The following is a 144,179-nucleotide window of genomic DNA, read 5'->3' as shown; positions in this document are numbered from 1 at the left end:
TCCAATATCCAGGTCATTTATATATATCAAAAAAAGCAGTGGCCCCAGCACTGACCCTTGGGGATCACCACTGTCTACAATCCTCCAGTTTGAAAAACAGCCATTTACCACAACTCGCTGTTTTCTGTCCTTAAGCCGATTCCTTATCCAAGCTGCCGCTGACCCACCTATTCCATGAGCCTCAATTTTGATATCCAGCCTTCTATGTGGTACCATAGGAACTTTCAAAGTCAATTGGACATGTCATTGAAGAGGACTAGTTTGCAGGTTGTGGGGATAAAGCCGGGGAGTGGGACTAAATTCAACAGCTCTTTCAAAGAGCCGGCACATCACAATGGGCCCAAGAACCTTCTGTGCTGTAAGATTCTATGAACAGTCTGAACTCGCTGGTGTCTCTTCAGGCTGTTAGAGCTTTTAAAGCTCTTCCCAGTCAGAACATTTAAACAGTCTCTCATCAGAGTGAGCACGCTGGTGTGTCAGCAGGTGGGATGAATAAACAAATCCCTTCCCACACACGGAGCAGGTGAACGGACTGTCCACGGTGTGACTGCACCGATGAACATCCGACAGACGGGGAACTGAATCCCTTCCCGCCGTCCCCACCTTTACCCGGTTTCTCCCCGGTGTGACGGTGCACGTGTCTCGCCAGGTCAGGCGATCGGCTGAATCCGTGTCCACACATGGAACACGTGTGCGGTTTGTCCGCGCTGTGATCGCTGCTCTCTCCTTCCGTGTACAAAGGCCGATGATATTCAGGTCCCGATGAATCGAGCGATCTGTCAGATCTTAACGTCAATTCTGCATCTGCCCTGGGAGTGTTTGATGGGACAGTGTAGAGGGAGCTTTACTCTGTATCTAACCTGTGCTGTACCTGTCCTGAGATTGTTTGATGGGACACTGTAGAGGGGGCTTTACTCTGTATCTAACCCGTGCTGTACCTGCCCTGGGAGTGTTTGATGGGACAGTGTAGAGGGAGCTTTACTCTGTATCTAACCCATGCTGTACCTGCCCTGGGAGTGTTTAATGGGACAGTGTAGAGGGAGCTTTACTCTGTATCTAACCCATGCTGTACCTGCCCTCGGAGTGTTTGATGTTGACACCAGGTGCTGAGAATGTTAAAATGTTCCTTTCCCCATAATGACATCCAGAATCTCGATGAGCACAAAACTTCACCCCACGAAATTAGCAGAAGCCCCTCAGCTTCTCTCCTGGACAGTTATTGAGGACAGGGAATGTCTGTAACAAGTCATCAATTGGCTCTCGACTTATCTTAGAAACAAGGACTCAATCGACTGTGTTTCTAACGAAACTGATTTATTGATACAGAATATAAAAATCCAGTCCAGTAATTGGGGTTTTAACATTAACAAGTCCCAGTTGCCTGAATTAACATGGTTCAGTCCTGGATGTGATTAAAGGCATCGGAAACAGTGGAATCGACCCACCGCAGTCACAATGTGGACACTCTGGTGTGTCAGCAGGTGGGATACACCAGGGAATCCCTTTCCACACACTGAGGTTGACTAATGAGCGGGAGTCCCAGGGTTTCGGATACCAGATAATCAAGCTCACAAGAACACAAATTGTCTCTCCAGGCTTTATTAAGAGCGCTGAATAACACAGATCGGGTGATAATTCCCTCAATCTGGAGAATGGAAGTACAGTGGATTCACGCGTGACCTTCTCGAGTCTGTTCCAACTGACAACGGCTTAAGTGGCCTGTTCTTATACACAAGCTTGGTTACCGCTCAGGAAATGGGATTGTTTGGACCCGTCTGTTGACCGCCTCCTGAACTCCTGCTAATTCAGGGAATTTAGTCCATCTGTGACCAGACTATAACCACAAGTCCGTCTGGTTATCACACCTATACGGTCCATGAGGTTATTATTAGATTCACACCCAGACGTTGTGCCTTTAGTTGTCTGGCACTTCATCCCATAACACGGGTACAGGGGCTCAGTAATGTTTCATTCATCAGAAAAAGACAAAGTACAACATCATACTGGGCAGCTTAACAGAATCTCATCATAGTTATGGGGCCATAAATATAAAACTGTTACTAATTAATCCAGTAGTGAATTCAGGAGAAACTTCTTTACCCAGAGAGTGGTAGAATGGGGAACTCACTACCACAGGGAGTAGTTGAGGTGAACAGCATAGATGCATTTAAGGGGAAGCCACGTGAGGGAGAAAGGAATGGGAGGATATGTTGATCGGGTTAATTGAAGTAGGGTGGGTGTGGGGCATAAACACTGGCATGGACCAGTTGGGCCGAATGGCCTGTTTCTGTGCTGTACATTCTATGTAACACCATGAACAGTCAATCGAAGAGAATCATCAGCACAACAATCTTAAAGATTAAACAGCAGTACAAGATTTATAAAACATTCATCCATTCCATGTTCATGTCACCCCAGCTTTCGACAGGGCCCTGCGCTACAGAACAGTGTGAACTCGCTGGTGTCTCAGCAGATTCGAGGACAGAGTGAATCCCTTCCCACACACGGAGCAGGTGAATGACCTCTCCCCAGTGTGAACTCACTGGTGTCGCTTCAGATTCCCGGAGCTTTTAAAGCTCTTCCCACAGTCAGAGCAGTTAAATGGTCTCTCATCAGTGTGAACTCGCTGGTGTGTCACCAGGCTTGATGACTGAGTGAATCCATTCCCACACATGGAGCAGGTGAACGGTCTCTCATCAGTGTGAACTCGCTGGTGTCCGTTCAGATTCCCGGAGCTTTTAAAGCTCTTCCCACAGTCAGAACATGTAAATGGTCTCTGATCGGAGTGAACTCGCTGGTGTTTCTTCAGATCCCCAGAGGTTTTAAAGCTCTTCCCACAGTCAGAACAGTTAAATGGTCTCTCATCAGTGTGAACTTGCTGGTGTTTCAACAGGGTGGATGACTGAGTGAATCCCTTCCCACACACGGAGCAGGTGAACGGCCTCTCCCCAGTGTGAACTTGCTGGTGTCCGTTCAGATTCCTGGAGCTTTTAAAGCTCTTCCCACAGACAGAACATGTAAATGGTCTCTGATCGGAGTGAACTCGCTGGTGTTGCTTCAGTTCCACGGAGCTTTTAAAGCTCTTCCCGCAGACAGGACATGTAAATGGTCTCTCATCAGTGTGAACTCGCTGGTGTGTCAGTAGGTTGAATGACCGAGTGAATCCCTTCCCACACACAGGGCAGGTGAATGGCCTCTTTCCTGCTTTCTCCAGCTGGTGTCCCTTCAGCTCCTGGGACATTTGAAAGCTTGTCCCACAGTCGGAATGTTTCACCGGTCTCTCCCTAGTGTGAACTCGCTGGTGTGCCAGCAGATTCGAGGACCGAATGAATCTCTTCCCACACACGGAGCAGGTGAACAGAATCTCTCCTGCTCTCTCCAGCTGGTGTCTCTTCAGATCCTGGGACCTTTTAAATTTCTTCCCACAGTCAGAACATTTAATCGGTCTCTCATCACTGTGAACAAGCTGGTGTCTCAGGAGGGTGGCAGAATGAATCGATTCAAAAACACGGAGCAGGTCAACGGTCTCTCATTGGCGTGGACAAGCTGCTGTCTCAGCAGCACGGAGGGTGCAATTAATCCCGTCCCACACATGGAGCGGGTTAAAGGTCTCTCCCTCGTGTGATCTTGCTGGTGTATCATTGGAGCGGATGACTGAGTGAATCCCTTCTGGAACACGGGGCCGGTGAACGGGCTCTCCCCAATGTGTAGCCACTGGTGTCGCTTCAGGTGCTTGTAGATCTTGAAGCTCTTCCCACACTCAGAACATTTAAAAGGTCTCTCATCAGTGTGAACTCGCTGGTTCACTGATGTGCCAGCAGATTGGAGGACCGATTGCATCAGGTCCTGAGGAATCCTGTAACTCTGTCAGATCTTGACGTGATGTTTGGTCTCAGCCTCCTGTCTGTAAAGGCTCCACTTCTAAAACCCTGTGAAAGGAGTGTAGAAAGGGGTAAGAGGGAGAACGTGGTCTCCATTTTATTTATATAATCATTCATAGAAACATAGAAGATAGGAGCAGGAGTCGGCCATTCTGCCCCTCGAGCCTGCTCCGCCATTCAATTGATCCCTTTAGCCTTCACGGGATGTGGGCGTCGCCGGCAACACCAGCATTTATTGCCCATCCCTAGTTGCCCTTGAGAAGGTGGTGGCGGGCCGTCGCCTTGAACCGCTGCAGTCCGTGTGGTGAAGGTGCTCCCACAGTGCGGTTACACTTCTTTACAGTGGTTTGGTACAACTGAGGGGCTTGCTAGGCCACTTCAGAGGGCAGTGAAGAGACAACCACATTGCTGTGAGTGTGAAGTCACATATAAGCCAGTCAGATTAGTGAACCAGATGGGTTTTTAACGACGGTTTCATGGTCACCATTACCAGCCTTTTAATTCCAGATTTATTTAATTAACTGAATTTAAGTTCTGCAGCTGCCGTGCTGGGATTACATAGAAACATAGAAGATAGGAGCTGGAGTAGGCCATTCGGCCCCTCGAGCCTGCTCCGCCATTCAATGAGATCATGGCTGATCATCCAAATTCAGTACCCTGTCCCTGCTTTCTCCCCATATCCCTTGATCCCTTTAGCCTTAAAAAATATATCTAACTCCTTCTTGAATATATTTAATGAATTGTTAAATATATTCAAGAAGGAGTTAGATATAGTTCTCACTTGAACTCACTTCTCCAGATCACTAGTCCAGGCCTCTGGATAACTAGTCCAGTAACATAACCACTATGGTACGGTACCTGTACTCATGTCCCCCTTTCCCAGCCCAGGGGCAGTGAAGCTGATTTTCAGGCCCCAGCTGCTGCACAGGTTGGTTGAAAGGATCAACAGTAATGGCGGCTACAATACCCACAAGCCCCCGCGCTCCAGAAAGCGTCCTGGCCGCCGCGCTGAGTTGTGGCTGACCCCGCGCATGCGCAACATGGCCCAGCCCTCTCCTGCTCCACAGGCGCCCGGCCCGCACCGCGCATGCTCAGCACACACCCTGGGCCCCTGTCAATCATCCTCCCCCGCGCCTGTGCGCTGGGCCCGAGCTCCAGGCTGTCGCGCGGGGCTTTCTTTGTAAAGTCGGTGTTGGTGAAGAGCCGCAATCAGTGAGGGAAAGTGAGGTTTCCCCCAGATCCGATTGAGATCAGAGGAGGGGAGAGAATAAAGGGGAATCCAAGCCTGAGAATCCGAGGGCTCCGCAGGCACTGAATGGAGCGACTTCACTCGGGCGGAGCCGGAGAGCGCCTCAGGGGCACGTGACAGCGGGCAGCAGGCGTGATTGACGTGTCCGCCGACCATTAGGGAGACAGATCCTGGGATCAATGGGCGGGCGGCGGGTGACGCGCTCTGGGACGTCTTGACGTCATAAAAGGTGCAGACGTCATGATGTCAATAGAACGTGTTCTGCTGATTGGTCCATATCAATGAGTTGGTCTTGAATGTAGGGGGTATGATTAAGAAGTTTGCAGATGATGCAAAAGTTGGCCGTGTGGTTGATAATGAAGAAGAAAGCTGCAGACTGCAGGAAGATATCAATGGACTGGTCAGGTGGGCAGAACAGTGGCAAATGGAATTCAATCTGGAGAAGTGTGAGGTAATGCATTTGGGGAGGGCTAACAAGGCAAGGGAATACACTATAAATGGTAGGACACTGAGAAGTGTAGAGGATCAGAGGGACCTTGGAGTGCATGTCCACAGATCCCTGAAGGTAGCAGGACAGGTAGATAAGGTGGTTAAGAAGGCACACGGGATACTTGCCTTTATTAGCCGAGGCATAGAATATAAGAGCAGGGAGGTTATGCTTGAACTGTATAAAACACTAGTTAGGTCACAGCTAGAACACTGCGTGCAGTTCTGGTCACCACATTACAGGAAGGATGTGATTGTACTAGAGAGGGTGCAGAGGAGATTTATGAGGATGTTGCCTGGGCTGGGGAATTTTAGCTATGAGGAAAGATTGGATAGGCTGGGGTTGTTTTCTTTGGAACGGAGGAGGCTGAGGGGAGACCTGATTGAGGTGTATAAAATTATGTGGGGCCTAGATAGAGTGGATAGGAAGGACCTATTTCCCTTAGCAGAGAGGTCAATAACCAGGGGGCATAGATTTAAAGTAATTGGTCAGAAGTTTAGAGGGGATTTGAGGAGAATGTTTTTCACCCAGAGGGTGGTGGGGGTCTGGAACTCACTGCCTGACAGGGTGGTAGAGGCAGAGACTCTCATCACATTTAAAAAGTACTTGGATATACACTTGAAGTGCCGTAACCTACAAGGCTACGGACCAAGTGCTGGAAAGTGGGATTAGGGTGGATAGCTTTGTCGGTCGGCACGGACAAGATGGGCCGAATGGCCTCCTTCTGTGCTGTAAATGTCTATGATTCTATCAGTGAGGGAGTCTGGGGGTCAAGGTTGACTGACATTCGGTGCTGACCCTTGACCTCCCTTTCCCTCGCTCCCCAGGATAGGTTGCACATTCCAGCTGCACACTGTGGGGGTGCTCAGCTGATCCCGGCCTGGGATGCAGTTGGGGAGACTGCAGTTAGCCTCAGTGCCCTGGGCTCCTGCTACTGATCACTGTCCAGTCACCCCGGCAGCAAAGGCCGAGTCTGCAAAGGGGGCTTGATTTTGTCTGTGATGCCCCCAAGGTTGAATAGGCTGCCAACAATCCCTGCACACCCTCACACATTGGTCACTCGGAGGGGCACTAGAAGGCAACCAGTGACTGTGGGACTGTATCCCAGCAGATACCCACCCTTCACAATAGAGCGAGGGAAACTTGAATGACAGTTTAAAAACCTAAAAAGGGCCAGGGGAGTTCACCCTATGTCCTGGGACCAATATTTATCGCTCACCCAACATCACCAATACAGATTATCTGGTCATTATCACATTGCTATCTGTGTGAGCTTGGTGTGAGTGAATTCCACAGGTTCACCACTCTCTGGGTGAAGAAATTCCTCCTCATCTCTGTCCTAAATGGCTTACCCCTTATCTTTAGACTGTGACCCCTGGTTCTGGACTCCCCCATCATCGGGAACATCCTTGCTGCATCCAGTCTGTCCAGTCCTGTTAGAATTTTATAAGTTTCAATGAGATCCCCTCTCATTCTTCTAAACTCCAGCGAGTATAAGCCCAATCAACCCAATCTCTCCTCATACATCATTCCTGCCATCCCAGGTATCAGTCTGGTGAATCTTCGCTGCACTCCCTCCATGGCAAAACATCCTTCCTCAGAAAAGGCGACCAAAACTGCACACAATACTCAAGATGTGGTCTCCAAGGCCCTGTACAACTGCAGCAAGACATCCTTGTTCTTGTGCTCGAACCCTCTCGCTACGAAGGCCAACATACCATTTGCCTTCTTCACCGCCTGCTGCACCTGCATGCTTACCTTCAGCGACTGGTGCACAAGGATGCCCAGGTCTCGTTGCAATTCCCCTTCTCCCAATCTATTGCCATTCAGATAATAATCTGCCTTCCTGTTTTTGACACCAAAGTGGATAACCTCGCATTTATCCACGTTATATTGCATCTGCCATGTTTCTGCCCAATAACCCAACCTGTCCAAATCATACTGGAGTTTCTCGTAATCCTCCTCACAGCACACACGCCCACCCATCTTTGTGTCGTCTGCAAACTTGGAGATATTACATCTAGTTCCCTCGTCCAGATCATTAATATATATTGTGAATAGCTGGGGTCCGAGCACAGATCCCTGCGGTACCCCACTAGTCACTGCCTGCCACTCGGAAAAAGAGCCATTTATTCCAACTCTTCGCTTCCTGTCTGCCAACCAGTTCTCTATCCAAGTCAATACCTTGCTCCCAATCCCATTTGCCTTAACTTTACACGCTAATCTCTTATGCGGGACCTTATCGAAAGCCTTTTGAAAATCCAAATACACCACATCCACTGCCCCTCCGACAGTGCGGCACTCCCTCAGTACTGCCCCTCCGACAGTGCATCGCTCCCTCAGTACTGCCCCTCCGACAGTGTGGTGCTCCCTCAGTACTGCCCCTCCGACAGTGCGGAGCTCCCTCAGTACTGACCCTCCGACAGTGCGGCGCTCCCTCAGTACTGCCCCTCCGACAGTGCGGCGCTCCCTCAGTACTGCCCCTCCAACAGTGCAGCGTTCCCTCAGCACCGCACTGGAGTGTCAGCCTCGCTTTATATGCTCAAGTCTCTGGAGCGGGATTTGAACCCACAACCTTCTGACTCTGCTATCCACTGAGCCACAGCTGACTCCAGTCTTTTACACAGTTTCATCATAACTTCCTTGCTTTTTGCACTCTACGCCTCTTCTAAAGCAGGGGAGTTATGATGAATTGTTAAACAGTTTTTTGCAGAGTGACCAAGGCTGTGTGTAGGAAACAATTGTGCATTTGAAAGAATCACAGAATCTACAGTGCAGATAGAGGCCATTTCGGCCCATCGAGCCTGCACCGACACATCTCCCACCCTATCCCCGTAACCCCATGTATTTAATCCCCTAACACTAAGGGTCAATTTATCATAGCCAAATCAACCTAACCTGCACATCTTTGGACTGTGGGAGGAAACCGGAGCACCCGGAGGAAACGCACGCAGACACAGGGAGAATATGCAAACTCCACACAGACAGTCGCCCGAGGCCAGATTTGAACCCGGGTCCCTGGCGCTGTGAGGCAACAGTGCTAACCACTATGTCACCGTGCCCCCCTTGTATTGTGAAGCTTGTGCCCCTCTCCCAGATTCCAGCCCCAGCTCTGTGCTGACTGAGCTGCTCTCACCTGGGGACAGCGCGTCACAATCGGCCCCAGCGCACCTGAGCTGGAGAGGAGGCCCCGCCATTAGTTGGAGGACCAGGCCCGCCCTCGTCCTATTGGTCAGAGCTCCCGTCAGTCACAGGCCGGTGCCAGGCCTCCATCCACCTGAATGGGCCTCTTCCTGTGATGACGTCACAATCGGGCTCCAGCCTACCAGCGCCGGGGAGGGAAGGTCCTGCCCCCCAGCCGCGCCGCCATTGGCTGGAGGACCAGGCCGCCCAGTTCAGTCCTCCCAGCTCAGCCCTCTTCCTATTGGTCAGAGCTCCCGTCAATCAGAATCACATTGCTCCAGCTCACTCCGCCACCCCGCGCGGTTCAATCCGCTCCGTTCGGCGTCTGCGGAGGTGCCGCCCGCCCGACTCTCAGGTTTGGTTTTTCTCGTATTTTACTTTATAATCTCGCTCTCCCTCCCTCACCTCACCTCGATTTAAATCGATCCCCCAACACTTGACTTTACCCAGCCCGCTGATTCCGCCTCTTCCCCGGGCCCGGCCTTCGGTCTGTTTCCCGGAGGCCCCGCGCAGGCGCACCGGCAGCCTCGTGTTGCGCCTGCCCGCGCTGTGATTGGTGCAGGGGAAGGCAAGTGGGCGTGTCCCGCCCCCGTGCCCACGTGGGGGAGACAAAGGCTGGCTGGAGCGCATGCGCAGCCCGACTCGCACCGTTGGGACGCTTTTCAAATGTTTTATTTCCGAAACAAATTGAAAACACTCATTAATTCCCCCAACCTCCTCCCCTCGTAAGTGCGATTATTATTATTCTTGTTTTTCCTCATTTGTGTGAGCTGTCTATTTTTTACCTTGCGGTGGCGTGCGCCGATCCAACCGACCCCTGGGCGTTGCGTGCTGGCGTCAGCGCGTAATCGGTGGGCGGGGAGTGTGATTGACGCGAGGCGCCCGCCAATCAGGAGCGGGGAAAACGCTGGGAGGACCGGGCGGGCTGACGGTACTCCAACCAATGGCGGCGCGGGAGGGAGGGGGCGGGACCTCGGTGGGCTGCAGGCCGCTTTCCTGCTTTCATTGTCTGCAGGAGCTGTTAAAGGGGAGGAGGGGGTGGAAAAAAACCAGCTTGTGAGTGTTTGTTCCTTTGCATTACCTTTATTGCAAGGCTATTCATCAACTGCATTCATTTAAAAATAAGTGAACCGTTTCTCTTTTTGACTTTTATCCAGAACAAAGAGCCCTGGTGCTGTGAACATTTTGGTGGGCAACGTCAACTCAAATTTCTCTCCACGGATGTTGCCTGACCTGCTGAGTTTTTCCAGCATTTTCTGTTGTTATTTCGGATTTCCAACATCTGCAGTATTTTGCTATCGTTCCAGCATTCTTCCTCCTCTCTCTCTCTTGTGAGTATTTGTGGTGGGTGAGGGGGTGGGGTGAGTCAAAGGGGACTGCGGCCCCTTTTCAACAAAAACAATTGCTTGGCCATTTAAAGGGGAATGGGTGCCCCCCCAGGTATTTAAAGGGGCAGTGCCTCTCTCTGTGTCATGTACGAGCAGGGAGGTTCTGCTTGAACTGTACAAAACAGCAGTTACGCCACCGGCTAGAGTGCTGCGTGCAGTTCTGGTCGCCCCATATTGCAGGAAAGATGTGACTGCTCGACACAGGAGATTTACGAGGATGTTGCCAGGACTAGAGAATTTCAGCTACAAGGAAAGATTGAATACATAGAAACATAGAAGATAATCTACATCCTAGGGTACTTAAGGAAGTGGCCCTAGAAATAGTAGATGCATTGCTGGTCATCTTCCAAAATTCTATAGACTCTGGAACAGTACCCATGGATTGGAGGGTAGCTAATGTTACCCCACTGTTCAAAAAAGGTGGTACAGAGAAAACGGGGACTTACAGACCGGTAAGCCTGACATCGGTAGTGGGGAAAATGCTAGAGTCCATTATAAAAGATGTAATAGCAGAGCACTTGGAAAACAGTGACCGGATCGGACAAAGTCAACATGGATTTACAAAAGGTAAATTGTACTTGACTAATCTACTGGAATTTTTTGAGGATGTAACTGGTAAAATAGATAGGGGAGAACCAGTGGATGTGGTGTATTTGGACTTTCAAAAGGCTTTCGATAAGGTCCCGCATAAGAGATTAGCATGTAAAGTTAAGGCACATGGGATTGGGGGCAAGGTATTGACTTGGATAGAGAACTGGTTGGCAGACAGAAAGCAAAGAGTTGGAATAAACGGGTCTTTTTCCGAGTGGCAGGCAGTGACTAGTGGGGTACCGCAGGGATCGGTCCTTGGACCCCAGCTATTCACAATATATATTAATGATCTAGACGAGGGAACTAGATGTAATATCTCCAAATTTACAGACGACACAAAGCTGGATGGGTGTGTGAGCTGTGAGGAGGATGCTGAGCAACTCCAGTATGATTTGGACAGGTTGGGTGATTGGGCAGATGCAGTATAACGTGGATAAATGCGAGGTTATCCACTTTGGTGGCAAAAACAGGAAGGCAGATTATTATCTTAATGTAGGAAAACGTCCCAAGGCGCTGCACAGGAGTATTGTAAGACATTGAAAAATGTGACCCCGAGCCACAGAAGGAGAAATTAGTGCAGATGGCCAAAAGCTTGGTGACAGAGGTGGGTTTTGATCAGCCATGATCTCATTGAATGGCGGAGCAGGCTCGAGGGGCCGAATGGCCGACTCCTGCTCCTATTTTCTATGAAAGAGAGGCGGAGAGGTTCAGGGAGGGTATTACAGAGCTTAGGGCCGAGGCAACAGAAGACACGGCCACTGATGGTGCAGCGATTATAATCAGGGATGCTCAAGAGGGCAGAATTGGAGGAACGCAGGTGTCTCGGGGGGGAGGAGGTTGTTTTCTTTGGAACCGAGGAGGCTGAGGGGAGACCTGATTGAGGTGTATAAAATTCTGAGGGGCCGAGATAGGAAGGACCTATTTCCCTTGGCAGAGGGGTCCACAACCAGGGGGTGTAGATTTAAAGTAATTGGTCGGAAGTTTAGAGGGGAGTTGAGGAGAAATGTTTTCACCCAGTGGGTGGTGGGGGTCTGGAACTCACTGCCTGACAGGGTGGTAGAGGCAGAGACTCTCATCACATTTTAAAAAGTACTTGGATGTGCACTTGAAGTGCCGTAACCTACAAGGCCACGGACCAAGTGCTGGAAAGTGGGATTAGTGTGGATAGCACTTAATCGGCCGGCACGGACAAGATGGGCCGAATGGCCTCCTTCTGTGCCGTTATTTTTCTGTGATTCTATCGCAGGGGGCGGGTGGTTGTGAGGCTGAAGGGAATAACTAAGATAGGGAGGGGCGAGGCCATGGAGGGATTTGAAAACAAGGATGAGAATTTTGAAATCGAAACATTGCTTAACCAGGAGCCAATGTAGGTCAGCGAGCACAGGGGTGATGGGTGAATGGGACTCGGCGTTGAGTTACGACACAGGTAGTTTTGGATCACCTCAAGTTTACATAGGGTAGAATGTGGGAGGCCAGCCAGGAGTGCGTTGGAATAGTCGAGTCTCGAGGTAACAAAGGGCTGGGGGAGGGTTTCAGCAGCGGATGAGCTGAGGCAGGGGCGGAGACGGGCGATGTTACCGAGGTGGAAATAGGCGGTCTTAGTTATGCTGCGGATATGTGTTCGGAAGCTCATTTCAGGGTCAAATGTGACAGCAAGGTTGCAAATAGTCTGGTTCAGCCTCAGAGAGATGTTAGGGAGAGGGATGGAGTCAGTGGCTAGGGAACAGAGTTTGTGGCAGGGACCAAAAACAATTGCTTCAGTCTTCCCAATATTTAATTGGAGAAAATTTCTGCTCACCCAGAACCGGATTAGAGATCGTGGAGGGGTCGAGAGAAGTGGTGGTGAGGTAGAGCTGGGTGTCGTCAGCGTACATGTGGAAACTGACGCTGTGTTTTCAGAAGTCGCCAAGGGGCAGCATTTCGATGAGAAATAGGAGGGGCCCAAGGATAGATCCTTGGGGGACACCAGAGGTAATGATGCAGGAGTGGGAAGAGAAGCCATTGCAGGTGATTCTGTGGCTACGATTAGATAGATAAGAATGGAACCAGGCGAGTGCAGTCCCACCCAGCTGGACGATGGTGGAGAGACATTGGAGAAGGATGGAGTGGTCAACCGTGTCAAAGACTGCAGACAAGTCACGAAGGACGAGGAGGGATAGTTTACCTTAGTCACAGTCACAAAGGATGTCATTTGATGAGACTTTGATGAGACTTGATTTGACTTCAGGGCCAAGTCAGTGAGATTGGGCTGTTTCTGGCCCGTTGGTTATTATGGGCATGGCTGGACACCAGTGGGACCGGCTCTGCCCTGTTTGTTCTTTGAGGCAAAATTAGCCAAAAGAAATTCCTGCTTCGCCCCTTACCCTTTCTACACTCCTTTTACAGAGTTTTAGAAGTGGAGCATTTACAGACAGAAAGCTCAAACCAAACATCACCTCAAATTCTGACAGAGTTACGTGATTCATCAGGACCTGATTCAGTCGCTCCTTGAATCTGCTGGCACCCCCGTGAGTTCACACTGATGAGAGACCTTTTAAATGTTCTGAAAGAGCTTCAAAATCTACAAATACCTGAAGCGACACCAGTGGCTACACACTGGGGGAAACCCGGGCCCCGTGTGTGGGAAGGGATTCACTCAGCCATCCGCTCCGATGATAGAACAGCAAGTTCACACTAGGGAGAGACCTTTAACCCGCTCCGTGTGTGGCAGGGATTAATTGCACCCTCCGTGCTGCTGAGACACCAGCTTGTCCACACCGATGAGACCGTTGACCTGCTCCGTGTTTTTGAAGCGATTCTCTCATTCTGCCACCCTCCTGAGACACCAGCTTGTTCATATTAAATGTTCTGACTGTGGGAAGAGATTTAAAAGGTCCCAGGAGCTGAAGAGACACCAGCTGGAGAGAGCAGGAGAGATTCTGTTCACCTGCTCCGTGTGTGGGAAGAGATTCACTCGGTCCTCGAATCTGCTGGCACACCAGCGAGTTCACACTGGGGAGAGGTCGGTGAAACATTCCGACTGTGGGACAAGCTTTCAAATGTCCCAGGAGCTGAAGGAACACCAGCTGGAGAGAGCAGGAAAGAGACCGTTCACCTGCTCCGTGTGTGGGAAGGGATTCATTCGGTCAGCCCACCTGCTGACACACCAGCAAGTTCACACTGATGAGAGACCATTTAAATGTTCTGACTGTGGGAAGAGCTTTAAAAGCTCCAGGGAGCTGAAGCAACACCAGCGAGTTCACACTGATGAGAGACCATTTACATGTTCTGTTTGTGGGAAGAGCTTCAAAACCTTTGGGGAGCTGAAGAGACACCAGCGAGTTCACTCCGATCAGAGACCATTTACATGTTCTGTTTGTGGGAAGAGCTTTAAAACCTCTTGGGGGCTGACGGAACACCAGCGAGTTCACACTGATGAGAGACCATTTACATGTTCTGTCTGTGGGATGAGCTTTAAAAGCGCTGGGGATCTGAGCGGACACCAGCGAGTTCACACTGGGGAGAGACCGTTCACCTGCTCCGTGTGTGGGAAGGGGTTCATTCGGTCAGCCCACCTGCTGACACACCAGAAAGTTCACACTGATGAGAGACCATTTAAATGTTCTGACTGTGGGAAGAGCTTTAAAAGCTCCAGGGAGCTGAAGAGACACCAGCTGGAGAGAGAAGGAAAGAGACTGTTTACCTGCTCTGTGTGTGGCAAAGGATTCACTCGGTCATCCCACCTACTGACACACCAGCGAGTTCACATTGATGAGAGACCATTTAAATGTTCTGACTGTGGGAAGAGCTTTAAAACCTCTGGGGAGCTGAAGCAACACCAGCGAGTTCACACTGATGAGAGACCATTTACATGTTCTGTTTGTGGGAAGAGCTTTAAAACCTTTGGGGATCTGAAGAGACACCAGCGAGTTCACTCCGATCAGAGACCATTTACATGTTCTGTCTGGGATGAGCTTTAAAAGCGCTGGGGTTCTGAGCGGACACCAGCGAGTTCACACTGGGGAGAGACCGTTCACCTGCTCCGTCTGTGGGAAGGGATTCACTCGGTCATCCCACCTACTGACACACCAGCGAGTTCACACTGTTCTGTAGCCGCAGGGCCCTGTAGACAGCTAGGGTTACATGAACATGGAACGGATGAATGTTTTATAAATTCTTGTACTATTGTTTAATCTTTAAGACTGTTGTGCTGATGATTCCCTTTGACTGTTCATGGTGTTACATAGAATGTACAGCACAGAAACAGGCCATTCGGCCCAACTGGTCCATGCCAGTGTTTATGCCCCACACCCACCCTACTTCAATTAACCCGATCAACACATCCTCCCATTCCTTTCTCCCTCATGTGGTTTCCCCATAAATGTATCTATGCTGGTCACCACAACCACTCCTTGTGGTAGTGAGTTCCCCATTCTCACCATTCTCTGGGTGAAGAAGTTTCTCCTGAATTCCCTCCTGGATTTGTTAGTGACTTTTATATTTATAGCCCCATAAATATGGATGAGATTCTGTTAAGCTGACCAGTATGTTGTTGTACTTTGTCTTTTTCTGATGAATGAAACATTACTGAGCCCCTGTACCCGTGTTATGGGATGAAGTGCCAGACAAGTGAAGGCACAACGTCTGGGTGTGAATCTGATAATAACCTCACGGACCGTGTAGGTGTGATAACCAGACGGGCTTGTGGTTATAGTCTGGTCACAGATGGACTAAATTCCCTGAATTAGCAGGAGTTCAGGAGGGGGTCAACAGACGAGTCCAAACAATCCCATTTCCTGAGCGGTAACCAAGCTTGTGTATAATAACAGGCCACTTAAGCCATTGTCAGTTGGAACAGACTCGAGAAGATCGCGCACGAATCCACTGTACTTCTATTCTCCAGATTGAGGGAATTAACACCCGATCTGTGTTATGCAGCGCTCTTAAAGTCTGGAGAGACAATTTGTGTTCTTGTGAGCTTGATTATCTGGTATCTGAAACCCTGGGACTCCCAATCATTATAGTCAACCTCAGTGTGTGGAAAGGGATTCCCTGGTGTATCCCACCCGCTGACACACCAGAGTGTCCACAGTGTGACTGCGGTGAGTCGATTCCACTGTTTCCGATGCCTTTAATCACATCCAGGACTGAACCGTGTTAATTCAGGCAACTGGGGCTTGTTAATGTTAAAACCCCAATAACTGGGCTGGATTTAAAGATTATTCCCTGTTCTCTCAGTACTAGTGAGCAGAGAGAAGCTGATGTTATAGAATCATAGAGCACAGTAGGATGCCTTTCGGCCCATCGTGCTGGTGCTGGCTCTCTGAAAGAGCGATGCAATTAGTCCCACTGCCCTGCTCTTTCCCCACAGCCCTGCACATTTCTGCCTTTAGTATATATCCAATTCCCTTTTGAAAGTTACAATTGAATCTGCTTCCACCTCCCATTCAGGCAGTACATTCCAGATCATCACAATTCGCTGTGTAAAAAAAAGTCTCATTTCCTCTCTAGATTCTTTTGCCAATGATCTGAAATCTGTGTCCTCTCGTTACCGACCCTCCTGCCAGTGACAACAGCTTCTCCTGTTTGCTCGATCAAAACCCCTCATAATTTTGAGCACCTCGATCACAGCTCCACTTAACCGTCTCTGCTCCAAGTTATATTGCCATTGTTTTGTGAATTGTTGCTGTGATCGAGGTGCTGGATGTCCGTGCCTGGGGAATGGGACATTCTATCCTCGTGAGCACCGAGTGTCAGCATCCAGCAATCTCTGGTCAGGGACTGTCTTTTTAAACTGCCTCACCTGAGCTTTTTGACTCCCTGATTTCATTATTAAACATTTCAGAGTTTTTGCAGAGTGACCAAGGCTGAACAGATAAGTGTGAGGTGTTACATTTTGGTAGGAAGAATGGAGAGGTCACTTATCACTTGGAGGGTGCGAGTCTAGGTGGGGTAGAGGAGCAAAGGGATCTCGGAGTACAAATACACAAATTACTAAAAGTTGCGACACAGGTTAGCAAGGCCATAAAAAAAGCAAACCAAGCACTAGGGTTTATTTCTCGAGGGATAGAATTGAAAAGTAGTGAAGTTATGCTAAACCTGTATCGAACCTTGGTTAGACCACACTTGGAGTACTGCGTACAGTTCTGGTTGCCATATTATAAAAAGGATATAGAGGCACTGGAGAGGGTGCAGAGAAGATTTACAAAGATGATACCAGAAATGCGAGGGTATACTTATCGGGAACGGATGAACAGGCTGGGTCTCTTTCCTCTTGAAAAAAGAAGGCTGAAGGGTGACCTAATAGAGGTCTTTAAAATTATGAAAAATGTTGATCGAGTGGATACAGAGAGAATTCGCTGCTCACGATGTGGTCTCCTCTACATTGGGGAGTCCAAACGCAGATTGGTAACCACTTTGCGGAACACCTCCGTTCAGTCCATAAGGGTGACCCCGAGCTTCCGGTCGCCTGTTGTTTTAATTCACTGCCCCATTCCCACTCAGACCTCACCATCCTCGGGCTCTTGCATTGTTCCACGGAAACCCAGCGAAAGCTCGAGGAACAGCACCTCATCTTCCGATCAGGCACTTTACAGCCTTCCGGACTCAATATCGAGTTCAACAATTTCAGATCATAACCTCGGCCCCTGTTACATTTTTATATTATTTTTTATCCACACCTTTGTTTTGGCCCTTCCCCCTTTTTCTCTCTCCCACATGGCAGTTGTCTCTCATTCTGCCCGAACATTTCACACTGCATCCATTGAATAAACATCTCGAGCTGTCTTTTGTCTCTTTACTGGTCTTATCTTCACTTCTCTTTTGTTGTTTCATCCCCATTTCCCAGCCCCCAAACTGGCCTTTTAATCTGTTTCATTTCCTGTGTTTCCTCTCAGTCCTGACGAAGGGTTTCGACCTGAAACGTTGACTCGATTTCTCTCTCCACAGATGTTGCCTGGTGTGGTGTATGTGCCTTTAAGAGCAATTGTGGTGTATGTGCCTTTAAGAGCCCCAGGTGTGCGTAATGCCGGTAATTGCCACTTGGGCTATATAAGCCTGTGTATTGTGTATATCCTTTAGAACCCCCCCCAAGACTTGCTTAGTAAATACCTATGAACCAACTCCTGTCTTCAGTGTCTTTATCTACACACGGACACTACAGTGGCGACGAAGTGGAAACGGACTTACCTGCAATTCGGCAGCACCTCAAGGACATCGATTCCTGCAGCGTCCAGAAGACTCAAGGAAGTAATAGAAACTGTGGTTTCACCAGTTGGCCAAGCTGGTGGCAGGTACTGCGCTAATCCTTCCTGGGCGTCAGGCTGGGGCTCCAGCGTTGGGCTCTACAGCTGAGACAGGCAGCGAAATCGGAGGCAAGCAATAACGGACTGGGAGGGTGCACTCGGGAGACGGCCGGCGCGGGAAGCAGGTCAGCGTTTAGACCTCCGTCGGGAACGAGTCTCCAACAGTGAATAAATGGAAACCACAGTAAAACAGCGTTGTTATCGGTAGCAGCGGCGGGAAAGCGCAGGAAGCGCCATATCGTTGCTACAGAGAGAAAAAAAAAGCGCGGGAAGCGCCATATCTTTTTTGAAATGCCTAAGTCTGGCAATATTGATGCTTTTGATAACGAAACAGAGCCTAACTTTGGCAATATTGATGTTTTTGATAACAAGATAGAGGATTGGACCACATATGTAGAAAGAGTGGAGGTGTTTTGCACCGCAAATGGAATGGAAGATGAAAAAAAAGCTTCAGTGCTTCTGGATCTAATGGGCGCAGAAACATACAAGCTGTTACGCAACTTAATCACTCCAGCCGAACCGATGGACAAGAATTTTGAGGAGATTGTTGATACCCTACACTGCCAATTCGAGGCAGGACTGGCAGATTCTCTGCAAGACAAATTCATCTACGATCCCCTAAGTGTAGAAACACAAAAAAAGGTATCTTCTGGAAAAGATTTAACACTGGACAAGGCTTTCAGTGCAATAGGAGCGGCAAAGATACAGCAAAGGCCACAGGACTTCGGCACCCATGAAATGACACGGGGTTTCGAGAGATGTTATCGCTGCGGCAGATCCAACCATGACCAGAGGGATTGCTGGTTCAAAGAAAAAGCATGCAGGCGATGCGGAAAGATGGGACACATTCCACGTGTATGCCGATCTGAAAATAAAAAATCCACTAACGGGAAAAGAATCAATAAGGAAAAGCACAGAAAGGTACAAATGATGACGGACAGTAGCTCCAAAGAACAGAAGAGCGATAGCGACTCCGGGAACAAGAGACTAAGCTCTCTCAAATTACATAATGTAATTGCCAATGAAGATTACCAGACCATTTGGGTTACCCTCATAATAGCAGGGTCCCCAGTTAAAATGGAGCTAGATACAGGATCAGCTCTAACCGTAATAAATCGACGAGATTACGAGAGGCTATTTTCGCATATACCTCTAAAAGACACATCCATTATCTTAAAAACATATACGGGGCAGAAAGTATACCCCAAAGGAAAAATAAAGGTGCCTGTGGTATACAACGGCAAAGAAATACAAAAGTTGTATTTATACATTCTACAAGATGGTGGTCCACCGTTGTTGGGACGTGAATGGATAAGGAAGATACGTTTAGACTGGCACTCCATTCAGGCACTGACGGTGACCAGTAAGGAAAAAAACAATGATGACATCATACCTGAACGATTAAAAGACATCTTCGCCAACGCCAAAGAAGTGTTTCAAGAGAAACTAGGAACCTTGAAAGGCATCACCGCCTCAATAAAAGTGGAAGATGCAGCAATTCCAAAAAAATTTAAGGCAAGATCGGTGCCATACGCAATACGTCCGGCAGTCGAGGCAGAGCTGGAGAATTTGGAAAAGGCAGGCGTATTATCCAAAATAGATTGGAGCGAATGGGCAACACCCATCGTTCCAGTCATGAAAAAAGCATTGAAAAATAACTCTGAGGAACAGAGAAAAATTCGCATCTGTGGGGACTTTAAGGTGACTGTAAACCCGGTCCTTCACATGGTACAGTATCCTCTTCCGAGGATAGAAGATATTTTCACCTCACTATCCGGAGGAAAACGTTTCACAAAAATTGACTTGGCACAGGCATATCTACAGATGGAGGTTGAGGAGACCTCTAAAAAGTATCTCACAATAAACACACACAAAGGCCTGTACCAGTACAATCGACTGGTTTTTGGAGTAGCATCAGCTCCAGCTATCTGGCAAAGAGCTATGGAGCAAGTCCTGCAAGGGATTCCGGGGACTCAGTGTTACCTAGACGACATCCTTATAACAGGAGAAAACGACAACGAGCACCTTGCCAATTTGGAGCAGGTGCTCACTAGGCTGAAAGAACGGGGCCTACGAGCAAATCGCCCCAAGTGCGAATTTTTCCAAAATCAGATATCATATTGTGGCCACATAATTAATAAGGAAGGGTTGCATAAGTCACCTGAAAAAATTGAAGCAGTTATAAAAGCCCCAGCACCTGAAAATGTTTCACAATTGAGGTCATTCCTGGGATTAATAAATTACTATCATAAATTTTTACCGAACTTATCAACTATTCTACACCCTCTTAATGATCTTCTACACACAGGAGTGATTTGGAAATGGAACGAAGACTGTAAACGTGCCTTCCATAAATGTAAAGACTTAATCACATCTGAGAAAGTTTTGGCTCATTACAACCCATCACTACCAATCAGACTGGCGTGCGATGCATCCCTTTACGGCATAGGAGCGGTATTGTCCCATAGATTCCCTGATGGCTCGGAATGGCCGATAGCTTTTGCGTCACGCTCATTGAACTCAGCTGAGCGTAACTATTCCCAGATAGACAGGGAAGCACTCAGCCTGGTATGGGGAGTGAAGAAATTCAACCATTACCTACACGGACAAAAATTTACCTTGCTGACTGACCATCAACCCCTCATCTCCATATTCAACCCTAAGAAAGGTGTCCCCATTATGACGGCACAAAGACTACAGAGGTGGTCCCTTTTTCTAGAGGCACACCAATACAACATTGAATACAAAGGGTCAAAACAGCATGGGAATGCTGACGGTTTATCGCGCCTGCCATTGCCAACAATAGAAGAGGCACCTACAGTAGACCCAGTAGAGATATTCCACTCTACCATAGTGGAATGTCTACCGGTGACAAATTCTGCCATTGAAAGGGAGACCAGAAATGACCCTACTCTCTCACGGGTCTACGATTTAACAATGAAGGGATGGCCAGCACATGGCGAACCACTGTTGCCAGCATTCTCGCAAAGAAGAGAACAGCTGTCAGTGTGCCGAGGAACCTTGATGTGTGGATCCAGAGTGGTGATTCCACCCAAACTCCAGGATAAAGTGCTAAAGGAGCTTCACGAGGGGCATCTGGGTGGAGTGAAAATGAAGAACCTAGCTAGGGCGTTTGTATGGTGGCCAGGTATCGATGGAGACATCGAAGACATGACCAAGAGCTGCCTAGGATGCCAGAAGGTCCAAAATGCTCCGCCACAGGCCCCTCTACATCCATGGGAGTGGCCCTCATCTCCCTGGCAAAGGGTGCACATCGACTTTGCTGGTCCATTTATGGACTCAATGTTCTTAATCGCAGTTGATGCACACTCCAAGTGGCCGGAGGTAATAAAGATGTCCTCCACCACCACGGAAAAAACCATCACAGTATTAAGGACCATATTTGCCAGGAATGGGCTGCCGGAACAGATATGTTCTGATAATGGACCGCAATTTGTGTCCGAAGAATTCAGAAAGTTCTTAAAGAACAATGGGGTAAAGCACTACACGTCCGCCCCATACCATCTCGCCACCAATGGATTGGCTGAAAGGTTTGTCCAGACCTTTAAGAAGGCCATGAAGGCCATGGGTAATGAAGACATAAAACTTCAGCACAAGGTGGATAACTTCTTATTTGCATATAGGAATGCAACACATATGGCTACAAACCAAACTCCCGCCATGATGTTCTACAATAGAAACCTAAGATGCCGGCTGGATTTGGTCAAGCCCAACATCCAAAGGGACGTGGAGAACCGGCAGTTTCAGGGCATGAATGAAAGGCCAACTAGGGCCTTCCAGATGGCCAACCGGTTTTGGCCCGGGACTACCGTACCGAGAAATGGCAGCCTGGAACTATCTGCACACGACTAGGACCACTGATGTATACCATGGACATCGGAGAAAGCATAATAAGGCGCCATGCTGATCAAGTCATCCGAAAAGGGACAACCTACACCACCACGCTATACATCTAACGATGAAGTAGAGATACCCATATCTACCTCCGATCCGGTGATACTGGAACCCGATACTGGCCTTCAAGCCGAATCAGCCTTGCCAGAAGAACCTACTACACCACCAGAAACTACTACACCCCCGAGGCGTTATCCGACCGAGTCAGGAAGCCTCCTGAGAGACTAACTTATAATTAATTAATACAGCAATGTATATTATTTTGCATATAACATGTAATTAATAATTACTTAAAATATGATGTACTAGTTAGCTAGAAGGGGAGGAATTGTGGTGTATGTGCCTTTAAGAGCCCCAGGTGTGCGTAATGCCGGTAATTGCCACTTGGGCTATATAAGCCTGTGTATTGTGTATATCCTTTAGAACCCCCCCCCCCAGACTTGCTTAGTAAATACCTATGAACCAACTCCTGTCTTCAGTGTCTTTATCTACACACGGACACTACACCTGGCCTGCTGAGTTTTTCCAGCATTTTCTGTTGCTCAGCGTACACCCTGGGCCCCTGTCAATCATCCACCCCCGCGCCTGCGCGCTGGGCCCCTGAGCTCCAGGCTGCCGCGCGGGGCTTTCTTTGTAAAGTCGGTGTTGGTGAAGAGCCGCAATCAGTGAGGGAAAGTGAGTTTTCCCCTAGATCCAATTGAGATCAGAGTGGGGGAGAGAATAAAGGGGAATCCAAACCTGAGAGTCCGTGGATGCGGGCCCCAAGCAGAGCTTCTTCAGTTTGGCAGAGCGCACCCGTAAGACAAAGGTCCTCTACCAACCTGCCCCCACCACGCAGTGCTGCCCCCCGATTATCAAAATCCACGACAAGGCCTTGGACAACATGGACCACTTTCCATACCTCGGGAGCCTACTGTAAACAAGGGCAGACGTCGACGACAAAGTCCAACACCGCCTTCAGTGTGCCAGTGCAGCCTTCGGTCACCTGAGAAAGAGAGTGTTTGAAGACCAGGACCTCAAACACGGTTCTAAGCTCATGGTCTACAGAGCAGCAGTGATACCCGCCCTCCTGTATGCCTCAGAGACATGGACCATGTACAGCAGGCACCACAAAGCAAAAAATAAACCCTTTTCAATTTAATTTAAAATAAGACAATATTTTAGAAAATAGTATTAAATATAAAATAAATATTCACAACCTCCGCCTTTTTACTTCAGACACGCCCCTCCTCCAGCATTCATCTGTGTGAAAGGCTTAGAGGGTGCGGAATTCTTAAAGTGCATCCAGGAGAGCTTTTTGAGCCAGCATGTAGAAAGTCCTAAAAGAGAGGGGGCAGTACTGGACCTCATTCTAGGGAATGTAACCGGGCAAGTGGTGGAAGTGTTAGTAAGGGAGCATTTTGGTGACAGTGACCATCATTCAGTGAGATTTAAGGTAGTCATGGAAAAGGACAAAGATGGACCAGAAATAAAGGTTCTAAATTGGGGGAAGGCCGATTTTAATATGATAAGGCAGGATCTGGCCAAAGTGGACTGGGATCAGCGACTTGTAGGAAAATCCACATCGGAGCAATGGGAGTCTTTCAGAAAGGAAAGAGAGAGAGTACAATGGCAACATGTTCATTAAATATATTCAAGAAGGTGTTGGATATATTTCTTAAGGCTAAAGGGATTAAGGGATATGGGGAGAGGGCAGGGACAGGGTACTGAATTTGGATGATCAGCCATGATCTCATTGAATGGCGGAGCAGGCTCGAAGGGCCGAATGGCCTACTCCTGCTCCTATCTTCTATGTTTCTATGTTTCACTTGGTTGATTCCGGAGATGAGGGGGTTGGCTTATGAGGAAAGGTTGAGTAGGTTGGGCCTCTACTCATTGGAATTCAGAAGAATGAGAGGCGATCTTATCGAAACATATAAGATTGTGAGGGGGCTTGATCGGGTGGATGCGGGGAGGATGTTTCCACTGATGGGTGAGACTAGAACTAGGGGGCATAATCTTAGAATAAGGGGCTGCCCTTTCAAAACTGAGATGAGGAGAAACTTCTTCACTCAGAGGGTAGGAAATCTATGGAATTTGCTACATCAGAGAGCTGTGGAAGCTGCGACATTAAATAAATTTAAAATGGAGATAGACATTTTCCTAACTGATAAGGGAATTAGGGGTTATGGGGAGCAGGTAGGGAAGTGGACGCGAGTCTAGGTTCGGATCAGCCATGATCCTATTGAATGGCGGAGCAGGCCCGAGGGGCCGTATGGCCTACTTCTGCTCCTACTTCTTATGTTCTTATGTTCATGTTGCTGTAAAGGTCAAGGGTGGGACCAACAAGCCCAGGGAACCCTGGATGTCAAGGGATATACAAGAATGGATTAGGAAAAAAAGGGTGGCTTTTGGCAGATACAAAGGACTAAAAACAGTGGAAGCCCTAGAGGAGTATAGAAAGTGCAGGGGGGGTACTTAAAAAAGAAATTCGGAGAGCAAAGAGGGGGCATGAAATAACACTGGTGGGCAAAATAAAGGAAAATCCCAAGGTGTTTTATAAGTATATTAAGGGCAAGAGGATAACCAGGGAAAGAACAGAGCCCATTAGGGACCAAAGTGGCAATCTGTGTGTAGAGCCAGAAGATATAGGTGGGGTTTCAAATGAATATTTTGCATCCGTGTTCACTATGGAGAACAACAATGTAGGCATAGAAATCAGGCAGGGGGATTGTGATACACTTGAACAAATTATTATCGAGAGAGAGGAGGTACTAGCAGTTTTAGCAGGCTTAAAAGTGGATAAATGCCCAGGCCCAGACGAGATGTATCCCAGGCTGCTGTGTGAGGCAAGGGAGGAGATTGCAGGGGCTCTGACACAAATTTTCAGAACCTCTCTGGCCACAGGGGAGGTGCCGGAGGACTGGAGGACAGCTAACGTGGTACCATTATTCAAGAAGGGTAGTAGGGATAAACCAGGGAATTACAGGCCAGTGAGCCGAACATCAGTGGTAGGGAAATTATTGGAAAATATTCTGAGGGACAGAATTAGTCTCTACTTAGAGAGGCAAGGATTAATCAAGGATAGTCAGCATGGCTTTGTCAGGGAGAGATCATGTCTAACCAATTTGATTGAATTTTTCGAGGGGGTGACTTGGTGTGTGGATGAGGGTAGTGCAGTTGATGTAGTCTACATGGACTTCAGTAAGGCTTTTGACAAAGTCCCACATGGGGGATTGGTCAAGAAGGTAAGAACCAATGGGATCCAGGGCAATTTTTTTTTTATTCATTGATGGGATGTGAGCGTCGCTGGCTGGCTAGGCCTGCATTTAGTGCCCATCCCTAATTGCCCTTGAGAAGATGGTGGTGTGCCGCCTTCTTGAACCGCTGCAGTCCATATGGTGTAGGTACACCCACAATGCTGTTAGGAAGGGAGTTCCAGGATTTTGGCCCAGCGACAGTGAAGGAACGGCGATACAGGTCCAAGTCAGGATGGTGTGTGGCTTGGAGGGGAACTTGTAGGTGGTGATGTTCCCATGCGTCTGCTGCCCTTGTCCTTCTAAGTGGTAGAGGTCGCGGGTTTGGAAGGTGCTGTTGAAGGAGCTTTGGCAAGTTGCTGCAGTGCATCTTGTAGATGGTACACACCGCAGCCACGGTGCGCCGGTGGTGGAGGGAGTGAATGTTGAAGGTGGTGGATGGAGTGCCAATCAAGCGGGCTGCTTTATCCTGAATGGTGTCGAGCTTCATGAGTGTTGTTGGAGCTGCACTCATCCAGGCAAGTGGAGAGTATTCCATCACACTCCTGACTTGTGCCTTGTAGATGGTGGAAAGGCTTTGGGGAGTCAGGAGGTGAGACACTCGCCGCAGAATTCCCAGCCTCTGGCCTGCTCTTGCAGCCACAGTATTTATATGGCTGGTCCAGTTCAGTTTCTGATCAATGGTAACCCCCAGGATGTTGATAGTGGGGGATTCAACGATGGTAATGCCATTGAATGTCAAGGGGAGATGGTTAGAGTCTCGCTTGTTGGAGGTGGTCATTGCCTGGCACTTGTGTGGTGCGAATGTTACTTGCCACTTGTCAGCCCAAGTCTGAATGTTGTCCACGTCTTGCTGCATATGGACACGGACTGCGTCAGTATCTGACGAGTCTCGAATGGTGCTGAACAGTGTGCAATCATCAGCGAACATCCCCACTTCTGACCTTATGATGGAGGGAAGGTCATTGATGAAACAGCTGAAGATGGCTGGGCCTAGGTCACTGCCCTGAGGAACTCCTGCAGTGATGTCATGTGATTGAGATGAATGACCTCCAACAACCACAGCCAACTTCCTTTGTGCTAGGTATGATTCCAACCAATGGAGAGTTTCCCCCTTGATTCCCATTGACTTCAGTTTTGCTAGGGCTCCTTGATGCCACACTCAATCAAATGCTGCCTTGATGTCAAGGGCAGTCACTCTCACCTCACCTCTTGAGTTCAGCTCTTTTGTCCATGTTTGGACCAAGGCTATAATGAGGTCAGGAGCTGAGTGGCCCTGGCGGAACCCAAACTGGGCGTCAGTTAGCAGGTTATTGCTGAGTAAGTGCCGCTTGATAGCACTGTCGACGACACCTTCCATCACTTTGCTGATGATTGAGAGTAGACTGATGGGACGGTAATTGGCCGGGTCGGATTTGTCCTGCATTTTGTAGACAGGACATATTTGGGCAATTTTCCACATTGCCAGGTAGATGCCAGTGTTGTAGCTGTACTGGAACATTGGATCCAAAATTGGCTTAGTGGCAGGAGGTAGAGGGTGATGGTCAAAGGTTGTTTTTGTGACTGGAAGCCTGTGTCCAGTGGTGTACCGCAGGGATCGGTGCTGGGTCCTTTGCTGTTTGTAGTGTACATTAATGATTTAGATATGAATGTAGGAGGTATGATCAGTAAGTTTGCAGATGACACGAAAATTGGTGGAGTGGTAAATAGCGAGGAGGGAAGCCTCAGGCTACAGGACGATATAGACGGGTTGGTTAGATGGGCAGAACAGTGACAAATGGAATTTAACCCTGAAAAGTGTGAGGTGATGCATTTTGGGAAGACGAACAGGGCAAGGGAATACATAATGAATGGTTGGACCCTAGGAAGGACAGAGGATCAGAGGGACCTTGGTGTGCATGTACATAGATCCCTGAAGGCAGCAGGACAGGTAGATAAGGTGGTTAAAAAGGCATATGGGATACTTGGTTTCAATAGCCAAGGCATGGAATATAAGGGCAGGGAGGTTATGATGGAGCTGTACAAAACGCTGGTAAGGCCACAGTTGGAGTACTGTGTGCAGTTCTGGTCGCCACACTATAGGAAGGATGTGATTGCATTGGAGAGGGTGCAGAGGAGATTCACCAGGATGTTACCTGGGCTGGAGCACTTCAGCTATGAAGAGAGACTGGACAGGCTGGGGTTGTTTTCCTTGGAGCAGAGAAGGCTGAGGGGGGACCTGATTGAGGTGTACAAAATTATGAGGGGCATAGATAGGGTAGATAGAAAGGAACTTTTCCCCTTAGTAGAGGGGTCAATAACCAGGGGGCATAGGTTCAAGGTAAGGGTCAGGAGGTTTAGAGGGGATTTGAGGAAAAACCTTTTCACCCAGAGGGTGGTTGGAATCTGGAACTCACTGCCTGAAAGGGTGGTGGAGGCAGGAACCCTCACAACATTCAAGAAGCATTTAGATGAGCACTTGAAACGCCATAGCATACAAGGCTACGGACCAAGTGCTGGAAAATGGGATTAGACAGGGCTTGATGGCAGGTGTGGACGCGATGGGCCGAAGGGCCTCTTTCTGTGCTGCATAACTCTATGACTCTAACTCTGAGCCGAAATTCCTCGAGTTGCAGACACTTCTGGTCGCCACACTTTAGGAAGGATGTGAAGGCCCTTGAGAGGGTGCAGAGGAAATTTACCAGAATGGTTCCGGGGATGGGGGATCTTAGCTACAAGGACAGGTTGGAGAAGCTGGATTTGTTTTCATTAGAGCAAAGGAGGTTGAGGGGTGATTTGATAGAGGTGTACAAGATTATGACGGGTTTGGATAGGCTAGACGGGGAAAGGCTGTGCCCACTAGTTGATGGTTGTGGTAAACCACTGTTTGTATTCCACTGTGTACATGCCTGGACATGCCTCGGCTGACTCCTCCCACAAGTCCTAGTATAAAGGTGACTGCTCCCCAGCCCCTTTGTATTCTGGACCGGTCGACCACTCGAGGCAGACCTTCATTCTTTTGTTAATAAAAGCCTTTAGTTACTCTCTTAACTCTCAGTCTTTTATGAGTAATTGATAGCGCATCAATGGTACAAGGACTAGGGGACACAGATTTAAGGTTTTGGGCACGAGATACAGGGGGATGTGAGGAAAAACTTTTTTACGCAGCGAGTGGTGAGGACCTGGAACTCGCTGCCAACAGAAGTGGTGGAAGCGGAGATACTCAATGTTTTCAAGGGGAGACATAGAAACATAGAAGATAGGAGCAGGAGTCAGCCATTCAGCCCCTCGAGCCTGCTCCCCCATTCAATGAGATCATGGCTGATCATCCAAACACATTACCCTGTCACTTCTTTCTCCCCATATCCCTTGATCCCTTTAGCCTTAAGAAATATATCTAACTCCGTCTTGAATATATTTAATGAATTGGCCTCTACTGCCTTCTGTGGTAGAGAATTCCACAGGTTCACCACGCACTGGGTGAAGAAATTCCTCCTCATCTCAGTCCTAAATGGCTTACCCCTTATCCTTAGACTGTGACCCCTGGTTCCAGACTCCACCGCCATCGGGAACATCCTTCCCGCATCTAGTCTGTCCTGTTAGAATTTTATAAGTTTCAATGAGATCCCCCCTCATTCTTCTTAACTCCAGGGAATATAAGCCCAATTGCCCAATCTCTCCTCATACGTCATTCCTGCCATCCCAGGTATCAGCCTGGTGAATCTTCGCTGCACTCCCTCCATGGCAAGAACATCCTTCCTCAGATAAGGCGACCAAAACTGCACACAATACTCAAGGTGTGTTCTCATCAAGGCCCTGTACAACTGCAGCAAGACATCCTTGTTCCTGTACTCAAACCCTCTTGCTACGAAGGCCAACATACCATTTGCCTTCTTAACCGCCTGCTGCACCTGCCTGGTTACCTTCAGCGACTGGTGCACAAGGACACCCAGGGCTCGTTGCACTTCCCCTTCTCCCAATCTATTGGCATTCAGATAATAATCTGCCTTCCTGTTTTTGACTGCAAAGTGGCTAACCTCGCATTTATCCACGTTATATTGCATCTGCCATGCTTCTGCCCAATCACCCAACCTGTCCAAATCATACTGGAGTTTCTCGGCATCCTCCTCACAGCACACACGCCCACCCAGCTTTGTGTCATCTGCAAACTTGGAGATATTACATCTAGTTCCCTCGTCTAGATCATTAATATATATTGTGAATAGCTCGTGTCCAAGGACCGATCCCTGCGGTACCCCACTAGTCAGTGCCTGCCACTCAGAAAAAGAGCCATTTATTCCAACTCTTTGCTTTCTGTCTGCCAACCAGATCTCTATCCAAGTCAATACCTTGCCCCCAATAACATGTGCCTTAACTTCACACGCTAATCTCTTAAGCGGGACCTTATCGAAAGCCTTTTGAAAGTCCAAATACACCACATCCACTGGTTCTCCCTTATCTATTTTACCAGTTACATCCTCAAAAAATTCCAGTAGTTTAGTCAAGCACGATTTACCTTTTGTAAATCCATGTTGACTTTGTCCGATCCTGTCACTGTTTTCCAAGTGCTCTGCTATTACATCTTTTATAATGGACGCTAGCATTTCCCCCACTACCGATGTCAGGCTTACCAGTCTATAATTCCCCTTTTTCTCTCTACCACCTTTTTTGAATAGTGGGGTAAAATTAGCTACCCTCCAATCCATGGGTACTGTTCCAGAGTCTATCGAATTTTGGAAGATGACCAGCAATGCATCTATTATTTCTAGGGCCACTTCCTTAAGTTCCCTAGGATGTAGATTATCAGGCCGTGGGGATTGATCGACCTTCAATCCCATCAATTTCCCTAACACCATTTCCCTACAAATACTGATTTCTTTCAGTTCCTCCCTTTCATCAGACCCTATGTTCCCCGACATCTCTGGGAGGTTATTTGTGTCTTTTGTGAAGACAGAACCAAAGTATGTATTTAATTGGTCTGCCATTTCTTTGTTCCCCATTATAAATTCCCCTGATTCTGACTGCAAGGGACCTACGCTTGACTTCACCAATCTTTTTCTCTTCACATATCTATAAAAGCTTTTACAGTCAGTTTTTATGTTCCCTGCAAGCTTACTCTCATATTCTATTTTCCCTTTCTTAATTAATCCCTTTGTCCTCCTTTGTTGAATCCTAAACTGCTCCCAATCCTCAGGATTACTGCTTTTTCTGGCCAATTTATATGTCCTCTCCTTGGATCTTATGCTATCCCTAATTTCCCTTGTTAGCCACAGTTGAGTCACGTTTTTTGTTTTATTTTTATTCCAAACTGGGATGAGACTAGATAGGTACGTGAGGGAAATAAACTTGCAGGGCTACGGGGATAGAGCGGGGAATGGGACTGACTGGATTGTTCTACAGAGAGCCGGCTCGGACTCGATGGGCCGAATGGCCTCCTTCTGTGCCTCTATGACTCTATGTGGTTGCTGTCGATCACACTGGGGTCCACCAGCTCCCACATGCTACAGCTGCAACACATCACCTGCCCCGCCATCTCTATTGTATTTTATTTAACTAATTAGGTTTTCAAGTTTTGAAATACCCAATTGTCTATTAATAGTTTTTAATCTAGTTAATAACCTTGTTTAATTTATTAAATTTAGTTATATGCTTTAGATCTTTACTGTAACTTCGCCCACAGTCCTAATTAAACCCTAGTTGTTTATATTTTTTTAATGTATCAAGCAGATGGCGGCCGTTGAGCCGGGCCTGTCACTGGGAGAAAGCCCCGCGGCCGCCGCCCCGCTCGGGGCAAACGCGGGACCCGTAGGTTCTTATTCGGGGGCTTGAGGCCTACACCGGGTGTTTATAAAGCCTCCCCGCCGGTTCCATTGCTCCCCTGCGCCCCTCCGCCTCCCTGCTCCGGAATCTTCTCTCCGCCTTCCGCCGCCATTACCCGACTGGCGGCACTGACTGCGCACGCGCAGGACCCGCCCCACCCCCCACAGCCGCGCCTGCGCACCAGGCCCCTGCAGCATTGATAGGGCCTATTCTTCCTCATGGAGCATTCTGGGTAACAACCACCGCCATTGTCTCGGCGAGCTGAGCAGCGCAGAGATACATTTAGAGCAAGCAATAGGAGGAGGAGAAAATCAATGAAAGTTGATTCCTGTGATTTCAGATACCGGGATGAGCCGCGTGGCGTCCATTGGAGCAATGCTCGGATACACTCAGCGCATGGGCAACTAGCACAATTTTAGAAAGGGTTAGAAGATGAGATTAAATTGTTATAGTTTATTATTCTATTTCAAAAATTAAGTGAATGATTAGCATGGGTTAGATACAGATTAAGACTCCCTCCGCACTGTCCCATTAAACACTCCCAGGACAGGGCCAGCAGGGATGAGATACAGAATACAGATACAGAATACAGCTCCCTCTACATTCATGGGATCTGGGTGTCGCTGGCAAGGCCAGCATTTATTGTCCCTCCCTAATTGCCTTTGAGCAGGTGGTGGTGAGCCGCTTTCTTGAACCGCTGCCGTACTTGTGGTGAAGGTCTCCCACAGTGCTGTTAGGGAGGAAGTTCCAGGATTTTGATCCAGTGATGATGAAGGATCGGCGATATATTTCCAAGTCAGGATGGTGTGTGACTTGGAGGGGAACTTACAGGAGGTGGTGTTCCCATGTGCCTGCTGCCCTTGTCTTTCTAAGTGATAGAGGTCGCGGGTTTGGGAGGTGCTGCCGAAGAAGTATTGGCGAGTTGCTGCAGTGCATCTTGTAGATGGAACACACTGCAGCCACGGTGCGCCGGTGGTGGAGGGAGTGAATATTTAAGGTGGTGGATGGGGTGCCAATCAAGCGGGCTGCTTTGTCCTGGATGGTGTCGAGCTTCTTGAGTGTTGTTCGAGCTGCACTCATCCAGGCAAGTGGAGAGTATTCTATCACACTCCTGACTTGTGCCTTGTAAATGGTGGAAAGGCTTTGGGGAGTCAGGAGGTGAGACACTTGCCACAGAATACCCAGCCTCTGACCTTTGGAATTCTCTTCCACAGAGAGCTGTGGAGGCTGGGTCATTGATGTGTTTAAGGTGGAGATAGACAGATTTTTGAACGGTAATGGAGTCAAGGGTTATGGGGAGCGGGCAGGGAAGTGGAGTTGAGGCCAAGATCAGATCAGCCATGATCTTATTGAATGGCGGAGCAGGCTCGAGGGGCCACATGACCTACTCCTGCTCCAACGTCTTATGTTCTTGTGTCTCTCATCAGCTCCGGCCGCCGGGCTGAGCTGTGGCTGACCCCGCGCATGCGCCACATGGCCCCGCCCTCTCCTGCTCCACAGGCGCCCGGCCCGCACCGCGCATGCTCAGCACACACCCTGGGCCCCTGTCAATCATCCTCCCCCACGCCTGCACGCTGGGCCTGAGCTCCAGGCTGCCGCACGGGGCTTTCTTTGTAAAGTCGGTGTTGGTGAAGAGCCGCAATCAGTGAGGGAAAGTTAGCTTTGCTAGGGGGCGGAGTGAACCGTAGCACGTGATTGCGGGGCCTGTGGCTGACGGGAGCTCTGACCAATAGGAAGAGTGCAGGCGGAGCTGACTGGCAACGGGTCTTCCAACCAATGGCGGCGTGGCAAGGGGGGCGGGGCCTCCTCTCCAGCTCAGGTGCGCTGGGGCTGATTGTGACGTGCTGTCCCCAAGTGAGAGCAGCTCAGTCAGCACAGAGCTGGACCTGGAATCTGGGAGAGGGGCCGTAGGCAGCGGGCCTGGCAAAGGGGCAATCACTGATTGAATAATAAACAGGGCTAAGGGGACATGAACCTAACATCATATATATATTAATGAATACTTTACATCTGTTTTCACAAAAGAGAGGGACGATGCAGACATCACAATCAGGGAGGTGGAGTGTGAAATATTAGGTGAAATAAACATAGTGAAGGAAGAAGTATTAAGGGGTTTAGCATCTTTAAAAGTCGATAAATCCCCAGGCCTGGATGAAATGTATCACAGACTGTTAATATATATAAATGATCTAGACGAGGGAACTAGATGTAATATCTCCAAGTTTGCAGACGACACAAAGCTGGGTGGGCGTGTGTGCTGTGAGGAGGATGCTGAGAAACTCCAGTATGATTTAGACAGGTTGGGTGATTGGGCAGAAGCATGGCAAATGCAGTATAATGTGGATAAATGTGAGGTTATCCACTTTGGTCGCAAAAACAGGAAAGCAGATTATTATCTTAATGGCAATAGATTGGGAGAAGGGGAAGTGCAACGAGACCTGGGTGTCCTTGTGCACCAGTCGCTGAAGGTAAGTATGCAGGTGCAGCAGGCGGTTAAGAAGGCAAATGGTATGTTGGCCTTCACAGCGAGAGGGTTCGAGTACAGGGACAAGGATGTCTTGCTGCAGTTGTACAGGGCCTTGGTGAGACCACACCTTGAGTATTGTGTGCAGTTTTGGTCACCTTATTTGAGGAAGGATGTTCTTGCCGTGCAGGGAGTGCAGCGAATATTCACCAGACTGATACCTGGGATGGCAGGAATGATGTATGAGGAGAGATTGGGTCGATTGGGCTTTTACTCGCTGGCGTTTAGAAGAATGAGAGGGGATCTCATTGAAACTTATAAAATTCTAACAGGACTGGACAGACTGGATGCAGGAAGGATGTTCCTGATGGCCGATGTAATGATATCAGCAAATAGTGATGTTATTTGCCTGTTTGATTATGATGCCTTACCAGCATGTTTGCAGGTATTGATTACTTATGCCTGACCAGCAGAGGTCATGTGAGAGACAAGCAGTTTGGTTTAGTTTCAGTTTCGTTCTAGATGCATCACAAGCATCGTGTCTCCTGTAAAAGCTGTATAAAAGAGTTGAACAAGCTTTAGATTAAAAGTCATTCTCTTTCATAAATGTCTCGTCATTGAACCCACAAAGAAATCAATACATGGTGTCAGAAGTAGCTGAAAGAGATGAAGAGAAAAAAATCTGAAGTTAAATCAGCTCTCCACAAATTAGCAAGCCAAAAGAGAACATCGTTGCTTACCATTGGAGAATAGCTAACGAAGTGAAAAAATGGAAGGTTTACACCCACCGGCGACGCTTCAGTTGACAGGTAATGTGGCTGAAAATTGGAGGAGGTTCAAACAACGTTTGGGGTTGTATTTATCAGCAATCGGAGCTGACGAGAAAAGTAATAAAAGGAAATCGTCACTGTTCTTACATGTCGTGGGTGATGAAGCGCTGGAGGTGTATAATAACTTCACATTCGCTGCTAATGGAGACAAAATGAAGCTAGATAAAATAATGGAACAGTTTGAGGCCTACTGCATACCTAAACATAACGTGACATTTGAGAGGCACAGATTTTTCACATGTGTACAGAAAACGGGTGAGACTATTGATCAGTATGTGACTGAACTGAGAAACAGAAGCAAATCATGTGAATTTGGGGGACTGACAGACTCGCTGATAAAAGACAGACTGGTGTGTGGTATTCCAGATAATGGTCTAAGGGAAAGACTGCTAAGAGAGCAAGATCTAGACCTGGGAAAAGCCATAGCACTGTGTAGGGCTACAGAGACTGTGAAGTTGCAGGCAAAGGAGCTGTTCAGTGACAATAGCTGCAACGTGGATGCAGTGAGAAAGAACGGATACAAACCGTTTAACAAAAAGAGCGCCAATGTGAAAAAAGAGGCGTGGCCAGCGAACGAAAATGAAAGGGACAATCGAAAGACATGTAGTCGATGCGGTACACAGCATCCACCAAAAAAGTGTCCAGCATATGGTAAAACATGCAATAGTTGCAACAAGAACAACCATTATGCCCGTTGCTGTAAGAACCAAATGCAACAAAGCAAGGTCCATGCAGTAGATGAAAGCAACATAGAGGAGTTCTATGTAGATGTTGTGTCTGAAAACAAAATAGAAGAAAGAGACTGGATGTTGACACTAAAAGTGAATGACATACACATTCCATTTAAATTGGATACTGGAGCACAAGTTAATGTGATATCAGAGACTGATTTTAAGAAAATTAGACCCAGACCAAAGATACATGGAATAAAAGTGAAAGTGACAGGATACTCAGGTACTGAAATACCAGTGAAAGGAAGATGCATTGTCAAAGTGACACACAAGGACAGAGAGCACACGTTAGCATTAATCGTGGTGCCAAAGGATGTGCAGGCCATACTAGGTTTAAAAGCCTGTGAGAGACTGAACCTGGTAAAGAGAGTCTTCGTTGTGGAAAGCAAAGGAGAGACAGTCTATGATGAACTCATGAAAGAGTACAAAGACCTATTTAAGGGTCTAGGCTGCATTCCAGGAGAACACACGATCAGAGTAGATAAAAGTATGACACCGGTCATACATCCATGCAGAAAAGTTCCGTTTGCTCTTCAAAAGCAACTGAAGGCAGAGTTGGACAGGATGGAAAGCCTGAACGCGATTCAGAAGATAGATGAGCCAACTGAGTGGGTGAGTTCCCTCGTCGTAGTGGACAAAAAGAATGGAAAACTCAGAATTTGCCTGGATCCAAGAGATCTAAACAGAGCAATAAAGAGAGAGCACTTCAAGCTTCCTACACGTGAGGAAATCATGGCACAGTTTGCAAATGCAAAATATTTCAGCAAGTTAGATGCATCATCAGGATTTTGGCAGATGAAGCTGGACGAAGCAAGTTCAAGACTGTGCACGTTCAACACTCCATTTGGCAGATACAGATTCCTAAGGTTACCATTTGGCATTGCCTCCGCTCCTGAAGTGTATCACAAGACTATCCATATGATCTATGAGCACCTGGAGGGAGTTGATACATCAATGGATGACATCATAGTATGGGGAACCACGAGAACTGAGCATGACGAGAGGCTGAGTAAAGTGCTGGAAGCAACAAGGAAAACAAACCTGAAGCTGAATAGAGAGAAATGCCAGCTCGGGGTGACAGAACTGACATTCGTGGGAGATATCCTTAGCGGTGAGGGCGTCAGACCAGATCCCAGAAAGGTGTCCGCCATTGAGAATATGCCAAAGCCACAATGCAAAAAGGACGTGCAGAGGTTTAATGGAATGATCAACTACATGGGTAAATTCATATCCAACCTCTCAGAAAAGATGGCGCCACTGAGACGACTAACTGAAAAGAACATAGAATGGGAATGGAATCATGAGCATGAGAAGTCATGGAGCGATCTAAAGAAACTGCTCACAGAGGAACCAGTTCTGAGGTTTTATGACCCAGCGAGACCCATCAAGATATCATCAGATGCATCACAGAGTGGGCTCGGTGCCGTTCTTCTGCAAAAATATGACTACTGGCAACCTATTGCATATGCATCGCGCTCAATGACAGACGCGGAGACGCGATATGCTCAAATAGAAAAGGAGCTGCTCAGCATCACATATGCCTGTGAAAGATTTCACCAGTTTGTGGCAGGACAAGCAATCAGTGCAGAGACTGACCATAAGCCCTTGATTGCATTGTTCCAAAAGCCACTAAATAGCTGTCCGCTTAGAATACAAAGAATGATGATCAGGCTGCAACGCTATACACTGAATGTTGCGTACACACCGGGTAAGCTGATGTATACAGCAGACACGTTGTCCAGAGCTGTAGACCCAAGTGAGCCCGCAAACACCACAATGGATGAAAAAGTGAACGCCTACGTGGACATGATCACAAGTGCACTGCCCATAGCAGATGCAAAAATGGAGCTCATAAAGGCTGAGACAAACAAAGATGAAACAATGAGACGACTGAGGAAAAGCATCTTGGATGGATGGCCCAACATGAAGCAAGACTGCTCACCTGACATAGTTCCGCCCTGCAGTTCCAGTACTCTGCTATCAGTGGTCGAAGACATCATCTACAAAGGAAGTAAAATAGTTATCCCAAAGAGTCTGAGAAAAGAGATGCTAAAAAGGATCCATGGAGGACATCTGGGAATCGAAAAGTGTAAGAAAAGAGCACGAGAGGTGATGTACTGGCCACGAATCAACCAAGATGTGACAAATGAGGTGTCAAACTGCACAATATGCCTGAAATATCGAGCAAGCAATCCGGTAGAACCACTAAAGCCACACCCAGTGCCAGACAGACCTTACCAGAAGGTAGGCGCTGACCTATTCGTATGTCAAGGGAAGGACTATCTTGTAGTCACAGACTATTATTCCCTGTATCCAGAGGTTAGTAGACTGTACACCACCACTGCAGATGCTGTGATAAGATGTATGAAAGCCATATTCTCCAGACATGGCGTGGCAAGCGAGGTCTTCACAGACAACGGACCCCAGTTTTACAATGCAAGTTTCCGACACTTTGCCAAAGAGTGGGACTTTGTTCACACAACGTCAAGTCCTCACTTTCCACAGTCCAATGGACTAGTGGAAAAATCGGTCCAGACAGTGAAAAGACTGTACAAGGCAAAAGACAGTGGAACTGACTTCTACCAGAGCATGCTTGTATACCGCACAACGCCGCTCGAGTGTGGTATGTCACCAGCCCAACTCCTTATGGGACGTCGGCTAAGGTCAAACCTACCCATCCCGGAGAACCTCCTGAAAACAAAAGAGGGGGAGAAAGTGAGGAAGTTCAAAGAGCAACAGAAAGAAAAGCAAAAGTATTACTATGACAGAGGAACACAAAACCTACCTGAACTCCACACTGGTGACCAAGTAAGGTTCAAAGACAAAACAAACACATGGACTCAGAAGGGAACTGTCCTGAGTGAAGTTCAACCAAGATCATACACCATTCAGACAGATGAGGGTGCTGTTCTGAGAAGAAATCGTCGAGATCTTCTCATGGGACCAGCCACAGCAGGTCAAGAGACTGATACTGTTGAACAACCTGATCACACAGCTGAGAACACATCATCTGAGGCAACAACTCAGATTCAAGGACAATCAATCAGAAAATCCTCAAGACACGTGAAGCCTCCTGAGAGGCTCATTGAGCAAATTTAAGGACTATTGTTATAGAAGGAAGTAATGTTATCTTATTCTTTCTTCAAGTTCTAGTGTATTGACATATTTCATGTGAACACACAAAGCAAGGTTAAAAAACCTTGATCATGATAATGATAATGTAAGTTCATTAAGTGTTACAGTTAAAATGCAGATTAATACAAAGAAAACATGTTGTTAGTTAAAAGTAAAATACTTTTGTTTTAAGGAAAGGAGATGTAATGATATCAGCAAATAGTGATGTTATTTGCCTGTTTGATTATGATGCCTTACCAGCATGTTTGCAGGTATTGATTACTTATGCCTGACCAGCAGAGGTCATGTGAGAGACAAGCAGTTTGGTTTAGTTTCAGTTTCGTTCTAGATGCATCACAAGCATCGTGTCTCCTGTAAAAGCTGTATAAAAGAGTTGAACAAGCTTTAGATTAAAAGTCATTCTCTTTCATAAATGTCTCGTCATTGAACCCACAAAGAAATCAATACAGCCGAGGAGTCCAGAACCAGGGGTCACAGTCTAAGGATAAGCAGTAAGCCATTTAGAACAGAGATGAGGAGGAATTTCTTCACCCAGAGAGTGGTGAACCTGTGGAATTCTCTACCACAGAAGGCAGTTGAGGCAAATTCATTAAATATATTCAAGAAGGAGTTGGATATATTTCTTAAGGCTAAAGGGATCAAGGGATATGGGGAGAAGGCAGGGACAGGGTACTGAATTTGGATGATCAGCCATGATCTCATTGAATGGCGCAGTAGGCTCGACGGGCCGAATGGCCTACTCCTGCTCCTATCTTCTATGAACCCCAGGACCAGGCCCCTATGGGGAATAGGTATGCAGATCTCGGCGCAAAACTAGCTGCAGAAGAACTGCAACCAGAGGACGCGTTCAAAAATGAAATAAATATGGTCATGATAGTCAGTGGGGTACAGGAAGTGAATATAGTGGAGCTACAAGAAAATACTAGTAAAGAGCAAAAGGAGAAATGGAGACAAGCTGGCGCGCAATTACAAGATGGAATTTGGAAATGGGGCCCACATAACCAGGTGGTGGCGCTATACCATGGTGTAACACATACTGGCAGAAGTAACATGTTGCACCTACTGACACAGTACTGGTGGTGGCCAAAGATAGGTCGGGAAGTAGCGAAATATTGCCACCGCTGTAGAATATGCGTAAGAATAATGTAGGACAGAGATGTAGAGTTAGAGTAGCAAACCAACCCAGGCCCCAAGGACGCTGGGAAAACTTACAAATTGACTTTACCGGCCCCTTAGCGCAGGACCGGGGGAAGAAATATTGCCTGGTAATAATTGACCAATTTACCAGGTGGGTGGAAGCCTTTGCCACCCGAGATTGCTCTGCAAAAACAGTTGCACTAATATTGGCTACCGAGGTTATACCCCGTTGGGGCGTGCCTCTGCAAATTGACTCAGACAACGGCACTCATTTCACCGGCAAAATAATGAAAGAAATCTGTAAGCTGCTACATGTGACACAAAAATATCACATACCATATCACCCCCAGAGCTCGGGGATGGTAGAAAGAATGAATAGGACACTGAAACACATGCTGACAAAAGCCATCCAAGAAACAGGGAAGGGATGGTCGGAATTATTACCCAGCATACTAAGGAGGCTGCGAGCCACCCCAGGACGAACGACCGGACTAACCCCCTATGAATTAATGACAGGACGAGCTATGAGACTACCAGAGGATTTGGCTGGAGGGGTGGGAGAACCAGGACCAGTACAAGATAGATTAAGGCGATACTTTGTACAACTAAATCAGGAGGTACAAGCACTAAATAAAGAAGTAAGGAACCAACAACAGATTAAAGATCTAGAAAGGCAGAATGCTGGACTTAAACCAGATGAGTTGCCCAGAATAGGTCAACAAGTAATGACGCAAGTTATCGGAAGAAAGGGAATGGGGTCCGTTGGATGGGGTCATGTACTGTATTAATGACAAGTGATACGTGTGTTTGTCTACAGGAACCGATGGGTATGCGATGGAAGCAATGGACCCAGGTGAAACCATTTAACACTAAAGACCCCCATTCTACCCTCTCCTCTAGGGTAAAGAGCTCGGAAAACAACCAGACCTCTGTTTAAATTACAGATAAACATGGATCCAGTCGACCCTTTATATCAGAGGGTCCGTCTCGGGGAGAAGAAGCTCTCCTGGTTTACCCTTACACCTGAGAACTCATTTTTAATGTGGAAGCAAGTCATCTTCGGTTCCGAGGGACTGCCTAAGAAGAAGAAGATATAATTGGAGTAAGACTTCTTTACGACTGTATTCAAATCCTCTTGTAATGAAGGCCAGCATACCATTTGCCTTCTTAACTGCCTTTCACGACCACCGGACGCCCCAAAGTGCTTTACAACCAATGAAGTACTTTTAAAGTGTAGTCACTGTTGTAATGTGGGAAACGCGGCAGCCAATTTGCGCACAGCAAGCTCCCACAAACAGCAATGTGATAATGACCAGATAATCTGTTTCTTCATCATGTTGATTGAGGGATAAATATTGGGCTCAAAACACCAGGGATAGCTTCTTCGAAATAGCACCACGGGATCTTTTACATCCACCTGAGGGGGCAGACGGGGGCCTCGGTTTAACGTCTCGTCCGTAGGACGGCACCTCCGACACTGCAGCGCTCCTTCATTACTGCCCCTCCGACAATGCGGCTCTCCCTCAGTACTGCCCCTCCGACAGTGCAGCGCTCCCTCAGTACTGCCCCTCCGACAGTGCGTCGCTCCCTCAGTACTGCCCCTCCGACAGTGCGGCACTCCCTCAGTACTGACCCTGCGACAGTGCAGCGCTCCCTCAGTACTGCCCCTCCGACAGTGCGGCGCTCCCTCAGTACTGCCCCTCCCGACAGTGCAGCGCTCCCTCAGTACTGCCCCTCCGACAATGCGGCTCTCCCGCAGCACTGCCCCTCCAGCAGTGCAGCACTCCCTCAGTACTGCCCCTCTGATGGAGCAGCGCTCCCTGAGCACTGCCCCTCTGACAGTGTGGCGCTCCCTCAGTACTGCCTCTCCGACAGTGCAGTGCTCCCTCAGTACTGCACCTCCGACAGTGTGGCGCTCCTTCATTACTGCCCCTCCGACAATGCGGCTCTCCCGCAGCACTGTCCCTCCGACAGTGCAGCACTCCCTCAGCACTGCCCCTCCGACATTGCGGCGCTCCCTCAGTACTGACCCTCCGACAGTGCGGTGCTCCCTCAGCACCGCCCCTCCGACAGTGCAGCGCTCCCTCAGTACTGCCCCTCCGACAGTGCGGCACTCCTTCATTACTGCCCCTCCAACAGTGCGGCGCTCCCTCAGTACTGCCCCTCCGACAGTGCGGCGCTCCCTCAACACTGCCCCTCCGACAATGCGGCGCTCCCTCAGTATTCCCCCTCCGACAGTGCGGCGCTCCCTCAGTACTACCCCTCCGACAGTGCGGTGCTCCCTCAGTACTGCCCCTCCGACAGTGCGGCGCTCCCTCAGTACTGCCCCTCCGACAGTGCGGCGCTCCCTCAGCACTGCACTGGAGTGTCAGCCTCGCTTTATGTGCTCAAGTCCCTGGAGCGGGATTTGAACCCACAACCTTCTGACTCTGCTATCCACTGAGCCACAGCTGACTCCAGTCTTTTACACAGTTTCATCATAACTTCCTTGCTTTTGCACTCTACGCCTCTCCTAAAGCAAGGGAGTTATGATGAATTGTTAAACAGTTTTTTTTGCATAGTGACCCAGGCTGTCTGTAGGAAACAATTGTGCATTTGAAAGAAGCTTGTGTTGTGAAGCTTGTGCCCCTTTGCCAGGCCCGCTGCCTGCGGTCCCTCTCCCAGATTCCAGCCCCAGCTCTGTGCTGACTGAGCTGCTCTCACCTGGGGACAGCGCGTCACAATCGGCCCCAGCGCACCTGAGCTGGAGAGGAGGCCCCGCCCCCTTGCCGCGCCACCATTGGTTGGAGGACCAGGCCGCCCAGTTCAGTCCGCCCAGCTCAGCCCTCTTCCTATTGGTCAGCGCTCCTGTCAGTCAGAATCACATTGCTGCGGCTCACTCCGCCACCCCCGCCCGACTCTCAGGTTTGGTTTTTCTCGTGTTTCACTTTTTAATCTCGCTCTCCGCTCCCCCCGATTTAAATCGATTCCCCAACAATTTACCCCGGCCGCTGACTCCGCCTCTTCCCCGGGCCCAGCCTGCCGTCTGCTCCCTGGAGACCCCACGCAGGCGCACTGGCAGCCTCGTGTTGTGGTGAGGGAGCGGAATGAGCATGCGCGGCCCTGCCTCTCTACATTTAAAGGGACACCCACCCCCGCCACATTTAAAGGGACACCCACCCCCTCCACATTTAAAGGGACACCCACCCCCTCCACATTTAAGGGGACACCCACCCCCTCCACATTTAAAGGGACACCCACCCCCTCCACATTTAAGGGGACACCCTCCACATTTAAAGGGACACCCACCCCATCCACATTTAAACACGTCCACCCCCTTCTTATTTAAAGGGACTCCCTCCCCCTGCTCATGTGTTCTTCAGATTAAAGGGACAGTGGCAATTCCCCCGGCCACCGCACTTTAGCACATATGTGAAAGACCTTGAGAGCCAGCCAGTGGCTCAGTTGGGAGCACCCTCGTCTCTGAGTCAGAAAGTTGTGGGTTCACAGTCCCCTCTCCAGGGACTCAAGCACATAAACCTAGGCTGATGCTCCGGGGCAGTGCCGAAGGAGCGCCGCACTGTCGGAGGGGCGGTACTGAGGGAGCGCCGCACTGTCGGAGGGGCAGTGCTGAGGGAGCGCTGCACTGTCGGAGGGGCAGTACTGAGGGAGCGCCGCACTGTCGGAGGGGCAGTACTGAGGGAGCACTGCACTGTCGAAAGGGCAGTACCGAGGGAGCACCGCACTGTGGGAGGGGCTGTACTGAGGGAATGCTGCACTGTCGGAGGGGCAGTACTGAGGGAGCGCTGCACTGTCGGAGGGGCAGTACTGAGGAAGCGCCGCACTGTTGGAGGTGTCAGAGGGGCAGTACTGAGGGAGCGCCGCACTGTGGGAGGGATGGTACTGAGTGAGCACTGCACTGTGGGAGGGGCGGTACTGAGGGAGCGCTGCACTGTCGGAGGGACAGTACTGAGGGAGTGCTGCACTGTGGGAGGGGCAGTACTGAGGGAGCGCTGCACTGTCGGAGGGGCAGTATTGAGGGAGTGCTGCACTGTGGGAGGGGCAGTACTGAGGGAGCGCTGCACTGTCGGAGGGGCAGTACTGAGAGAGCGCTGCACTGTGCGAGGGGCAGTACTGAGGGAGCGCCGCACTGTGGGAAGGCTGTCTTTCAGATGAGACTTTCAGGTGGACATAAATGATCCCAGTATTTCGAAGAAGGGCAGGAGAGTTATCCCCAGTGTCCTGGCCATTATTTATGATGCTAATTGGCTGCAGTGTTTCCCACATTACAACAGCGACTACACTTCAAAATGTACTTCATTGGCTGTAAAACCGTTGATCGTGAAAGGCGCTGTATAAAGGCCAGTCTTTCTTTATTTTCTCTCCTGTATTTACATTAATTACTTATATAAACCTGTTTTACCATCTCTTGCAAGGGGAGGAATTGCAGACGGGCAGCTTAACGCAAACTTCACACGAAGATCTGACAGAGTCACTTGATTCATCAGGACCTGAATATCATCGACATATGGAAGCAGAAAGCAGCAATCAGAGTGCGGACAAACTGCACACATGTCTTGTGTGTGGATGTGGATTCAACCAAAGCTGCAGCCTGGGGAGGCACAAGTGTAACCAAAGCGAGGAGAATCCGTGCAAATGTCAGGAATGCGGGAAGGGATTCAGTTGTCTCTCCGAGCTGGAGACTCATCAACGCAGTCACTCTGTGAAATGGCCGTTCACCTGCTCCGTGTGTGGGAAGGGATTCACTCAACAATTCACCCTGCTGAGACAAGGCGAGTTCACACGGGGGAGAAGCCGTTCGCCTGCTCTCACTGTGAAAAGAGGTTTAACCAGTCTTGCCACCTGTTGATACACAAGCGTGTTCACACCGATGAGAAACCTTTTCAGTGCTCCGACTGCGAGAAGGGCTTCAGAAGATCCAGCGAAGTGATACAGCACCAGCGAGTTCACACCGGGGAGAGGCCGTTCACCTGCTCCGTGTGTGGGAAGGGATTCACTCTCTCCTCCACCCTGCTGAGACACCAGCTGGTTCACACTGACGAGAGGCCATTCACCTGCTCAGAGTGCGGGAAAGGATTCACTTGTCCCTCCTCTCTGCGGGAACACCAGCGAGTTCACACTGATGAGTGGCCGTTCACCTGCTCCGAGTGCGGGAAAGGTTTTACTCGTCCCTCCGCTCTGCTGATACACCAGCTGGTTCACACTGACGAGAGGCCGTTCTCCTGCTCCGAGTGCGGGAAAGGATTCACTCGTCTCTCCCATCTGCGCCTGCACCAGCGAGTTCACACTGACGAGAGGCCGTTCACCTGCTCCGAGTGCGGGAAAGGATTCACACATTCCGACTCTCTGCGGGAACACCAGCTGGTTCACACTGACGAGAGGCCGTTTAAATGTTCCGACTGCGACAAGAGTTTCAAATGCTCCAAGGGCCTGGAGATGCATCGACGCATCCACACCGGGGAGAGGCTGTTCAGCTGCTCTCACTGCGGGAAGAGGTTTACGCGCTCATCCGATCTTCTAAAACACCAGTGCACTCACACTGGGAAGATGCCGTTCCCCTGCTCAGTGTGTGAAAAGGGATTCACCAGTTCATCTCAGCTGCTGAGACACCAGCGAGTTCACACCTGAGCGCACTGGTCCCATTCTGCTGTTAATCACATGAAGGACTGTTCTGTGTTAATAATGGCAATTATTAACTCTCTGCTCTAAGGAGAACAATCCCAGCTTCTCCAGACTCTCCACGTAACTGAAGTCCTTCATCGCTGGTACCATTCTGGTCAATCTCCCCTTAACCTTCTCTGCTCAAAGGAGAACAACCCCAGCTACGCCAGTCTCTCCACATAACTGAAGTCCCTCATCCCTGGTACCATTCTGGTCAATCTCTCCTTAACCGTCTCTGCTCTAAGGAGAACAATCCCAACTTCTCCAGTCTCTCCACATAACTGAAGGCCCTCATCCCTGGTACCATTCTGGTCAATCTCCCTTTAAACTTCTCTGCTCTAAGGAGAACAATCCCAGCTTCTCCAGTCTTTCCACATAACTGAAGGCCCTCATCCCTGGTACCATTCTGGTCAATCTCCCCTTAACCTTCTCTGCTCTAAGGAGAACAATCCCAGCTTCTCCAGTCTCTCCACATAACTGAAGTCCCTCGTTCCTGGAACCATTCTGGTAAATCTTTTCTGCAGCCTTTCTAAGCCCTTCACATCCTTCCTAAAGTGCGGTGCCCAGAATTGGACACAATAAGAAAGAAAGATTTGCATTTATAAGAACATAAGAAATAGGAGCAGGAGTCGGCCATTCGAGCCTGCTCCACCATTCAATGAGATCATGGCTGATCTTCTGCCTCAACTCCATTCACCGGCGCCATCGTGATATTCCTTGATGCCCTTACTAGTCAGAAATCTATCGACTTCTGTTTTGAATATACCCAATGACTGAGCCTCCACAGCCCTCTGGGGTAGAGAATTCCAAAGATTCACCACCCTCTGTGTGAAGAAATTTCTTCTCATCTCAGTCCTGAATGGACTACCTTTTATCCTGAGGCTGTGGCCCCTGGTTCTAGACTCCCCAGCCAAGGGAAACATTCTCCCAGCATCCACCCTATCAAGCCCTGTAAACATAGAAACATAGAAGATAGGAGCAGGAGTAGGCCATTCGGCTCCTCGAGCCTGCTCCGCCATTCAATGAGATCATGGCTGATCATCCAAATTCAGTACCCGGTCCCTGCTTTCTCCCCATACCCCTTGATCCCTTTAGCCTTAAGAAATATATCCAACTCCTTCTTGAATATATTTAATGAACTGGCCTCTACTGCCTTCTGTGGTAGAGAGTTCCACAGGTTCACCACTCTCTGGGTGAAGAAATTCCTCCTCATCTCTGTCCTAAGTGGCCTACCCTTTATCCTTAGACTGTGTCCCCTGGTTCTGGACTCCCCGACCATCGGGAACATCCTCCCTGCATCTAGTCTGTCCAGTCCTGTCAGAATTTTATAAGTTTCAATGAGATCACCTCTCATTCTTCTAAACTCTAGCGAGTACAAGCCCAATCGACACAATCTCTCCTCATACGTCATTCCTGCCATCCCAGGCATCAGCCTGGTGAATCTTCGCTGAACTCCTTCCATGGCAAGAACATCCTTCCTCAGATAAGACGACCAAAACTGCACACAATACTCAAGATGTGGTCTCACCAAGGCCTGTACAACTGCAGCAAGACATCCTTGTTCCTGTACTCAATCCCTCTTGCTACGAAAGCCAACATACCATTTGCCTTCTTAACCGCCTGCTGCACCTGCATGCTTACCTTCAGCAACTGGTGCACAGGGACACCCAGATCTCGTTGCACTTCCCCTTCTCCCAATCTATTGCCATTTAGATAAAAATCTGCCTTCCTGTTTTTGCCACCAAAGTGGACAACCTCACATTAATCCACGTTATATTGCATCTGCCATGTTTCTGCCCAATCACCCAACATGTCCAAATCATCCTGGAGTTTCTCTACATCCTCCTCACAGCACACATGCCCACCCAGCTTTGTGTCGTCTGCAAATTTGGAGATATTACATCTAGTTCCCTTGTCCAGATCAGTAATATATATTGTGAATAGCTGGGGTCCAAGGACCGATCCCTGCGGTACCCCACTAGTCACTGCCTGCCACTCGGAAAAGGACCCGTTTATTCCAACTCTTTGCCAACCAGTTCTCCATCCAAGTCAATACCTTGCCCCCAATCCCATGTGCCTTAACTTTACATGCTAATCTCTTATGCGGGACCTTATCGAAGGCCTTCTGAAATTCCAGATACACCACATCCACTGGTTCTCCCTTACCTATTTTACCAGTTACATCCTCAAAAAATTCCAGATTAGTTGAACTGATTTACCTTTTGTGAATCCATGTTGACTTTGCCCGATCCTGTCACTGTTTTCCAAGTGCTCTGCTATTACATCTTTTATAATGGACACTAGCATTTTCCCCACTACCGATGTCAGGCTTACCAGTCTGTAATTCCCCGTTTTCTCTCTACCACCTTTTTTGAATAGTGGGGTAACATCAGCTACCCTCCAATCCATGGGTACTGTTCCAGATTCCATCGAATGTTGGAAGATGATCAGCAATGCATCTGCTATTTCTAGGGCCACTTCCTTAAGTACCCTAGGATGTAGATTATCAGGCCCTGGGGATTTATCGGCCTTCAATCCCATCAATTTCCCTAATACCATTTCGCTACAAATACTGATTTCTTTCAGTTCCTCCCTTTCATCAGACCCTATGTTCCCCGGCATTTCTGGGAGGTTATTTCTGTCCTCATTTGTGAAGACAGAACCAAAATATGTATTTAGTTGGTCTGCCATTTCTTTGTTCCCCATTATAAATGCCCCTGATTCTGACTGCAAGGGACCTACGCTTGGCTTCACCAATCTTTTTCTCTTCACATATCTATAAAAGCTTTCACAGTCAGTCTTTATGTTCCCTGCAAGCTTACCCTCGTATTCTATTTTCCCTTTCTTAATTAATTGCTTTGTCCTCCTTTGTTGAGTCCTAAACTGCTCCCAGTCCTCTGGATTACTGCTTTTTCTGGCCAATTTATATGTACTCTCCTTGGATCTTATGCTATCCCTAATTTCCCTTGTTAGCCACGGTTGAGTCACCTTTTTTGTTTTATTTTTATGCCAAACTGGGATGAACAAATTCTGTAGTTCATCCATGCGGTCTTTGAATGTTTGCCATTGCCTATCCACCGTCAACCCTTTGAGTGACATTCCCCAATCAATCCTACCCAACTCGCACCTCAGACTATCGTTGTTTCCTTTATTTAAATTCAGGACCCTAGTCTCTGATTCAACAACTTCATTCTCCATCTTAATGAAGAATTCTATCATATTATGATCGCTCCGACCCAAGGGGCCTCGTAGAACAAGATTGTTAATTAATCCTTTCTTGTTACATAATACCCAGTCTAAGATGGCCTGATCTCTAGTTGGTCCCTCGACATATTGGTCCAGGAAACCATCCCGTAAACACTCCAGGAATTCCTCCTCCACAATATTGTTACTAATTTGGTTAGCCCAAATTAATGTATAATTTTGTATGCTTCAATGCGATCCCCTCTCATTCTTCTGAATTCAAGAGAATACAGGTCTAGTTTACTCAATCTCTTCTAATACGACAGTCCCGCCATCCCAGGAATCAATCTCGTGAACCTTTGTTGCACTCCCTCTATGGCAAGTATATCCTTCCTTAGGTAAGGAGACCAAAATTGTACACAGTACTCCAGGTGTGGTCTCACCAAGGCCCTATATAATTGGAGGCAGCGTTGGTGCTACCTCTCCAGTGCTTTGAGGTGCACTGGAGAGGTACCACCAACGTTGCCTCCGCAAGATCCTGCAAATTCATTGGCAGGATAGACACACCAACATCAGTGTTCTCGCTCAGGCCAACATCCCCAGCATCGAAGCTTTGACCACGCTCAATCAGCTCCGATGGATGGGTCACATTGTCCGCATGCCCGATACGAGACTCCCAAAACAAGCGCTCTACTCGGAGCTCCGGCACGGCCAGAGAGCCCCAGGTGGGCAGAGGAAACGCTTCAAGGACACCCTCAAAGCCTCCTTGAAAAAGTGCAACATCCCCACCGATAGCTGGGAATCCCTGGCCCAAGGCCGCACAAAGTGGAGAAGAAGCTTCCGGGAAGGCGCCGAACACCTCGAGTCTCCTCGCCAGGAGCAAGCGAGCACCCCACCCACCCACCCCATCAACCACCGTCTACCCCACCTGTGACAGAGACTGTAGGTCCCGCATTGGACTCATCAGTCACCTGAGAACTCATTTTAATGTATAAGCAAGTTATCCTCGGTTCCGAGGGACTGCCTAAGAAGAAGATATAATTGGAGTAAGACTTCTTTACTCCTGTACTCAAATCCTCTTGTAATGAAGGCCAGCATACCATTTGCCTTCTTAACTGCCTTTCACGACCACCGGACGTCCCAAAGCACTTTACAGCCAATGAAGTACTTTTGAAGTGCAGTCACTGTTGTAATGTGGGGAACGCGGGAGCCAATTTGCACACAGCAAGCTCCCACAAACAGCAATGTGATAATGACCAGATAATCTGTGTTTTCATCATGTTGATTGAGGGATAAATATTGGGCTCAAAACACCGGGGATAACTTCTTCAAAATAGTAACAGGGGATCTTTTACATCCACCTGAGGGGGCAGACGGGGGCCTCGGTTTAACGTCTCATCCGTAGGACGGCACCTCCGACACTGCAGCGCTCCTTCATTACTGCCCCTCCGACAGTGCGGTGCTCCCTCAGTACTGCCCCTCCGACAGTGCGGCGCTCCCTCAGTACTGCCCCTCCGACAGTGCAGCACTCCCTCAGTACTGCCCCTCCGACAGTGTGGCGCTCCCTCAGCACCGTACTGGAGTGTCAGCCTCGCTTTATATGCTCAAGTCCCTGGAGCGAGATTTGAACCCACAGCCTTCTGACTCTGCTATCCACTGAGCCACAGCTGACTCCAGTCTTTTACACAGTTTCATCATAACTTCCTTGCTTTTGCACTCTACGCCTCTCCTAAAGCAGGGGAGTTATGATGAATTGTTAAACAGTTTTTTTTGCAGAGTGACCAAGGCTGTTTGTAGGAAACAATTGTGCATTTGAAAGAAGCTTGTATTGTGAAGTTTGTGCCCCTTTGCCAGGCCCGCTGCCTGCGGCCCCTCTCCCAGATTCCAGCCCCAGCTCTGTGCTGACTGAGCTGCTCTCACCTGGGGACAGCGTGTCACAATCGGCCCCAGCGCACCTGAGCTGGAGAGGAGGCCCCGCCCCCTTACCGCGCCACCATTGATTGGAGGACCAGGCCGCCCAGTTCAGTCCTCCCAGCTCAGCCCTCTTCCTATTGGACAGAGCTCCCGTCAGTCACAGGCCGGGCCGGCCTCCATCCACCTGATTGGGCCTCTTCCTCTGATGACGTCACAAGCTGGCCCCAGCCTCTGCGCCCGGGGAGGAAGGTCCCACCCCCTAGCCGCGCCGCCATTGGTTGGAGGATCAGGCCGCCCAGTTCAGGCCTCCCAGCTCAGCCCTCTTCCTATTGGTCAGCGCTCCAGTCAGTCAGAATCACATTGCTCCGGCTCACTCCGCCACCCCGCGCGGATCAATCCGCTCCGTTCGGCGTCCGCGGAGGTCCCGCCCGCCCGACTCTCAGGTTTGGTTTTTCTCGTATTTTACTTTATAATCTTGCTCTCCACTCCCCCTCACCTCGATTTAAATTGATTCCCAAACACCTGACTTTACCCCGGCCGCTGATTCCGCCTCTTCCCCGGCCCGGCCTTCTGCCTGCTCCCCGGAGGCCCCGCGCAGGCGCACTGGCAGCCTGGTGTTGTGAGGGGGCCGAATGAGCATGCGCGGCCCCGCCTCTCCACATTTAAAGGGACACCCAACCCCCTCCACATTTAAAGGGACACCCAACCCCTCCATATTTAAAGGGACTCCCTCCCCCCTCTGGTGTGTTCTGATTAAAGGGACTGTGACAATTTCCCCAGCCACCACACTTTAGCAAGGATGTGAAAGGCCTTCAGAGCCAGCCAGTGGCTCAGTTGGGAGCACTCTCGTCTCTCAGTCAGAAAGTTGTGGGTTCAAAGTCCCCACTCCAGAGACTCGAGCACATACACTTAGGCTGACGCTCCGGGGCAGTGCCAAAGGAGCGCCGCACTGTTGGAGGGGCGGTGTCCTGACGGAGGGGCAGTACTGAGGGAGCGCTGCACTTTCGGAGAGGCAGTACTGAGGGAGCGCCACACTGTCGGAGGGGCAGTACTGAGGGAATGCTGCACTGTCGGAGTGGCAGCACTGAGGGAGCGCCGCACTGTCGGAGGGGCAGTACTGAGGGAGCGCCGCACTGTCGGAGGGGCAGTACTGAGGGAATGCTGCACTGTCGGAGGGGCAGCACTGAGGGAGTGCCGCACTGTCGGAGGGGTAGTACTGAGGGAGCGCCGCACTGTCGGAGGGGCAGTACTGATGGAATGCTGCACTGTCGGAGGGGCAGTACTGAGGGAGCGCCGCTGTCGGAGGGTAGGTACTGAGGGAGTGCCGCACTGTCGGAGGGCTGTCTTTCAGATGAGACGTTCAGGTGGACATAAACGATACCAGTATTTTAAAGAAGTGCAGGAGAGTTATCCCCGGTGTCCTGGCCATTATTTATCATGCAAATTGGCTGCAGTGTTTCCCACATTACAACAGCGACTACACTTCAAAAAGTACTTCATTGGCTGTAAAACCGTTGCTCGTGAAAGGCGCTGTATAAAGGCCATTCTTTCTTTATTTTCTCTCCTGTATTTACATTAATTACTTATATAAACCTCTTTTACTGTCTCTTGCAAGGGGAGGAATTGCAGATGGGCAGCTTAACGCAAACTTCACACGAAGAGCTGACAAGAGTCTCTCGATTCATCAGGACCTGAATATCATCGACATATGGAAGCGGAAAGCAGCAATCAGAATGCGGACAAACTGCACACGTGTCTTGTGTGTGGACGTGGATTCAACCGAAGGTGCAGCCTGGGGAGGCACAAGTGTAACCAAAGCAAGGAGAGTCCGTGCAAATGTCAGGAATGCAGGAAGGGATTCAGTTGCCTTTCCGAGCTGGAGACTCATCAACGCAGCCACTCTGTGAAATGGCCGTTCACCTGCTCCGTGTGCGGGAAGGGATTCACTCATTCAGGCTCCCTGCGGGCACACCAGCGAGTACACACCGGGGAGTGTCCGTTCACCTGCTCCGTCTGTGGGAAGGGATTCACTCAACAATCCGACCTGCTGAGACACCGGCGAGTTCACACCGGGGAGAAGCCGTTCGACTGCTCTCACTGTGAAAAGAGGTTTAACCAGTCTTTCCACCTGTTGATACACGAGCGTGTTCACACCAATGAGAGACCTTTTCAGTGCTCTGACTGCAAGAAGAGCTTCAGAAGATCCAACGACCTGATACAGCACCAGCGAGTTCACACCGGGGAGAGGCCATTCACCTGCTCCGTGTGTGGGAAGGGATTCACTCTCTCCTCCACCCTGCTGAGACACCAGCTGGTTCACACTGACAAGTGGCCGTTCACCTGCTCCGACTGCGGGAAAGGATTCACTCGTCCCTCCGCTCTGCGGGAACACCAGCTGGTTCACACTGTCGAGAGGCCGTTCTCCTGCTCCGAGTGCGGGAAAGGATTCAATCGTCCCTCCTCTCTGTGGGAAAACCAGCTGGTTCACACTGACGAGAGGCCGTTCTCCTGCTCCGACTGCGGGAAAGGATTCACTCGTCCCTCCTATCTGCGGCTGCACCAGCGAGTTCACACTGACGAGAGGCCGTTCTCCTGCTCCGAGTGTGGGAAAGGATTCACTTGTCCCTCCTCTCTGCGGGAACACCAGCGAGTTCACACTGACGAGTGGCCGTTCACCTGCTCCGAGTGCGGGAAAGGATTCACACGTTCCGACTCTCTGCGGGAACACCAGCTGGTTCACACTGATGAGAGGCCGTTTAAATGTTCCGACTGCGACAAGAGTTTCAAATGCTCCAAGGGCCTGGAGATGCATCGACGTATCCACACCGGGGAGAGGCCGTTCAGCTGCTCTCGCTGCGGGAAGAGGTTTACCCACTCATCCGGTTTTTGGAAACACCAGCGTACTCACACTGGGAAGGTGCCGTTCCCCTGCTCAGTGTGTGAAAAGGAATTCACCAGTTCAACTCACCTGTTGAGACAGCAGCGAGTTCACACCTGAGCGCACTGGTCCCATTCTGCTGTTAATCACATGAAGGACTATTCTGTGTTAATAATGGCAATTAGGGGGCTGGGGGGCAGTTTGAAGATGCTGATAATAATACCAGTAACTAGGCTAGAGTTTAAGAGGGGTCAGCCTCGGCTCAGTGGGTGACACTCTCACCTCTAGATTCAGAAGGTCATGGGTTTGAGTCCCACTCTGGAGACTTGAGCACGTAATCTAGGCTGACACCCCAGGACAGTACTGAGGGAGAGCTGCTCTGTCAGAGGTGCCATCTTTCGGATGTGACGTTAAACTGCTGCCCCGTCTGCCCTCTCAGGTGGGTGTAAAAGATCCCGTGGCCGCTATTTTGAAAAACGGAAGGGAGAAAGGATCTCGACTTGGAAGATCAGGAAGTAGATGTGAAACTGTAATGTCGCTTGAAATGATTGTAAGACTGAATTTAACTGTGATTGTAATAATTGTGTTTTGTAGGTAACAGAGCGTGAGAAAAACCAGTACGAATCCAGGATGAGGTGATTTTGGTGGTGCCTCCTGTGTCACTACCACCACAACTACCATGCTTTATGGGTCTAACAGGACCTGTCCCATCAACCAACACATTTTTAAGTACGAGCTGCACAGTTATGTGGCACAATTCAGACCCGACATTCCCCTATTGTTTGAGGGTTTCAGTGAGCTCATGATACGACTGAACTCCTCCCTAAAGCATTTTTTATGTTTTGGAGCAAGATAACCGGAGAATAGATATTGAAATTGAAAGCAGAAGGGACAACACACACTGGTGGGATATTGGGCTTAATACATCAGCATGCCCTTAGGCTCATATTATTTCACACGCTCTGGTTGTTCTCCAACTTGTAATGATTTTGTATTTGAGATATGTAACCCATGTAGTAAAACTTTGAACTATGTAAGATCAGAAGTTTGTTTAAGATCTACCCAGTTAAACACAAATGTCACAAGGTAGGGAGTCAAAAATTGTTAGGACTAATAAGACAACATAGGGACAAACATGGAAATTCCTCATTGGATTAGGATAATTTCCCATGTACTGGTCATATCGCAACTTGTAGTAATGATGTGCTTACTATTCTACACCTGCTACCTGAAACACCTAAAGTCCAATGCCCAATCACATTTAAATATGATCACAGCCCAGAACATGTTAGAGTTACATAAACGGAAGAAAAATAATCCATTTGTAAGATTTTAGTTTTGAGGGGTCAGCAAATGCCTCGCCCTCAAGGTAGGGATATGTAGGATAGGGTGTACCTGTAGGATTTAGTAAACATTATTAAGATTCGATAACCATTCTAATATAACTATAATATGTGAAATTGTATGTTAAGATCCTAAAAGTCTGTATAAAATGGAGAATGGCTGAGAGCAAAGCAGGATGGGATTATGACAACCTGACTAAAAACCTCTGTTTAAAATTACTGAAGTAATGGAATGTTGTGCTAAGTTTATGGAGACGAGGAATTCAGCAATATTATGCTTAAAGAGATAAAAACTAGAGAGATAGATAAGAGTTGGAGACGTCCTTCATTGGTCCAGCTATAGGATGGACCGACCGTTTTGTCAACATTCTAGGAAGTGTCCTGTGAAAAGTGAAGATCTGAGATAAGGGTACTTTGTAATGTAGAGAGAAAAAGTCAGAAGGAGCAAATAAGGTCATAAGATGGGTAACGAGGGAGCAAGACTTTTTACCAGGTGTTAGAGGGTTAATTACTGCCACGTAGGCAAAACAAGAGGAAAATGGGTATAAAGATACAGGTTTTGAACATCGAAAGCAGCGCACTGTGTAACCAGAGATTGATAGGAGCTTCGGTCAACAGAACACAGCAAGATCCCAAGGAAGCGCGCATGGGTCAATGAAACACAGCAAGATACATCAGGAGACTTGCGCCGCGGACACTCGGAAGGAACACCGGGGTTTGAACGAACAGACTGCGACTATCTTCTTGTTAAGTACTACTTCTTTGTACTGGATGTTCAATGCTTAATAAACCTGTTTTACTGATACACAATATACCTGTACCCGGAGAGGTTTGTGTAGTAATGGACTGTTTTACTGATACACAATATACCTGTACCCAGAGTGGTTTGTGTAGTCACGGACTGTTTTACTGATACACAATATACCTGTACCCAGAGTGGTTTGTGTAGTCACGGACACATTATTATATGAGCCTTTGAAAGTTACATCAGTCATCGGGAGAATGCTGGAATCCATTGTTAAGGAAGTGGTATCAAGTCACTTAGAAAACCATAACATGATTAGGCAGAGTCAACATGGTTTGATGAAAAGGAGATCGTGTTTGACAAATTTATTAGAGTTTTTTGAGGATGTAACTAGCAGGGTAGATAGAGGGGAAGCAGTGGATGTAGTATATTTGGATTTCCAAAAGGCATTCGATAAGGTGCCGCATAAAAGGTTATTACACAAGATTAGGGCTCATGGGGTTGGGGGTAATATAGTAGCATGGATAGAGGATTGGTTAATGGACTGAAAACAGAGAGCAGCGATAAACAGATCTTTCTCAGGTTGGCAGGCTGTATCTAATGGGGTGCCGCGTGGATCAGTGTTGGGGCCTCAGCTATTTACAATCTATATTAATGACCTGGATGAAGGGACCGAGTGTAATGTATCCAAGTTTGCTGATGATACAAAGCTCGGTGGGACAGTAAGCTGTGAGGAGCCTTTGGACCTTCTGACAATCACCTTAAATCTGTGTCCTCTGGTTCTCGAGCCTTCCACCAATGGGAACAGTTTCTCTCCATCTACTCTGTTCAGATCCCCTCACAATTTTGAACACCTCCATCAAATCTCCTCTCAATCTTCTCTGCTCCAAGGAGAACAACCCCAGCTTCTCCAGTCTCTCCACATAACTGAAGTCCCTCATCGCTGGTACCATTCTGGTAAATCTTTTCTGTAGCCTCTCTAAGGCCTTCACATTCTTCCTAAAGTGTGGTGCCCAGAAGTGGACACAATAAGAAAGAAAGACTTGCATTTATAAGAACATAAGAAATAGGAGCAGGAGTCGGCCATTCGGCCCTTCGAGCCTGCTCCACCATTCAATGAGATCATGGCTGATCTTCTGCCTCAACTCCATTCACCGGCCCTATCGCCATATCCCTTGATGCCCTTACTAGTCAGAAATCTATCGACTTCTGTTTTGAATATACCCAATGACTGAGCCTCCACAGCCCTCTGGGGTAGAGAATTCCAAAGATTCACCACCCTCTGTGTGAAGAAATTTCTTCTCACCTCAGTCCTGAATGGCCGACCCTTTATCCTGAGGCTGTGGCCCCTGGTTCTAGGCTCCCCAGCCAAGGGGAACATTCTCCCAGCATCCACCCTATCGAGCCCTGTAATAATTTTGTATGCTTCAATGAGATCCCCTCTCATTCTTCTGAATTCAAGAGAATACAGGCCTAGTTTACTCAATCTCTTCTCATACGACAGTCCCGCCATCCCAGGAATCAATCTTGTGAACCTTTGTTGCACTCCCTGTATGGCAGGTATATCCTTCCTTAGGTAAGGAGACCAAAATTGTACACAGTACTCCAGGTGTGGTCTCATCAAGGCCCTATATAATTGGAGGCAGCATTGGTGGTACCTCTCCAGTGCTTTGAGGTGCACTGGAGAGGTACCACCAACGCTGCCCCCACAAGATCCTGCAAATTCATTGGCAGGATAGACGCACCAACGTCAGTGTTCTCGCTCAGGCCAACATCCCCAGCATCGAAGCTTTGACCACACTTCATCAGCTCCGATGGATGGGTCACATTGTCCGCATGCCCAATACGAGACTCCCAAAACAAGCGCTCTACTCGAGCTCCGACACGGCAAGAGAGCCCCAGGTGGGCAGAGGAAACGCTTCAAGGATACCCTCAAAGCCTCCTTGAAAAGGTGCAACATCCCCACTGACACCTGGGAATCCCTGGCCCAAGACCGCACAAAGTGGAGAAGCATCCGGGAAGGCGCCGAACACCTCGAGCCTCTTCGCAGGGAGCAAGGGGAAGCCAAACGCAAGGTGCACACGTCAACCAAAGCACCCCACCCACCCGCCCCTTCAACCATCGTCTGCCCCACCTGTGACAGGGACATTTTTAATGTGGAAGCAAGTCATCCTCGGTTCCGAGGGACTGCCTAAGAAGATATAATTGGAGTAAGACTTCTTTACTCCTGTACTCAAATCCTCTTGTAATGAAGGCCAGCATACCATTTGCCTTCTTAACTGCCTTTCATGACCACCGGAAGTTCCAAAGCGCTTTATCGCCAATGAAGTACTTTTGAAGTGTAGTCACTGTTGTAATGTGGGAAACGCGGCAGCCAATTTGCGCACAGCAAGCTCCCACAAACAGCAATGTGATAATGACCAGATAATCTGCTTTTTCGTCATGTTGATTGAAGGATAAATATTGGGCTCAAAACACCGGGGATAACTTCTTCGAAATAGCACCACGGGATCTTTTACGTCCACTTGAGGGGGCAGATGGGGGCCTCAGTTTAACATCTCATCCGTAAGACGGCACCTCCGACACTGCAGCGCTCCTTCATTACTGCCCCTCCGACAATGCGGTACTCCCACGGCATTGCTCCCCCGACAGTGCGGCGCTCCTTCAGTACTGCCCCTCCGACAGTACGGCACTCCCTCAGTACTGCCCCTCCGACAGTACGGAGCTCCCTCAGTACTGCCCCTCCGACAGTGCAGCGCTCCCTCAGTACTGACCCTCCGACAGTGCGGCGCTCCCTCATTACTGCCCCTCCGACAGTGCGGCGCTCCCTCAGCACTGCCCCTCCGACAGTGCGGCGCTCCCTCAGTACCGCCCCTCTGACAGTGCGGCGCTCCCTCAGTACTGCCCCCCTGACAGTGCAGCGCTCTCTCAGCACCGCACTGGAGTGTCAGCCTCGCTTTATATGCTCAAGTCCCTGGAGCGGGATTTGAACCCACAACCTTCTGACTCTGCTATCCACTGAGCCACAGCTGACTCCAGTCTTTTACACAGTTTCATCATAACTTCCTTGCTTTTTGCACTCTACGCCTCTCCTAAAGCAGGGGAGTTATGATGAATTGTTAAACAGTTTTTTTTGCAGAGTGACCAAGGCTGTCTGTAGGAATCAATTTTGCATTTGAAAGAAGCTTGTATTATAAAGCTTGTGCGGGAATCGCGGGCTGAGCGGCTGTATAAAGGCTCCCGAGACCCAGGTAAGGCCTTAATGCGAGAATCGGCGGGAATCACGGGCTGAGCGGCTGTATAAAGGCTCCAGAGCCCAGGTAAGGCCTCAATGTGAGAATCGGTGGGAATCGCGGGCTGAGCAGCTGTATAAATTCTCCAGAGACCCAGGTAAGGCCTCAATGCGAGAATCGACGGGAATCGCGGGCTGAGCGGCTGTATAAAGGCCCCAGAGACCCAGGTAGGTTTGACCAATCTCCAATCTTGGAACTCAGAGGGAAGGAGAGAGGTAAAAAGTAATCCAAGTGTGACATCACCAGAAAGCGGGTAAGTGATTGGTTGGTGAGTATTTCTCTCTTTTTTAAGCTTAAACTCTGTGGTTTATAGTTTCTAAGGTGCGATATTCATCATCTAGAATCGGGGCAGAGGGTATTTAAAAATAATATTAATAAATTTAATTAATTACATAGAATGGGAGATCAAGCGATGTGTTGCTGCTGCAATATGTGGGAGCTGGTGGACACCATTGATGCTCACAGTGATCACATTTGCAGTAAGTGTTGGCTGCTCGAGGAATTCCGGCTCCGTGTTGAAGAGCTGGAGTCTGAGCTTCAAACACTGAGACACATCAGGGAGGGGGAGAGTTACCTGGACTCTGTGTATCAGGAGGTAGTCACACCAATTAGATTAATTAATTCAGATGTAGTCCGTGGCCAGGGTCAGGATGGTGTGACTAGAAGTGAGGCAGGTACGGGGATCCAGGAGGTAGTGTTGGAGGAGCCGCAGCCCTTGCACTTGTCCAACAGGTTCGAGGCTCTTACTCCCTGTGAGGATGGGAACGGGGACTGCGGGGAGGATGAGCAACCCGGCCACAGCACCGTGGAGCGGGGGGCCATTCAAGTGGGGGGAGTTAAAAGAAATGTTGTAGTGGTAGGGGATAGTATCGTTAGGGGGATAGATAGAGTTCTTTGCAGCCGAGAGCGAGAGTCCCGAAGGCTGTGTTGCCTGCCCGGTGCCAGGGTTAAGGACATCTCCTCTGGGCTGGAGAGAAACTTGGAGTGGGAGGGGGAGGATCCGGTTGTCTTGGTCCATGTTGGTACCAACGACATAGATAGGACAAGGAAGGAGGTTCTGCTGAGGGAGTTTGAGCAGCTAGGGGCCAAATTAAAAAGCAGAACCACAAGGGTAATAATCTCTGGATTACTACCTGAGTCACGTGCAAATTTGGCTAGGGTAAATAAAATTAGAGAGTTAAATGCGTGGCTCAAAGACTGGTGTGGGAGAAATGGGTTTTGCTTCCTGGGACACTGGCATCAGTACTGGGACAGGAGAGAGCTGTTCCGTTGGGACGGACTTCACTTGGCCAGTGCTGGGACTAGAGTCCTGGTGAATCGAATAACTAGGGCTGTAGAGAGGGCTTTAAAATAATTAGTGGGGGGGGAGGTTTTAAGAGAGCGAAAAATAAAAATGACAGCGGAGAAGGCAATAGAGCAAGGTAGCAGTGGGGGAATTAAAAACCAGAGCGTGTCAGGAAGGGACAGAATGTATAATGATAAAGATAAAGTAGTAAAAGGGGTAACAGCAGGAATAAATTGTCAGAAAACATATTTGAAAGTTCTTTATCTGAATGCACGCAGCATTCGTAACAAAATTGACGAGTTGACGGTACAAATAACTACACATGGGTATGATCTGGTGGCCATTACGGAAACATGGCTGCAAGATAATCATGACTGGGAACTAAACATACAAGGGTATTTGACAATTAGGAAGGACAGACAGGAAGGAAAGGGAGGTGGGGTTGCTATGTTAATCAAGGATGGAATTACTGCAATAGTCAGAAATGATATTGGGTCAAAGGATCAGGATAGTGAAACAGTTTGGGTGGAGATAAGGAATAATAAGGGGAAAAAGTCACTAGTGGGCGTAGTCTATAGGCCTCCTAGCAGTTGCAAATCTGTTGGTCGGAGTATAAATCAGGAAATAGTTGGGGCTTGTAATAAGGGAATAGCTATAATCATGGGGGATTTTAACTTTCATATTGACTGGACTAATCAAATTGGGCATGGCAGCATTGAGGAAGAGTTCATAGAGTGTATTAGGGACGGGTTCCTTGAGCAGTATGTAACTGAACCAACCAGGGGGCAGGCAATCTTAGATCTGGTCCTGTGTAATGAGACAGGATTAATAAAAAATGTCCTAGTGAAGGATCCCCTTGGAATGAGTGATCATAATATGGTTGAATTCCAAATTCAGTTTGAGGGTGAGAGAGTTGGATCTCAAACCAGCGTACTATGCTTAAATAAAGGAGACTATGAAGGTATGAGAGTAGAATTGACTAAAGTGGACTGGGAAAACAGATTAAAGTGTAAGACGGTACAAGAGCAGTGGTCTACATTCAAGGAGATATTTCACATCTTTCAAGATAAATATATTCCACTGAGGAAAAAGGGGAGTAAAAGAAAAGACAGCCATCCGTGGCTTAGTAAAGTAATAAAGGATAGTATTCGACTGAAAACAAGGGCATATAAAGTAGCCAAATCTAGTGGGAGGATAGAAGATTGGGAAGCATTTAAAAGCCAGCAAACAATAACTAAAAGATGAATTAAGAAAGGGAAGATAGATTATGAAAGTAAACTAGCAAAATATATAAAAACAGATAGCAAGAGTTCCTACAGCTATATAAAAAGAAAAAGAGTGGCTAAAGTGAACATTGGTCCCTTAGAGGATGGGACTGGGAAACTCGTGGTGGGGAACATGGAGATGGCAAAGACGCTGAACAAATATTTTGAATCAGTCTTTACAGTAGAGGACACTAAAAATATCCCAACACTGGACAAACAGGGGGCAATGGGGGGGGGGGGGGGAGGAGCTAAACACGATTAAAATCACTAAGGAGATGGTACTCAGTAAAATAATGGGACTTAAGGCGGATAAATCCCCCTGACCTGATGGCCTACATCCTAAGGTCTTGAGAGAAGTGGCGGTAGGGATTGTGGATGCATTGGTGATCATTTTCCAGAACTCCCTGGACTCAGGAAAGGTCCCGGCAGATTGGAAAACTGCTAATGTAACACCCTTATTTAAGAAGGGAAGTAGACAAAAAGCTGGAAACTATAGACCAGTTAGCCTAACATCTGTGGTTGGCAAAATGTTGGAGTCAATTATTAAGGAAACAGTAACAGCGCATTTGGATGTTAAACATAATTTAATAGGACAGAGTCAGCATGGTTTTCCGAAGGGGAAGTCATGTTTGACAAATTTGCTCGAATTCTTTGAGGATGTAACATACAGGGTGGATAAAGGGGAACCAGTGGATGTAGTGTATTTGGACTTCCAAACGGCATTTGACAAGGTTCCACACAAAAGATTACTGATCAAGATAAAAAATCACGGGATTGCGGGTAATATACTGGCATGGGTGGAAGACTGGCTATCTAACAGAAAACAAAGAGTTGTGATAAATGGTTCGTTCTCAGGCTGGCAATCAGTAACTAGTGGTGTTCCGCAGGGGTCAGTGCTGGGACCCCAACTCTTTACAATCTATATTAACGATTTGGAGGAGGGGACCGAGTGCAACATATCCAAGTTTGCCGACGATACAAAGATGGGAGGGAAAGCAGTGAGTGAGGAGGACATAAAAACCTGCAAAAAGACAGACAGGCTAAGTGAGTGGGCAGAGATTTGGCAGATGCAATATAATGTTGGAAAGTGTGAGGTTATGCACTTTGGCAGAAAAAATCAAAGAGCAACTTATTATCTAAATGGAGAGAAACTGCAAAGTGCTACAGTACAAAGGGATCTGGGGGTCCTGGTGCATGAAACACAAAAAGTTAGTATGCAGGTGCAGCAGGTGATCAGGAAGGCCAATGGAATCTTGGCTTTTATTGCAAGGGGGATGGAGTATAAAAACAGGGAAGTCTTGCTGCAGTTATACAGGGTATTGGTGAGGCCACACCTGGAATACTGCGTGCAGTTTTGGTTTCCATATTTAAGAAAAGATATACTTGCTCTCGAGGCGGTTCAGAGAAGGTTCACTCGGTTGATTCCGGAGATGAGGGGGTTGACGTATGAGGAAAGGTTGAGTAGGTTGGGACTCTACTCATTGGAATTCAGAAGAATGAGAGGCGATCTTATCGAAACATATAAGATTGTGAGGGGGCTTGATCAGGTGGATGTGGGGAGGATGTTTCCACTGAAGAGTGAGACTAGAACTAGGGGGCATAATCTTAGAATAAGGGGCTGCCCTTTCAAAACTGAGATGAGGAGAAACTTCTTCACTCAGAGGGTAGTAAATCTATGGAATTTGCTACCTCAGAGAGCTGTGGAAGCTGCAACATTAAATAAATTTAAAATGGAGATAGACAGTTTCCTAGCAGATAAGGGAATTAGGGGTTACGGGGAGAGGGCAGGGAAGTGGACGTGAGTCTAGATTCAGATCAGCCATGATCCTATTGAGTGGCGGAGCAGGCCCGAGGGGCCGTATGGCCTACTCCTGCTCCTATTTCTTATGTTCTTATGATGGGACAGTGTAGAGGGAGCTTTACTCTGTATCTAACCCGTGCTGTACCAGCCCTGGGAGTGTTTAATGGGACAGTGTAGAGGGAGCTTTACTCTGTATCTAACCCGTGCTGCACCTGCCCTGGGAGTGTTTAATGGGACAGTGTAGAGGGAGCTTTACTCTGTATCTAACCCGTGCTGTACCTGCCCTGGGAGTGTTTAATGGGACAGTGTAGAGGGAGCTTTACTCTGTATCTAACCCGTGCTGTACCTGCCCTGGGAGTGTTTAATGGGACAGTGTAGAGGGAGCTTTACTCTGTATCTAACCTGTGCTGTACCTGCCCTGGGAGTGTTTAATGGGACAGTGTAGAGGGAGCTTTACTCTGTATCTAACCCGTGCTGTACCTGCCCTGGGAGTGTTTGATTGGACAGTGTAGAGGGAGCTTCACTCTGTATCTAACCCGTGCTGTACCTGCCCTGGGAGTGTTTGATGGGAAAGTGTGGAGGGAGCTTTACTCTGTATCTAACCCGTGCTGTACCTGCCCTGGGAGTGTTTGATGGGACAGTGTAGAGGGAGATTTACTCTGTATCTAACCCGTGCTGTACATGCCCTGGGAGTGTTTGATGGGAAAGTGTGGAGGGAGCTTTACTCTGTATCTAACCCGTACTGTACCTGCCCTGGAAGTGTTTGATGGGATGGTGTAGAGGGAGCTTTACTCTGTATCTAACCCGTGCTGTACGTGCCCCGAGAGTGTTTGATGGGACAGTGTAGAGGGAGCTTCACTCTGTATCTAACCCGTGCTGTCCCTGCCCTGGGAGTGTTTGATGGAACAGTGCAGAGAAACATAGAAACATAGAAGATAGGAGCAGGAGTAGGCCATTCGGCCCTTCGAGCCTGCTCCGCCATTCAATGAGATCATGGCTGATCATCCAAATTCAGTACCCTGTCCCTGCCTTCTCCTCATATCCCTTGATCCCTTTAGCCTCAAGAAATATATCCAACTCTTTCTTGAATATATTTAATGAACTGGCCTCCACTGCCCTCTGTGGCAGAGAATTCCACAGGTTCACCACTCTCTGGGTGAAGGAATTCCTCCTCATTTCAGTCCTAAATGGCTTACCCCTTATCCTTAGACTATGACCCCTGGTTCTGGACTCCCCGACCATCGGGAACATCCTTCCTGCATCTAGTCTGTCCAGGCCTGACAGAATTTTATAGGTTTCAATGAGATCCCCTCTCAATCTTCTAAACTCCAGTGAGTATAAGCCCAATCGACACAATCTCTCCTCATACGTCATTCCTGCCATCCCAGGTATCAGCCTGGTGAATCTTCGCTGCACTCCCTCCACGGCAAGAACGTCCTTCCTCAGGTAAGGTGACCAAAACTGTACACAATACTCAAGGTGCGGTCTCACCAAGGCCCTGTACAACTGCAGCAAGACATCCTTGTTCCTGTATTCGAACCCTTTTGCTACGAAGGCCAACATACCATTTGCCTTCTTAACCGCCTGCTGCACCTGCATGCTTACCATCAGCGACTGGTGCACAATAACACCCAGGTCTCTTTGCACTTCCCCTTCTCCCAATCTATTGCCATTCAAATGATAATCTTTGCTTTACTCTGTATCTAACCCATGCTGCACCTGCCCTGGGAGTGTTTGATGGGACAGTGTAGAGGGAGGTGCACTCTGTATCTAACCCGTGCTGCACCTGCCCTGGGAGTGTTTGATGGGACAGTGTAGAGGGAGCTTTACTCTGTATCTAACCCATGCTGTACCTGCCCTGGGAGTGTTTCATAGCACAGTGTAGACAGAGCTTTACTCTGTATCTAACCCATGCTGTACCTGCCCTCACGAGCAAATTTGGCGAGGGTAAATGAAATCAGAGAGTTAAATGCGTGGCTCAAAGACTGGTGTGGGAGAAATGGGTTTTGCTTCTTGGGACACTGGCACCAGTACTGGGACAGGAGAGAGCTGTTCCGTTGGGACAGACTTCACTTGGCCAGTGCTGGGACCAGAATCCTGGTGAATCGAATAACTAGGGCTGTAGAGAGGGCTTTAAACTAATTAGTGCGGGGGAGGTTTCAAGAGAGCGAAAAATAAAAATGTCAGCGGAGAAGGCAATAGAGCACGGTAGCAGTGGGGGAATTAAAAACCAGAGTGTGTCAGGAAGGGACAGAATATATAAAGATAAAGGTAAAGTAGTAAAAGGGGTAAAAGCAGGAATAAATTGTCACAAAACATATTTAAAACTTCTTTATCTGAATGCACGCAGCATTCGTAACAAAATAGACGCGTTGACGGTACAAATAACTACACATGGGTATGATCTGGTGGCCATTACGAAGACATGGCTGCAGGGTGACCATGACTGGGAACTAAACATCCAGGGGTATTTGACTATTGGAAGGACAGCCAGGAAGGAAAAGGAGGTGGGGTGGCTGTGTTAATAAAGGATGGAATCACTGCAATAGTGAGAAATGATATTGGGTCAAAGGATCAGGATAGTGAAACAGTTTGGGTGGAAATAAGGAATAATAAGGGGAAAAAGTCACGAGTGGGCGTAGTCCATAGGCCGCCTAACAGTGGCAACTCTATTGGTCGGAGTATAAATCAGGAAATAGTTGGGGCTTGTAATGAGGGAAGAGCTATAATCATGGGAGATTTTAACTTTCATATTGACTGGACAAATCAAATTGGGCAGGGCAGCCTTGAGGAAGAGTTCATAGAGTGCATTAGGGACAGTTCCTTGAGCAGTATGTTACTGAACCAACCAGGCTCTCTTGAAACCTCCTCGCCACTAATTAGTTTAAAGCCCTCTCTACAGCCCTAGTTATTCGATTCGCCAGGATTCTAGTCCCAGCACTGGCCAAGTGAACTCCGTCCCAACGGAACAGCTCTCTCCTGTCCCAGTACTGGTGCCAGTGTCCCAAGAAGCAAAACCCATTTCTCCCACACCAGTCTTTTAGCCAAGCATTTAACTCTCTGATTTTATTTACCCTAGCCAAATTTGCTCATGAGTGCAGGTAGCGCACGGGTTAGATACAGAGTAAAGCTCCCTCTACACTGTCCCAGGCAATCTTAGATCTGGTCCTGTGTAATGAGACAGGATTAATAAAAAATGTCCTAGTAAAGGATCCCCTTGGAATGAGTAACCATAACATGGTTGAATTCCAAATTCAGTTGGAGGGTGAGAGAGTTGGATCTCAAACCAGCGTACTAAGCTTAAATAAAGGAGACTATGAAGGTATGAGAGCAGAGTTGACTAAAGTGGACTCGGAAAATAGATTAAGGTGCAAGACGGTAAATGAGCAGTGGTGTACATTCAAGGAGATAGTGCACAACTTTCAAGAAAAATATATTCCACTGAGGAAAAAGGGGCGTAAAAGAAAAGACAGCCATCCGTGACTAAGTAAAGTAATAAAGGATAGTATCCGACTGAAAACAAGGGCATATAAAGTAGCCAAATCTCATGGGAGGATAGAAGATTAGGAAGTATTTAAAAGCCAGCAAAGAATAACTAAAACATTAATTAAGAAAGGGAAGATAGATTATGAAAGTAAACTAGCAAAAAATATAAAAACAGATAGGAAGAGTTTCTACAGTTATATAAAAAGAAAAAGGGTGGCTAAAGTGAATGTTGGTCCCTTAGAGGACGAGACTGGGAAGTCAGTAGTGGGGAACATGGAGATGGCAAAAACGCTGAACAAATATTTTGTATCAGTCTTAACAGTAGAGGACACTAAAAATATCCCAACACTGGACAAACAGGGGGCTATGGGGGGGAGGGGCTAAATACGATTAAAATCACTAAGGAGATGGTACTCGGTAAGATAATGGGACTTTAAAAAAAAAAAATGTATTCATTGATGGGATGTGGGCGTCGCTGGCTAGGCCTGCATTTAATGCCCATCCCTAATTGCCCTTGAGAAGATGGTGGTGTGCCGCCTTCTTGAACCGCTGCAGTCCATATGGTGTAGGTACACCCACAATGCTGTTAGGAAGGGAGTTCCAGGATTTTGTCCCAGCGACAGTGAAGGAACGGCGATACAGGTCCAAGTCAGGATGGTGTGTGGCTTGGAGGGGAACTTGTAGGTGGTGATGTTCCCATGCGTCTGCTGCCCTTGTCCTTCTAAGTGGTAGAGGTCGTGGGTTTGGAAGGTGCTGTTGAAGGAGCTTTGGCGAGTTGCTGCAGTGCATCTTGTAGATGGTACACACTGCAGCCACAGTGTGCCGGTGGTGGAGGGAGTGAATGTTGAAGGTGGTGGATGGAGTGCCAATCAAGCGGGCTGCTTTATCCTGAATGGTGTCGAGCTTCTTGAGTGTTGTTGGAGCTGCACTCATCCAGGCAAGTGGAGAGTATTCCATCACACTCCTGACTTGTGCCTTGTAGATGGTGGAAAGGCTTTGGGGAGTCAGGAGGTGAGACACTCGCTGCAGAATTCCCAGCCTCTGGCCTGCTCTTGTAGCCACAGTATTTATATGGCAGGTCCAGTTCAGTTTCTGATCAATGGTAACCCCCAGGATGTTGATAGTGGGGGATTCAGCGATGGTAATGCCATTGAATGACTTAAGGTGGATAAATCCCCTGGACCTGATGGCTTACATCCTAGGGTCTTGAGGTAGCAGTGGGGATTGTGGATGCATTGGTGGTAATTTTCCAAAACTCCCTGGATTCAGGCAAGGTCCCAGCAGATTGGAAAACTGCTAATGTAATGCCCTTATTTAAAAAGGGAGGGAGACGAAAGGTTGGAAACTATTGACCAGTTAGCCTAACATCTGTGGTTGGTAAAATGTTGGAGTCCATTATTAAGGAAGCAGTAACAGGACATTTGGATAAGCATAATTTAATCGGACAGAGTCAGCATGGTTTTATAAAGGGGAAGTCATGTTTGACAAATTTGCTCGAATTCTTTGAGGATGTAACAAACAGGGTGGATAAAGGGGAACCAGTGGATGTGGTGTATTTGGACTTCCAAAAGGCATTTGACAAGGTGCCACAGAAGATTACTACGCAAGATAAAAAATCATGGGATTGGGGGTAATATACTGGCATGGGTGGAAGATTGGCTATCTAACAGAAAACAGAGAGTTGGGATAAATGGTCCATTCTCGGGTTGGCAATCCGTAACTAGTGGTGTTCCGCAGGGGTCAGTGCTGGGACCCCAACTCTTTACAATCTATGTTAACGATTTGCAGGAGGGGACCGAGTGCAACATATCCAAGTTTGCCGACGATACAAAGATGGGAGGGAAAGCAGTGAGTGAGGAGGACATAAAAAACCTGCAAAAGGACATAGACAGGCTAAGTGAGTGGGCAGAAATTTGGCAGATGGAATATAATGTTGGAAAGTGTGAGGTTATGCACTTTGGCAGAAAAAATCAAAGAGCAAGTTATTATCTAAATGGAAAGAAACTGCAAAGTGCTACAGTACAAAGGGATCTGGGGGTCCTGGTGCATGAAACACAGAAGGTTAGTATGCAGGTACAGCAGGTGATCAGGAAGGCCAATGGAATCTTGGCTTTTATTGCGGGGGGGATGGAGTATAAAAGCAGGGAAGTCTTGCTTCAGTTATACAGGGGACTGGTGAGGCCACACCTGGAATATTGCGTGCAGTTTTGGTTTCCATATTTAAAAGATATACTTGCTCTCGAGGCAGTTCAGAGAAGGTTCACTCGGTTGATTCCGGAGATGAGGGGGTTGACTTATGAGGAAAGGTTGAGTAGGTTGGGCCTCTACTCATTGGAATTCAGAATAAAACAAAAGAGGTGACTCAACCGTGGCTAACAAGGGAAATTAGGGATAGCATAAGATCCAAGGAGAGGACATATCAATTGGCCAGAAAAAGCAGTAAACCTGAGGATCGGGTGGCTGTGGGGAGGATGTTTCCACTGATGATGAGACTAGAACTAGGGGGCATAATCTTAGAATAAGGGGCTGCTGTTTCAAAACTGAGATGAGGAGAAACTTCTTCACTCAGAGGGTGGTAAATCTATGGAATTTGCTACCTCAGATAGCTGTGGAAGCTGCGACATTAAATAAATTTAAAACGGAGATAGACAGTTTCCTAACTGATAAGGGAATTAGGGGTTACGGAGAGAGGGCAGGGAAGTGGACATGAGTCTAGGTTCGGATCAGCCATGATCCTATTGAATAGCGGAGCAGGCCCGAGGGGCCATATGGCCTACTTCTGCTCCTACTTCTTATGTTCTTTTACTCTTCACATATCTATAAAAGCTTTTACAGTCAGTTTTTATGTTCCCTGCAAACTTACTCTCATATTCTATTTTCCCCTTCTTAATTAATCCCTTTGTCCTCCTTTGTTGAATCCTAAACTGCTCCCAATCCTCAGGTTTACTGTTTTTTCTGGCCAATTTATATGTCCTCTTATTGGATCTTATGCTATCCCTAATTTCCCTTGTTAGCCACGGTTGAGTCACCTCTTTATTTTTATTTTTATTATGCCAAACTGGGATGAACAAATTCTGCAGTTCATCTTTGAATGTTTGCCATTGCCTATCCACCGTCAACCCTTTGAGTGACATTCCCCAATCAATCCTATCCAACTTGCTCCTCAGACCATCGTAGTTTCCTTTATTTAAATTTAAGACCCTAGTCTCTGAGTCAACAACTTGATTCTCCACCTTAATGAAGAATTCGATCATATTATGATAACTCCGACCCAAGGGGCCTCGTACAACAAGATTGCTAATTAATCCTTTCTCGTTACATAATACCCAGTGTAAGATGGCCTGATCTCTGGTTGGTTCCTCGACATATTGGTCCAGGAAACCATCCCGTAAACACTCAAGGAATTCCTCCTCCACACTAGAGGACATGAGAGGGGGGGAGGGAGTCCCTTTAAATGTGGAGGAGGTGGGTGTCCCTTTAAATGTGGCGGGGTGGATGTCCCTTTAAATGTGGAGGGGGTGTGTGTCACTTTAAATGTGGAGGTGGTGGGTGTCCCTTTAAATGTGGAGGGGGTGGGTGTCACTTTAAATGTGGACGGGGTGGGTGTCCCTTTAAATCTGGAGAGGCGGGGCCGCGCATGCTCATTCGGCCCCACCACAAAACGAGGCCGCCTGCGCGGGGCCTCTGGGGAGAAGACGGAAGTCGGCCCGGGAAAGAGGCGAGATCAGCGGCCAGGTAAAGTAAAGTAAACTGTTGGGGAATCGATTTAAATCGAGGTGAGGGGGGAGCGGAGAGCGAAATTATAAAGTTAAATACCAGAAAAAGCAAACCTGAGAGTCGGGCGGGCCCTCCGCGGACGCCGAACGAAGCAGATTGAGCCGCGCGGGGTGACGGAGTGAGCCGGAACAATGTGATTGTGACTGACGGGAGCGTGGACCAATAGGAAGAGGGCTGAGCTGGGAGGACTGAACTGGGCGGCCTGGTCCTCCAGCCAATGGTGGCGCGGCTAGGGGGCGGGACCTTCCTCCCCGGCGCTGAGGCCCGATTGTGACGTCATCACAGGAAGAGGCCATTCAACGAAGGGGCTGCGGCCGCTCGATGCCGGGAGGGCGCTGGGACGGTGCGGTTTGTATTTTCTATTTATTTATCTCCCCGCCCGCGCTTCTCTCCGCTATATATAAAAAAAAAACCCTGATAAAACTCACTTTCCGCCGGTGATCCGGACTCTCGCGGTTGCCCGGGCCGACCCAGAATTGGAGGCCCTGCGCAGGCGCGGTAGCGACTGAACTTCGAGAGCGGAGCCCGGCGGCGCATGCGGAGTAGGGGGAGGGGCGGGGCCTGTTCAGAGGGGGAGGATGATTGACAGGGGCCCAGGGTGTGTGCTGAGCATGCGCGGTGCGGGCCGGGCGCCTGTGGAGCAGGAGGGGGCGGGGCCATGTGGCGCATGCGCGTGGTCAGCTGCAACTTTAGAGTCACAAAGGGACCGAATGTCTTCAAATCTCTTCCCTCTTCTAATTTCCTGTAAAACCAGTTTATAAAAGTCATCACTGAAAGTACATAGAAGATAGGACCCGGGCCCAGGGCCTGATTGACGGGAGCTTCCGCCCAATAGGGAGCGAGCGGGGCGGGGCTGGAGGAGCGAGCCGGCGGCGGGTCCTCCAACTAATCGGGGAGCCCGAGGGGCGGGACTTGCGCCGGCTGATTGGGACAGAGGAGGCTGACCGGAGATTTAATTTAAATGAATTTAATTTCCCGCCTGCTCCAACCGCCCACCCTGCAACGTCACGACGTCGCCGGCGTGCACTGACTGACACTGAGCTCTCCACCAATGAGCGAGGGGAGGCGGAGCCTGGAGGACTGACCCGAGGGGCTTTGGTCCTTGCCTGTGGAGGACCAATTTTAAAAGGACAGCGTCTCGAAATCAGGTGCTGTCTGCGTGTGAACCACCTCCTCCCAATTTCCTGCCAAGCGATCCCTGCGGGCACCACTCCACTCTAGGAGTGGCTCCTAGAATCAGACAGCGCAGAAGGAGGCCATTCAGCCCATCGTGCCTGTGCCGGCTCTTTGAAAGAGCTCTCCATTTAGTCCCACTCACCTGCTCTGTCCCCATAGCCCTGAAAATGTTTCTCCTTCAAGTATTTATCCAATTCCCCAGTGAACGTTATTATTGAATCTGCTTCCACCGCCCTTTCAGGCAGCGCATTCCAGATCACAACAACTCGCTGCGTAAATAAAATTCTCCTCACCTCGCCTCTGGTTCTTTTGTCAATGACCTTAAATCTGTGTCATAGAAACATAGAAGATAGGAGCAGGAGTAGGCCATTCGGCCCTTCGAGCCTGCTCCGCCATTCAACGAGGTCATGGCTGATCATCCAAACCCTAGCACCCGGTCCCTACACCGACAGCCATCCCACCCAAGCCCTATCCCCGTAACCCCACGTATTTAATCCCCCCTAACACTAAGGGCCAATTTTTATCATGGCCAATCAACCTAACCCGCACATCTTTGGACTGTGGGAGGAAACCCACGCAAACACGGGGAGAATGTGCAAACGCTCCTGCCACTGGAACCAGTTTCTCCTTATAAGCTACAGCTATACAAAGCCCTGGTTAGACCCCAGAGAGTGATAGAGTCATAACGGCACAGAAGGAGGCCATTCGGCCCATCGAGTCCATGCCAGCTCTCTGTAGAGCAATCCAGTCAGTCCCACTCCCCCGCTCTATCCCCGTAGCCCTGCAAGTTTATTTCCCCCAAGTGCCTATCCAGTCTCCCCTTGAAAACATTGAGTGTCTCCGCTTCCACCAGTTCCGTCGGCAGCGAGTTCCAGGTCCTCACCACTCGCTGCGTAAAAAAGTTTTTCCTCACATCCCCCCTGTATCTCTTGCCCAAAACCTTAAATCTGTGTCCCCTAGTCCTTGTACCATCAACTAGTGGGAGCAGCCTTTCCCCGTCTAGCCTATCCAAACCCGTCATAATCTTGTACACCTCTATCAAATCACCCCTCAACCTCCTTTGCTCTAATGAAAACAGATCCAGCTTCTCCAACCTGTCTTTGTAGCTAAGATCCCCCATCCCCAGAACCATTCTGGTAAATCTCCTCTGCACCCTCTCGAGGGCCTTCACATCCTTCCTAAAGTGTGGTGACCAGAACTGGACGCAATACTCCAGTTGTGGCCTAACCAGCGCTTTATAAAGGTTCAGCATAACTTCTCTACTTTTGTACTCAATACCTCTATTTATGAAGCCCAAGATCCCATATGCTTTGTTAACCACTCTCTCAATATGTCCCGCCACCTTCAGGGACCTATGCACATTAACTCCCAGGAACTCCCTGGAGCACTGTGTACAGTTCTGGGCACCGCACCTCAGAAAGGATATGCTGGCTTTGGAAGGAGTGCAGCACAGATTCACCAGAATGTTACCCGGGCTCCAAGGGTTAGATTATGAGGAGAGATTACATAAACTAGGCTTGTGTTCCCTGGAATCTAGAAGGTTAAGGAGTGATGGAGGATTTTAGGATTTTGAAAGGAATTGGTAGAGTAGATAGAGAGACTTTTTCTGCCGGTGGGGCATTCGAGGACAAGGGGACATCACCTTAAAATCAGAGCCAGGCCATTCAGGAGAGAAGTTGGGAAACACTTCTTCACACAAAGGGTGGTAGAAGTGTGGAACCCTCTCCCACAGAAAGCAGTCGATTCCAGCTCAATTAATCATTTTAAATCCCAGAGTGATAGATTTTTGCTAGACAAGGGAGCAAAGGGATATGGAGCCAAGGCAGGTGGGTGGAGTTAAGACACAGATCGACCATGATCTCATTGAATGGCGGAACAGGCTGGAGGGGCTGAATGGCCTCCTCCTGTTCCCATGCTCCTAGTTACTCTATCAAAACCCTCCATGTTTTGAACACCTCTATTAAATCTCCGCTGCACCTTCTCTGCTCCAAGGAGAACACATTTTTTGAGGATGTAACTGGTAAAATAGATAAGGGAGAACTAGTGGATGTGGTGTACTTGGACTTTCAGAAGGCTTTCGATAAGGTCCCGCATAAGAGATTAGCGTGTAAAGTTAAGGCACATGGGATTGGGGGCAAGGTATTGACTTGGACAGAGAACTGGTTGGCAGACAGGAAGCAAAGAGTTGGAATCAACGGGTCTTTTTCCGAGTGGCAGGCAGTGACTAGTGGGGTACTGCAGGGATCGGTCCTTGGACCCCAGCTATTCACAATATATATTAATGATCTAGACAAGGGAACTAGATGCAATATCTCCAAGTTTGCAGATGACACAAAGCTGGGTGGGTGTGTGAGCTGTGAGGAGGATGCCGAGAAACTCCAGCATGTTTTGGACAGGTTGGGTGATTGGGCAGAAGCATGGCAGATGCAATATAACGTGGATAAATGTGAGGTTATCCACTTTGGTGGCAAAAACAGGAAGGCAGATTATTATCTGAATGGCAATAGATTGGGAGAAGGGGTAGTGCAACGAGACCTGGGTGTCCTTGTGCACCAGTCGCTGAAGGTAAGCATGCAGGTGCAGCAGGCGGTTAAGAAGGCAAATGGTATGTTGGCCTTCGTAACGAGAGGGTTTAAGTACAGGAACAAGGATGTGTTGCTGCAGTTGTACAGGGCCTTGGTGTAACCACATTTTGAATATTGTGTGCAGTTTTGGTCGCCTCATCTGAGGAAGGATGTTCTTGCCTTGGAGGGAGTGCAGCAAAGATTCACCAGGCTGATACCTGGGATGGCAGGAATGACATATGAGGAGAGATTGGGTCGATTGGGCTTCTACTCGCTGGAGTTTAGAAGAATGAGGGGGGATCTCATCGAAACCTATAAAATTCTGTCAGGCCTGGACAGACTAGATGCAGGAAGGATGTTCCCGATGGTCGGGGAGTCCAGAACCAGGGGTCACAGTCTAAGGTTAAGGGGTAAGCCATTTAGGACAGAGATGAGGAGGAATTTCTTCACCCAGAGAGTGGTGAACCTGTGGAATTCTCTACCACAGAAGGCGGTGGAGGACAATTCATTAAATATATTCAAGAAGGAGTTGGATATATTTCTTAAGGCTAAAGGGATCAAGGGATATGGGGAGAAGGCAGGGACAGGGTACTGAGTTTGGATGATCAGCCATGATCGCATTGAATGGCGGAGCAGGCTCGAGGGGCCGAATGGCCTACTCCTGCTCCTATCATATATATATATATAGGTAGCCTGGATGAGGAGTTCATAGAATGTTTTCGGGATAGTTTCTTAGAACAGCACGTTCTGGAGCCAACCAGAGAGCAGGCTATACTAGACCTGGTATTGTGCAACGAGATAGGTTTAATTAATGACTTCATAGTGAAGGCGCCCCTAGGTAGCAGCGATCATAATATTGAATTTTACATTCAGTTTGAGGGAGAGACGAGCGGGTCCAAGACTAGTATTTTAAACTTAAATAAGGGCAATTATGAGGGCATGAAAGCAGAGCTAGCTAAAGTGAACTGGCAAATTAGGTTAAGGGATAGGTCAATAGAGTTGCAGTGGCAGACATTTAAGGGGATATTTCAGAATACACAGAATAGATACATTCCAACAAGAAAGAAAAATTCCACGGAGAGAAAGCTAGCTAGAAATATAAAAACAGATAATAAGAGTTTCTATAGATATTTAAAAAAGAAAAGAGATAACAAAGTGAGCGTTGGTCCTATAGAAAGTGAGTCTGGGGAATTAATAATGGAAAATAAGGAGATGGCAGTTGAATTGAACAGGTATTTTGCATCGGTCTTCACTATAGCGGATTCAAGTAACATCCCAGAAATAGCTGTAAATCAGGAAATGGAAGGGAGGGAGGAACGCAAGAAAATTACAATCACCAGGGAAGTGGTACTGAGCAAATTGTTGGAGCTGTGGGCTGACAAGTCCCCGGGGCCTGATGGACTTCATCCTAGGGTCTTAAAAGAAGTGGCTAGTGAGATAGTTTTAATTTTCCAAAATTCCCAAGCTTCAGGGAAGGTTCCATTAGATTGGAAAATAGTGAGTGTAACTCCTTTATTCAAAAAGGGAGAGAGACAGAAAACATGAAACTACAGGCCAGTTAGCTTAACATCTGTCATGGGGAAGATGTTAGAAGCTATTATTAAAGATGTTATAGCAGGGCACTTGGAAAAGTTCAAGGTAATGAGGCAGAGTCAACATGGTTTTGTGAAAGGGAAATCTTGTTTAACCAATTTATTGGAGTTCTTTGAGGAAGTAACATGTGCTGTGGATAAAGGGGAACTGGTGGATGTACTGTACTTAGATTTCCAGAAGGCATTTGATAAGGTGCCACATCAAAGGATATTGCAGAAAATAAAAGCTCATGGTGTAGGGAGTAACATGTTGGCATGGATAGAAGATTGGCTAGCTAATAGGAAACAGAGAGTAGGCATAAATGGGTCATTTTCTGGTTGGCAAGATGTAACGAGTGGTGTGCCACAGGGATCAGTGCTGGGACCTCAACTTTTTACATTTTATACAAATGACATGGATGAAGGGACCGAAGGCATGGTTGCTAAATTTGCTGATGACACAAAGATAGGTAGGAAAGTAAATTGTGAAGAGGACATAAGGAGGCTACAAAGGGATATAGATCAGTTAAGTGAGTGAGCAAAGATCTGGCAAATGGAGTATAATGTGGGAAAATGTGAAGTTGTCCATTTTGGCAGGAAGAATAAAAAAGAAGCATATTATCTAAATGGTGAGAGATTGCAGAGCTCTGAGATGCAGAGGGATCTGGGTGTCCTAATGCATGAATCGCAAAAGGTTAGTATTCAGGTACAACAAGTAATCAGGAAAGCTAATAGAATGTTATTGTTTATTGCGAGGGAAACTGAATACAAAAGTAGGGAGGTTATGCTTCAGTTATACAGGGCAGTATTGAGACCACATCTGGAGTACTGTGTACAGTATTGGTCTCCTTATTTAAGGAAGGATGTAAATGCGTTGGAAGCAGTTCAGAGAAGGTTTACTAGACTAATACCTGGAATGGGCGGGTTGTCTTATGAGGAAAGGTTGGACAGGCTAGGCTTGTATCCGCTGGAGTTTAGAAGAGTAAGAGGTGACTTGATTGAAACATATAAGATCCTGAGGGGTTTGGACAGGGTGGATGTGGAGAGGATGTTTCCTCTTGTGGGAGAATCTAGAACTAGGGGTCACGGTTTAAAAATAAGGGGTCGCCCATTTAAGACAGAGATGAGAATTTTTTTCTCAGAGGGTCGTGAGTCTTTGGAACTCTCTTCCTCAGAGGGCGGTGGAAGCAGAGTCTTTGAATATTTTTAAGGCAGAGGTAGATAGATTCTTGATAAGCAAGGGGGTGAAAGGTTATCGGGGGTAGGTGGGAATGTGGAGTAATCAGATCAGCCATGATCTTATTGAATGGCGGAGCAGGCTCGAGGGGCCGAGTGGCCTACTCCTGCTCCTAATTCATACGTATGTATGTAAAACAGAGAGTAGTGGTGAACAGTTGTTTATCGGACTGGTGGAAGGTACACAGTGGTGTTCCCCAGGGGTCGGTACCAGGACCACTGCTTTTCTTGATATATATTCATGACTTGGATGTGGGGGTACAAGGTACAATTTCAAAATTTGCAGATGATACAAAACTTGGAAGTATAGTGAACAGTGAGGAGGAAAGTGATAGACTTCAGGAAGACATAAACAGGCTGCTGAAATGGGTGGACACGTGGCAGATGAAATTTAACGCAGAAAAGTGCGAAGTGATACATTCTGGTAGAAAGAATGAGGAGCGGACATATAAATTAAATGGTACAATCCTAAAGAGGGTGCATGAACAGAGAGACCTGGGGGTATATGTGTGCACAAATCAATGAAGGTGGCAGGGCAGGTTGAGAAAGTGATTAAAAAAGCTTATGGGAACCTGGGCTTCATAAACAGAGGTATAGAGTACAAAAGTGTGGAAATTATGATGAACCTTTATAAAACACTGGTTCTGCCTCAACTGGAGTACTGTGTCCAATTCTGGACACCACACTTTAGGAAGGATGTGAAGGCCTTAGAGAGAAGGTGCAGTAAAGATTTACGAGAATGATTCCAGGAATGACTTGCGTGGATAGACTGGAGAAGCTGGGGTTGTTCTCCTTGGAGCAGAGAAGATTGAGAAGAGATTTGATAGAGGTGTTCAAAATCATGAGGGGTCTGGACAGAGCAGATAAGAGAGAAACTGTTAGCATTGACAGAGGGGTCGAGAACCAGAGGACACGGATTTAAGGTGATTGACAAAAGAAACAAAGTCGACATTTTTACGCAGTGAGTGGTTAGAATCTGGAATGCACTGCCTGAAAGGGTGGTGGAGGCAGACTCAATCACCGCTTTCCAAAGGGAGTTGGATAAAAACAAATTCCGGGCTACAGGGCAAGGGTGGGGGAGTGGGACTAGCTGAGAGTCGGCATGAGCTCGATGGGCTGAATGGCTGCCTTCCATGCTATAACCATTCTATGATTCTATCCTACAACATTCTCCCTCTTACCCCCTTTTACAGGGTTTTAGAAATGGAGCATTTACAGACAGGAAGCTCAGACCAAACATCACATCAAGAACAGACAGAGTCACTCGATTCATCAGGACCTGAATATCATCGGCCTTTGCACATGGAAGGAGAGAGCAGCAATCACAGCGCAGACAAACCACACACGTATTCCACGTGTGGACCCGGATTCAACCGATCATCCAATCTGCAGAGGCACAAGCGCAGCCACGCCAGGGAGAGACCGTGTAAATGTGGTGAGTGCGGGAAGGGATTCAGTAACCCCTCGAGGCTGGAGATTCACCGGCGCAGTCACACCGGGGAGAAGCCGTTCACCTGCATGTTGTGCGGGAAGGGATTCACTCGCTCCTCCCGCCTGCTGATGCACCAGCGAGTCCACACCGGGGAGAGGCTGTTCACCTGCACCGTGTGTGGGAAGGGATTCTCTCGGTCCTCCAGCCTGCTGACACACCAGCGAGTCCACACCGGGGAGAGGCAGTTCACCTGCACCATGTGTGGGAAGGGATTCTCTCGGTCCTCCAGCCTGCTGACACACCAGCGAGTCCACACCGGGGAGAGGCAGTTCACCTGCACCATGTGTGGGAAGGGATTCTCTCGGTCCTCCAGCCTGCTGACGCACCAGCGAGTCCACACCGGGGAGAGGCCATTCACCTGCACCGTGTGTGGGAAGGGATTCACTCGCTCCTCCCGCCTGCTAACACACCAGCAAGTCCACGCCTGATGGGAGTGGTTCGATTCTGCTGCTGTTAAATCACATCCAGGACTGAGCGATCTTCACTCTGGCGGTTGGGGTTTGTTGATACTGATGTGAATGGCCCACTCGAGCTGGGCTGGAGCTTAATATTTTGCATATATGTCAAGTAAATAAGCTTTGTTTCCAACATACAGTGTGTCGAGTCCTTGATGTCTGTAAGACGAGAGCTGACTTATGACTGTCGGGGGGCTGCTGCGGCCCTTTAAGAACTGCTGTCCTTGATCCTCTTAATTCAGGGAATCTCAGCTGAAATTATTTTGTAATAACATAATTAACTTTCAACGACAACCTCAAATTAACCTTTGACACAATTTGGGGTCAGATAGGACCCACAAGTCCTGACTAATCCTGGCTGGCAGTATTTACTGACTTGTGTAGAAGACACAATGGGACCTTCCATTCACCCACCAGAAAGGGCGGGGAACTCTCGCTGGATGAGCGAGAGTCCCCACATTTTTCAGGTACAATGATCCCCTGGGAACATGAACGAAGACAGATCCAGTAAGTGGTGTGGGAGTCACTGACCTACATTGGCTCCTGGTTAATAATTCTCATCCTGGTTTCCAAATCTCCCCATGGCCTCCTCACCCCTCTCTATCTCTGTAATCTCCTCCAGCTCTACACACCTCCGCCATATCTGTGCTCCTCCAATTCTGGCCCCTTGCCCGATTTCCATCGCTCCACCATTGGCGGCTGGGCCTTCAGCTGCCTGGGCCCCGAGCTCTGGAATTCCCTCCCGAAACCTCTCTCTCTCTCTCTCTCCTCTTCCTTTAGACCTTCATTAAATCCTCCCTCTTTGACCCAGCCTTTTGGTCGCCTGCCCCGATATCTATGCTCGGTGTCAGATTTTGTTTGGTGACGCTCCTCTGAGTTAGGACTTGGGAGGTTTTACTGTATAAAAGGTGCTATATAAATACAATCTGTTGTTGATGGAAATGCAGAATGTTAGTCATAGGGTTATACAGTACAGAAAGAGGCCCTTCGGCCCATCATGTCCATGCTGGCCATCAAGCCCTGTTTATTCTAATCCCATTTTCCAGCACTTGGTCCGTAGCCTTGTATGCTATGGCGTTTCAAGTGCTCATCTAAATGCTTCTTGAATGTTGTGAGGGTTCCTGCCTCTACCACCCTTTCAGGCAGTGAGTTCCAGATTCCAACCACCCTCTGGGTGAAAAGGTTTTTCCTCAAATCCCCTCTAAACCTCCTGCCCCTTACCTTGAAACTATACCCCCTGGTTATTGACCCCTCTACTAAGGGGAAAAGTTCCTTTCTATCTACCCTATCTATGCCCCTCATAATTTTGTACACCTCAATCAGGTCCCCCCCCTCAGCCTTCTCTGCTCTAAGGAAAACAACCCCAGCCTGTCCAGTCTCTCTTCATAGCTGAAGCGCTGCAGCCCAGGTAACATCCTGGTGAATCTCCTCTGCACCCTCTCCAATGCAATCACATCCTTCCTATAGTGTGGCGACCAGAACTGCACACAGTATTCCAGCTGTGGCCTAACTAGCATTTTGTACAGCTCCATCATAACCTCCCTGCTCTTACATTCTATGCCTCGGCTAATGAAGGCAAGTATCCCATATGCCTTTTTAACCACCTTCTCTACCTGTCCTGCTGCCTTCAGGGATCTATGTACATGCACACCAAGGTTCCTCTGATCCTTCCTAGGGTCATACCATTCATTATGTATTCCCTTGCCTTGTTAGTCCTCCCAAAATGCATCACCTCACACTTTTCAGGGTTAAATTCCATTTGCCACTGTTCTGCCCATCTGAGCAGCCCGTCTATATCCTCCTGTAACCTGAGGCTTCCCTCCTCGCTATTTACCACTCCACCAATTTTCGTGTCATCTGCGAACTTACTGATCATACCTCCTACATTCATATCTAAATCATTAATATACACTACAAACAGCAAGGGATCCAGCATTCGTAATAAGGTGGATGAATTAGCTGCGCAAATAAATGTAACCGGATATGATATAATTGGGATTATGGAAACATGGCTCAAGGAAGACCAAGTCTGGGAATACAGCATCCAGGGGTATTCAATATTCAGGAAGGACAGAAAAAAAGGAAAAGGAGGTGGGGTAGCATTTCTGGTTAAAGAGATTAACACAATAGTAAGGAAGGATATTAGCTCTGATGATGTGGAATCTATGGGCAGAGCTGAGAAATACCAAAGGGCAGAAAACATTAGTGGCAGTTGCATACAGACCCCCAAACAGTAATGCTGAGGTTGGGGATGGCATTAAATGGGAAAATAGAGACGCGTGCAGTTATCATGGGTGACTTTAATCTACATATAGATTGGGCTAACCAAATTAGTAACAATACTGTGGAGGAGAAATTCCTAGAGTGTATACAGGACGGTTTCCTGGACCAATATGTCGAGGAACCAACTAGAGATCAGGCCATCTTAGACTGGGTATTATATAATGAGAAAGGATTAATTAGCAATCTTGTGTGAGGCCCCTTGGGGAAGAGCGATCATAATATGATAGAATTCTTCTTTAAAATGGAGAGTGAAGTCGTTTACTCAGAGACTAAGGCCCTGAATTTAAATAAAGGAAACTACAATGGTATGAGGCACGAGTTGGTAGGATTGATTGGGGGATGTCACTCAAAGGGTTGACGGTGGATAGGCAATGGCAAACATTCAAAGACCGCATGGATGAACTACAGAATTTGTTCATCCCTGTTTGGCATAAAAATAAAACAAAAGGTGGCACAACCGTGGCTAACAAGGGAAATTAGGGATAGCATAAGATCCAAGGAGAGGAGATATAATTTGGCCAGAAAAAGCAGCAAACCTGAGAATTGGGAGCAGTTTAGGATTCAGCAAAGGAGGACAAAGGGATTAATTAAGAAGGGGAAAATAGATTATGAGAGTAAGCTTGCAGGGAACATAAAAACTGACTGTAAAAGCTTCTATAGATATGTGAAGATGAAAAGGTTGGTGAAGTCAAGTGTAGGTCCCTTGCGGTCAGAATCAGGGGAATTTATAATGGGGAATAAAGAAAAGGCAGACCAATTAAATACATACTTTGGTTCTGTCTTCACAAAGGAGGACACAAATAACCTCCCAGAGATGTCGAGGAACATAGGGTCTAATGAGAGAGGAATTGAATGAAGTCAGTATTTGTAGGAAAATGTTGTTAGAGAAACTGACGGGATTGAAGGCCGATAAATCCCCAGGGCCTGATAATCTACATCCTAGGGTACTTAAGGAAGTGGCCCTAGAAATAGTATATGCATTGCTGGTCATCTTCCAAAATTCTATAGACTCTGGAACAGTTCCCATGGATTGGAGGGTAGCTAATGTTACCCCACTATTTAAAAAAAGGTGGTAGAGAGAAAACGGGGAATTACAGACCGGTAAGTCTGACATCGGTAGTGGGGAAAATGCTAGAGTCCATTATAAAAGATGTAATAGCAGAGCACTTGGAAAACAGTGACAGGATCAGACAAAGTCAACATGGATTTACAAAAGGTAAACAACACCAAGTGGTGTTGACGTCATGACGTCCCACCACACGTCACCCACCCACAGCTCCCGCAATCTCTCTCCCTATTGGTCAGTGGACACGTCAATCCTGCCCGCTGCCCACAGTCCGGTGCCACTGCTCTTCAATGTAGTGCCATGGGATCTTTTACATCCACCTGAAAGAGCAGACGGGGGCCTCGGTTTAACATCTCATCCGAAAGACGGCATCTCTGACAGCGCAGCACTCTCTCAGTACTGGAGTGTCAGCCTAGATTTTTATGCTCAAGTCTCTGGACTGGGACTTGAACCCACGACCTTCTGACTCAGAGGTGAGAGTGCTGCCCACTGAGCTAAAGTGCCTGGAGCTAAGCCAGCTGGGATACTTGACATAGGATTACATCGGATATACGGCACAGAAACAGGCCATTCGGCCCAACCAGTCCATGCCGGTGTTTATGCTCCACTCGAGCCTCCTCCCGTCTTTCCTCATCTAAATCTATCAGCATAACCCTCGATTCCCTTCTCCCTCATATGCTTGTCTAGCCTCCCCTTAAATGCATCGATACTATTCGCTTCAACCACTCCCTGTGGCAGCGAGTTCCACATTCTCACCACTCTCTGGGTAAAGAAGTTTCTTCTGAATTGGATTTCTTGGTGACTATCTTATATTGAGGCCTCTAGTTATGCTCTTCCCCACAAGTGGAAACGTTCTCTCTGTATCCACTCTTATCAACATTTTTCATAATTTTAAAGACCTCTACTAGGTCACCCCTCAGCCTTCTGTTTTCAAGAGAAAAGAGACCCAGCCTGTTCATCCTTTCCTGATATGTATACCCTCGCATTTCTGGTATCATCCTTGTAAATCTTCTCTGCACCCTCTCCAGTGCCTCTATATCCTTTTTATAATATGGCGACCAGAACTGTACGCAGTACTCTAAGTGTGGTCTAACCAAGGTTCGATACAGGTTTAGCATAACTTCACTACTTTTCAATTCTATCCCTCGAGAAATAAACCCTAGTGCTTGGTTTGCTTTTTTTATGGCCTTGCTAACCTGTGTCACAACTTTTAGTAATTTGTGTATTTGTACTCCGAGATCCCTTTGTTCCTCTATCCCACCTGGACTCGCACCCTCCAAGTGATAAGTGACCTCCCCATTCTTCCAACCAAAATGTAATACCTCACATTTATCTGTTCAGCCTTGGTCAGTCTGCAAAAACTCTGAAATGTTTAATAATGAAATCAGGGAGTCAAAAAGCTCAGGTGAGGCAGTTTAAAAAGACAGTCCCTGACCAGAGATTACTGGATGCTGACACTCGGTGCTCATGAGGATAGAATGTCCCATTCCCCAGGCACGGACATCCAGCACCTCGATCACAGCAACAATTCACAAAACAATGGCAATATAACTTGATGTGGAGATGCCGGAGTTGGACTGGGGTGGACAAATGTAAAAAGTCACACAACACCAGGTTATAGTCCAACAGCTTTATTTGAAATCACAAGCTTTCGGAGCGCTGCTCCTTCGTCAGGTGAAGTGGAGAAATGCATAAAGACACAGCTTATATAGTCAGAGAATCATGTCAGATGTTTACAGGTAACCTTTCCAACTGCCATGATTCTCTGACTATATAAGCTGTGTCTTTATGCATTTCTCCACTTCACCTGAAGAAGGAGCAGCGCTCCGAAAGCTTGTGATTTCAAATAAAGCTGTTGGACTATAACCTGGTGTTGTGTGACTTTAAATATAACTTGGAGCAGAGACGGTTAAGTGGAGCTGTGATCAAGGTGCTCAAAATTATGAGGGGTTTTGATCGAGCAAACAAGGAGAAGCTGTTGTCACTGGCAGGAGGGTCGGTAACGAGAGGACACAGATTTCAGATCATTGGCAAAAGAATCGAGAGAGGAAATGAGGAGACATTTTTTTACACAGCGAATTGTGATGATCTGGAATGCACTGCCTGAATGGGAGGTGGAAGCAGATTCAACAGTAACTTTCTAAAGGGAATTGGATATATACTAAAGGCAGAAATTTGCAGGGCTGTGGGGAAAGAGCAGGGCAGTGGGACTAATTGCATCGCTCTTTCAGAGAGCCGGCACCAGCACAATGGGCCGAAAGGCATCCTACTGTGCTCTATGATTCTATAAAATCAGCTTCTCTCTGCACACGGGTACTGAGAGAACAGGGAATAATCTTTAAATCCAGCCCAGTTATTGGGGGCTCTTAACATTAACAAGCCCCAGTTGCCTGAATTAACATGGTTCAGTCCTGGATGTGATTAAAGGCATCGAAAACAGTGGAATCGACCCACCGCAGTCACAATGTGGACACTCTGGTGTGTCAGCGGGTGGGATACACCAGGGAATCCCTTTCCACACACTGAGGCTGACTCTAATGATTGGGAGTGCTAAAGTTTCGGATACTAGATAATCAAGCTCACAAGAACACAGATTGTCGCTCCAGGCTTTATTAAGAGCGCTGCATAACACAGATCGGGTGATAATTCCCTCAATCTGGAGAATAGAAGTACAGTGGATTCACGCGCGATCTTCTCGAGTCTGTTCCAACTGACAACGGCTTAAGTGGCCTGTTCTTGTACACAAGCTTGGTTACCGCTCAGGAAATGGGATTGTTTGGACCCGTCTGTTGACCGCCTCCTGAACTCCCGCTAATTCAGGGAATTTAGTCCATCTGTGACCAGACTATAACCACAAGCCCGTCTGGTTATCACACCTATACGGTCCGTGAGGTTATTATTAGATTCACACCCAGATGTTGTGCCTTCACTTGTCTGGCACTTCATCCCATAACACGGGTACAGGGGCTCAGTAATATTTCATTCATCAGAAAAAGACAAAGTACAACAACATACTGGTCAGCTTAACAGAATCTCATCATATTTATGTGGCTATAAATATAAAAGTCACTAATAAATCCAGGAGGGAATTCAGGAGAAACTTTTTTACCCAGAGAATGGTGAGAATGGGGGACTCACTACCACAGGGAATAGTTGAGGTTGTCGTCGATCGTGTCTTCACACTGTTCCCTTTGGGGAACTGTATGAAGTGGTGGAAGTATTTCTGGCCGTGTTAATGCTCCTTCTGTGACCGTAACCATCTTCATACCAGCCATTAGGGTGGTTAGTCCTATGGCGGGAGGGTTTTACGGGCTCCCACAACCCATACGAGGTGGGGGGGCACCCACACCCACGGACGCAAGTATCCCGCTGGATGTCAACCCAGAATTTAGAGCCGGAGCTCCGACTCCACTTGCCGGGACTGTCTGGAGTGGGGTTCGAAACCCTACACCTGGCCCAGCGGCGGGGATGCTACCACTACGCCAAAGGCCCACTCCCAGTGGTTGAGGTGAACAGCATAGGTGGATTTATGGGGAAGACACAGGAGGGAGAAAGGAATGGGAGGAGATGTTGATCGGGTTAATTCAAGTAGGGTGGGTGTGGGACATAAACACTGTGAAATAAAGAATAGATTTGCCTTTCTAATCTAGGCTTTATTAACTTAAAAATCCTGTAGCACATCTTCAACACCCAGTCCCAACTAAAGGCTGGAAAGAACTGAATTTAAGATGGCCACCACAAATCACATGACATCAACTACCAATGGGATTACAGCATATATCCCAAGGCAGGAAACAAACAACCAATCACAATACTTCTTACTAAACATAAAGAATAATCACCACATTCACCCCTCCTTTTAAAATATACTCCAACCTAAATAACCTTTACAATTTATAATTAATTATTTACAACTAAAACTATGCACAGACAAAATAAAACTATTCAACATGGCACAATACTAAGTGAGCAACAACAAATAGTAACATTGCACATAAGTATTAAGTATCTCTCAACTAAAACAATATAATATAATATTTCAACAATTTTAAAACATTACTATCAATTTAAAAGTCAATTTTCAATCGGTCGACCGGATATCTTGTTCATGTCGACCTTCTCAACCTTGGTGAAATTCCTTGCCCTCCCACACCAGGAGACACAGAAGTATCTTCTGCAGGAAGGCTATCCATATCCCGATTTTCAACGGTTTCCGGATTAGAAATCCCATCAGGAGGTAAACTGGGACGGTCATGAACATCCATCGAGGGCTGACTAATAGAAGTATAATTATCTGCAGTCGGATTGGAAATATTCGTAGTATCTGTAACAGCATCCACATTATCTGAATCATGACTATTGTTAATATCCTCAGAAGAGGGCTGGCCACCACAAGGAGCCAAGTCTTTAATTGAAACGGTACTTTCTTTCCCATCTTGGAATCGAATATGAGCATATTGGGAATTTGCCTCCAACAGCTCCACCTCCTCCACTAAAGGATCATATTTTGACAATCTAACATGGCGTCGAAGCAGCACAGGTCCCTGCATAGTAAGCCATGAAGGTACCGAATATCCCGTAGTAGATCTCCGCGGATAGTTAAAGAGCCTTTCATGGGGGGTCACATTAGTAGCCGTTGAAAGCAATGATCTAATGGAATGCAGGGCATCAGACAGTACCATTTCCCACTGTGTATTCTTAAGGTTCCGGGATGTCAAAGCCAACATAACTGCCTTCCAGATCACCCCATTGTATCGTTCGCACTGTCCATTACCCTGGGGATTATACGGGGTAGTTCTGCTAGTAGAAATTCCCCATCTCTGAAGGTATTCCTTCAACTGGGAAGACATAAAAGAACTTCCCTGATCCGAATGGATATACGCAGGCATCCCAAAGATGACAAAAAGTTGAGTCAGACATTTGATAACTGTAGCAGCTGATACATCTGCGCAAGGAAAAGCAAAAGGGAACCTTGAAAACTCATCCACAACAGTAAATATATATCGGTTTTGAGTAGTTGAAGGAAGAGGCCCCTTGAAATTGATGCTCAAACGTTGAAAAGGAGAAGTAGCCTTTATAAGATGAGCTCGTTGAGGCTTAAAGAAATTCGGTTTACACCGAGCACAGATAGAACATGATGAAGTCATCCGCTTGACGTCTTCAACTGAAAAGGGCAAATTCTTACTGCGTACGAAATGTATCATCCTCGTAACCCCAGGATGGCATAAGGCATTGTGAAGATTAATAAGCGTATCTCCGTGAATCACAGAACAATAAGCCCTCGACAGCGCATCAGCAGCAACATTATCCTTCCCCGGACGATAAACTATATCAAAATGGTAACATGCCAACTCAATCCTCCACCTCATTATTTTATCATTCTTAATCTTTCCAAAATGTTTGACATCAAACATAAAGGACACAGACTTTTGATCAGTTACCAACGTAAAATGTCGCCCCGATAAATAATGTCTCCATTTACGCAGTGCTTCTACTATTGCATACGCCTCTTTCTCTATTGAAGAATGCCTTTTTTCACTATTGTTCAAGGTACGTGAGAAAAAGGCCACAGGTCTTCCATTTTGGTTCAGAGTAGCCCCAATTGCAAAATCAGAAGCATCCGTCTCAATCACAAAAGGAACCTGCTCATCAATAGAATGCACAACTGCTCCAAGGATATCCTTTTTAAAATTATCAAAACACGTCCTGGCCTCCCATGATAGAGGATATGTCGTAACCCGAATAAGAGGCCAGATCTTCTGTGAAAAATTTGCAATCCAATTAGAATAGTAAGAAAACAGTCCAACAACTCATTGCAAAGCCTTAGAATTAGTAGGACAAGGTAAATCAATCAATGGTCACAGACGTTCTGGGTCTGGTTTAATCTTGTTTCCCGAGATAATGTACCCCAGTAGATTTACCTCAGTGGTCAAAAAGGTACACTTCTCTTTATTGAAAGTTAAACCAACTTTTTCCGCAGCTTGAAGGAATCTTTCTAAATTAGAATCATGCTCCACCCTTGATTTGCCACACACCGTGATGTCATCTAAGTATGAAAAGGTGTCAGAGAGAGAGTTATCACTTATAAAAGCATCCATTGCCCGTTGAAAACAAGCAACACCATTAGTGACACCAAATGGTATTCGGCAAAACTGATACAGCTTTCCACCAGCCTCAAAGGCCGTATATGGTTGATCCTTCTTAACAATAGGAATCTGATGATAAGCACTCTTTAGGTCAATAGTGCTAAAAACCTTATACTGAGATACTTTATTGATAAGCTCATCAATCTTAGGCAAAGGGTATGCATCTAATTGAGTATACCTATTAATAGTTTGGGAATAGTCTATCACCATTCGTTTCTTATGTCTCTCGTTAGTCGTGACAACTACCTGTGCCCGCCAAGGCGAACAACTAGGTTCAATGATTCCTTCCAATAAGAGACGTTGAACTTCAGAATTAATAAATTCTCTATCCTGACTGCTATACCTTCTTGACTTGGTAGCAATTGGCTTACAATCCGGCATCAAATTGGAAAAAAGTGATAATGGAGAAATGGATAAAGAGGTTAATCCACAAATAGATAAAGGTGGCTTAGTCCCGCCAAATGAAAGACTGAGAGACTCGTGTAACTGAAGCACATCATGACCAATCAAAATATCCGCACAGAGATTAGGCAATACAGATAGGCGTATATCAGTATACGTATTACCTAGAAGAATCAATTTCACAAGGCAACAACCAGCTACTTGTGAAGTGAGAGTCGTCTGAGCCATACACACCTGATAGGAAACAGGCGAAATTTTCAAATGCTTCTCCTTTGCAAACTGAAGACTTATAAAACTCTCGGTACTGCCCGTATCTATAAGGGCCTTCACTTCCAACCCATTAACTTGGGCCGTAACTATAGCTTTGTTTAGGCCATGAGCAAATGCAGCAGAAATTGATGCAATAAACACCCTATCTAAAGGCTGAATAGTCACAGAGGAGGTAATTGAACCTGATGATTTACACACACGTGCGTAATGACCTCTCTTGCCGCATTTACTACACACAGCCTCCCGAGCAGGACACTTCAGACGAGGGTGCCGGACGTTCCCACAAAAATAACACTTCTGAATCCTAGAGGCAACAGCCGCTGAAGTAGAAACTGTTTCAGAATCTAGTAAACCACTCCTATTAAGTCCACATAATTCCTTTTCATCCGGAACTACCAAAACCACAGTCACAGGCCGATTAAAAAAAGCATAAGAATCCGAACTTCTCTGAGCCACATCCAATGTAGAAGCTTGCTCAAAAGCACTCTTAAGATCCAAAGTCTTATTTTCTAACAACCGCTGATGAATTGATCTAGACAGTAATCCATTAATAAAAGCATCCCGTACCGATTCTTCCTTATATTCTTCAGCCGTCACGGCCTTATACTTACAGTTAACACTAAGGCAGTGCTTGTAAATAAGTATCCAAAGATTCTCCCACCTGCTGCCTACGGGCAGATAGAAGGTGACGTGCAAATACCTCATTCTTTGGTTTAACAAAAATCTTTTCCAATGTAGAAATAGCCACTTCGTAAGTCCAAAATATACTTATACACATCCGGAGCAATGTAGTTGATCAGCATATTCAGCTTATTTAGAGACTCTTGATCCAACACGCCCAAAAAGTTTTTAAATGTACAATACCAATGTTTCCATTTATCATCCACTCCTGCAGAATTAGGGTCAGCATTGAATCGTTCTGGTTGAAGATATCGCTCCATTCTGACATAAAGTTAATAAATTAAAATAAAGAATAGATTTGCCTTTCTAATCTAGGCTTTATTAACTTAAAAATCCTGTAGCACATCTTCAACACCCAGTCCCAACTAAAGGCTGGAAAGAACTGAATTTAAGATGGCCACCACAAATCACATGACATCAACTACCAATGGGATTACAGCATATATCCCAAGGCAGGAAACAAACAACCAATCACAATACTTCTTACTAAACATAAAGAATAATCACCACACACTGGCATGGACCAGTTGGGCCGAATGGCCTGTTTCTCTGCTGTACATTCTGTGTAACACCATCTAAGGATAAGGGGTAAGCCATTTAGGACAGAGATGAGGAGGAATTTCTTCACCCAGAGAGTGGTGAACCTGTGGAATTCTCTGCCACAGAAGGCAGTAGAGGCCAATTCATTAAATCTCTTCAAGAAGGAGTTGGATATATTTCTTCAAACTAAAGGGATCAAGGGATATGGGGAGAAGGCAGGGACAGGGTACTGAATTTGGATGATCAGCCTTGATCTCATTGAATGGCAGAGCAGTCTCGAGGGGCCGAATGGCCTACTCCTGCTCCTATCTTCTATGTTTCTATGAACAGTGAAACAAAGGGAATCATCAGCACAACAATCTTAAACATTAAACAGCAGTACAAGAATTTATAAAACATTCATCCATTCCATGTTCATGTCACCCCAGCTGTCTCCAGTGCCCTGCGCTACAGAACAATGTGAACTCGCTGGTGTGTCAGCAGGTGAGAAGACCGAGTGAATCCCTTCCCACACACAGAGCAGGTGAACGGCCTCTCCCCAGTGTGAACTCGCTGGTGTCTGTTCAGATTCCTGGAGCTTTTAAAGCTCATCCCACAGACAGAACATGTAAATGGTCTCTGATCGGAGTGAACTTGCTGGTGTTGCTTAAGATCTTCAGAGGTTTTAAAGCTCATCTCACAGACAGAACATTTAAATAGTCTCTCATCAGTGTGATATCGCTGGTGTGTCAGTAGGTGGGATGACCGAGTGAATCCCTTCCCACACACGGAGCAGGTGAATGGCCTCTCCCCAGTGTGAACTTGCTGGTGTCTCACCAGGCTTGATGACTGAGTGAATCCCTTCCCACACATGGAGCAGGTGAATGGTCTCTCCCCAGTATGAACTCGCTGGTGTCCGTTCAGATCCCCAGAGGTTTTAAAGCTCTTCCCACAGACAGAACATGTAAATGGTCTCTCATCAGTGTGATATTGTTGGTGTCTCAACAGGTTGGATGACTGAGTGAATCCCTTCCCACACACGGAGCAGGTGAACGGTCTCTCCCCAGTGTGATATTGCTGGTGTCTCAACAGGTTGGATGACTGAGTGAATCCCTTCCCACACACGGAGCAGGTGAACGGTCTCTCTCCTGCTCTCTCCAGCTGGTGTCCTTTCAGCTCCTGGGACATTTGAAAGCTTTCCCCACAGTCGGAATGTTTCACTGGCCTCTCCCCAGTGTGAACTCGCTGGTGTGCCAGCAGATTCGAGGACCGAGTGAATCTCTTCCCACACACGGAGCAGTTGAACAGAATCTCTCCTGCTCTCTCCAGCTGGTGTCTCTTCAGGTCCTGGGACCTTTTAAATCTCTTCCCACAGTCAGAACATTTAATCTCATCACTGTGAACAAGCTAGTGTCTCAGGAGGGTGGCAGAATGAGAGAATCGCTTCAAAAACACGGAGCAGGTCAACGGTTTCTCATCGGTGTGGACAAGCTGGTGTCTCAGCAGCATGGAGGGTGCAATTAATCCCTTCCCACACACGGAGCGGGTTAAAGGTCTCTCCCTAGTGTGAACTTGCTGGTGTATCATCGGAGCGGATGGCTGAGTGAATCCCTTCCACACACGGGGCCGGTGAACGGGTTTCCCCCAGTGTGTAGGCACTGGTGTCGCTTCAGGTATTTGTAGATTTTGAAGCTCTTTCAGAACATTTAAAAGGTTTCTCATCAGTGTGAACTCACGGGTGTGCCAGCAGACTGGAGGAGCGACTGAATCAGGTCCTGAGGAATCACGTAACTGTCAGAATTTGAGGTGATGTTTGGTTTGAGCTTCCTGTCTGTAAATGCTCCACTTCTAAAACCCTGTAAAAGGAGTGTAGAAAGGGTAAGGGGGAAGCAGGAATTTTATGGGCTAATTTTGACTCAAAGAACAAACAGGGTAGAGCCGGTCCCACTTGTGTCCAGCCATGCCCACAATAACCAGTGGGCCAGAAACAACCCAATCCACCTCAAGGACTTGGCCCTGAAGTCAAATCAAGTCTCATCAAATGACATCCTTTGTGACTGTGACAAAAGTAAACTATCCCTCCTCGTCCTTCCTGACTTGTCTGCAGCCTTTGACACGGTTGACCACTCCATCCTTCTCCAACGCCTCTCCACCGTCGTCCAGCTGGGTGGGACTGCACTCGCCTGGTTCCATTCTTATCTATCTAATCGTAGCCACAGAATCACCTGCAACGGCTTCTCTTCCCGCTCCCGCATCGTTACCTCTGGTGTCCCCCAAGGATCTATCCTTGGGCCCCTTCTATTTCTCATCTAAATGCTGCCCCTTGGTGACATCATCTGAAAACACAGCATCAGTTTCCACATGTACGCTGACGACACCCAGCTCTACCTCACCACCACTTCTCTCGACCCCTCCACAATCTCTAATCCGGTTCTGGGTGAGCAGAAATTTTCTCCAATTAAATAATTGAAGACTAAAGCAATTGTTTTCGGTCCCTGCCACAAACTCTGTTCCCGAGCCACTGACTCCATCCCTCTCCCTAACATCTCTCTGAGGCTGAACCACACTGTTCACAACCTCGGTGTCATATTTGACCCTGAAATGAGCTTACGAACACATATCCGCAGCATAACAAAGACCGCCTATTTCCACCTCTGTAACATGGCCCGTCTCCACCCCTGCCTCAGCTCATCCGCTGCTGAAACCCTCATCCGGCCCTTTGTTACCTCTAGACTCGACTATTCCAACGCACTCCTGGCTGGCCTCCCACATTCTACCCTATGTAAACTTGTGGTCATCCAAAACTACCCGTGTCGTAACTCAACGCCGAGTCCCGTTCACCCATCACCCCTGTGCTCGCTGATCTACATTGGCTCCCGGTTAAGCAATGATTCGATTTCAAAATTCTCATCCTTGTTTTCAAATCCCTCCATGGCCTCGCCCCTCCCTATCTTAGTTATTCCCTTCAGCCTCACAACCACCCGCCCCCCGCGATAGAATCACAGAAAAATTACGGCACAGAAGGAGGCCATTCGGCCCATCTTGTCCGTGCCGGCCGATTAAGTGCTATCCACACTAATCCCACTTTCCAGCACTTGGTCCGTAGCCTTGTAGGTTACGGGACTTCAAGTGCATATCCAAGTACTTTTAAAATGTGATGAGAGTTTCTGCCTCTACCACCCTGTCAGGCAGTGAGTTCCAGACCCCCACCACCCACTGGGTGAAAACATTTCTCCTCAACTCCCCTCTAAACCTCCGACCAATTACTTTAAATCTACGCTCCCCTGGTTGTGGACCCCTCTGCCAAGGGAAATAGGTCCTTCCTATCTCGGCCCCTCAGAATTTTATGCACCTCAATCAGGTCTCCCCTCAGCCTCCTCGGTTCCAAAGAAAACAACCTCCTCCCCCGCCCCCGAGACACCTGCGTTCCTCCAATTCTGCCCTCTTGAGCATCCCTGATTATAATCGCTGCACCATCAGTGGCCGTGTCTTCTGTTGCCTCGGCCCTAAGCTCTGGAAGTCCCTCTCTGAACCTCTCCGCCTCTCTTTCATAGAAAACAGGAGCAGGAGTCGGCCATTCGGCCCCTCGAGCCTGCTCCGCCATTCAATGAGATCATGGCTGATCAAAAACCACCTCTGTGACCAAGCTTTTGGCCATGTGCCCGAATTTCTCCTTCTGTGGCTCGGGGTCACATTTTTCAATGTCTTACAATACTCCTGTGCAGCGCCTTGGGACATTTTCCTACGTTAAAGGCGCTATAGAAATACAAGTTGTTGTTGTTCTCATTGTTGGAGGAGAGCTCTGAACAGGCCCCACCCCCTCCCCCTACTCCGCATGCGCCGCTCCAAGGTGAGCGCGGGCTCTGAACAGGCCCCGCCCCCTCCCCCTACTCCGCATGCGCCGCTCCAAGGTGAGCGCGGGCTCTGAACAGGCCCCGCCCCCTCCCCCTGCTCCGCCTGCGCCGCTCCAAGGTGAGCGCGGGCTCTGAACAGGCCCCGCCCCCTCCCCCTACTCCGCACGCGCCGCTCCAAGGTGAGCGCGGGCTCTGAACAGGCCCCGCCCCCTCCCCCTACTCAGCATGCGCCGCTCCAAGGTGAGCGCGGGCTCTGAACAGGCCCCACCCCATCCCCCTACTCCACATGCGCCGCTCCAAGGTGAGCGCGGGCTCTGAACAGGCCCCGCCCCCTCCCCCTACTCAGCATGCACCGCTCCAAGGTGAGCGCGGGCTCTGAACAGGCCCCGCCCCCTCCCCCTACTCCGCATGCTCCGCTCCAAGGTGAGCGCGGGCTCTGAACAGGCCCCACCCCATCCCCCTACTCCACATGCGCCGCTCCAAGGTGAGCGCGGGCTCTGAACAGGCCCCGCCCCCTCCCCCTACTCCGCATGTGCCGCTCCAAGGTGAGCGCGGGCTCTGAACAGGCCCCGACCCCTCCCCCTACACCGCATGCGCCGCTCCAAGGTGAGCGCGGGCTCTGAACAGGCCCCGCCCCCTCCCCCGCATGCGCCGCTCCAAAGTGAGCGCGGGCTCTGAACAGGCCCCGCCCCCTCCCCCTACTCCGCATGCGCCTCTCCAAAGTGAGAGCGGGCTCTGAACAGGCCCCGCCCCCTCCCCTTCATGCGCCGCTCCAAGGTGAGCGCGGGCTCTGAAGAGGCCCCGCCCCTTCCCCTACTCCGCATGCACCGCTCCAAGGTGAGCGCGGGCTCTGAACAGGCCCCGCCCCCTCCCCCTACTCCGCATGCGACTCTCCAAAGTGAGCGCGGGCTCTGAACAGGCCCCGCCCACTCCCCCTACTCCGCATGCGCCGCTCCAAGGTGAGCGCGGGCTCTGAACAGGCCCCGCCCCCTCCCCCTACTCCGCATGTGACTCTCCAAAGTGAGCGCGGGCTCTCAACAGGCCCCGCCCCCTCCCCCTACTCCGCATGCGCCGCTCCAAGGTGAGCGCGGGCTCTGAACAGGCCCCGACCCCTCCCCCTACACCGCATGCGCCGCTCCAAGGTGAGCGCGGGCTCTGAACAGGCCCCGCCCCCTCCCCCTACTCCGCATGCGCCGCTCCAAAGTGAGCGCGGGCTCTGAACAGGCCCCGCCCCCTCCCCCTACTCCGCATGCGCCTCTCCAAAGTGAGAGCGGGCTCTGAACAGGCCCCGCCCCCTCCCCTTCATGCGCCGCTCCAAGGTGAGCGCGGGCTCTGAAGAGGCCCCGCCCCTTCCCCTACTCCGCATGCACCGCTCCAAGGTGAGCGCGGGCTCTGAACAGGCCCCGCCCCCTCCCCCTACTCCGCATGCGACTCTCCAAAGTGAGCGCGGGCTCTGAACAGGCCCCGCCCACTCCCCCTACTCCGCATGCGCCGCTCCAAGGTGAGCGCGGGCTCTGAACAGGCCCCGCCCCCTCCCCCTACTCCGCATGTGACTCTCCAAAGTGAGCGCGGGCTCTCAACAGGCCCCGCCCACTCCCCCTACTCCGCATGCGCCGCTCCAAGGTGAGCGCGGGCTCTGAACAGGCCCCACCCCCTCCCCCTACTCCACATGCGCCGCTCCAAGGTGAGCGCAGGCTCTGAACAGGCCCCGCCCACTCCCCCTACTCCGCATGCGCCGCTCCAAGGTGAGCGCGGGCTCTGAACAGGCCCCGCCCCCTCCCCCTACTCCGCATGCGCCGCTCCAAGGTGAGCATGGGCTCTGAACAGGCCCCGCCCCCTCCCCCTACTCCGCATGCACCGCTCCAAGGTGAGCATGGGCTCTGAACAGGCCCCGCCCCCTCCCCCTACTCCGCATGCACCGCTCCAAGGTGAGCGCGGGCTCTGAACAGGCCCCGCCCCCTCTCCCTACTCTGCATGGGCCACCAGGCCCCGCTCCCGAGGATGAGCCGCGTCTGTGCAGCGTCTCGCATTCTGGGAAGGCCCAGGCAACCGCGAGAGTCCGGATCACCGGCGGAAAGTGAGTTTAATCAGGGTTTTTTTATATATAGCGGAGAGAAGCGCGGGCGGGGAGATAAATAAAAAGAAAATACAAACCGTACTGTCTCAGCGCCCTCCCGGCACCGAGCGGAGCGGATTGAGCAGCCGCAGCCCCTTGTCTTCTGCAGGGAGCCGGACTGGGGCACGTCATCAACTCCACGGCGGTGACTGACGGGAGCTCCGACCAATAGGGAGAGAGCGGGCGGAGCTCGGAGGACTGAGGTGGCAGCGGGTCCTCCAACCAATCGGGGTGTCCGAGGGGCGGGACCTCCGCCGCCTACTTCTCCCGCTGCTGAGACAAGTGGAATGCAGCAGAGGGCGCTCTTCTGAGTTTGGGGCTCAGGCCTGTTGGTGGAGCAGTGCAGATGGAACTTTACTCTGCACTGGGCTTTACTCCCTCAGCACTGCACTGGAGGGGCAGCACAGAGTTTTAGACTCGAGTCTCTGGAGTGGGACTTCAACCCACAACCTTCTGACTCAGAGGCCAGAGTGCTGCCGCCTGAGCCACGGCTGACACTCTGTATCTAACCCGTGCTGTACCTGCCCTGGGAGTGTTTGATGGGACAGTGTAGAGGGAGCTTTACTCAGCATCTCACCCATGCTGTACCTGCCCTGGGAGTGTTTGATGGGACAGTGTAGAGGGAGCTTTACTCTGTATTTAACCCGTGCTGTTCCTGCCCTGGGAGTGTCTGATGGGGACAGTGTAGAGGGAGCTTTACTCTGTATCTAACCCGTGCTGTACCTGCCCTGGGAGTGTTTGATGGGACAGTGTACAAGAAGCTTTACTCTGTATCTAACCCGTGCTGTACCTGCCTTGGAAGTGTTTGATGGGACAGTGTAGAGTGAGCTTTACTCTGTATCTAACCCGTGCTATACCTGCCCTCATGAGCAAATTTGGCTAGGGTAAATAAAATCAGAGAGTTAAATGCGTGGCTCAAAGACTGGCGTGGGAGAAATGGGTTTTGCTTCTTGGGACACTGGCACCATTACTGGGACAGGAGAGAGCTGTTCCGTTGGGACGGAGTTCACTTGGCCAGTGCTGGGACTAGAATCCTGGCGAATCGAATAACTAGGGCTGTAGAGAGGGCTTTAAACTAATTAGTGGGGGGGAGGTTTCAAGAGAGCGAAAAATAAAAATGTCAGCGGAAAAGGCAATAGAGCAAGGTAGCAGTAGAGGAATTAAAAACCAGAGCGTGTCAGGAAGGGACAGAATATATAAAGATAAAGGTAAAGTTGTAAAGGGGGTAAAAGCAGGAATAAATTGTCACGAAACATATTTAAAAGTTCTTTATCTGAATACACGCAGCATTCGTAACAAAATAGACGCGTTGACGGTACAAATAACTACACATGGGTGTGATCTGGTGGCCATTACGGAGACATGGCTGCAGGGTGACCATGACTGGGAACTAAACATCGAGGGGTATTTGAGTATTAGTAAGGACAGCCAGGAAGGAAAAGGAGATGGGGTGGCTGTGTTAATAAAGGATGGAATCACTGCAATAGTGAGAAATGATATTGGGTCAAAGGATCAGGATAGTGAAACGGTTTGGGTGGAAATAAGGAATAATAAGGGGAAAAAGTCATGAGTGGGCGTAGTCTATAGGCCTCCTAACAGTTGCAACTCTATTGGTTGGAGTATAAATCAGGAAATCGTTGGGGCTTGTAATAAGGGAACAGCTATAATCATGGGAGATTTTAACTTTCATATTGACTGGACAAATCAAATTGGGCAGAGCAGCCTTGAGGAAGAGTTCATAGAGTGCATTAGGGACGGGTTCCTTGAGCAGTATGTTACTGAACCAACCAGGCTCTCTTGAAACCTCCCCGCCACTAATTAGTTTAAAGCCCTCTCTACAGCCCTAGTTATTCGATTCACCAGGATTCTAGTCCCAGCACTGGCCAAGTGAACTCCGTCCCAACGGAACAGCTCTCTCCTGTCCCAGTAATGGTGCCAGTGTCCCAAGAAGCAAAACCCATTTCTCCGACACCAGTCTTTGAGCCACGCATTTAACTCTCTGATTTTATTTACCCTAGCCAAATTTGCTCATGAGGGCAGGTAGAGCATGGGTTAGATACAGAGTAAAGTTCCCTCTACACTGTCCCAGGCAATCTTAGATCTGGTCCTGTGTATTGAGACAGGATTAATAAAAAATGTCCTAGTAAAGGATCCCCTTGGAATGAGTGACCATAACATGGTTGAATTCCAAATTCAGTTGGAGGGTGAGAGAGTTGGATCTCAAACCAGCGTACTAGGCTTAAATAAAGGAGACTATGAAGGTATGAGAGCAGAGTTGACTAAAGTGGACTGGGAAAATAGATTAACGTGTAAGACGGTAAATGAGCAGTGGTGTACATTCAAGGAGATATTTCACAACTTTCAAGAAAAATATATTCCACTGAGGAAAAAGGGGCATAAAAGAAAAGACAGCCATCCGTGGCTAATAAAGTAATAAAGGACAGTATCCGACTGAAAACAAGGGCATATAAAGTAGCCAAATCTAGTGGGAGGATAGAAGATTGGGAAGTATTTAAAAGCCAGCAAAGAATAACTAAAACATTAATTAAGAAAGGGAAGATAGATTATGAAAGTAAACTAGCAAAAAATATAAAAACAGATAGCAAGAGTTTCTACAGTTATATAAAAAGAAAAAGGGTGGCTAAAGTGAATGTTGGTCCCTGAGAGGACGAGACTGGGAAGTTAGTAGTGGGGAACATGGAGATGGCAAAAACGCTCAACAAATATTTTGTATCAGTCTTTACAGTAGACGACACTAAAAATATCCCAACACTGGAGAAACAGGGGGCTATGGGGGGGAGGAGCTAAACACGATTAAAATCACTAAGGAGATGGTACTCGGTAAGATAATGGGACTTAAGGCGGATAAATCCCCTGGACCTGATGGCTTACATCCTAGGGTCTTGAGACAGGTAGCGGTGGGGATTGCGGATGCATTGGTGGTAATTTTCCAAAACTCCCTAGATTCAGGCAAGGTCCCAGCAGATTGGAAAACTGCTAATGTAATGCCCTTATTTAAAAAGGGAGGTAGACAAAAGGTTGGAAACTATTGACCAGTTAGCCTAACATCTGTGGTTGGTAAAATGTTGGAGTCCATTATTAAGGAAGCAGTAACAGGACATTTGGATAAGCATAATTTAATCGGACAGAGTCAGCATGGTTTTATAAAGGGGAAGTCATGTTTGACAAATTTGCTCGAATTGTTTGAGGATGTAACAAACAGGGTGGATAAAGGGGAACCAGTGGATGTGGTGTATTTGGACTTCCAAAAGGCATTTGACAAGGTGCCACACAAAAGATTACTGCACAAGATAAAAAATCACGGGATTGGGGGTAATATACTGGCATGGGTGGAAGATTGGCCATCTAACAGAAAACAGAGAGTTGGAATAAATGGTTCATTCTCGGGTTGGCAATCAGTAACTAGTGGTGTTCCGCAGAGGTCAGTGCTGGGACCCCAACTCTTTACAAGCTATATTAACGATTTGGAGGAGGGGACCGAGTGCAACATATCCAAGTTTGCCGACGATACAAAGATGGGAGGGAAAGCAGTGAGTGAGGAGGACATAAAAAACCTGCAAAAGGACATAGACAGGCTAAGTGAGTGGGCAGAAATTTGGCAGATGGAATATAATGTTGGAAAGTGGGAGGTTATGCACTTTGGCAGAAAAAATCAAAGAGCAAGTTATTATCTAAATGGAGAGAAACTGCAAAGTGCTACAGTACAAAGGGATCTGGGGGTCCTGGTGCATGAAACACAGAACGTTAGTATGCAGGTACAGCAGGTGATCAGGAAGGCCAATGGAATCTTGGCTTTTATTGCAAGGGGGATAGAGTGTAAAAGCAGGGAAGTCTTGCTTCAGTTATACAGGGGACTGGTGAGGCCACACCTGGAATATTGCGTACAGTTTTGGTTTACATATTTAAGAAAAGATATACTTGCTCTCGAGGCAGTTCAGAGAAGGTTCACTCGGTTGATTCCGGAGATGAGGGGGTTGACTTATGAGGGAAGGTTGAGTAGGTTGGGCATCTACTCATTGGAATTCAGAAGAATGAGAGGCGATATTATCAAAACATATAAGATTGTGAGGGGGCTTGATCTGGTGGATGCGGGGATGATGTTTCCACTGATGGGTGAGACTAGAACTAGGGGGCATAATCTTAGAATAAGCGGCTGCCGTTTCAAAACTGAGATGAGGAGAAACTTCTTCACTCAGAGGGTGGTAAATCTATGGAATTTGCTACCTCAGATAGCTGTGGAAGCTGCGACATTAAATAAATTTAAAACGGAGATAGACAGTTTCCGAACTGATAAGGGAATTAGGGGTTACGGGGAGCGGGCAGGGAAGTGGACGTGAGTTTAGGTTTAGATCAGCCATGATCCTATTGAATGGTGGAGCAGGCCCGAGGGGCCGTATGGTCTACTTCTGCTCCTACTTCTTATGTTCTTATGTTCTTCTTCTCTTCACATATCTATAAAAGCTTTTACAGTCAGTTTTTATGTTCCCTGCAAACTTACTCTCATTCTATTTTCCCTGAAAACTTACTCTCATATTCTATTTTCCCCTTCTTAATTAATCCCTTTGTCCTCCTTTGTTGAATCCTAAACTGCTCCCAATCCTCAGGTTTACTGCTTTTTCTGGCCAATTTATATGTCCTCTCCTTGGATCTTATGCTATCCCTAATTTCCCTTGTTAGCCACGGTTGAGTCACCTCTTTTGTTTTATTTTTATGCCAAACTGGGATGAACAAATTCTGTAGTTCATCCATGCGGTCTTTGAATGTTTGCCATTGCCTGTCCATCGTCAACCCTTTGAGTGACATTCCCCAATCAATCCTACCCAACTTGCTCCTCAGACCATCGTAGTTTCCTTTATTTAAATTTAGGACCCTAATCTCTGAGTCAACAACTTCATTCTCCATCTTAATGAAACATAGAAACATAGAAGATAGGAGCAGGAGCAGGCCATTCGGCCCTTCGAGCCTGCTCCGCCATTCAACGAGATCATGGCTGATCATCCAAACCCGAGCACCCGGTCCCTACACCGACAGCCATCCCACCCAAGCCCTATCCCCGTAACCCCACGTATTTAATCCCCCCTAACACTAAGGGCCAATTTTTATCATAGCCAATCAACCTAACCCGCACATCTTTGGACTGTGGGAGGAAACCGGAGCACCCGGAGAAAACCCACGCAAACACGGGGAGAATGTGCAAACTCCACACAGACAGTCACCCGAGGCCGGATTTGACCCCGGGTCCCTGGCGCTGTGAGGCAACAGTGCTAATTCGATCATATTATGATCACTCCAACCCAAGGGGCCTCATACAAGAAGATTGCTAATTAATCCTTTCTCGTTACATAATACCCAGTCTAAGATGGCCTGATCTCTGGTTGGTTCCTCGACATATTGGTCCAGGAAACCATCCCGTAAACACTCAAGGAATTCCTCCTCCACAGTAGAGGACATGAGATGGGGGGAGGGAGTCCCTTTAAATGTGGAGGAGGTGGGTGTCCCTTTAAATGTGGCGGGGTGGATGTCCCTTTAAATGTGGAGGTGGTGGGTGTCCCTTTAAATGTGGAGGGGGTGTGTGTCCCTTTAAATGTAGAGGGGGTGGGTGTCCCTTTAAATGTGCAGGGTGTGGGTGTGGAGTTTGCACATTCTCCCTGTGTCTGCGTGGGTTTCCTTCGGGTGCTCCGGTTTCCTCCCACAGTCCAAAGATGTGCGGGTTAGGTTGATTTGGCTATGATAAATTGACCCTTAGTGTTAGGGGATTAAATACGTGGGGTTATGGGGATAGGGTGGGATATGTGTCGGTGCAGGCTCGATGGGCCGAAATGGCCTCTATCTGCACTGTGGGGATTCTGTGTGATTCTGTGTGTGGGTGGGTGTCCCTTTAAATGTGGAGAGGCGGGGCCGCGCATGCTCATTTGGCCCCAACACAAAACGAGGCTGCCAGTGCGCCTGCGCGGGGCCTCTGAGGAGAAGACGGAAGTTGGCCCGGTGAAGAGGCCGGGGTAAAGTAAAGTGTTGGGGAATCGATTTAAATCGAGGTGAAGGGGGAGCGGAGAGCGAGAATATAAAGAAAAATACCAGAAAAAGCAAACCTGAGAGTCGGGCGGGCGGGACCTCCGCGGACGCCGAACGGAGCGGTTTGATCCGCGCGGGGTGGCGGAGTGAGCCGGAGCAATGTGATTCTGACTGACGGGAGCGCTGACCAATAGGAAGAGGGCTGAGCTGGGAGGACTGAACTGGGCGGCCTGGTCCTCCAACCAATGGCGGCGCGGCAAGGGGGCGGGGCCTTCCTCCCCGGCGCTGAGGCTGAGGCCCGATAGTGACGTCATCAGAGGAAGAGGCTTCGCTCGGTGCCGGGAGGGCGCTGCGACGGTGCGGTTTGTATTTTCTTTTTATTTATCTTCCCGCCCGCGCTCCTCTCCGCTATATAAAAAAAAACCCTCATAAAACTCACTTTCCGCCGGTGATCCGAACTCTCGCGGTTGCCCGGGCCTTCCACAGACTCCGAGGCCCTGCGCAGGCGCGGTAGCGGCTCAGCTTCGGAAGCGGGGCCCGGCGGCGCATGCGGAGTAGGGGGAGGGGCCTGTTCAGAGGGGGTGGATGATTGACAGGGGCACAGGGTGTGTGCTGAGCATGCGCGGTGCGGGCCGGGCGCCTGTGGCGCAGGAGAGGGCGGGGCCATGGGGCGCATGCGCGGTGTCAGCTGCAACTTTAGAGTCACAAAGGGACCGAGTGTCTTCAAATCTCTCCCCTCCTCTTCTAATTTCCTGTAAAACCAGTTTATAAAAGTCATCACTGAAAGTACATCGAAGATAGGACCCGGGCCCAGGGCCTGATTGACGGGAGCTTCCGAGCAATAGGGAGCGAGCGGGGCAGGGCTGGAGGAGCGAGCCGGCGGCGGGTCCTCCAACCAATCGGGGAGCCCGAGGGGCGGGACTTGCACCGGCTGATTGGGACCGAGGAGGCTGACGGGAGATTTAATTTAAATGAATTTAATTTCCCGTCTGCTCCAACCGCCCACCCTGCAACGTCACGACGTCGCCGGCGTGCACTGACGGACACTGAGCTCTCCACCAATGAGCGAGGGGAGGCGGAGCCTGGGCGAAGGAGGAGGCGGGACCTGGGATCGGCCTGCCGCCATTTTGTAAAGCGGCCTGGTCAGAATCTGTGATCCTGGGAAAGTTTATTTTTAATGTTCCTTTCCCATTTTACAGCTCAAACTAATTTTATTTTACAGAAGATACTTGTTTTAAACATAGAAGATAGGAGCAGGAGTCGGCCATTCGGCCCTTCGAGCCTGCTCTGCCATTCAATGCGATCATGGCTGATCATAAAAAAAGCAGTTCGTTTTTAAATTGATGAAACAGAAACAAGAAACCCTGGGGAGCAAATGTGAGTAAAAATATTTTTTCTCCCTGAATTAATTTTTTTAATATTAATTTTGTGCATTTTTAATTATTAATTTCAAGCACTTTAAGAGAAATATGGGAGTGGTGGGGGTTCTCTTAAAGGGACAGGCGCTCTCTTTTTCTATGAGATTTTCATTAAAAATCCCCGTGGATGACCGATTTTAAAGGGACAGCGTCTCCCTTTTTATAATGTATATTTAAGAGACTGACATTTAAAGTAGGGCAAATCCCCTGCTCCCCTGAGTGCTTGGTGAGAAATCAGGTGTTGTTTGCACTCGCCCCCTCCCAATTTCCTGCCAAGGGACAGAAAGCAGAGAGTAGTGGTGAACGGTTGCTTTTCAGACTGGAGGGAGGTAAACAGTGATGTTCCCCAGGGGTCGGTATTAGGTTCAATGTTCCCTCTTTTTTTTGAGGTGCGTGGCCCCTTTAACGGGCTGCACGGCCCATTCAAATTTCTGCGCATGCGCGTTTATTCCATTTATAGGACGGTGAGCCGGCTGCGTGGGACCTGCAGACCGCTGCGTGGCCGCGCAACTTAACGTGAACATTGATTCGGACCACTGCTTTTTTTTATATATATCAATGACCTGGACTTGGGGATCCAGGGCAAAATTTCAAAATTTACAGATGACACAAAACTCAGAAATGTAGCAAACAATGAGGATAGTAACAGACTTCAGGAGGATGTAGCCAGACTGGTGAAATGGGCAGAAACATGGCAGATTAAATTTAATGTAGAGAAGTGTGAAGTGATTCACTTTGGTAGGAAGAATGAGGAGAGGCAATATAAACTAAATGGTCCAGTTTTAAAGAGGGTGCAGGAACAGAGAGGCCTCGGGGTGTATGTACACAAATCTTAGAAGGTGGCAGGACATGTTGAGAAGGCTGTTAAAAAAGCATACAGGATCCTTGACTTTATTAATAGAGGAATAGAGTACAAAAGCAAGCAGGTTATGCTAAGCCTTTATAAAACACTGGCTAGGCTTCCGCTGGGCACCACACTTTAGGAAGGATGTCAAGGCCTTAGAGAGGGTGCAGAAGAAATTTACGAGAATGGGACCAGGGATGAGGAATTTGAGTTACGTGGAGAGACGGGACAAGCTGGGGTTGTTCTCCTTAAGCAAAGAAGATTAAGAGGAGATTTGATAGAGTTGTTCAAAATCAGGATGGATTTTGAGAGAGTAAATAAGGAGAAACCGTTTCCAATGGCTGAAGGGACAGAAACCAGATTTAAGGCGATTGGCAAAAGAACCAGAGGTGACATGAGGAAACAGATTTTTACACCAAGTTGTTGTGATCTGGAATGCACTGCCTGAAAGGGCGGTGGAAGCAGATTCAATATTATAATTTGTTATATCCGAGTAGTAAGGTCCAATTAATTGATGTGAGACTTCAGGAACTCAAAACTTTACTTTTAATTTACACAGAATAAGGAGAGAACAGAGCTCTTACAAGCTACAGGCATGCACTCTGTATTTCTTACTGCACGAGCAAACCAAAATGGAGGATGCTATGATGTCATACCCACAAGGCCACATTACCTAAATATTTGTGTAGTAGGGCTTACCTTAAAACACTGGTAAATGAACCCTTAGCATTTGTCTCCATCTAGTGGATAACTTAAGCATTACATCAGAGATTACTATACCCCCCCCCCTCTTAAGTTACAACCATTCTTAACAACATTCTTAAAAGTCCATAAGGAAACTCCTTTAACGATAGTCCATCCTGAACGAATTTAGCAGGTCGTGATCAATCGCTCTGGCGGCTTGTGAGACCTTGTTGAACGTCTTACAGTCAAGTCCCTGCTTGGTTGTGGTAGAGCCACCTGTTGCTCCTGAGCAGTACTGAGAGTATCTGACTCTGCTACGATGGTTTCCTCTTGATGAAGGGGTCCAGGTATAACTGTCACTGTTCGTGGTGCTGGTACCACCAGTGCATTTGAATTACTGGGGACCAACTTGTCCTCCAACCTTTCCTCTGGAACCTCCAGTTCGATTTCCCGTGGTCTGGTCAGTATCTGATCCACATGTCCGCGTACTACCTGACCAGTTCCCAACATGACCCTATATGAAACTGGACCAGTCCTTGAATCTATGACGCCAGGAATCCATTTTGGACCATAACTGAAATTTCTGGTAAGTACCGCATCTCCTACAAAACTGTGGCTCTTTGTCCTTCTGTCGTGGTTCTCCTTTTGTTTGAACTGTCGGTTTTCCACCTTCCTTTTTAGATCTGGGTGAACCAGGTCAAGAGTGGAGCGTAGTCGACGTCCTAACAATAACTCAGCAGGAGAGAGTCCTGTGGTAGATTGAGGTGTTATTCTGTAGCTGAACAGAACTCGTGACACCTTTGCTGTCAAACTCCCTTCTGCACTTTTTTTCATCATCTCCTTATATGTTTGTACGGCTCTCTACGCAAGTCCATTTGAAGACGGATGATATGGAGCTGAAGTCACGTGCACTATGCCATTGTTTCTCATGAACTCTTTTGTTTCTGTACTCACAGAACACATGGCATTGTCACTTACTACGATCTCCGGTATTCCTTGATTACTAAAACTCCTACGCAGGCAGTCTATAGTAACAGTAGATGAAGCAGAATTTACAGGATACACATCCATCCATTTGGAATGTGCATCAATGATTATGAGAAACATCTTTCCCATGAATGGACCTGCATAATCTACATGTAATCTCTTCCATGGTTTATCCGGCCACTCCCAGGGGTGGAGTGGAGCCGCTGCTGGTGCCTTCCTGTGTTCTTGACAAGTGCTGCATGTCTTGACAAGATTTTCTATCTCCTCATCTAGCTTTGGCCACCACAAGTAACTCCTTGCCAAGGCTTTCATGCGCGAAACTCCAGGATGACACTGATGTAGTTGCACTAGGATAGACTGTCATGCTGGCTGTGGAATAATCACTTGAGCTCCCCACAACACGCAACCATCCTGCACACTCAGCTCTGTTTTCCTGACACTGTAAGGTGTGAAATCAGTCCCTTCGGATGTTGTGGCCAACCCCTCATTAAATATTCTCAAACTCTAGACAGTACTGGATCCTTACCAGTCCAAGTCCTTACTTGTTCTGCGGTCACAATCGCCGTGTCCGTGTCCTCCAACATCAAAACTCTGTCCTCTGGAGCTGCACGGATAGGTGTACCTGGTAGTGGAAGACGGCTCAAGGCATTTGCGTTCCCATGGTACTTGCCCACCTTGTAAACGATGACATACTCATATGCTCTCAACGTCACTGCCCATCTCTGGATTCGGGGTGACACCATCTGTGGTACTGCTTTCATCTCATTAAAAAGAGATAGAAGAGGTTTATGATCGGTGCATATGGTGAATTTCCTGCCATATATGTACTTATGAAACCTCTGTAACCCAAACATTACTGCTAACCCCTCTTTATCCAACTGAGAATAGTTTTTTTCCGCTGGGGTCAGAGTTCGAGACATAAACCCTATCGGTCTTTCAGTTCCATCTTCCATACAGTGTGAAAGAACTGCCCCCACCCCATAAGGTGAAGCGTCACAAGAGAGAATGATGTCTTTCTCTGCATTGTAGTGAACCAGCACATCTGAGGACAGCATCAGTTTCTTGGATTGTTCAAATGAAACCCTCTGTTCCTCTTCCCACTGCCACGGTGTCTCCTTTGTGAAGAGGTGCTAACACTATTGACAAGTTTGGCATAAACCTGTTATAGTTTAGCAGTCCCAGGTAAGCCTTTAACTCAGTCACATTTGTAGGATCTGGTGCCTCCTGCAGTGCTTTTACCTTCTCCTTGATTGGATGGAGCCCTGTGGCGTCCACTCTGTGTCCCAGGAACATGGCCTCATTCCCCATGAAAGTACACTTCTCTTGAGCCGTAACCCAGCCTTATCCAATCTTTGCAGTACCTCTCTGCGTGCTCAGATGTTCCTGGTCGGTTCTTCCCGTCACCAGAATATCATCCAAATGGATGGAAACATGTGGAATCCCTTGCAGTACACCCTCGATTGTTCTCTGGAAGATAGCTGGACTAGATGAGACACCGAATGGCAAGCGGTTATAGGTAAACAAACCCTTGTGTGTATTTATGGTTACATACTTCTTGGATTCCTCATCTAGTGTAATCTGCAAGTATGCATGACTCATATCCAGCTTCGTGAATTTCTTCCCTCCAGCCAGGTTTGCAAAAAGATCCTCAGTTTTAGGAATAGGATACTGTTCTAGTTTAGACACCCTATTTACAGTCAATTTATAATCGCCACAGATTCTTACCGAATTGTCCGGTTTTAAAACAGGTACAATGGGAGCTGCCCATTCTGAACATTTCACGGGTTCCAGAATGTTCTCCCTCAAAAGACGATCAAGCTCAGCCTCTACCTTCGGTTTCATGGCATAAGGAACAGGTCGTTGTTTAAAAAATCTTGGCAGTGCCTCCTTGTCAACATAAATCTTAGCTGGGGGGGCCATTAAATGTTCCAAGTTCTTCCTTGAACACGTTCTCATGTTCAATCAAGACTTCTTGCAAAGACAACTGTTTGCCTCCTTCCAATTGATTTATTGCTCCCCAATCTAATTTAAGTTCTCGTATCCAGCCCCAACCTAACAAATTTGGTCCAGAACCCGATACTACAACTACAAGTAGCTGTTCCACGGTGTCCCTGTGTTTCACAGTTACAGTAGCTGTACCCAAGGTTGTCACTCGTTCACCGGTATAGGTTTTAAGCTTCATAGAGCAAGACTTTAACTCTAGAACTTTTGCACGGTTCCACAATTTTGAATACTCTTCCCTGTTCATTATGGTAACACCACATCCAGTATCCACCTCAAAGTTGACCTTAGTGTCATTTACTATCAGTTGCAAAATGATAGGATCCACTTTTGGAATGTCCTCTACCATACTATGCAATATCAACACGTCGTCTTCTTCCTCAGCTTCTCCACTGATGTGATGTGCTCCCTGTTTTTTCACTTCTCTTACCAGGTTTTGCTTCTCTCCCCCTTTAGGTTCGTATACCTCCAGGGTAGTTTTTGCCCTGCATGCACATTTTATATGTCCTTTTTTCCCACACTTGTGGCACTTTTCCTCCAGAAACCTGCATTCCCTTGCCAGGTGATCTCCATTGCATCTATAACATGCTTTTATATGCTCACGTTGTGGTGTACGACTCATATTTAACTTGTGCACCAGCGTCTGACCTGCAACTTGCTTCATAGTAGCCCAGTCTGAACCTTGTATTTCTTTTACATCACGGTTAGCTGTCTCTATTAATTGAGCAGGTTCCAACGCTTTTTCATACGTAAGCCCAGTCTCGGACAATAATTTCCTCTGCATTCGAGCATCCATTATTCCGCAAACCAGCCTATCTCTCAGCATGTCTTTCAAACTGTTCCCGTAATTGCAATCATGTGCCAGTTTTCTCAACACTGCTACATAATCCAACACAGACTCTCCCGGTATCCTGTTCCGTGAATTAAATTTGAAACGCTGTACAATCTCACTCGGTCTGGGATTGAAATGTTCCTTTAGCAAGTCCACTAATTCAGTAAATGATTTATCTCCAGGCTTTGCAGGACTGCATACGCTTCTCAGTAAACTATACGTCAGACTTCCCACCGAAGTTAGCAAAATAGCTCTCCTTTTTCCAACATCGACAATATCATTTGCTACAAAGAAATGCTCCAATAACTCACAGTACTCTTCCCGAGTTTGATTTTTAACATCAAAAGCAGAAATCTCTCCTACTCGAGTAGCCATGATTCCGATGCAGTGTTGTTGTATTTTCCCTTCTTCAAGTTGAAACAGTTAATCCTCGTCGCCAAATGTTATTTCCGAGTAGTAAGGTCCAATTAATTGATATAAGTGAGACTTCAGGAACTCAAAACTTTACTTTTAATTCACACAGAATAAGGAGAAAACAGAGCTCTTACAAGCTACAGGCATGCACTCTATATTTCTTACTGCACGAGCAAACCAAAATGGAGGATGCTATGATGTCATACCCACAAGGCCACATTACCTAAATATTTGTGTAGCAGGGCTTACCTTAAAACACTGGTAAATGAACCCTTAGCATTTGTCTCCATCTAGTGGATAACTTAAGCATTACATCCGAGATTACTAGAAAATTCAAAAGAGATTGAGATAAATACTTGAAGGGAAAACATTTACAGGGCTTTGGGGAACGAGCAGGGGGAGTGGGATTAATTGGATCGCTCTTTCAAAGAGCCGGCACAGGCACGATGGGCCGAATGGCTTCCTTCTGTGCTGTATCATTCTATGATGCTATTCTACACAGACACACACACATACACATACAGTCAGACAGACACACAGACACAGATACTCACTAAAATACAGTCAGACACACACTCACATTTTTTCTGCATGAACTTTTATTATGAATTTCAAAGACTTTACGAAAAAGGTGGGAGTGGTGGGTGGAGGGCTCTTAAAGGGACAGGGACACTTTTCAATGTGATTTTCATTAAAGGGACCGAGTCACTCCTTGCCTGTGGAGGACCAATTTTAAAAGGACAGCGTCTCGAAATCAGGTGCTGTCTGCGTGTGAACCACCTCCTCCCAATTTCCTGCCAAGCGATCCCTGCGGGCACCACTCCACTCTAGGAGTGGCTCCTAGAATCATACAGCACAGAAGGAGGCCATTCAGCCCATCGTGTCTGTGCCGGCTCTTTGAACGAACTCTCCATTTAGTCCCACTCCCCTGCTCTTTCCCCATAGCCCTGAAAATGTTTCCCCTTCAAGTATTTATCCAATTCCCCAGTGAACGTTATTATTGACTCTGCTTCCACCGCCCTTTCAGGCAGCGCATTCCAGATCACAACAACTCGCTGCATCAATAAAATTCTCCTCACCTCGCCTCTGGTTCTTTTGTCAATGACCTTAAATCTGTGTCCTCTGGTTACCGACCCTCCTGCCACTGGAAACAGTTTCTCCTTATAAGCTACAGCTATACAAAGCCCTGGTTAGACCCCAGAGAGTCACAGAGTCATAACGGCACAGAAGGAGGCCATTCGGCCCATCGAGTCCGTGCCGGCTCTCTGTATACAATCCAGTCAGTCCCACTCCCCCGCTCTATCCCCGTAGCCCTGCAAGTTTATTTCCCTCAGCTGCCTATCCAGTCTCCCCTTGAAAACATTGAGTGTCTCCGCTTCCACCAGTTCCGTCGGCAGTGAGTTCCAGGTCCTCACCACTCACTGCGTAAAAAAGTTTTTCCTCACGACCCCCCCGTATCTCTTGCCCAGAACCTTAAATCTGTGTCCCCTAGTCCTTGTACCATCAACTAGTGGGAACAGCCTTTCCCCGTCTAGCCTATCCAAACCCATCATAATCTTGTACACCTCTATCAAATCACCCCTCAACCTCCTTTGCTCTAATAAAAACAAATCCAGCTTCTCCAACCTGTCCTTGTAGCTAAGATCCCCCATCCCCGGAACCATTCTGGTAAATCTCCTCTGCACCCTCTCAAGGGCCTTCACATCCTTCCTAAAGTGTGGTGACCAGAACTGGACGCAATACTCCAGTTGTGGCCTAACCAGCGCTTTATAAAGGTTCAGCATAACTTCTCTCTTTTTGTACTCAATACCTCTATTTATGAAGCCCAACATCCCATATGCTTTGTTAACCACTCTCTCAATATGTCCCGCCACCTTCAGGGGCCTCCGCACATTAACTCCCAGGAACTCCCTGGAGCACTGTGTACAGTTCTGGGCACCGCACCTCAGAAAGGATATACTGACCTTGGAAGGAGTGCAGCACAGATTGACCAGAATGTTACCCGGGCTCCAAGGGTTAGATTATGAGGGAGAGATTACATAAACTAGGCTTGTGTTCCCTGGAATCTAGAAGGTTAAGGAGTGATTGAGGATTTTAGGATTTTGAAAGGAATTGGGAGAGTAGATCGAGAGAAACTTTTTCCGCCGGTGGGGCAGTTGAGGACAAGGGGACATCACCTTAAAATCAGAGCCAGGCCATTCAGGAGAGAAGTTGGGAAACACTTCTTCACACAAAGGGTGGTCGAAGTGTGGAACCCTCTCCCACAGAAAGCAGTCGATGCCAGCTCAATTAATCATTTTAAATCCCAGAGCGATAGATTTTTGCTAGACAAGGGAGCAAAGGGATATGGAGCCAAGGCAGGTGGGTGGAGTTAAGACACAGATCGGCCATGATCTCATTGAATGGCGGAACAGGCTGGAGGGGCTGAATGGCCTCCTCCTGTTCCCATGCTCCTATTTACTCTATCAAAACCCTTCATGTTTTGAACACCTCTATTAAATCTCTGCTGCACCTTCTCTGCTCCAAGGAGAACAATCCCAGCTTCTCCAGTCTCTCCACGTAACTGAAATCCTCTGTGTATTTGTCGTGGGGCAGCAGGCTATAGCAAACAGCTTTCTTAAGAACATAAGAAATAGGAGCAGGAGCAGGCCATTCGGCCCTTCGAGCCTGCTCCGCCATTCAATAAGATCATGGCTGATCTTCTACCTCATCTCCGCCTTCCCGCCTGATCCCCATATCCCTCGATTCCCCATGAGTCCAAAAATCTATCTGTCTCAGCCGTTATTATACTCAATGACTGAGCCTCCACAGCCCTCTGGGGCAGAGAATTCCAAAGATTCACCACCCTCTGAGTGAAGAAATGTCTCCTCATCTCAGTCCTAAATGGCCGACCCCTTATTCTGAGACTGTGACCCCTGGTTCTAGACCCCCCAGCCAGGGGAAACAGTCTCCCAGCATCTACCCTGTCAAGCCCTGTAAGAATTGTAGATGTTTCAATGAGATCACCTCTCATTCTTCAAAATTCCTGGGAATATAGGCCCAGTCTCCTCAATCTCTCCTCACAGGACAATCCCCCCATCCCAGGAATCAGTCTGGTGAACCTTCGTTGCACTCCCTCTAAGGCAAGTATATCCTTCCTTAGGTAAGGAGACCAAAACTGTACACAATACTCCAGGTGTGGTCTCACCAAGGCCCTATATAATTGCGGTAAGACTTTACTCTTATACTCCAATCCTTTTGTAATAAAGACTAACGTACCATTTGATTTCCTAATTGCTTGCTGCACCTGCGTGTTACCTTTCAGTGCCTCGTGTACAAGGACACCCAGGTCCCTCTGAACACCAACATTTCCCAATCTCTCACCATTTAAAAAATACTCTGCTTTTCTATTTTTCCTACCAAAGAGGGTTGGAGTATAAAAGCAGGGAAGTCCTGCTACAACTGTACAGGGTATTGGTGAGGCCACACCTGGAGTACTGCGTACAGTTTTGGTCTCCGTATTTAAGGAAGGATATACTTGCATTGGAGGCAGTTCAGAGACGATTCACTAGATTAATTCCTGGGATGAGGGGGTTGACTTATGAGGAAAGGTTGAGCAGGTTGGGCCTATACTCATTGGAATTTAGAAGAATGAGAGGTGATCTTATTGAAACATATAAGATACTGAGGGGGCTCGACAAGGTAGATGCAGAGAGGATGTTTCCCCTCGTGGGGAAATCTAGAACTCGGGGGCACAGTTTCAGAATAAAGGGTCGCCCTTTTAGAACTGAGATGAGGAATTTCTTCTCTCCGAGGGTCGTAAATCTGTGGGATTCTCTGCCCCAGAGAGCTGTGGAGGCTGGGTCATTAAATACATTTAAGGTGGAGATAGACAGATTTTGGCAAGATAAGGGAGTGAAGGGTTATGGGGAGCGGGCGGGGAAGTGGCTTTGAGCCCAAGATCAGCCATGATCTTATTGAATGGCAGAGCAGGCTCGAGGGGCCAAGTGGCCTATTCCTGCTCCTATTTCTCATGTTCAAAGCGGATAACTTCACACTTCTCCACATTATATTCCATCTGCCATATTCTTGCCCATTCACTGAACCTGTCGATATCCCTTTGCAGCCTCTTTGTGTCCTCCTCACAACTTATTTTCCCACCGAGCTTTGTATCGTCAGCAAACTTGGACACATTGCACTCGGTCCCCTCATCTAAGTCATTGATGGAGATTGTGAATGTAATGTATATACCTTTAAGGGGGGAACTATCTTTTACAGCGCATGTATACTGCAGTACCGGCAGTGACCACACCTGTATATAGCAATGAGTAGTAATCTGTACAGATCAGTTCCAGTGTGAGCCAAGTTGAGTAAACACCTGTTGTACTGTTCTCCTGCAGTCTGTGTCTTATTATACACAGACACAACATTGGTGACGAGGCAAGTTCGAACCTACCTGCAACTCTGCATCACCTCCCGGGGATTCGTTCCTGGAGATCAGTGGATTGGAGGTCAAGGCCAGAGACTTGGGCGTCGACCACGGGCAACCGCCCAGTCATCCAGCAGAGACTTGAGAATTGCGGGGGAGGCTGTCAAGAGCCAGGCTTGGCTTTCCAGTCGAGGTGGTCCAGCGAAACGGGCTGGCAACAGGTAGTGCGCAGACCCTTCCGGACAGCGGCAGGCTAGAGCCCAACCGAGCGGCACAGCAAAGGGCCGAGCAGCGTCGACGGGGGAGAGAGAGAGAGGGCAGAGCGCACAGAGTGCAGCCGGTGTTCAGGGGCCGAGCAGCATCGAAGAGAGGGAGAGAGAGACGCACAGAAACCCGCGAGGCGCCGCCATTGCCACGAGGAGCGGCGTTGGCAGCAGCGCAGGAGAAACGCGCGAAACCTACAGGGCGCCGCCATTGCCACGAGAACCGCCAGGAGCGGCGTTGGCAGCAGCGGGGGAGGAAGGAAAGCGCGGGAGATGCCATTTTAAGCCATTGGGAGACGCCATTTTAAATCACAACCAAAATGCCGAAGAGTGGCAGTATCACCGCATTTGACAATGAAGTCGAAGATTGGACTACATATGTCAAACGAATAGAGGTATACTGCAAGGCAAATGAGGTGTCAGATGACAAGAAAGCGTCGGTATTGTTAAATTTAATGGGTGCAAAGACGTATGGGTTATTACGAAATCTAGTAACCCCAACGAAGCCAATGGAAAAGAGTTTTGAAGACATAGTAACGATACTACAGGAACATTTAAACCCCACACCGCTGCTGATAGCAGAAAGATTCAAGTTTCACAAATGGAACCAGCATAAGGATGAAAGCAATGCTGATTATTTAACAGGACTGCGCAAACTATCGAAACACTGCCAGTTTGGAGCGGGACTGGCAGATACCTTAAAGGACAAGTTTGTGTGTGGGCTTCAAAGTGAAGGAACCCAGAAATGGCTTTTATCTGAAAAGGACCTTACGCTGGAAAAGGCTTTCAGCATTGCAGTATCATATGAAGCAGCAGCACGGGGCGCTGCAGAGATACAACAGAGACCGCAAGAATATGGCACAAACGAAATGTCATATGGAAGAGGGAAGTGCTATCACTGCGGCAGAACAACACACGACCAGAATGATTGCTGGTTCAAAGACAAAGTGTGCAGACAGTGTGGAAAAGTAGGACACATAGCATGAGTCTGCAGGTTGGGAAAGAAAACCAGCAATAACAAACCTATCAAAGAAAAGTACAAGAAGGTACATAAGATGACGGAGAATAGTTCAGATGAACAAAAGAGTGATAACGACTCCGAAAGCAGGGAACTGAGTTGTCTGAAACTACATAATGTGATCACAACGGAGGATCACCGAACCATTTGGGTCACTCTCAAGATAGCAGGAGTCGAGGTAAAGATGGAATTGGACACAGGATCAGCCCTAACAGTCATAAACCGATGGGACTACGAGCGGCTATTCTCACACATACCCTTGAGAGACACAAAAATTAGTTTGAAGATGTACACGGGGCAAAAAGTCTACCCCAAAGGAAAAATAAGGGTGACCGTTATATATAACGGTAAGGAAACACCAAAACTAGACCTGTATGTATTGCAAGATGGAGGACCACCATTACTGGGATGTGAATGGATCCGGAAAATACAACTGGATTGGCATTCCATACAGGCACTGACTCTGGCTGACAAAAAGGATGATGACGTCACACCTGGGCGACTGTCAAAGATCCTAACGGACGCGAAAGAAGTGTTCCAGCAAGGACTCGGAACACTAAAAGGCATGACGGCGACGATTAAAATTGAAGAAAACGCGAGCCCAAAATTTTTTAAGGCCAGACCGGTACCTTATGCGGTCCGCCCAGCCGTCGAAGCAGAGCTGGAGAGTCTGGAACGTTCAGGTGTACTGTCCAAGGTAGACTGGAGCGAGTGGGCTACACCCATCGTCCCTGTGATGAAAAAGTCATTGAGCAGCACGCCTGGGGAACCAAGGAAGGTTCGCATCTGTGGGGACTTTAATGTAACAGTGAACCCGGTCCTTCACACCGTACAATATCCACTTCCGCGGATTGAAGATATTTTCGCCTCGCTATCTGGAGGGAAATGCTTCACTAAGATTGATCTGGCCCAGGCGTATCTGCAAATGGAGGTAGAAGAAGCATCAAAAAAATACCTCACAATCAACACCCATAAAGGTCTCTACCAATACAACCGGCTGGTATTCGGGGTAGCATCAGCTCCGGCTATTTGGCAGAGGGCAATGGAACAAGTCCTGCAAGGGATCCCAGGGACCCAGTGTTATTTGGACGACATCCTGGTCACGGGCGAAAATGACAGTGATCACCTTGCCAACCTGGAGCAGGTGCTCACTAGATTGCAGGAATATGGGCTCCGAGCTAACCGCCCCAAATGCGAGTTTTTTAGAAAACAGATCTCGTATTGTGGCCACGTTATCGATAAAGAGGGGTTACATAAGTCCCCAGAGAAGATTGAGGCAGTAATCAAGGCTCCAGCACCGGAAAATGTGTCACAACTGAGGTCGTTCCTCGGGCTGGTAAACTACTACCATAAGTTCTTGCCAAATTTGTCTACAATACTACACCCACTGAACACCCTACTGCAAACTGGGGTGCCATGGAAGTGGAGTGACGAATGTAGGCGAGCTTTCCAGAAGAGCAAAACACTAATCACATCGAAAGAGGTATTGGCCCATTACAACCCGGCATTACCAATTCGGTTGGCATGTGATGCGTCACCCTACGGCATTGGAGCGGTGCTGTCGCACAAATTCTCGGACGGCTCAGAGAGGCCAATAGCCTTTGCGTCACGATCACTAACCTCAGCCGAGCGTAACTACGCCCAGATTGACAGGGAGGCCCTCAGCCTAGTGTGGGGAGTGAAAAAGTTCAATCACTATCTGCACGGGCAGAAATTCACCTTGCTGACTGATCACCAGCCTCTTGTCTCTATTTTTAATCCGAAGAAGGGCGTTCCGGTGATGACTGCGCAACGACTACAAAGATGGTCACTTTTTCTAGTGGCGCACCACTATGAGATTGAATATAAGGGCACGAAACAGCATGGAAATGCTGATGGGCTATCACGCCTGCCACTGCCTACTGCGGAGGAAGCACCAGCAGTGGATCCTGTCGAAATATTCCATTCGACTATAGTTGAATACCTACCGGTAACTAACGCTTGTATCGAAAAAGAAACCCGAAATGACCCGACACTGTCTCGGGTATATGATTTGATGGTGAAGGGATGGCCAGCACATGGCGACTCACTGTTGCCAGCATTCTCGACAAGGAGAGAACAGCTGTCAGTGTGTCGGGGGACCTTGATGTGTGGATCCCGAGTGGTAATTCCACCCAAGTTAAGGGATAGAGTGCTCAATGAGCTTCATGAGGGTCATCTGGGAGGGGTAAAAATGAAAAGCCTAGCCAGGGCTTATGTGTGGTGGCCGGGAATCGATAAACAAATCGAGGACCTGACCAAGAGCTGCTCAGGATGCCAGAAAGTCCAAAATGCACCACCACAGGCCCCTCTACACCCACGGGAGTGGCCCTCATCTCCATGGCAATGGGTGCATATTGATTTTGCTGGTCCATTCATGGACTCAATGTTTTTAATAGCCGTGGATGCGCACTCGAAATGGCCTGAGGTCATCTAAATGTCCTCCACCACCACGGCGAAAACTATTGCAGTCCTACGGACCATTTTTGCCAGGAATGGCTTGCCAGAACAGATTTGCTCCGACAACGGACCACAGTTTGTGTCCGAAGAGTTCCGGAGGTTCTTGAAAAAGAATGGGGTAAGGCATTACACAGCCGCCCCGTATCATCCAGCCACAAATGGATTGGCTGAGAGGGTCATACAAACCTTTAAGAAGGCAATAAAGGCTATGTACAATGACAACATTCCGCTGCAGCACAAGGTGGACAATTTCCTGTTCGCCTACCGGAATGCGACACATGCAGTCACCAACCAGGCCCCAGCCATGATGTTCTTTAACCGAAGGTTAAGATCTTGCCTGGATTTGCTGAGACCAAACGTACGAAGAGATGTTGAGAGGAAGCAATTCCAGCACATCCATGAGAAGCCAACAAGGAGCTTCAATGTAGGGCAACCAGTCTTGGCCCGCGACTACCGAACAGAAAAGTGGCAGCCAGGAACGATATGCACACGGCAGGGCCCACTAATGTACACAGTGGACGTTGGGGAGAGCATCGTGAGACGCCATGCTGACCAGATCCTAGAGCCACAGGAACAAGTCAACCCTATGCCTCGCCCATACGTACCTGGTGATGAACCCGACGTACAGGTCGCATCTACCCCAGAAACAGTAGCATCGGAAGCTGATGAACCAACCGACGACAGGGGGCCAGAATCGCCTCCGCACCAAGAGCAAGACACTCGGGAAAGGCGCTATCCAGAAAGGATCAGGAAGCCTCCCCAAAGACTGAATATATAAATAGACTATTTTCAACTAATGTTGCATGTTAAAAGTGTTAATTGTAATTAGTTTGATATTTAATTGTTAAATGAGTGTTATGGTACTGTTACTCTAAAAGGGGAGGAATTGTAATGTATATACCTTTTAAGGGGGGGACTACTTTTTACAGCTCATGTATACTGTAGTACCGGCAGTGACCACACCTGTATATAGCACTGAGTAGTAATCTGTACAGATCAGTTGCAGTGTGAGCCACGTTGAGTAAACACCTGTTGTACCGTTCTCCGGCAGTTTGTGTCTTATTACTCTCGGACACAACAGAGAATAGCTGAGGTCCCAGCACTGATCCTTGTGGGACCCCACTAGTTACAGCTTGCTAGCCCGAAAATGAGCCGTTTATTCCTACTCTCTGTTTTCTGACCGTTAACCAATCCTCAATCCATGCTAATATTACCCCCAATCCCATGAGCCCTAATTTAGTGTGACAGCACCCTGGGAGGAAAGGGCACCTGCTCCTGATCGCCACCCACTTAACTTGACCAGGTCGGACTGTCGACACCACAACTCCAGATATCCACAGCCATGCTTCAGCTGTCCAGAGCCTTGCTCAGGCCCCATCCGGAGGACTGCCTTCAGTTTCAGGCACCGCACCTCAGAAAGGGACACACTGGCCTCGGAGGGGGTAGTGATCATAAAAACATAGAAACATAGAAGATAGGAACAGGAGTCGGCCATTCAGCCCTTTAATGAGATCATGGCTGATCATCCAAACTCAGTACCCTGTCCCTGCTTTCTCCCCATATCCCTTGATCCCTTTAGCCTTAAGAAATATATCTAACTCTTTCTTGAATATATTTAATGAATTGGCCTCCACTGCCTTCTGTGGTAGAGATTTCCACAGGTTCACCACTCTCTGGGTGAAGAAATTCCTCCTCATCCCTGTCCTAAATGGCTTACCCCTTATCCTTAGACTGTGACCCACTCAATTAAATACCTGCAGTCCCAAAAAAACCTTTTATTTTGTCAGCCAAAAAACAGCAAAGCAAATAAGGTTTGCTGAGTCAGCAAAGCCTATTTTAAAGAATTCTAGAGCGATATCGCTGATCGGTGCTCGGGCCCCAGCTATTCACAATATATATATAAATGATCTAGACGAGGGAACTAGATGTAATATCTCCAAGTTTGCAGACGACACAAAGCTGGGTGGGCGTGTGTGTTGGCCTTCGTAGCGAGAGGGTTCAAGCACAGGAACAAGGATGTCTTGCTGCAGCTGTACAGGGTCTTGGTGAGACCACACCTTGAGTATTGTGGGCAGTTTTGGTCGCCTTATCTGAGGAAGGATGTTCTTGCCATGGAAGGAGTGCAGCGAAGATTCACCAGACTGATACCTGGGATGGCAGGAATGACGTATGAGGAGAGATTGGGTTGACTGGGCTTATATTCGCTGGAGTTTAGAAGAATGAGAGGGGATCTCATTGAAACTTATGAAATTCTAACAGGACTAGACAGACTAGATGCAGGAAGGATGTTCCCGATGGCGGGGGAGTCCAGAACCAGGGGTCACAGTCTAAGGATAAGGAGTAAGCCATTTAGGACAGAGAGGAGGAGGAATTTCTTCACCCAGAGAGTGCTGAACCTGTGAAATTCACTGCATAGAAACATAGAAGATAGGAGCAGGAGTAGGCCATTCGGCCCCTCGAGCCTGCTCCGCCATTCAATGCGATCATGGCTGATCATCCAAATTCAGTACCCTGTCCCTGCTTTCTCCCCATACCCCTTGATCCCTTTAGCCTTAAGAAATATATCCAACTCCTTCTTGAATATATTTAATGAACTGGCCTCCACCGCCTTCTGTGGTAGAGAATGCCACAGGTTCACCACTCTCTGGGTGAAGAAATTCCTCCTCATTACTGTCCAAAATGGCCTACCCTTTATCCTTAGACTGTGTCCCCTGGTTCTGGACTCCCCGACCATCGGGAACATCCTTCCTGCATCTAGTTTGTCCAGTCCTGTCAGAATTTTATAAGTTTCAATGAGATCACCTCTCATTCTTCTAAACTCCAGCGAGTACAAGCCCAATCGACCCAATCTTTTTTTTTAACTCATTGATGGGATGTGGGCGTCGCTGGCTAGGCCTGCATTTGGTGCCCATCCCTAATTGCCCTTGAGAAGATGGTGGTGAGCCGCCGCCTTGAACCGCTGCAGTCCATATGGTGCAGGTACACCCACAATGCTGTTAGGAAGGGAGTTCCAGGATTTTGGCCCAGCGACAGTGAAGGAACGGCGACACAGGTCCAAGCCAGGATGGTGTGTGGCTTGGAGGGGAACTTGTAGGTGGTGATGTTCCCATGCGTCTGCTGCCCTTGTCCTTCTAAGTGGTAGAGGTCGCGGGTTTGGAAGGTGCTGTTAAAGGAGCTTTGGCGAGTTGCTGCAGTGCATCTTGTAGATGGTACACACTGCAGCCACAGTGCGCCGGTGGTGGAGGGAGTGAATGTTGAAGGTGGTGGATGGAGTGCCAATCAAGCGGGCTGCTTTATCCTGAATGGTGTCAAGCTTCTTGAGTGTTGTTGGAGCTGCATTTATCCAGGCAAGTGGAGAGTATTACATCACACTCCTGACTTGTGCCTTGTAGATGGTGGAAAGGCTTTGGGGAGTCAGGAGGTGAGACACTCGCCGCAGAATTCCCAGCCTCTGGCCTGCTCTTGTAGCCACAGTATTTATATGGCTGGTCCAGTTCAGTTTCTGATCAATGGTAACCCCCAGGATGTTGATAGTGGGGGATTCAGCGATGGTAATGCCATTGAATGTCAAGGGGAGATGGTTAGAGTCTCGCTTGTTGGAGATGGTCATTGCCTGGCACTTGTGTGGTGCGAATGTTACTTGCCACTTGTCAGCCCAAGTCTGAATGTTGTCCAGGTCTTGCTGCATATGGACACGGACTGCGTCAGTATCTGACGAGTCTCGAATGGTGCTGAACAGTGTGCAATCATCAGCGAACATCCCCACTTCTGACCTTATGATGGAGGGAAGGTCATTGATGAAATAGCTGAAGATGGTTGGGCCTAGGACACTGCCCTGAGGAACTCCTGCAGTGATGTCGTGTGATTGAGATGAATGACCTCCAACAACCACAGCCAACTTCCTTTGTGCTAGGTATGATTCCAACCAATGGAGAGTTTTCCCCTTGATTCCCATTGACTTCAGTTTTGCTAGGGCTCCTTGATGCCACACTCGATCAAATGCTGCCTTGATGTCAAGGGCAGTCACTCTCACCTCACCTCTTGAGTTCAGCTCTTTTGTCCATGTTTGGACCAAGGCTGTAATGAGGTCAGGAGCTGAGTGGCCCTGGCGGAACCCAAACTGGGCGTCAGTTAGCAGGTTATTGCTGAGTAAGTGCCGCTTGATAGCACTGTCGACGACACCTTCCATCACTTTGCTGATGATTGAGAGTAGACTGATGGGACGGTAATTGGCCGGGTCGGATTTGTCCTGTTTTTTGTAGACAGGACATACTTGGCAATTTTCCACATTGCCGGGTAGATGCCAGTGTTGTAGCTGTACTGGAACAGCTTGGCTAGGGGCGCAGCTAGTTCTGGAGCACAAGTCTTCAGTACTATTGCCGGAATGTTGTCAGGGCCCATAGCCTTTGCAGTGTCCAGTGTCTTCAGCCGTTTCTTGACATCACGTGGAGTGAATTGAATGGGCTGAAGACTGGCATCTGTGATGCTGGGGACCTCAGGAGGAGGCTGAGATGGATCGTCCACTCGGCCCTTCTGGCTGAAGATAGTTGCAAATGCTTCAGCCTTGTCTTTTGCACTCACGTGCTGGGCTCCACCATCATTGAGGATGGGGATATTTTTGGAGCCTCCTCCTCCTGTTAACTGTTTAATTGTCCACCACCACTCATGACTGGATGTGGCAGGACTGCAGAGCTTTGATTTGATCCGATGGTAGTGAGATCGCTTAGCTCTGTCTATCGCATGTTGCTTCTGTTGTTTGGCATGCAAGTAGTCCTTGCTTTTGCACTCTACGCCTCTCCTAAAGCAGGGGAGTTATGATGAATTGTTAAACAGTTTTTTTTTGCAGAGTGACCAAGGCTGTGTGTAGGAAACAATTGTGCATTTGAAAGCAGCTTGTATTGTGAAGCTTGTGCCCCTTTGCCAGGCCCGCTGCCTGCGGCCCCTCTCCCAGATTCCAGCCCCAGCTCTGTGCTGACTGAGCTGCTCTCACCTGGGGACAGCGCGTCACAATCGGCCCCAGCGCACCTGAGCTGGAGAGGAGGCCCCGCCCCCTTGCCGCGCCGCCATTGGTTGGAGGACCAGGCCGTCCAGTTCAGTCCTCCCAGCTCAGCCCTGTTCCTATTGGTCAGCGCTCCTGTCAGTCAGAATCACATTGCTCTGGCTCACTCCGCCACCCCGCGCGGTTCAGTCGGCTCCGTTCGGCGTCTGCGGAGATCCGGCCCGCCTGAGTCTCAGGTTTGGTTTTTCTCATATTTTACTTTATAATCTCGCTCTCCGCTCCCCCCCTCACCTCGATTTAAATAGATTCCCCAACACTTTACTTTACCCGGCCGCTGATTCCGCCTCTCCCCCGGACCCGGGCTTCCGTCTGCTCCCCGGAGGCCCCGCGGAGGCGCACTGGCAGCTTCGTGTTGTGGTGAGGGGGCAGAATGAGCATGCGCGGCCCCACCTCTCCACATTTAAAGGGACACCCACCCCCTCCACATTTAAAGGGACACCCACCCCCTCCACATTTAAAGGGAAACCCACCCCCTCCACATTTAAAGGGACACCCACCCCCTCCACATTTAAAGGGACACCCACCCCCTCCACATTTAAAGGGACTCCCTTCCCCCCCCATCATGTCCTCTACTGTGGAGGAGGAATTCCTGGAGTGTTTACGGGATGGTTTCCTGGACCAATATGTCGAGGAACCAACCAGAGATCAGGCCATCTTAGACTGGGTATTATGTAACGAGAAAGGATTAATTAGCAATCTTGTTGTACGAGGCCCCTTGGGTCGGAGTGATCATAATATGATCGAATTCTTCATTTAAGATGGAGAATGAAGTTGTTGACTCCGAGACTATGGTCCTAAATTTAAATAAAGGAAACCACGATGGTCTGAGGAGCGAGTTGGGTAGGATTGATTGGGGAATGTCACTCAAAGGATTGACGGTGGATAGGCAATGGCAAACATTCAAAGACCGTATGGATGAACTACAGAATTTGTTCATCCCAGTTTGGCATAAAAATAAAACAAAAAAGGTGACTCAACCGTGGCTAACAAGGGAAATTAGGGATAGCATAAGATCCAAGCAGAGGACATATAAATTGGCCAGAAAAAGCAGTAAACCTGAGGATTGGGAGCAGTTTAGGATTCAACAAAGGAGGACAAAGGGATTAATTAAGAAGGGGAAACTAGAATATGAGAGTAAGCTTTCAGGGAGCATAATAACTGATTGTAAAAGCTTTTATAGATATCTGAAGAGAAAAAGAACATAAGAAGTAGGAGCAGGAGTAGGCCATCCGGTCCCTCGGGCCTGCTCCGCCATTCAATAGGATCATGGCTGATCCGAACCTAGACTTACGTCCACTTCCCTGCCCGCTCCCCGTAACCCCTAATTCCCTTATCAGCTAGGAAACTGTTTATCTCCATTTTAAATTTATTTAATGTTGCAGCTTCCACAGCTCTCTGAGGTAGCAAATTCCATAGATTTACCACCCTCTGAGTGAAGAAGTTTCTCCTCATCTCAGTTTTGAAATGGCAGCCCCTTATTCTAAGATTATGCCCCCTAGTTCTAGTCTCACCCATCAGTGGAAACATTCTCCCCGCATCCACCCGATCAAGCCCCCTCACAATCTTATATGTTTCGATAAGATCGCCTCTCGTTCTTCTGAATTCCAGTGAGGAGAGGCCCAACCTACTCAACCTTTCCTCATAAGTCAACCCCCTCATCTCCGGAATCAACCGAGTGAACCTTCTCTGAACTGCCTCAAGAGCAAGTATATCTTTTCTTAAATATGGAAACCAAAACTGCACACAATATTCCAGGTGTGGCCTCACCAGTACCCTGTATAACTGAAGCAAGACTTCCCTGCTTTTATACTCCATCCCCCTTGCAATAAAAGCCAAGATTCCATTGGCCTTCCTGATCACCTGCTGTACCTGCATACTAACCTTCTGTGTTTCATGCATCAGGACCCCCAGATCCCTTTGTACTGTAGCGCTTTGCAGTTTTTCTCCATTTAGATAATAACTTGCTCTTTGATTTTTTCTGCCAAAGTGCATAACCTCACACTTTCCAACATTACATTCCATCTGCCAAATTTCTGCCCACTCACTTAGCCTGTCTATGTCCTTTTGCAGGTTTTTTCTGTCCTCCTCACTCACTGCTTTCCCTCCCATCTTTGTATCGTCGGCAAACTTGGATATGTTGCACTCGGTCCCCTCCTCCAAATCGTTAATATAGATTGTGAAGAGTTGGGGTCCCAGCACCGACCCCTGCGGAACACCACTAGTTACTGATTGCCAACCCGAGAATGAACCATTTATCCCAACTCTCTGTTTTCTGTTAGACAGCCAATCTTCCACCCATGCCAGTATATTGCCCCGAATCCCGTGATTTTTTATCTTGTGCAGTAATCTTTTGTGTGGCACCTTGTCAAATGCCTTTTGGAAGTCCAAATACACCACATCCACTGGTTCCCCTTTATCCACCCTGTTTGTTACATCCTCAAAGAATTTGAGCAAATTTGTCAAACATGACTTCCCCTTTATAAAACCATGCTGACTCTGTCCGATTAAATTATGCTTATCCAAATGTCCTGTTACTGCTTCCTTAATAATAGAGTCATAGAGTTATACAGCACAGAAAGAGGCCCTTCGGCCCATCGTGTCCGCGCTGGCCATCAAGCCCTGTGTATTCTAATCCCATTTTCCAGCACTTGGTCCGTAGCCTTGTATGCTATGGTGTTTCAAGTGGTCATCCAAATGCTTCTTGAATGTTGTGAGGGTTCCTGCCTCTACCACCCTTTCAGGCAGTGAGTTCCAGATTCCAACCATCCTCTGGGTGAAAAAGTTCTTCCTCAAATCCCCTCTAAACCTCCTGCCCCTTACCTTGAATCTATGCCCCCTTGTTATTGACCCCTCTACCAAGGGAAAAAGTTCCTTTCTACCTACCCTATCTATGCCCCTCATAATTTTGTACACCTCAATCAGGTCCCCCCTCAGCCTTCTCTGCTCCAAGGAAAACAACCCCAGCCTGTCCAGTCTTTGTTCATAGCTGAAGCGCTCCAGCCCAGGTAACATCCTGGTGAATCTCCTCTGCACCCTCTCCAAAGCAATCACACCCTTCCTATAGTGTGGCGACCAGAACTGCACACAGTATTCCAGCTGTGGCCTAACCAGCGTTTTGTACAGCTCCATCATAACCTCCCTGCTCTTATATTCTATGCCTCGGCTAATGTAGGGAAGTATCCCATATGCCTTTTTAACCACCTTATCCACCTGTTCTGCTGCCTTCAGGGACCTATGTACATGCACACCAAGGTCCCTTTGATCCTCTGTCTTTCCTGGGGTCCTACCATTCATTGTGTATTCCCTTGCCTTGTTAGTCCCTCCAAAATGCATCACCTCACACTTTTCAGGGTTAAATTCCATTTGCCACTGTTCCGCCCATCTGACCAACCCATCTATATCGTCCTGCAGACTGAGGCTACCCTCCTCGCTATTTACCAACCCACCAATTTTTGTGTCATCTGCGAACTTACTGATCATACCTTTTACATTCACATCCAAATCATTAATGTAGATCACAAACAACAAGGGACCCAGCACCGATCCCTGCGGTACCCCACTGGACACAGGCTTCCAGTCACAAAAACAACCTTCGACCATCACCCTCTGCCTTCTGCCACTAAGCCAGTTTTGGATCCAATGTGCCAAGGCACCCTGGATCGCATGGGCTCTTACCTTCTTGACCAGTCTCCTATGCGGGACTTTATCGAAAGCCTTACTGAAATCCATGTATACCACATCCACTGCGTTACCCTCATCCACACACCTAGTCATCCCCTCGAAAAAATCAATCAAATTAGTCAGACATGATCTTCCCTTGACAAAGCCATGCTGACTATCCCTGATTAATCCTTGCCTCTCCAAGTGGAGACTAATTCTGTCCCTCAGAATTTTTTCCAATAATTTCCCTACCACTGATGTTAGGCTCACTGGCCTGTAATTCCCTGGTTTATCCCTACTACCCTTCTTGAATAATGGTACTACGTTAGCTGTTCTCCAGTCCTCTGGCACCTCCCCTGTGGCCAGAGAGGTTCTGAAAATTTGTGTCAGAGCCCCTGCAATCTCCTCCTTTGCCTCCCACAGCAGCCTCGGATACATCTCGTCCGGGCCTGGGGATTTATCCACTTTTAAGCCTGCTAAAACCACTAGTACCTCCTCCCTCATGATGCTAATATGTTCAAGTATATCACAGTCCCCCTGCCTGATTTCTATGTCTACATCGTCCTTCTCCATAGTGAACACAGATGCAAAAAATTCATTTAAAACCCCACCTACATCTTCTGGCTCCACACACAGATTGCCACTTTGGTCCCTAATGGGCCCTACTCTTTCCCTAGTTATCCTCTTGCCCTTAATATACTTATAAAACACCTTAGGATTTTCCTTTATTTTGCTCGCCAGTGTTATTTCATGGCCCCTCCTCGCTCTCCTATTTTCTTTCTTAAGTATCCCCCTGCACTTTTTATACTCCTCTAGGGCTTCCTCTGTCCTTAGTATCTGCCAAAAGCCCCCCTCTTTTTCCTAATCCATTCTCGTATATCCCTTGACATCCAAGGTTCCCTGGGCTTGTTGGTCCCACCCTTGACCTTTACGGGAACATGTTGCCATTGTACTCTCTCAATTTCCTTTCTGAAAGACTCCCATTGCCCCGATGTGGATTTTCCTACAAGTAGCTGATCCCAGTCCACTTTGGCCAGATCCTGCCTTATCATATTAAAATCGGCCTTCCCCCAATTTAGAACCTTTATTTCCGGTCCATCTCTGTCCTTTTCCATGACTACCTTAAATCTCACTGAATTATGGCCACTGTCACCAAAGTGCTCACCTACTAACACTTCTACCACTTGCCCGGCCACATTCCCTAGAATTAGGTCCAGTACCGCCCCCTCTTGTAGGACTTTCTACATGCTGGCTCAAAAAGCTCTCCTGGATGCACTTTAAGAATTCTGCACCCTCTAAGCCTTTCACACTCTGACTATCTCAGTTAATATTGGGGAAGTTGAAATCCCCCACTATTATTACCCTATTATTTGCACACTTCTCTGAGATTTGCCTACATATCTGTTCCTCTATCTCCCCCTGACACTTTGGGGGCCTATAGTACACTCCCAGCAAAGTGCTTGCCCCCTTTTTGTTTTTAAGTTCTACCCATATGGCCTCATTCGAGGAACCTGTTAATATATCATCCCTCCTTACAGCAGTACTTGACTCCCCAATTAATATTGCGACACCCCCTCCTCTTTTACCCCCCCCCCCCCCGCCCCCTGTCTCACCTGAAGATTCTATACCCCGGAATATTGAGCTGCCAGTCTTGCCCCTCCCTCAACCATGTCTCCATGATAGCAACAATATCATACTCCCATGTGTTCATCAACACCTTCAGTTCATCCACCTTATTCGCAAGACTCCTTGTATTATGTCCGTGAATGATTGAGACACGGACAGCAGGAGTTGAACAAAACAAGTCTTTACTGGTGGAAGTCAATCGTGAAACTGAAAACAACAGAGGCTCACTAGTGCCTTTTATACAGGGGTGGTCACTGCCGGTACTGCAGTCTGAGACCAGTTATTCTCTTAAAGCTACATACACAACAATTCCTCCCCTTTTAGATAAACAGCACATAACATTCATTTAACAACTAAATGATAACTAATTACAATCACAACTACGGTTGCTAGATACATTGGTTAAGTTTAAGCAATTATAAGTTCAGTCTTTGAGGAGGCTTCCTGATTCTGTCTGGATAACGCCTCTTTGGGGTATCAGGTTCTTCTGGCAATGTTGAGTTAGGATCAATGTTGTTGTTTGGTTCATCTGCTTCCAATATCACCGGTTCTGCGGTAGCTGCAATTGGTACGTCGATTTCATTGCCAGGTGTATCAGATCGTGGTGTGGAGTTGACGTTTTCCAGTGACTCTAGAATCTGGTCAGCATGGCGTCTTACAATGCTCTCTCCAATGTCCACGGTATACATGAGAGGTCCTTGCCGTGTACAAATCGTTCCTGGCTGCCATTTCTCAGTGCGGTAGTCCCGGGCCAAAACTGGTTGACCTATCTTAAAACTCCTGGTCGGCCTTTCATTCATATTCTGAAACTGCCTGTTCTCCACATCTCTTTGGACGTTTGGCTTAACCAAATCCAAGCGGCATCGTAGTCTTTGATTGAAGAACATCATGGCTGGAGTTTGGTTGGTAACCGCATGTGTCGCATTCCGGTAGGCAAACAAGAAGTTGTCCACCTTGTGTTGTAGGGGTATATCTTCATTACACATTGCCTTGATAGCTTTCTTGAATGTTTGGACAAACCTCTCGGCCAATCCATTAGTGGCTGGATGATATGGGGCAGATGTGTAATGCTTAACACAATTGTTCTTTAAGAACCTCCGGAACTCTTCAGACACAAACTGTGGTCCATTGTCAGAGCAAATCTGTTCAGGCAGCCCATTCCTGGCGAATATGGTTCGTAAAACTGTGATAGTTTTTTCCGTGGTGGTTGAGGACATTTTTATTACCTCTGGCCACTTTGAATGTGTATCCACCGCAATTAAAAACATCGAGTCCATGAAGGGACCAGCAAAATCAATGTGCACCCTTTGCCGTGGAGATGAGGGCCACTCCCATGGATGCAGAGGAGCTTGTGGTGGGGCATTTTGGACCTTCTGGCACCCTGCACAGCTCTTGGTCATCTCTTCGATTTCTCTATCGATTCCCGGCCACCACACAAACGCTCTGGCTAAGTTCTTCATTTTTACCCCACCCAGATGACCCTCATGAAGCTCACTGAGCACTCTATCCGTCAACTTAGGTGGAATTACTACTCTGGATCCACACATCAAGGTTCCTCTGCACACTGACAGCTGTTCTCTTCTCGGTGAGAATGCTGGCAGCAGTGGTTCGCCATGTGCTGGCCATCCTTTCACCGTTAAATCATAGACCCATGATAGTGTCGGGTCATTCCGTGTTTCCTTTTCTATGTTGGCATTCGTCACAGGGAGACATTCGACTATGGTCGAGTGGAATAACTCCATTGGATCCACTGCAAGGTCTTCTTCTTCCACCGTCGGCAACGGTAGGCGTGACAATCCATCAGCATTCCCATGCTGTTTAGTTCCTTTGTACTCGATGTCATACTGGTGTGCCCCTAGGAAAAGGGACCACCTCTGCAGCCGTTGTGCTGTCATTATCGGTACGCCCTTCTGAGGGTTGAAAATGGATACAAGAGGTTGATGATCGGTTAGTAGAGTAAATTTTTGACCGTGCAGGTAGTGATTGAACTTCTTCACCCCCCACACTAGGCTGAGGGCCTCTCTGTCAATCTGGGCGTAGTTACGCTCGGCAGAAGTTAACGAGCGTGACGCAAAAGCAATCGGCCTCTCTAAACCATCAAGGAATTTATGTGACAGTACCACCTCAATGCCGTAGGGAGACGCATCACACGCCAGTCTGATCGGCAGTGCTGGGTTGTAGTGAGCCAATACTTCCTTTGAAGTGATTAAGTCCTTACTCTTCTGAGGCACGCTTACAATCATCGCTCCATTTCCATGCTACCCCCGTTCGTAGCAGGGCGTTCAGTGGGTGCAGAATTGTCGACAAATTCGGCAAAAACTTATGGTAGTAATTCACCAATCCGAGGAATGACCTCAGTTGCGACACATTTTCAGGTGCTGGGGCCTTAACAACCGCTTCAATTTTGTCAGGGGACTTATGTAACCCCTCTTCATCAATCACGTGGCCACAATACGATATCTGTTTCTTAAAAAACTCGCACTTGGGGCGGTTGGCTCGTAGCCCATGTTCCCGTAGTCTAGTGAGCACCTGTTCTAGGTTGTTAAGGTGTTCACTGTCATCTTCACCTGTCACAAGGATGTCGTCCAAGTAACACTGAGTCCCTGGAATCCCTTGCAGGACTTGTTCCATCGCTCTTTGCCATATCGCCGGAGCCGATGCTACTCCGAATACCAATTGATGATACTGGTAAAGACCTTTGTGAGTGTTTATCGTGAGCTACTTCCTAGAGGACTCTTCAACCTCCATCTGCAAATATGCTTGTGCTAGGTCAATTTTTGTAAAACGCTTCCCTCCAGACAGTGAGGCGAAGATGTCTTCTATCCTTGGAAGAGGATATTGTACTGTGTGAAGGACTGGGTTCACCGTCACCTTGAAATCCCCACAGATGCGAATCTTCCTTGGCTCCCCGGACTTATTGCTTAACATTTTCTTCATGACAGGAACGATGGGTGTCGCCCACTCGCTCCAGTCGACCTTAGACAACACGCCTGCCTTCTCCAGATTCTCCAGCTCTGCCTCGACGGCTGGGCGAATTGCATATGGTACCGGTCTTGCTTTGAAAAACTGGGGAACTGCATTCTCTTCTATTTTTATCGAGGCGGTTACGCCTTTAAGCGTGCCCAGTTCTTGTTGAAATACCTCTTTGGCGTTAGCTAAGGTTGTTGACAATCGTCCAGGAGTGACGTCTTCATCTTTTTTATCGTCCACCGTCATTGCAGGAATGGAGTGCCAATCTAAGTTTATCTTCCTGATCCATTCACGTCCCAATAACGGTGGTCCACCATTTGGCCAGTATGTAGAGATACAATTTCCGTATTTTCTTGCCGTTGTATTCGACAGGCACCCTTATTTTTCCTCTGGGGTATACTTTTTGCCCCGTATACGTCGTCAAGACGATGGATGTCTCTCTCAAGGGTATGTGTGAGAATAGCCGCTCGTAGTCTCGTCGATTCATGACGGTTAGCGCTGATCCTGTATCCAATTCCATTTTAACTTGGGACCCTGCTATCGTGAGGGTGACCCAAATGGTTCGGTGATCCTCTTTTGCGACTACATTGTGAAGTTTGAGACAGCTTAGTCTCCTGTTCCCGGATTCACTATCGCTCATCTGGTCTTCGGAACTACTGTCCGTCATCTTTTGTACTTTCTTGTACGGTCCTTTAGTAGCCTTTTTGTTGTCGCTGGTCTTCTTCCCAGACCTGCAAACTCGTGCAATGTGTCCCATCTTTCCGCATTGCCTGCATATTTTGTCTTTGGACCAGCAGTCCTTCTGGTCATGGTTAGTTCTGCCGCAGCGATAACATTTTGCAAATCCCCGTGTCATTTCGTGGGTGCCGTATTCCTGTGGCTTTTGTTGAATTTCCGCAGCTCCCCTGGCTGCTGCTTCATACGATACTGCCACGCTGAAAGTCTTATCTAGCGTCAGCTCTTTCTCTGATAGTAACTTCTTCTGTGTTCCTTCACTCAGGAGTCCACAGACAAATTTGTCCCGTAGGGTATCTGCCAGTCCTTCTCCGAACTGGCAGTGCTTTGATAGCTTGCGTAGTTCCGTAAGGTACTCAGCATTGCTCTCATCTTTTATGTTGAGTTCTCCTGTGGAATTTAAATCTTTCTGCTATCAACAGCGGTGCAGGGTTTAGGTGTTCCTGTAGGACAGCAACAATTTCGTTAAAACTCTTCGCCTTCGGTTTGGCTGGAGTAATCAGGTCCCGCAATAGGCCGTACGTTTTAGCGCCCATTAAGTTTAGCAATACCGATGCCTTTTTCTCATCAGCTATTTCGTTTGCCTCGAAATATACCTCGAGTCTTTCCACATACATGGTCCAGTCCTCTATTGTATTATCAAAAGCAGTGATACAGCCAGTCTTCGGCATCTTGCAAATCTAAAATGGCGCCTCCTGCGCTTTGCCTTCTTCCCCGATTTAACAAAATGGCGCCTCCCGCGCTTTGCCTTCTTCCCCGCTGTTGCTAGCGCTGCTTTCCGCGGTTCCTTGCGCGTTTAATATTTCTTTTTTTTATTATTTTCCCGTCGTGGAACAACCCTGTGGGACTCTTGCCTCCCTCTTCTCGGGTCTATATGCAGCCCGGCTTCGTAGCACCGGCCGCGCCCTGTGTGCTCCACCCTCTCTCTTCCCGACAACGCTGCTCGGCCCCGTTGCAAGCCACCCGCTCGAGTTCGCGACCACCGCAGCCCAGGAAGGATCAGTGTACTACCTGCCACCAGCCCGATTAGCTGAAGCACCGTTGACAGGAACCAGGCCCCGCTTCCGACAGCTTCTCCAGCAATCTTCAACTCCGCTAACACAGGGGCGGATGCCCACGGTCGACGCCCGTTTCTACTGCCTCTTACTTCCTTTTCTTTCTGGCCTCGACCTCTGCTCACTTCGCTGTAGGAATGGATCCCAGGAGGTGGTGCAGACTGTAGGTAGGTTCGTATCTGCTCGTCGCCAGTATTATGTCCGTGAATGATTGAGACACAGACAGCAGGAGTTGAACAAAACAAGTCTTTACTGGTGGAAGTCAATAGTGAAACTGAAAACAACAGAGGCTCACTAGCGCCTTTTATACAGGGGTGGTCACTGCCAGTACTGCAGTCTGAGACCAGTTATTCTCTTAAAGCTACATACATAACACCTTGCATTAAAATAAATGCCATCCAGCCTTGCCCTACTCCCTTGTGCCGTTACATATTTGCTCTGCCTTCCAAGCTGACTTGTTTTTTCCTCTATATTTGGCTGTACATCACCCCCTATTATAGCTCCACTCTGTATCCCATCCCCCTGCCAAGTTAGTTTAAACCCCCCCCCAACAGCGCTAGCAAACCTACCCGCAAGGATATTTGTCCCGTTCTGGTTCAGATACAACCCGTCCGACTTGCACAAGTCTCACCTTCCCCTGAAGCAGACCCAGTGATCCAGGAAACTAAAGCCCTCCCTCCTGCACCAACCCTTTAGCCACGCATTCATCTGCTCTATCCTCCTATTCCTATACTCACTAGCACGTGGCACCGGGAGTAATCCAGAGATTACAACCTTTGAGGTCCTGCTCTTTAATCTGCTACCTAGCTCCCTAAATTCTTGCTGCAGGACCTCATCCCTCTTCCTACCCATGTCGTTGGTCCCAATGTGAACCACGACCTCTGACTGTTCACCCTCCCCCTTCAGAATGCCCTGCAGCGGTTCAGTGACATCCTTGACCCTGGCACCAGGGAAGCAACAAACCATCCTGGAGTCACGTCTACGGCCACAGAAACGCCTGTCTGTTCCCCTTACGATAGAATGCCCTACCGCTATTGCTCTCCCACTCTTTTTCCTCCCTGAGCAGCAGAAGCACCCCCGGTGCCAGGAAGTTGGCAGCTGCTGCCTTCCTCTGGTAAGTCATCCCCCTCAACAGTATCCAAATTGGTATACCTGTTTGAGAGGGGGATGGCCACAGGGGACCCCTGCACTACCTGCCTGCTTCTACTGCTCTGCCTGATGGTCACCCATTTCCCTTCTGCCTGTGCAGCCCTTACCTGCGGTGTGGCCAACTCACTAAACGTGCTATCCACGACCTTCTCAGCATCGCGAATGCTCCAAAACTCATCCATCCGCAGCTCCAGCGCCTCAATGCGGTCTGCTAGTAGCTGCAGCTGGATACATTTCCGGCACACATGGTCGTCAGGGACACCGGCAGCGTCCCTGAATTCCCACATGGAGCAAGAGGAGCATAACACGGGGCTGGGCTGTCCTGACATGACTTACCCTTTAATTAATTTAAATTAATTCAATACCTCCAATTAAAGATATACTCTAGGGCGCTTGTATGGCAGAAGTCCCCGCTGCACCACAGAGACCCTAGAAAAAATAAACCGCAGAATTGAAGTTACCTCACAGCTAAATGATATATTTAAGGGCCCTGGTTTATAAACAGTCCCCGCTACACCAGAGACTTTAGAAACTATAAACCACAGAGTTAAGGTTTAAAAAGAGAAATACTCTTCTGGTGAGGGGGCCGAATGAGCATGCGTGGCCCTGCCTCTCCACATTTAAAGGGACACCCACCCCCTCCACATTTAAAGGGACACCCACCCCCCTCCACATTGAAAGGGACACCCACCCCCTCCAGATTGAAAGGGACTCCCTCCCCCCTCTCGTGTGTTCTTCTGATTAAAGGGACGGTGAGAATTCCCTCGGCCACCGCACTTTAGCAAGGATGTGAAAGACCTTGTGAGCCTCTCTCTTCTCTTAGGCAGTCCCTCGGAACTGAGGATGACTTGCTTCCATATTAAAAGTGAGTTCGCAGGTGACTGATGAGTCCAATGCGGGACCTACAGTCTCTGTCACAGGTGGGGCAGACAGTGGTTGAAGGGGCAGGTGGGTGGGGTGCTTGGGTTGACGTGCGCTCCTTGCGCTGCCTGTGTTTGGCTTCCGCTTGCTCCCGGCGAAGAGACTCGAGGTGTTCGGTGCCTTCCTGGATGCTTCTCCTCCACTTTGTGCGGTCTTGGGCCAGGGATTCCCAGGTGTCGGTGGGGATGTTACACTTTTTCAAGGAGGCTTTGAGGGTGTCCTTGAAGCGTTTCCTCTGCCCACCTGGGGCTCTCTTGCCATGCCGGAGCTCTGAGTAGAGCGCTTGTTTTGGGAGTCTCATATCGGGCATGCGGACAATGTGACCCGTCCATCGGAGCCGATTGAGCGTGGTTAGAGCTTCGATGCTGGGGATGTTGGCCTGAGCAAGAACACTGACGTTGGTGTGTCTATCCTGCCAATGGATTTGCAGGATCTTGCGGAGGCTGCGTTGGTGGTACCTCTCCAGTGCTATGAGGTACCTGCTGTACATGGTCCATGTCTCTGAGGCATACAGCAGGGCGGGTATCACTGCTGCTCTGTAGACCATGAGCTTAGAGCCGGGTTTGAGGTCCTGGTCTTCAAACACTCTCTTCCTCAGGCGACCGAAGGCAGCACTGGCACACTGAAGGCGGTGTTGGACTTCGTCGTCGACGTCTGCCCTTGTTGACAGTAGGCTCCCGAGGTATGGAAAGTGGTCCACCTTGTCCAAGGCCTTGTCGTGGATTTTGATAATCGGGGGGGCAGCACTGTGTGGCGGGGGCAGGTTGGTAGAGGACCTTTGTCTTACGGATATTTAGTGTAAGGCCCATGCTCTTGTATGCTTCGGTGAAGGTGTTGACGATGGTTTGGAGTTCGACCTCTGAGTGAGCGCAGACGCAAGCATCGTCTGCATAATGTAATTCGACGACAGAGGATGGGGCGATCTTGGCTCTGGACTGGAGGCGACGGAGGTTGAACAGTTTCCGTTTGTTCTGTAAATTAGCTCCACTCCAGTGGGGAGCTTACTGAGGGTGAGATGGAGCACTGCAGCAAGGAAGATTGAGAAGAGCGTTGGTGTGATGACACAGCCTTGCTTGACCCCGGTTCGTACGTGAATTGGGTCTGTGGTGGAACCGTTGGTCAGGATCACGGCTTGCATGTCGTCGTGAAGCAGGCGGAGGATAGTGACAAACTTTTGAGGGCAGCCGAATTTGAGGAGGACACTCCATAATCCCTCACAGTTGACAGTGTCGAAGGCCTTTGTGAGATCAAAGAAGGCCATGTACAGTGGTTGGTGCTGTTCCCTGCATTTCTCTTGTAATTGACGTGCGGTGAAGATCATGTCCATTGTGCCCCTTAGTGGGCGGAATCCGCATTGCGACTCTGGGAGGAGCTCTTCGGCCACTGGGAGAAGGCAATTGAGGAGGATTCTTGCGATGACTTTCCCTGTGGCAGATAGCAGGGAAACACCTCTGTAATTACCGCAATCGGACTTGTCACCCTACTTGAAGATGGTCACAATTACGGCATCTCTGAGATCCCCTGGCATGCTCTCCTCCTTCCAGATAAGAGAAATGTGTTAATGAATTCGCGCCAGTATTGCTTCTCCGCGATGCTTTAGTGCCTCGGTGGGGATTCCATCTGCTCCTGAGGCCCTGTTGTTCTTCAGTTGTCGGATGGCCTTTTCAACCTCATGCCGGGCTGGGGTTGTGCTGAGATGGTGGTGGGTAGCATGCTGTGAGATGGAGTTGAGGACACTCGTGTTGAAGGCAGAGTCATGGTGAAGGAAAAACATAGAAACATAGAGATAGGAACAGGAGTAGGCCATTCGGCCCTTCGAGCCTGCTCCGCCATTCGATGAGATCATGGCTGATCTTCGTCTGAGATCATAGCTGATCTTACCAGTTCAGTACCCCGTCCCCGCCTTTTCTCCGTAACCCTTAATCCCCTTAGCCTTCAGAAATATATCCAATTCTCTCTTGAAAATATTTATTGAATTAGCCTTCACAGCCCTCTGTGGCAGGGAATTCCACAGGCTCACCACTCTTTGAGTGAAGAAATTCTTCCTCATCTCTGTTTTAAATGATTTGCCCGCTATTTTTAGACTGTGGCCCCTGGTTCTGTGCTCCCCGGCCATTGGAAACATTCTCTCTGAATTCAGCCTGTCCAGGCCTGCCATAATTTTATATGTTTCGATGAGATCCCCTCTCAATCTTCTAAACTCCAGTGAGTACAAGCCCAAACTATTTAATCTCTCTTCGTAGGTCATTCCCGCCATTCCAGGTATCAGCCTGGTGAATCGCCGTTGCACTCTTTCCATGGCAAGAACATCCTTCCGCAGATGGGGCGACCAAAACTGTACACAATACTCCAGATGCGGTCTCACCAGCACCTTGTACAGCTGTAGTAAGGTATCCCTATTCCTATACTCGAACCCCCTTGATATGAAGGCCAACATACCATTTGCCTTCTTAATCGCCTGTTGCACCTGCATGCTCTCCTTCAGTGACTGGTGCACAAGAACACCCAGGTCCCTCTGCACTTCCCCATCTCCCAATCTATTGCCATTTAGATAATAATCTACCCTCCTGTTTTTACCCCCAAAGTGGATAACCTCGCATTTATCCACATTATAGTGCATCTGCCACGTATCCGCCCATTCCCCCAACCTGTCCAAATCGCACTGTAGCCTCCTGACATCCTCATCAGAGCCCACCCCTCCTCCTAGTTTAGTGTCGTCAGCGAATTTGGAAATATTGCATCCAATTCCCTGATCCAGATCATTTATATATATTGTGAACAGCTGGGGTCCCAGGACAGATCCTTGCGGCACCCCGCTGGTCACTGCCTGCCACTCCGAAAACGAGCCGTTTATTCCAACTCTCTGTTTTCTATCCGCCAGCCAGTTCTCTATCCACGTTAATACTTTGCCCCCAATCCCATGAGCCTTAATTTTGCATGATAATCTTTTGTGTGGAACCTTATCGAAGGCTTTCTGGAAGTCAAGGTACACCACATCCACTGGCTCTCCCCCATCTATTTTACCAGTTACTTCCTCAAAAAATTCCAGCAGATTAGTCAAACACGATTTACCCTTTGTAAATCCATGTTGACTCTGTCCGATCCTTTCCCCATTTGTCAAGTGCTCCGCTATTTTATCCTTAATAATGGACTCTAGCATTTTGCCCACAACCGATGTAAAGCTTACTGGTCTATAATTCCCTGCTTTCTCTCTACCCCCCTTTTTAAATATTGGGGTAACATTAGCTACCCTCCAATCCACGGGTACTGTTCCCGAGTCAATGGAGTTCCGGAAGATGATCCTTAGAGCATCTGCTATCTCCAGGGCCACCTCCTTAAGTACCCTAGGATGTAGTTTATCAGGCCCCGGGGATTTGTCGGCCTTCAGTCCCCTCAACTTACCCAACACCATATCCCTAGAGATACTAATTTCTGTCAGCTCCTCCCTCTCATTAGTCCCTATGTTTGCCGATATTCCTGGGAGGTTATTTGTGTCCTCCTTTGTGAATACAGAACCAAAGTATGAGTTTAATTGGTCTGCCATTTCCTTATTCTCCATTATATATTCTCCCGAATCGGACTGCAAGGGACCGACTTGGGATTTTACCAGTCTTTTCCTCCTGATATACCGATAAAAGCTTTTGCAGTCTGTCTTTATGTTTGCTGCAAGTTTACTTTCGTATTCTATTTTCCCCTTCCTGATTAATCCCTTTGTCCTCTTTTGCTGTATCCTGTACTGCCCCCAATCTTCCGGTCTGGTGCTTTTTTTTGCCAGTTGATATGCCCTTTTTTTTGATTTTATGCTGTCCCTAATTTCCCTCGTTATCCATGGTTGAGTCACCTTTTTAGGTTTATTTTTATGCCAAACCGGTATAAACATGTTCTGGAATTCTTCCATTCTATCTTTGAATGCTTGCCATTGTCTATCCACTGTCAATCCCCCCAGAAACACCACCCAATCAATCTTACCCAATTCCCGTCTCATACCCTCGTAATCGAGATCTTCGAAGTGCTCCTTCCAGCGGGCACTGACTGCTTCCCTGTCCTTGATGAGTACCTCTCCATTCTTGGCCCGCAGTGGGGTAGGGCCTTGGGTGCTTGGGCCGTAGATGGTCTTGACTGCGCTAAAGAATCCACGCACGTCGTGGTTGTCGGCTAGCTGCTGGATCTCCTGCGCTTTCTCCACCCACCATCTGTTCTTTAGGTCACGAGTTTTTTGTTGGACCTCGGCCTTCAGGCTTCTGTACAGCTGCTTTCTTGCTCTCGAGTTCTGTTGCTGTTTCCAGCTCAGAAATGCCTTGCGCTTGCGGCCAATTGGGAGCACCCTGAGTCAGAAAGTTGTGGGTTCAAAGTCCCCACTCCAGTGACTCGAGCACATAAATCTAGGCTGACGCTCCGGGGCAGTGCCGAAGGAGCACCGCACTGTCAGAGGGGCGGTGCTTAGGGGGCGCGGCCCTGTCGGAGGGGCGGTACTGAGGGAGCGCCGCACTGTCGGAGGGGCAGTACTGAGGGAGCGCTGCACTGTCGGAGGGGCAGTACTGAGGGAGCGCCGCACTGTCGGAGGGGCGGTGCTTAGGGGGCGCGGCCCTGTCGGAGGGGCGGTACTGAGGGAGCGCCGCACTGTCGGAGGGGCAGTACTGAGGGAGCGCCGCACTGTCAGAGGGGCAGTACTGGTGGAGCGCCGCACTGTCGGAGGGGCAGTACTGAGGGAGCGCCGCACTGTCGGAGGGGTAGTACTGAGGGAGAGCCGTACTGTCGGAGGGGCAGTACTGAGGGAGCGCCGCACTGTCGGAGGTGCAGTACTGAGGGAGTGCTGTACTGCCGGAGGGGCAGTACTGAGGGAGTGCTGTACTGTCGGAGGGGCAGTACTGAGGGAATGCACCACTGTCGGAGGGAGCAGTACTGAGGGAGCGCCGCACTGTCGGAGGGTCAGTACTGAGGGAGTGCTGCACTGTCGGAGGACCGTCTTTCGGATGAGACATTCAGGTGGACATAAAAGATCCCCCTATTTCGAAGAAGGGCAGGAGAGTTATCCCCGGTGTCCTGGCCATTATTTATCATGCCAATTGGCTGCAGTGTTTCCCACATTACAACAGCGACTACACTTCAAAAAGTACTTCATTGGCTGTAAAACCGTTGGTCGTGAAAGGCGCTGTATAAAGGCCAGTCTTTCTTTACTTTCTCTCCTGTATTTACATTAATTAATTACTTATATAAACCTCTTTTACCATCTCTTGCAAGGGGAGGAATTGCAGACGGGCAGCTTAACGCAAACTTCACACGAAGATCTGACAGAGTCACTCGATTCATCAGGACCTGAATATCATCGACATATGGAAGCGGAAAGCAGCAATCAGAATACGGGCAAACTGCACACGTGTCTTGTGTGTGGACATGGATTCAACCGAAGGTGCAGCCTGGGGAGGCACAAGTGTAACCAAAGCGAGGAGAGTCCATGCAAATGTCGGGAATGCGGGATAGGATTCAGTTGCCTCTCCGAGCTGGAGGCTCATCAACGCAGTCACTCCATGAAATGGCCGTTCGCCTGCTCTGTGTGTGGGAAGGGATTCACTCATTCAGGCTCCCTGCGGGCACACCAGCGAGTTCACACCGGGGAGAGGTCGTTCACCTGCTCCGAGTGCGGGAAGGGATTCAGTCGTTCATCCAACATGCTGAGACACCAGCAAGTTCACACCGGGGAGAGGCCATTCACCTGCTCCGTGTGTGGGAAAGGATTCACTCGTCCCTCCTCTCTGCGGGAGCACCAGCTGGTTCACACTGACGAGAGGCCGTTCACCTGCTCCGAGTGCGGGAAAGGATTCACTCGTCCCTCCTCTCTGCGGAAACACCAGCTGGTTCACACTGACGAGGGGCCGCTCACCTGCTCCGAGTGTGGGAAAGGATTCACTCGTCCCTCCTCTCTGCGGGAACACCAGCTGGTTCACACTGACGAGAGGCCGTTCTCGTGCTCCGAGTGCGGGAAAGGATTCACTCGTCCCTCATCTCTGCGGCTGCACCAGCGAGTTCACACTGACGAGAGGCCGTTCTCCTGCTCAGAGTGCAGGAAAGGATTCACACGTTCCGACTCTCTGCGGGAACACCAGCTGGTTCACACTGATGAAAGACCGTTTAAATGTTCCGACTGCGACAAGAGTTTCAAATGCTCCAAGGACCTGAAGAAGCATCGACGCATCCACACCGGGAAGAGGCCGTTCAGCTGCTCAGTGTGTGAAAAGCGATTCACCAGTTCATCTCACCTGCTGAGACACCAGCGAGTTCACACCTGAGCGCACTGGTCCCATTCTGCTGTTAATCACATGAAGGACTGTTCTGTGTTAATAATGGCAATTACGGGGTTGGGGGGGTGGGGGGTGGTTTGAAGATGCTGATAATAACCCCAGTAACTAGGCTGGAGTTTAAGAGGGGTCAGCCTCGGCTCAGTGGGTGACACTCTCACCTCTAGAGTCAGAAGGTCGTGGGTTTGAGTCCCACTCTGGAGACTTGAGCACGTAATCTAGGCTGACACTCCAGATAGTACTGAGGGAGAGCTGCTCCATCAGAGGTGCCATCTTTCTGATGCGACGTTAAACCAAGGCCCCATCTGCCATCTCGGGGGCGTAAAAGATCCCGTGGCCGTCATTTTGAAAAACGGAAGCAAGAAAGGATCTTGACTCGGAAGATCAGGAAGTAGAATAAGGAGCGAAGGAATAACAAGGGGCAGAAAACACTGGCAGGAGTAGTATATAGGCCCCCTAACCGTAGCTAAACCGTTAGACAGTATATTAATCAAGAAATAGCAGGAGCTTGCAACAAAAATAATGCAATAATCTTGGGGGACTAATCTTCATATAGAATGGACAAATCAAATTGGCAAAGGCAGTCTGGAGGATGAGTTCATGGGATGCATTTGGGACAGTTTCCTAGAACAATATGTCATGGACCCAACCAGGGAACAGGCTATTTTAGATCATGTGTTGTGTAATGAGACAGGGTTAATTAGCAATCTCATAGTAAAGGATCCTCTGGGGCAGAGTGATCATAATATGATAGAATTTTATGTTAATTTTGAGAGTGACTTGCCTCAGTCCAAAACTAGAGTCTTAAACTTAAATAAAGCCTATTACATAGGTAAGAGGGGCGAGTTGGCTAAGGTAGATTGGAAAAATAGATTAAAAGGTATAGCGGTAGATAAGCAGTGGCTAGCATTTAAAGCAATATTTCATAATTCTCAACAAAAATACATTCCATTGAGAAACAAAAACTCCATGGGAAAAGGGATCCAACTGTGGCTAACTAAAGAAGTTAAGGATAGCATTAGATTGAAAGAAGAAGCTTATAATGTTGCAAAGAATAATAGTAAGGCTGAGGATTGGGAGAGTTTCAGAAACCAGTAAAGGTTGACCAAAAAATTGATTAAAACGGAAAAATAGAATGAGAGAAAAATAGCAAGAAATATAAAAGCAGATTGTAAGAGTTTCTACAAGTATGTAAAAAGGAAAAGAGTAGCAAAAGTGAACGTTGGTCCCGTAGAGGCTGAGGCAGGAGAAATTATTATGGGGAAGAAGAAAATAGCAGAAAAGTTAAAAAAATGTCTTCATAGTAGAAGACACAAAAAGCACACCCAAAATGGTGGGGAACCAAGGGTGTAATGAGGGTGAGGAACTTAACGTAATTAATATAAGTAGAGAAAAGGTACTAGGAAAACTAATGGGACTAAAAGCCGACAAATCCCCTGGACCTGACGGCCTACATCCTAGGGTTGTGAAAGAGGTGGTTGAAGAGATAGTGGATGCATTGGTTTTGATCTTCCAAAATTCCCTAGATTGTAGAACGGTCCCAGCGGATTGGAAGGTCGCAAATGTAACACCGCTATTCAACGAAGGTGGGAGAGGAAAAACAGGGAACTACAGGTGAGTTAGTGTGACATCAGTGTAGGATAGGGTGTACCTGTAGGATTTAGTCAACATTATTAAGATTCGATAACCATTCTAATATAACTATAACATGTGAAATTGTATGTAAAGAGCCCAAAATCCTGTATAAAATGGAGAATGGCTGAGAGCAAAGCAGGATGGGATTTCAATTTCAATTTCAATTTTTATTTGTCACATAACCAAATACAACAAGTGAAATCCAGTCAGTGAAATGCTTTTTTCTTAACGAGCCGAGCGCACCAAGCAGCAAAGACACTTAGCTGCCTGGTACGCACGGAGCCCGCAAGGACAGCAGCCATCTTCATCAGTGCCATCACGATAGGGTCTGCCCTCGCCTCGATCCGCCTTCCCCGCACTCCTGCCCGACGCCGCTCTGTCCTTCTCGTCACTGCGGCATCCTCCTCACTGTTGCCGGCTTGGCTCCACGTGAGGTGGCCTGCTTCTCCCGCTCACACTCTGGCCACCATTCCCGGCTCCCGGCTCCCCTCCTCCCAGTCGGACTGCGAGTCGTCATGGCTGCTGCTGCGTCCCGATGTGCTGCGCTGCCTCCGCCCGACTCGCCGAACACATCCTCCGGTCGCCGCGGCCTCCACCTCGCCGGCTCCACGGTCCATAGAAACAGAAGATAGGAGCAGGAGTAGGCCATTCGGCCCTTCGAGCCTGCTCCGCCATTCAATGAGATCATGGCTGATCATCCAAATTCAGTACCCTGTCCCTGCCTTCTCCCCATATCCCTTGATCCCTTTAGGCGTAAGAAATATATCCAACTCTTTCTTGAATACGTTTAATGAACTGGCCTCCACCGCCCTCTGTGGCAGAGAATTCCACAGGTTCACCACTCTCTGGGTGAAGAAATTCCTCCTCATTTCAGTCCTAAATGGCTTACCCCTTATCCTTCGACTATGACCCCTGGTTCTGGACTCCCCGGCCATCAGGAACATCCTTCCTGCATCTAGTCTGTCCAGGCCTGACAGAATTTTATAGGTTTCGATGAAATCCCCTCTCAATCTTCTAAACTCCAGTGAGTATAAGCCCAATCGACACAATCTCTCCTCATACGTCATTCCTGCCATCCCAGGTATCAGCCTGGTGAATCTTCGCTGCACTCCTTCCACGGCAAGAACATCCTTCCTCCGGTAAGGCGACCAAAACTGCACACAATACTCAAGGTGCGGTCTCACCAAGGCCCTTTACAACTGTAGCAAGACATCCTTATTCCTGTACTCGAACCCTCTTGCTACGAAGGCCAACATACCATTTGCCTTCTTAACTGCCTGCTGCACCTGCATGCTTACCTTCAGCGACTGGTGCACAAGGACACCCAGGTCTCTTTGCACTTCCCCTTCTCCCAATCTATTGCCATTCAAATAATAATCTGCCTTCCTGTTTTTGCCACCAAAGTGGATAACCTCACATTTATCCATATCATAGTGCATTTGCCATGTTTCTGCCCAATCACCCAACCTGTCCAAATCGTACTGGAGTTTCACGACATCCTCCTCACAGATTACCCTCCCACCCAGCTTTGTGTCGTCTGCAAATTTGGAGATATTACATCCAATTCCCTCGTCCAGATCATTCATATATATTGTGAACAGCTGGGGTCCTAGGACTGATCCTTGCGGTACCCCACTAGTCACTGCCTGCCACTCGGAAAATGACCCATTTATTCCAACTCTTTGCTTTCTGTCCGCCAACCAGTTCTCGATTCACGTCAATACCTTGCCCCCAATCCCATGTGCCTTAATTTTGCACGCTAATCTCTTATGTGGGACCTTATCGAAAGCCTTCTGAAAGTCCAAATGCACTGCATCCACTGGTTCTCCCTTATTTATTTTACCAGTTACATCCTCAAAAAATTCCAGTAGATTAGTCAAGCATGATTTAGCTTTTGTAAATCCATGTTGACTTTGTCCGAT

At 48.2% G+C, this 144,179-nt stretch overlaps 4 protein-coding genes across 5 annotated transcripts in view; all 4 read left to right on the top strand.

The window, feature by feature from the left end:
* Nucleotides 1-14,738, top strand: part of LOC147118253 (uncharacterized) — a 21,445-nt gene extending 6,707 nt beyond the window's left edge. For both annotated transcript variants that reach the window (XM_085984340.1, XM_085984339.1), the window contains exons 2-3: nucleotides 9,958-10,131; nucleotides 13,165-14,738. In XM_085984340.1, the coding sequence (XP_085840466.1) occupies nucleotides 13,539-14,738 (1,200 nt within the window). In that variant the 5' untranslated portion in view covers nucleotides 9,958-10,131; nucleotides 13,165-13,538. The remainder of the gene's footprint in view (nucleotides 1-9,957; nucleotides 10,132-13,164) is intronic.
* A 29,214-nt stretch (nucleotides 14,739-43,952) lies between these two features.
* LOC147118252 (uncharacterized) lies at nucleotides 43,953-44,937 on the top strand. The gene has a single exon (XM_085984342.1). The coding sequence runs from the start codon at nucleotides 43,954-43,956 to the stop codon at nucleotides 44,935-44,937; it is 984 nt and encodes a 327-aa protein (XP_085840468.1). The 5' UTR covers nucleotide 43,953.
* Nucleotides 44,938-51,546: 6,609 nt separating this feature from the next.
* LOC147118251 (uncharacterized) lies at nucleotides 51,547-55,098 on the top strand. Its single transcript, XM_085984338.1, has one exon. The coding sequence runs from the start codon at nucleotides 51,776-51,778 to the stop codon at nucleotides 53,063-53,065; it is 1,290 nt and encodes a 429-aa protein (XP_085840464.1). The 5' UTR covers nucleotides 51,547-51,775; the 3' UTR covers nucleotides 53,066-55,098.
* Nucleotides 55,099-69,794: 14,696 nt separating this feature from the next.
* On the top strand, nucleotides 69,795-140,645 carry LOC147118250 (uncharacterized). Its single transcript, XM_085984344.1, has 4 exons — nucleotides 69,795-69,898; nucleotides 77,681-78,366; nucleotides 99,212-99,217; nucleotides 139,907-140,645. Exons 1-4 carry the CDS (start codon nucleotides 69,801-69,803, stop codon nucleotides 140,611-140,613), a joined length of 1,497 nt encoding a protein of 498 aa, XP_085840470.1. The 5' UTR covers nucleotides 69,795-69,800; the 3' UTR covers nucleotides 140,614-140,645.
* Nucleotides 140,646-144,179: the final 3,534 nt, after the last annotated feature.

Source organism: Somniosus microcephalus, chromosome 4 (assembly GCF_052327205.1).
Source record: "Somniosus microcephalus isolate GS21.2 chromosome 4, FLI_Smic_1.0, whole genome shotgun sequence".
Taxonomy (NCBI): domain Eukaryota; kingdom Metazoa; phylum Chordata; class Chondrichthyes; order Squaliformes; family Somniosidae; genus Somniosus; species Somniosus microcephalus.
This window is presented reverse-complemented; position numbering and strand designations above follow the sequence as displayed.

Excerpts from the sequence above, each read along its gene's own strand:
- LOC147118252 (XM_085984342.1), top strand. The coding sequence starts at position 43,954 with ATGCGGGAAGGGATTCAGTTGTCTCTCCGAGCTGGAGACTCATCAACG.
- LOC147118251 (XM_085984338.1), top strand. The coding sequence starts at position 51,776 with ATGGAAGCGGAAAGCAGCAATCAGAATGCGGACAAACTGCACACGTGT.
- LOC147118250 (XM_085984344.1), top strand. The coding sequence starts at position 69,801 with ATGCTCATTCGGCCCCACCACAAAACGAGGCCGCCTGCGCGGGGCCTC. Across the intron at positions 69,899-77,680 it reads GAGGCGAGATCAGCGGCCAG|GGTTTTAGAAATGGAGCATT; the intron begins GTAAAGTAAAGT and ends CCCCTTTTACAG.